The sequence below is a fragment of the Polypterus senegalus genome, chromosome 5 (assembly GCF_016835505.1).
Source record: "Polypterus senegalus isolate Bchr_013 chromosome 5, ASM1683550v1, whole genome shotgun sequence".
Lineage (NCBI taxonomy): Eukaryota > Metazoa > Chordata > Cladistia > Polypteriformes > Polypteridae > Polypterus > Polypterus senegalus.
The window spans coordinates 53,343,227-53,487,405 of record NC_053158.1 but is presented as its reverse complement, the minus strand read 5'-3'; the positions used below and the strand labels follow the sequence as shown (position 1 = coordinate 53,487,405).

Sequence of the window (144,179 nt, the reverse complement as noted above, 5' to 3'; positions counted from 1 at the left end):
GGGCTGTACAGCCATTAACTTTCATGCATGCATCTTGTAAGATCTTTACTGAGCTTCTTTGAGCCAACACAATGTCACCACCCGATCAGTACTTGAGCCATCCACTCTGCATGCATTCATTTGAGGGGTACTTTAGCTGACCATAATGAGAATATTATGAGTACTGCCACCAGATATATAAAACAGATCCCTGTGCATCAGTGCCACATGGCTAATTTGCATGCTTAGTTAGCCATGAGCTGGAATTACAATCCAAAACCAACATTAAAGGAGCCCACTTCCTCTCCCTGAAAGAAAACACAAGTGACACTGCGAAATAAAAATAATGAAAGATTTATTACTGTTTACAATGTTTTTTTATGTTCTTCATGGAAGCATCTGTACAAAGATTATAACAAAAAACTGCATCCAGAGTTGCAACTTCAAACAATGGAACAATGCAGTTCCATGCCACTGCTTTGCCACACTGCTAATTTGTGTCCCAAGACTGAAACTTTATTAGTGAAATGATATATTTTTTTTCCTAGGTCGTGACCATTTGTTCTATTTTGTTTGTCGTTATCATTCTGTCTGCAACTTTTGTTATTTGAGGCACAGTGGCCTATTGGCACTGCTGCCTCACAGCTCACATCACATTTTTAGCCACAATAATCAGTCCAGTATAGTTGTCAGATGCTTCTCTACCCTTCAGGGACACTTACAACACCATTGCACCACTCAAAACTTGTTCAGTTATCCGTATACATTTACTTCAATGTATTTCATGAAGTCAGATGAAGTTCCAGATCATTTCCATGATTTCACCAAACTCACAGCAAAGTGAACACCACAGGGTTCGCTCATCACTAGTTATCAACTCTCTTGCATACAGAGCCCATCCTATTGTCTTAAGACAACATTTTGTTTGATTTTTCAGGGCAAGTCATTGACTAGTTTGAATGAGTCACTGGGTAAAGTCAGACGACACAACTGATAGTCACAGTAGGTCATCGCCAACTCGGTAACATTACAGCCTTAAAATTACCGGAAAGTCATGTGACTTGAGCTTAATAGCCACTTGGCAAAACCACATCAAGTTTAATTCATGGGATAAAGTATTACTTTATTTTTCAAATGTCAATGACCTGAAAAAGGCAGAAATAATTTAATGTATTTACAAGAATAAGTGCTACTTTTTGTGAACTTTCATACACGTCTTTTACTTGTATATTTCCACCATTAACCGTAATTGTTCTTTACAATGTTTTATGATGAAACAACAAAGCATTAAACAAACTAAAGGCTTAACCAAAGGCTCAAGTGTTAGCATCTACCCATAAACAATATGAAAGAAACTACAATCAGAAATTAATCAGTTAGACTATATACACTCACCTAAAGGATTATTAGGAACACATGTTCAATTTCTCATTAATGCAATTATCTAATCAACCAATCACATGGCAGTTGCTTCAATGCATTTAGGGGTGTGGTCCTGGTCAAGACAATCTCCTGAACTCCAAACTGAATGTCAGAATGGGAAAGAAAGGTGATTTAAGCAATTTTGAGCGTGGCATGGTTGTTGGTGCCAGACGGGCCGGTCTGAGTATTTCACAATCTGCTCAGTTACTGGGATTTTCACGCACAACCATTTCTAGGGTTTACAAAGAATGGTGTGAAAAGGGAAAAACATCCAGTATGCGGCAGTCCTGTGGGCGAAAATGCCTTGTTGATGCTAGAGGTCAGAGGAGAATGGTCCGACTGATTCAAGCTGATAGAAGAGCAACTTTGTGAAGCCACAACACGCACAACCTTGAGGCGGATGGGCTACAACAGCAGAAGACCCCACCGGGTACCACTCATCTCCACTACAAATAGGAAAAAGAGGCTACAATTTGCACGAGCTCACCAAAATTAGACAGTTGAAGATTGGAAAAATGTTGTCTGGTCTGATGAGTCTCGATTTCTGTTGAGACATTCAAAGGGTAGAGTCAGAATTTGGTGTAAACAGAATGAGAACATGGATCCATCATGCCTTGTTACCACTGTGCAGGCTGGTGGTGGTGGTGTAATAGTGTGGGGGATGTTTTCTTGGCACACTTTAGGCCCCTTAGTGCCAATTGGGCATCGTTTAAATGCCACGGCTACCTGAGCATTGTTTCTGACCATGTCCATCCCTTCATGACCACCATGTAGCCATCCTCTGATGGCTACTTCCAGCAGGATAATGCACCATGTCACAAAGCTCGAATCATTTCAAATTGGTTTCTTGAACATGACAATGAGTTCACTGTACTAAAATGGCCCCCACAGTCACCAGATCTCAACCCAATAGAGCATCTTTGTGATGTGGTGGAACGGGAGCTTCGTGCCCTGGATGTGCATCCCACATATCTCCATCAACTGCAAGATGCTATCCTATCAATATGGGCCAACATTTCTAAAGAATGCTTTCAGCACCTTGTTGAATCAATGCCACGTAGAATTAAGGCAGTTCTAAAGGCGAAAGGGGGTCAAACACCGTATTAGTATGGTGTTCCTAATAATCCTTTAGGTGAGTGTATATACTATAACAAAAATCCTTTCAGTAAATATTTTAAAAGATAACATTTTTTTTTTTACAAAACTATGAAATTGGACTATAAAATAATGGTATTTAAAGCTAACCAAACAGTGAGCCTGTCTCCAATGGTCTAATTCACATTCCTTAAGTAGTACTTATCTTTGTTATTCAGCTTTTCATTTCTAGGATCATGAAATTAAGCTTTTATCTGTGTATTCTGGATAAAGAAAACAGTTAATGCTAGGAACTTCTTTGCGTGGTTTTCTTTGTTCATTAAAATATTGCTGTGTCCTCTGAGAATACTACTGCTAGTTAGAGTCATCTGGCAGTGATGATGGGATTGAATCATCACATCCATTGTGATTAAGAAACCATTCACACATAGTTTGAATGGGTGTATAAACAAACCAACTACTGTTTATCTACATTTGCATATAATGGCTCTGTTCCATTTTAGAGTTCTTTTCAAAAAAACATTTTCTGTGATGGACTTATTTTATTTAAACAATGGGCCAGCCATTTAGGTGATAACATCACTACTGACAGTCACCCTAAAGTGAATAGCACCTGCACATGCTGTTTATCTTCTAAACATAAAGCAAACAATTTGTGTGTTTTTTCGTCATGTAAAGGTTTCACTTCTCACCATTTATAACCTGTTACTGAAATTAATATGTTAAAAAGCACCCATGTTTTTGTTTAAAGCTCCTTATATAGCAGCACTCTTCCTTCTTACCCATATTCATTCAACTCCAATACTAAGAACATAGACATTTCCATGGTACAAACTTTTGATCTTGTTCCTTGTCACTCCTGACAAAGTTCGACTTCTGCCCACTTTCTCCTGCTCACACAAACATACCTGCCTTCTTCTGACTGCATTCACATTTTTCCCTCTAAAAGGTGCATGAATTTAGCACATAACTTAAAACTGATGTCACATTACACGACTTCTAGTCATTGGATGTGTCAGACATACCAACTCTAGTTGGTGATCACCTTGCCAGACCATATCTGTTTACAAGACTGAACATTGCTAGACATGTCACATTTAGTGACTGTGTGCCCGCCTTCCAGCACAGTTGTGCTTTCCCCTTTTTCTGAGAGCCAATAGCTTGCTGTGTGATGGAGCCAATCAACAGTAATGAAAAGTTCAACCATAATCTTTGTCCATTTTTTTCTTTTTTCTATTCGGTCATGGTATGTAAAACTGGAGAACTCAGACAGACAAGCTTCTCTTCTGTTTGTGAGGTCCAAAGCACGTGTTTCTTATTCCTCATTGCTGCATTCTATGCATTGTACTTCTGGATCAGCATTAATGGGTTGTCAATTCTCCTGCACTCAGAGTCCAGCCCTACAACTAAAGACAATTTGCCGAAGCAAGTCATGAACTAGTTGGAGTGAATCATTGGGTAAGTCAGATTAGACAACTGACCTTCACGGAAGCATGACACCTAATGCCTGCAACTTGCTAAAATTATGTAAATGTTACAACTATAATCACTGGAAAAGCCTCCATATGTGGCATGGCCTTAACTAGATTCTTAAAAGAGTAGAATCTACAAGGAAAAAAACACAATACCTTAAACAAGAATCACTATTATACAGTATGTCTGCCTTTACAACCTTCTATGAGTATGCACCACAATACCAGTCATTTGAAAAATCAGCATTAAGAAAAAATACGATGGCACTGCAACACAGATGCATGCCATCTTTTTGTTCTTTTCCAACTATACATAGTTTTACAGTAAAACGATACTGGCTATAATATTGAGGATAGTCCATTTATTTACTTTTCAAGGAGCAATTTTATCAGAGGTTCACCCACACTCAGTCCACCCAATCCAAACCACATGAATAAAATCTATCCCTGCCGCAAAACATTGACTTTGGTCCTGCTGGCACTGTGGAATTTCTTTGGGAAAGCAGACTTTTATTCTGAACAAATTCAGCAAGGAAAATGAATGAGTAGGGTAGCTAGTGTACATAATGAAATTATATCAGAATTGAATCGTTATATACAGTATGGATTATTTCATTTTCTGTATGTGACAATTATAATAAAAATGGAAAATGTTTTTGAGATAAAGAAATGTATTAGGTTCCTGATGAATTTGATATAAATCCTATTTAGATTATTTGCCAGCATGACTTACCAAAATGATGGTATAAATAAAACAGTCTGTTCCCAAAAACGTTCTACTGGGTCATTAAAATGCACAGGACTTCAATGTGGTCTTGACATCTTTAGTTTTTTTTCATTTATAATTTATTTCAAACCTCTGCATTGGATTCCTCACTGAGTATAGGTGCAGAATTTGTCCAGAAGTCCACACCTACAATGCATTAACAGCAAATTTCCAAATGATACAATATTTACATACTTATTCACACAAACTACATTAAACCCAAAGTGAAGCAGAATTCATTAACAAGTTCATTAACATTAAAAAAGATATAGCCAACTGTCAAAATTTGAGAAGGAAAATAAAAATTCCAATCAAAAGCATTAATGGATAATTTAAATCTCTTTGGATGTCTATAGTTCGTTTAAACAGACACAGTTGCAGTCAAACTCAAAGTCAAGGTTCTGATGACCTAGGCCAACTAGCCACCCAGCCTTTCCTGAGCATTCCATATTATCAGAACTACATGCTAGGCAGTGTAAAATATATATACTGTACATATATTAAAAAAAAACAGCATCTCTGGCATTGCCTTGGATGAGCAGGAGTTGAAGCCTGGTAATGTAGCACTGGAACTAAGTGCCACAGCAGGATACAGAGGAGAGGAACAGGCTATAGGAGGGTCACAAAGTGTTCATAATGATTGGCAAGCTTTTAATATTCAGCTAATGACTAACAGACAAACATGCAATATGAGCAGCTAATCATCAGCTCTAATCAGGGTGTGCTAGAGTACAGAGTCTACAGACTGAACTTAAATGCTGACACAGATCCCTTATAGAAGTGGGCACATCATTCTACAGCTTTGAGGCCCTTAAAGGAGAGTTTCACCACAACAGTTTATTTATTATTTGAACTTTTTGAATACTACCATCCAATGAGGAGATTGGCTAAATTGTGTTTGCATGTGATGACATAATCAGTTGAATAAATTTCCTTATTAATACTCTGCACTGCATAATTAAGGCACTTGCACATCCAATGATATAAAAGGAGCCTGAATAGGTTAGAAGATGACGGGGAACCAAAGTTTGAGAAAAGGTAGTGAGTTGGGAGTGTGAGCCAACATGGTGGGGAGAAAGCAGAGCTTCCAGTGGCCCCATGAGGGCGTTAGAGGAGCGGTGATAAACGCTCCAGGGTAGGTCACTCCTGCTGAGCATCACAGAGGAAGGGGGAGTGATTGAGTATTCCAGGGGTCCTTCTGGAACATGGATAGGTGGCAGGGCAATGGAAATCGGGCTTTGAGTGTCCAAATGGATGCTGAAGGATGGCGGTTGTGATGAGAACTGGAGAGAGGGATCATAGCCGTTGGCTTCTTAACTCAGATGTAAGACCCAAAGTGTGAGTTGGGGAGGAGGAGGGAGAAAGTAGTGCTGGGCTAGCAGGAGCGATAGGAAAAGAAACCTGACGTCTGCAGAATTTTTATTCTTGGATTTTATTGTATGTAAGGAATTTATTTATTACTGTTTTATATCTCTAAAAATGCACTGTTTTTACTGTGGCTTATTTATATTAATTGAAAACGGCACTGCACTTTTTGCACTTTGAATTGAGGAATAAAAGAACTAAGCACTGTTTGCACTGTTCTCATTTGCCCTCGTCCATCTTGGACTATGGCTATCAGTATTTTGGTGCAAGAAGGTATTATGCCAGCTGTGGGCAACATGGGCATCTTGCTACTTTCCAAAACAGCAAAAACCCCAGTTTCAAGAAGACTCAAGTGGGAAGAGACTGTAGTCTCTACAAATCCACACAAAGAGGTTTGAATCCTCAGATGCAACTGGCATGGGACAATGTGATTAGCAGAACCCTCAGTTTTGTTTAACATTTTGGGTTTTGAATGTGCTACTGACTTCCCGGTTCAACCTCAGCCTGAACAAGGAACATTCTTATATTTTGCTCTTTTTGGTATCCCCGTTTCCTGCTCCAGTATTTTTCATTCCTCTAGGAAGCGCACTTGCTTCCCCAAAACAGAGATGACATTAAATGGAAAAACTGGTTATCAGATTGTTAGACATATTGTATGTCCAGTAGACCAGGGAGACTTGAATGCACTGGTGACAGCACTTGAGAGGAGTTCAGGAAGAGGAGTGTGAAAATGCATCGAGTGCCCTCTAAACAATACAAAGGAGCACAGAGCCGTACAACAAGCTCAGAGCACTGCGACAGACATCTTGTTTCTTACTGGCTAGAGATCCCCCGAGTTTCATGAGGTCCTGTATTAGAAGTTGGCCTTTTAGAACTTGCCTAGAGAGCAGACTTCACTGATGGTTATGCAGCATGAATATCTGCCATTGCCATGGAGCTTCAAAGAGGCTCTTGGAGAATCTGAGAGGGCTGAAACTGTTTTATGCCCTCTATACATACCTCACCACCTCAACAGAGCTGTCTGAAATTAAATTATGGTTGCAAAGTGAAAATGCTAACAGTTTCCTTACTGACATTCTTGCAAATTAACTAGCCCTAGCAAAAAATGATTAGTCCAGGGACCTCACGTATAAAATATTGATTAGATTGCATACTAAAACTTTGCTTACATTTAAAAGACAAAAAAATAATACGCAAAAAGAAAAAAAATGGATTTCTAAAACCAAACGTATGCCAAGTTCCTTTATAAATAGTCACCTCGGGTCATTAACCATGTATGGCGTAAAAAAAGTCTGCAATTTGTTTGGTAAGGACTTATTCATTTTCAAAAATATTTCCATCCATTACCATAATCTGATTTAATAAAATTACAGTGGTGCCTTGATTTGCGAGCATAATTTGTTCCGTAAACGTTCTTGTAATCCAAAGCACTCGTATGTCAAAGCGTAAATGTGACATTGCATTCTCGTTAAACAGATTCATCACTCATACACAAAATTTTAAAATGCTTTACGCATACACACGTGATCACAATGCTATAGTAAACAGTATACGCTCATACGGAAGTTAACTATATGAGTAAGGCACGTTGACTGAGACCAAGCATGGCAGACGATTACCCATAATCCCGCGGAGAGGGAAGAACCATCGGCTCAGCTGTGATCATGTGATGCTTGGCAGGCAAAGCATATACGTACTACTCGTATTGCAAGACCTCACTCGTTTATCAAGTTAAAATTTTTAAAAAATTTTTGCTCTTCTTGAATTAAAAAATGTGAAACAATTTAATGTTTTTTTTTTTTTAGTTTTATCAATCCCAAAGGAAATTATTTGTTTTTTTTCGCATACCCCTTGGAGTCAGAGCGCGAGGACAGCCATTGTACAGTGCCCCTGGAGCAATTGAAGGTTAAGGGCCTTGCTCAAGGGCCCAGCAGAGTAGGATTTCTTTTGGCAGTAACAGGAATTCAAACCGGCAACCTTATCAGCACAGATCCTTAACCTCAGCGCCACCATTCCACCCTTAAATTGTTTACAACAATGAATTAATTAACAGTCATCAGTTAATGTAGATAATTCTGCAGTGTAGAAAGAAAAGCACCATAGACAAAATTCTGGATCCAGGTGGTCCAGACCATAAATAATACAGTAATCAACCCACACTTGGTTATCACAGGACTCACAAAAACTCATCTTACACAGATTGGTCAAACAAGCTGTCATATATGCTTTTAAGAAGAAAACGTAAACCCAGAGTATTCTGAGATCTGTAATACTGCAGCACCATCCACCAGACAACTATCAGCAGCCTAGGGTTGACCTTGAGGTAGGTGTGTGTCATACAAAATTTTAGGATGTATTATAACATGTTGTGTACAGATTAAAATAAAACATGTCTTGTTATTGGTTACATTTTATTCCTTATCTGAGATTCTTATTAACAATTAAATTTCCCATTATTTCCGAAGAATATCTAGGGGTACATTTCTTAAAGGAAATCAACTGAGTTTGGAATACCATCTTTATCTTCATTGCCACTAACTAGTACAGATTAAAGTAAATATTGAAGAAAGATTTGGAAAGATGGGTAAGTTTTCATTTATGATAATGGATAGCTCTATCTGGTTCCCCATTATAGCCAAAATGTATATTGTTTATATGAACAGAGGCTTCTGAGCTGAAATATAATTATTTCTTTTATGCATGTTTTGGGAGTGAATCCAGATTTGCATAATATTTTAAACATGCATCCCCAAACAACTTTATCTGTGTCCAGACATAACAGGACCTTTAGAAGCTCAGATATTGTGGGATATACAGTACATTGTATTAAGTAATTGTGGAAAGTTTGGAAATTGATGTTGGCCTTTAATAAACCCAGTTTGAATTTGTGATATTATAAAATGGAACACTATGCTTGTTTTATAGGTAATACTTTTACTGGGATCTTAAAATCATTATTTATTATTGAGATTGGTCTGTAGAATATACAATTAATGCGATCTTTTTTCTTCTTTGAAAAATAATAATACATATGGAAAAATATAATGTTCTCTGCTTTCTTTAAACAAACCTAGCATTAATGGAACACATTTAGCAGACACCCCCTTATAACATTTACGGCAGCTTCGATATCCAAGAGCCTCAGTGATTTATCAAGTTCATTTACACACTGTTTTGGATTTCAGTGTTTATATTTATTGAAGAAATTATTGACATCAGTGTCAAATTTATTGCATTAAACTGTGTATAAATTCTAGCAGTATTCCTTAAATATGTTAGTTAATTTGTTTCATTTCATTATTTCTCATTACTTGATAATCAAAATATTTATATTTTAAATATTTTTTGTTTAAATAACTCTTAATTTGCTATGACAATAAGTGAAAGAACATGGAAGAGTCTGTGATTCTTGTGATTCTTCATAAAATAAATTATTGAGTAAGGTTTTAGGTACTGTTTTAGAAGTTGTTGCTGATCTATTCAAAGCAAGGTTTGATTAGAATTAAAGGTTCCTGTCTTTGTAAGCTTACAAAACCCTATATTGGAAATTAGTGCAAGAACATTTTCCATAATATAGTATGCTCCCCATCTGGTGTAGACATATTAGCCTGGATTAAGTAAGTTTTGCCCAGTTCTCACCCACCATTAACACCATAATATTAATAATAATAGCAGCACACTACTCAAAACGGGGAGAGCTCAAACCTCTAGAGGCAGTACCTCTTACCTCTGCACCGGCCAAGCAGACATTTTGACTTTTTGACGATTGATATTTGGGCTTGGGTTTTACTCATTGACGGCAACATTTAAATTGAATGATTTCTTTTTCTTTGGTTATATTCTTGAATAGGGTGGCACGGTGGCGCAGTGGTAGCATTGCTGCCTCGCAGTTAGGAGACCTGGGTTTGCTTCCCGGGTCCTCCCTGCGTGGAGTTTGCATGTTCCCCCCGTGTCTGCGTGGGTTTCCTCCGGGTGCTCTGGTTTCCTCCCGCAGTCCAAAGACATGCAGGTTAGGTGGATTGGCGATCCTAAATTGGCCCTAGTGTGGGTGTCCTGCGGTGGGTTGGCACCCTGCCCAGGATTAGTTCCTGCCTTGTGCCCTGTGTTGGCTGGGATTGGCTCCAGCAGACCCCCGCGACCCTGTGTTTGGATTCAACGGGTTGGAAAATGGATGGATGGATGGATATTCTTGAATAAAAGTGCACTTGTTTTGTTATACCTTTCGTGAAAGTGTTTATTTGATATTCACACATATTAAACACTTCACATCAGCATTTTGTCATTATTACTATAACATGAAAAAAGTTTCTGTTTTAGTTATTTGTTCAACATTTCCTGTCATCCTACATTTACACAGATCATTGTAGACACATAACATACATGAAATGTACATATTCCAAACAATGATATATTATTTACCCTATACAATTCCAGACACCTCAAACCTAGATAAACAGACTTGAGCTGGGAGAACTTTATGTCTGAATTCAGCTGCGTTGAAGGGGAATGGAATAGCAGGCTGCATCTGCTGATTGATACATTTGCAAAACAAAGTCACTGACGACGAGGTGTGAGGGAATTTAGGTTGGCTTCAGGAGTTCAGGGTCTTTTTATTATCTCAGTAGTTACAAAGTAGCTAAAAACCAGATCCATTACTCATTTTACAATTAATTTTAAAATTTATATAATAAGATAATAAATGTGTTTATGGTACATTTGTAATTTGTGTTATAAAAAACTGAAAACAATATTAAATAAAACTTTCATTCTACTATAAATATGTGTTTACATTGTGTTTATAGTGAGTTAATATAAAGATGCAGCATGTGATAATTAAATTTTATAGTTAAAGAGATTTTCAGTGAGATGTCATACTGTGATTCATGCTGGAAATAAGGCATGGAATTTATAATAAGACAATGTACACATAACAGTAAATATTGTAAATAGTAAGGTGGGTAATAAATGCATGCACAATCGTATATATTTTAGGTGGGTATAAACAAGTTTAGTAAAGAAAATGATGCATGTGTCATGGGAAATAAGCTCTGTGTGGCAAACACTTTATACTTATTAAAGTCCCTGAAGGCATTATAACATTATAATTGGCAATAAAGTTTTAGCACTTTTACTCACAGGCTTTATATGACATTTAGTTGTAATGTGCAAAAGCTGTTGATTCTTATTTATGTATGTGTTTATTTTAGTATCTTAGTAGGACTGTAGGGTTCAGATAATTTGTAGGCTTCTTCTAAGCATGCTGGGTATATTTGTCCTGCTGTGGAAATGAAGTATAAGCTGCCACCAAAAGTGCTAATATTTACAGCTCTAAGCAGAGTTCATTGCATTTGGCCTCCCTGCAGGGATCAGCAAAGGCCTCCCTGTTTCATTTCTTAAAATTTATTAGCATTCAGAATCAGTGGAGCCCATATTATTGGCTGTTGGATATTTTAAGTGGAAAATAAACACCATTAAAAAAGAGGAAAAGTAAAACTGCACTGATTTGACCAGAGATGAAGACCTCTGGGAACTTGGTGGAATACTTTAGTTGTTTCTGGAGATTCACTAGATCTTTAAGAAAGTAATACTTTAATGTTTAGAACTTCAATGCATGACTTGCTATAATACTAGAGAAAGAAAATGATTCTTCAGAACAAAAGAACAAAAAAAAAAATCAGCAGTTAGAACTTTTAATGAACAGTTGAGCGCACACCAAATGAAAAACAGATGTTCTTTGTTAACTTTACCAGCAGCGTTCCCTTCCCCAGTCTACTGGAGGTAAATGGCCCATCTGCTAAAGCTGAGAAATTGTTAAACCTACTGCTGGATTCCCAACACAACTTCTCTATCAAACTACCTGTAAAAATTTTCTACAAGCCAAGAAAAAAATGTATTAACCCTTTTTTTGATATTTAAAGTTAGACAAATATGCTTTTCATTAATTGTAAGAGAATCCATGTTCAATTGGTGTATTGAAATCATATTAAGTAAATGAATGGATGCATGTGCCTAATATACATACTGCATGATCTCTATAGTGTAGTATTATTATATGTATTAAAAAATGAAATTTGCATGTGAGATCCATTTTACAACATTAGTACTTCTGTCTAGTATAAAGGCAATACGCATTTAAGAATAGGCTAGTGAATTGTAGTATATTGGAAAAGTGAATACCTGTTAGTCTAGCAGTCAGACAATCTGCAATCCATTTGTTGGCTCAGTTTTTGTGTGCCATAAACACAAGATACTATAGGTTGAGCCACGAGTACAGAATAAACACCAGGGCATAGCTCCAAATATAATCATAGGGTGGCCTGAATTCAGAGCGTGAAGTTGGGCAGCCATCAAAATACATAGGAGCTTACAGAGAAGTGATGGGTTTCATTTTGGTCAATCATAAAGCTTCCACAACTGACCTCTGACGCTATATCAATGGATTTACAGCAATGCGAGCATTACGGATACATTTCAGATAAACAGTACGCAGGAAGTTTTGCAGCCTAACACTGCAGATTGTTCATACAGCATATAATAATACAAGTATACTTTTAATCATATAATAGTATTAATCAAAAAGAGCATGAAACATTTTTGCTTCCAAGTCAGCATTTCACAGAAACCACTTTTGTACCGATATTTCCGTAATCCATTTCCAGATCCTGTTGTTAGTAATCTAAGTAATGAATTTAAACATTTCATGGATAGCAAAAAAACAGTAGGTGCCTCTTAAAATTGTCCCAAACATGTACACCTTCTTCTTCTTCTAAAGCTTTCCCCACTTCTGTGCGGGGTCACTGTATTTCACCAGCCTTCTCCACTTTCGTCTGTGGTACACTTCTTCGCCTGAGATCCCTTTCTCCTTTAGATGTCCCTTCACATGTCCATCCACTTTCTTTTAATTATCCTCTTCTCCTCCATACCCATGTTTCCTCTCCCCACATTGCTTCTCTTCCAATCCCATACCACGTTTCTTTTCTTTCATGTATTTTCTTTGAGATTTCCCCAACATTAACTGCATATCTGATTGACTCAGTCCTGATTTTATCAAGTTTTATTACATACATCCATCTCAACATCATTATTTTTGTAGCATTCAGTTTCCTTTCATACACCTTTTTAGCTGCACAGTTTTCTAATCCATGCAACAATTTTGGCCTGGCTACTGTTTTATACACTTTACCATTCACTCTTGTGCCGATTCTTTGGTGACATACACTTCTGATACTTTTTTCCAGTTTTTCCAACCTGATTGCATTCTGTGGTTAATTTCTCGAGCTCTCCATTCTCTTTTATGGTTTATCTGAGATATTGAAATGTTTCCACCTTTTTAGACCTTTCTCCTTGAATATTAACTTCTCAATCTTGTTCTTGTCCCTTCCTACAAATTTTAAGGCCTATATCCTACTTAGCCCATCTCCATTGCTCTAGTTGTCTTCCACAATATTCTTATTGGTGCGACAATCTCATCTTCAAATAGCTTGCACTATGTCACAAACTTGTGCACCAAATCATTAAAATCGCATTGTGTAAAAACGTCCTACTCATTACATTCTGTAAAAGCTACAATGTGTTATTCAATGCATCCCAGTCACTGTCTGTGTTGAGTCCTCATATTCGCTCTCCTTATCTCTCGTTAGGTTTTTCCCAGATACTGGCATTTCTGAAGAAGTACATGTTCAGTTTCTTTATTCAGGATGCAAAAATGTGGGTAGGAGTGTGGATCAATGTGCTGACCAAGACAGGTTGCTGTTTTATCAACCCCATATAATGCTCAATTTTTATTAACCAGGTTAAGAAAATATGTTAATTGATGTGTGTCTTCTTTTCTTCACTTTTGCCCTCCAAATTCTACGTACTTTATCAGCTTACCCTCTTGATTGTAAACATAACAACAGTGACTTATTTAATGCTTTGCTTAGTTACTTGACTGAAAAGAAAACATTCTAGTACAATTGTTAAGCTGTCAACACAGTGAAAATATGTGCAAGTTCAAGCTGAAGATAAATGTTCTTGTCAGGGCTGTTATTTTTATAAAAAACAAAATAACATATTGTAAATTTGTAAGACTGTATCTAAATATGCAGATCCCATTGTCGATATTCTTTATTGGGTTGCAAATGAGAAAGTTTGGCCTGAACTGAGGACCACCTTGATGAAATGTAACATGCGCCACAGGAGTAACGTCAGTTACTTTTTTAGTTGTAACTCCAGTTAATCTAAAACAGTTTGGTTTAAGTTTACAGAGGTTTGCTTCCCATTTCAGGATTATTTTTTCAATATTAAAACTGCTGCTGCAAGATTTAAGGCTAACATAAATGTCACATAAAGACCTTTTCTGGTGGAAATGTTGAATGTTTAAAAAAGAATGTTGTGTGCATTTAAACATGTTTATTGGTCAGTTTGAAGAGAAACTAAAAGAAAGAAACATATCATTTGATTTATTGCACACTTTTATGTAAATATCTTTACATAATTTCTTTAGGGTTCTCCAAGTCATTTGATCTAATTTTCCATAATGATCTTTATCCAGTCTGGACAAACTATCAAAACATATTTGCAAGGTTAATATGCATAATGATATGAAAGGTAGAACATTTCCCAATTTTTAAGAAACTTCATCCAAGAGTTAGTTACCATATTTTTGTTTATTAAATATTTTTGTAACTGAGTCATATTCAAAACTAATAGCAACAGTAGAATGCAATTACATGTGCTAGTAGACTGTTTGTTGATTTATTGTATAGTAGGAAGGCCAAAGGTGACAGTTATCTTAAAGATTTAAGTTCTTTGGGTACAGATAAACATAACCTACACTCAGACTGTTGTTCATTTTACCACTAAGTAAATTCTAATCGTACCCTTCTCTTGGTAATTTGTGACACAAACAATCTGTTTGTGCACTATAAAAACTGTATACCCCAGCATGGCCCCTGTTCGCAGGCTCCAGTGGCTCTGATTATTTGGTTAGAAATCAACTCTAGACCCCTTTCTAAACCCATCTTATGTTTATATTGATTAAGCGAGCTGTGTCTTTCTCAGTAATTAATTAGCTCAAACACTATTTAGCTGCATGTAGGTAATGTTTAATAGTTAATGTTCTTTACAATAATAATCTGCGAATAATATTAATTCAATTAACTCAGTCTTATACAGTATATGTTTACATAATTACTTTCCTCTTTTTATTTGCTTTTTTTGCAAATTTATGGTTAACCTACCTAAAATGTCAGGAGAAGACTGCTTCTGTACGAGCTGCTTGTTCGAACGTACCCTTTCACTGGTGATGTACTGGGGATCCGTGTGACTGTGGACAGGTAAAATATACAAATTAGTGTAACCACTGTCAAGGCAAAATTGAAGGCAGAAAACTACTTCAGAGTTAAAATTGCACAGAATGTTTCTCTTTTTTAAGACATAAAAGCTTGTAGATTTGCCTATGCTTTTCAATATGAGATTTTAAAATTTCAAATTTTTGTACAGTGCAATATGTTTCACAGTTGAACTGTCGTGACAAATTTCTTTGAAGAATAAGTGTGCCAAATTGCAACAAAATCGGTCCATGGGGGAGCCGAGTTGTTTCATGCAGAAACACAGACAGACAGAAATGCCTATTGCAAAATGTGCTTCTTGCATTATATTCAAATTGACCTAAAATGCAATTATTTTATAATTGAAATCTAAACAGCATGGGTGAATCTTCAGTATTAAGTACAGAATTTCTTTACTGTGTTCTGCTTCTGCTGTAATCAGCATCAGCCCTGGAGCCTATTAGATAGACAAATACAGACACACACACTATAATCTGAACACACACCAAAATGACTGAAAAGGAAGATAATTAAAAAGAAAGAAAGAAAAACTTCTGACTTTACAATACTAGTGAAGCATTATGTAGGTGTATTACTGTTAGTATAAAGGAGCCCCACTAGAGTTTCTTGACATACTTCTGTTGAATAATTCATTGTCTTGAAGTCCTCAGTGTTAGTATGTCAGAGAGAGGATGTCCAGCATTGTTAATAATGACACTTAGTCTTGTTTTAATTAACTCCTATAAAGGGTCCAGAGTGTGTCCCATAACTAAACCTACCCTTTAAATTTGCTTGTTGGTTCGGTGGGCCTCTCTTGTAATGATATTACCAGCCCAAACCACCACAGTGTAGAAAATCGCACTGGCCATCACAGAGTTGTAGAAGATGATGATTTTTCCCTTGGTATGAAACTAGCTTATGTTGTCAAGGTACAGTAATCCCTCCTCGATCGTGAGGGGTTGCGTTCCAGAACCCCCTGCGATAGATGAAAATCCGCGAAGTAGAAACCATATGCTTGCGTAGTTATTTTTATATATTTTAAGCCCTTATAAACTCTCCCGCACTGTTAACATTATTAGAGCCCTCTAGACATGAAATAACACCCTTTAGTCAAAAGTTTAAACTGTGCTCCATGACAAGACACAGATGACAGTTCTTTCTCACAATTAAAAGAATGCAAATATATCTTCTCTTCATTTCATTTCAGAATTTCAGAGAGAGAGAGAGAGCGCGCGCTCGCAAAGAAAAGCAAACAATCAAAAAATCAATACGTGTGCTTTTAAGTTTGCCGAAGCAGCATTTTTTAGAGGAGCGTCAGTACCTTCTAAGCAAACAGCCCCTCTGCTCACATCTCCTCCGTCAGGCGCAGAGAACGTCAGAGAGAGAGAGAGAGCGCGAGATTAAAGCAAACAATCAAAAAATCAATAAGTGTGCTTTTGGAAGCACCGCGATAAAGCGGTATTTCTTAGTGGAGCGTCCGTATCCACTAGGCAAACAGCTTCTGTGCAACACAGCCCCTCTGCTCACACCCCCTCCGTCAGGCGCAGAGAATGTCAGAGAGGGTGAGAGAGAGGCAGAGACAAGCAAACAATCAAGCACCGCGCGGGAAGCATATCTTAAGCGTTGAGGAGTTTTAGTTAATATGTAATACATGCTCTGATTGGGTAGCTTCGAAGCCATCCGCCAATAGCGTCCCTTGTATGAAATCAACTGGGCAAACAAACTGAGGAAGCGTGTAGCATAAATTAAAAGACCCATTGTCCGCAGAAATCCGCGAACCACCGAAAAATCCGTGATATATATTTAGATATGTTTACATTTAAAATCCACCATAGAGTGAAGCCACGAAAGTCGAAGCGCGATATAGCGAGGGATTACTGTATTCTTATTTATCAACATCCACACAGAAGTTATTTTATGTGTGTAAAACCAGGAGAAACATAAATGCAATTGTGGCATCCTCTGTATATGACTCCTGTACTGCTCACAGCACCTATTGTTCTTAACAACAATGCATTAGCCTATTTTGTACTCGTATTTAGCCATTGTCCATAATTTTTATACTATTAAAGAATCATGTTTCCGCCCTCAACTGCCAAGTGTCACACTTTCTTTCTAAAATATTTTTTTTTTTTAATAAAAGCCCACATTCTCCTATTAAATGGAAATAATATCAAAACTTGGGGAACCCTACAACGTGCCCTCTGAATTCGTTGCTAAAAACTACCCAGTTACTGTGACACAGATCAGCAGGTGACAATGTCCTTTAGTATTTGATGTTTAGTGTTGTATTCCACTATTTCCATTGAGTAACTGTACGAATGAAGGTTATAGTGATGCCTTTCGATGAGGTGAAAAAGCAAACATTAATTGTAATGTATTTGTAGAAATGATCTTTCTCAAAGTATTTTCTTTTTGTAGATGCCAAAAGTAAAGCTTTTTAAAATAACATACATTAGAGTCTCGCTTATCCAACATAAACGGGCCGACAGAACGTCGGATAAGCGAAAATGTCGGATAATGGGAGGTGTTAAGAAAAAGCTATGTTATAACTATGTTATAATTTTACACATTACGAATACAGTGGAACCTCGGTTCATGAACGTCTCTGAACACATACAAATCGGGTTATGACGAAAACGTTTGCCAAACTTTTGCATCTGTTCATGCCACACACTAGGTATACGAACGAGGCAGTTTTCCTTTTGGTTTGTGCGTGCTGATGATTTCCGCATGTGTTCAGTCTCTCCTTGTGCATTCCCTGTGCAGCAAGAGAGAAAAAGTGCGAGAGAGACACAGACAGACACACATGCGCACACACGCACGCGCAAGTGAGAGACGCACACACGCACACGCGCTAGAGAGACACAGGCATATACGTGCACACACACATGCGAGAGAGACACAGGCAGGCGCACGCACACACACACATGCGAGATAGAGAGACACAGGCAGGCGCACGCACGCACATGAGAGAGAGACAGTTGCACACACACATGTGAGTGAGAGAGTCACAGGTGCGCACACGCGAGCGTGAGAGACACAGGTGCGCACACACACATGCCAGAGAGGGCTGGCCACATAATCCACTGTAATCATGTTTTACAACAAAACAGAAAAATTTAGCTGAAAAAATTAGCTTAGCAACAAAAAAATAAACTACGCTCATGCTCGCAACTTGCAGTTCTTGTTGCCGATTGATGCGTTTTTTTTTTTTTGTGGTGGGACGTCGGATAATACAGAATGTTGGATAAGCAAAGGTTGGATAAGCAAGACTCCATTGTATATATAAAAAATACTTTTTAAAAAACACGCTTATATTAAGTTAAAAAGTGTATTAAAAAGTAAAAATGAAGTTACATCACTTGTAAAATAAAAGGTGGGTGCTTTTTGCTAAGATTTTAAGAAGTTTTTTTTTGAATGTTGATTGATGAAAAGCGCCCACACTTTTATTTTACGTGGTGTATGAGAGACTTTTTTTAACTTTTTATTACACTTTTTAACTTAATATAAGCATGGTTTTTAAAAGTATTTATATATATATATATATATATATATATATATATATATATATATATATATATATATATATATTATTTTCAACTTTTTAGTCTTGGGTTTGTTTTAGTATAAATTTGTAATCAATATTTTAACACTTCCTTTACGTAATATTTCTATCCATTACTAGCACCATCTGTAGGTGAAATCTTGAACTATTCTTCATATGAAGATTTCATTTCTTAATTAACATAGATTAATCGATCAATTAGTGAAACTGATTATCGATTCATGTATTGCCATAGGAAGTAAGTGTGCAAAATTTCAAGTCATTTGGACAATAGGAAGTGGGTTAAATATTGATTACAAAATTTGTATCAGACAACAAACAGGTGAAGTTAAAAAATAAGTGTGGTAATAGTAATAATAAAATATAATAAATAGGTAAGTCTCTTATACCAAAAAAAGAAAAATTCAAGATGACAATGAAAAACAAAAAAATCATAGATTAAAACCTTCGTAAAAATAACTTTTTTTAATGTTAAACTCCTGAAGTACATTATGTTTGGAAATTTCAGATTTAAACATTTGCTGTTTTTCCAAAATAGCCACCATTGTGGCATCACTCTCGAGTCTTGTACATGAATGGCAATTCATGGAATGCAAAAGAAAAGTGATTAATATGGGATGTACATATAAAGGAAAATGCAAAGATATCATGGTATTTTCAAAACCAGTCAGTCTAATTCAGGGTGCTGGAGGGCTATAGCCTTTTCCAGAAGCATTGGGTGCAGGGATGGTGCGATTGTATTTTAAGTTTGAATGATTTGTTCTTTTGTTTTTATGGAATTTTTTTATAGCATTATTTAGTCATATGTTGGTGACCTCATCTAGCATCAAGTTACAGAAATGGTTGTGGTAACGGCACTAGTCACTATGGGTGAAAAGTTTTTTCTTTTCATTTCTGGATCACAAAAATATCATATTGTTGTATGTGTAATGTGTAATGGTTTCCAGTCTATGACATTATTACTAGACATCCGAGGACAATGTTTCAGATAAAGTGGTTTTAGAATATGAGAAACAAGTAACTCCTTATGTTGTGATCTGTAAATTACTCTTTTGAACTTTTATACCTAACTGGTGTTAAAGCAGATCAAAAAGTGCCTTTTTGTGTGATACATTTCATTACTTGGTGTGGTTTTCACTGTGTTGCTTAAATTAGACTGTGTCAACTCAAGATAATTTTATAGTTGCACTGTTAAATGTATAGCTGAACTCCCAGGTATTTTTAGAAACCTGTAATGTATGCTTTATCCTGATGCTACAAACTACACACATTTTATTAATTATGTTGTATGCTCATCGCATATGGCCTACTTAGTCACCTGTTACAAGCATGACCGTGTTCACGTCAGGCCAATGAAGTACTTGCTTGCCTAAGTGCTTCTGGGGTTCAGGATCATGAAGAGCTGTGTGCAGAGAAAGATTGCTAATGGGTCCCATGTGGCCATGAAACAATATCAGATTTTTTTGGTATCAAATGCACACACTGTATGCATTATAATTTTCAATTATAATGCACACGGTAGTTGAACTGCCCCAGACTTGTACTTACACTCCTAAATTTCTTAAGATATAATAATGAGTTTTTAATTAAGTTGGATGAGGTTTTTTTGGCAAATTAAGAATGGTGTAGACTTATGCTGGGACGTTATCAATTTTTCTTGATCTTTTGCTATATGGGGGATGGGATGCACTTCATTAGAAAGTGCTTTGTAAGCAGTGATGAGATGACAAGTTGTCATTGATCTGTCCTTTCGTCTGACTCAGAGGAATCCATTAAATAATGTATGGTCCAATGTGCATTACCACTCTTCGCTATTCTCAGACCATCCATTAGCTGAAGGTACTAACACAAGCACAATTCAGACCTCAGGAACCCTTCAACTTCCACTTAATTAAATTATCCCATAATGAAATCTCCAATAATGAGATTAATTTTAATTATTTATTAGGAGCTGATTTGTGCTGGGAGCCTTTCAATTATTTATGATTTGGCTAAACAATTTTCAATCCATCACCCTTTCCCTTCGTAAAAGGTGCAATTTATTAAGTGCATTCTAAGTGATGTCAATGCCCCCAAAAGAAGCAAGCAAGAGCCCAAAGGTCACAGTTTTAGAAATCTAAGAACATACTGACCCATTTTGTGTTAATAAATGTGTAGAATGCATGGAACTTTAAAAAGCTCACACAAAAACTGTTGGGTGACACGGAACTGCCTAAAACTGTAGTTTGAACAATCATATTTATCAAACGAAAATGTGACATCAGTGTGGCTAAATAAAGAAATATAAATGTCTGCAATCACTGCTCTGGAACATTTTTACCAAGAACATGCTAATCAAATTATAGAGTGCAGTGAAAACACGACACATCTGTCACTGTGAATGTGGACCTTTATGGCTAATGCACTTACTGTATTTGCTACCTCTAATTAGTCAACAATAGAAAGATTCTTTTGTTCCAGGTATACAAGAGCAGCTTAGCAGTCTGAAGGAAACAAATGCCCCAAATCACAATGTCTGTATTTAAAACCCATTAGCTGATGCATTTCCACTACTTTTCTTTTGCATGCATTCGACGAGTCTGTATCTGCAGTGACTTGCTTGGAAGAAACAAATGTCAGTTGAGCACTGAGCACTGTTCTTTTATTAGATCTCATCAATATGTAGTTAATTATTCAGCTGGACTTCAGGGCTGTTCAAGGCAGGATTTCAGCGAGCTTGTCATTTCACAAATTGCATAGTCATCATATGATAGGTTGTTTTTCACATTTACAAATGAAAAGTGCATTTAAAGATCAACTGCACCTGTCTGTGCACATGTGAATGGATCAAACTTAAAAGTATTCTTTTATAGCCTTTTTTTCCTTCACAAAAGAAAAAAAAATATGTAGTCTTAATATCAGTATTAGCAACTTTCCCAAGCAGTTCATGTTGCTTAAATTAAATCTATAGACCCGTATTTTAGTCTGGCAATAAAGGCAGCTACAGACTGTTCGACTGTGGCTATATACTCAAACAAAATCTTTTTTGACATTACAATACAGTTCAGCTTGGGGGAAATTCAGACTTCTGTTTTTAATATATGGCTGCTGAACCTGAGATTGTGGCTCTGAGTGAAACAAGAATGTTGGAATTTTATACACTTAAAAAAATGCTTTGTTTTTGCTATTAAATTACAGATTGTGGATAAGGTGGAATGTTCATTTTATAGAATAACCCTTTCTGTTTTGCTAGGCATGCTTTATAAAGTCTAGCTTTGTAACATTTTTTGTCTTTCAGTCTGTATTTTCATTTTCTTTATATTATCTGCTATTTTTAAAACTTTAAGAAATTGAAAAATGTTATATGTAGTTAAGAAAGTATAGAGATATTGTGCTTGTTTAGCTCCACTTCTCAAACAATGCCTAATTATCATTCATAGTTTTGGTTTTAGAAGGCTGAAGTGAACATAAACTATATACTGTAGCTGTTCATAGACCTTCAGCCTGGTTAAGTAATGAGTCCCTCCATAAGGATAATTAAACTGTGTTATGCAATAATTTTTTCTCATGTAATTTTTGCCAGTTTTATTTAATTTATGATACACCATCTCTATGTTAGTAATAAAACAGATGTATCTAGTTAATATTGCTATCAATCCATCCATGATCATTCAAGCTGTGCCAGTTTTGAATATTCCGCTTACCACACTGTAGCACATACAGATTTGGGATGTAGGAGTCCATTTGTGAAAACCCACACATAGTATAAAAACGTTTGTACAGACTCTAACCAGATAGAATCACCTTTATGACAACAGTGCTATCCAGTTTTAATATTTCTATTGGTATACTAGCTGATTACCCAGTGGCTTTGCTCACTGAGTGCAAGGGAAAAAAATAAAATGTAGTATAGAAATTATTAAACATTAAAACATTAACATGTAAGAAGTAAAGATACATTGAGCAGTACTGGAGTGCTTTCGGGTAAAGTACATTTTAAAGGCGGTATAACACAACAGGTAAGTAGCACTAACAGCAGCTTAAATGTATTTGGATCATCTCTCAGTAGCAGCTCCCTTGTGAAAGGCTCTACACGACTGCTGTGGTATAGAAATTACATTTTCTATGCGATCCTGCAAATGTCTGCCTGACAACCTTGCACTACGTGCCTGTGATTTAACAGAAAAATTATTCTGAGAAATGTGGACGCTGCCCTTCCGTGCTTAACGGGCAGAAGGTCCAACAATTCCCAAGTTTAAAACTTAACATGAAGAGGTCGGTACATCTTCTTAGATGTAAACCCTCCATCTTCTTAAAAGAATTTATCACAAAAGCAACCTTGAATGTTGCGGGGTTTTAGTGACTCAAACTCACCTTACGGGACAGTAAGTAGTCGTGAAGCACAATTTACAAAGAGAGTTTTGCTTCGATGGCGCCAGTCACACTCATTAGCAATGATTTCCACTCTCCCAGGAGCCGAGGGGGTGCTTGAAGTGTCACAAACAGTGCAAGAAGAGAGGACACCACCCGAAACTGTGAAGCTCTCGACCCGGCAGAGCAGCCCGACATTCCACTTTATTCTCACGACTCCTCACTGCTAAAGGCAGTGTCGTCTTCACATTGTTTACAGCTCGGCGCAGTTAAAAAGTAGAAACATGCAAAGCTGTTTTCCTCATCTCTTCTACTATCAAGTACTGCCAATTAAAAAAAAGTTATAATGTGGCAGTTTCCACGACAGTCACGTGGACGAATAAATAAAACTTCTCTGTAAAAATGTGCCTGGCGGTGAACAGCTCAGCGCTGGAGTCCAGAGAGGAGGGCTGGGAGAGGGTGACGCGGGGTACACTTCTATGGGATAGATCGGTGTGTTTGTGTTTACTTCTTTTCAATATCAGTAAAGTAACTCTCACACAAATAATAACAATTCATAAAGACGATATAAAAATGGCGTCCACAAACAAAGTGATTAGTTTTGTGTTCTGTGGTCACGTAATTTCCGTTTCACGTGGTCATACGTAATTTCCGTTTCAAACGCGAAAAGTTTTTTATATATATAGATACATGTTTATTAGATGTATTCGCATATAAAGCAAAAAGCATCTACTGCAAATACCTACATCTGTCGGTCTGTCCCTTTGAAACAAATCGTTTCCCAGTGGATTGATTTTGTTGAGATTTGGCATGCTTATTCGTTAAGAAAATTTGTCAAGAGAGTTCAATTTTTGTTAATATACCTAAAATGAAGTCACACATTTTTGAAATTTAAAAATCTCCAATTGAAAAGCATTGATAAATTTGTGAACTTGCCCTTTTTAAAAAAGTAAAACATTCTTTGTGACATCAACTATGAATTATTTGACTGCTTCAAAATTCCCTTGAGAGCAGTTGTATATTTTTGATGTATTTTTTTTCACTCATTCAACATACACTCCTGATGTCAGAACAGTGAAATAAATACCTGCATTCGTGTGAGCTGAAGCAATTATACCTCACTGCAGGACATGGGATGTGGTGAAGTTAGATGTAGGCAGAGACAGATGAACAAGTCTGTCCATCCATCCATCTATCCGTTACCTGACAATTCCAAGTCACGGTGGCAGCAGTCTGAGAAAAGATACCCAGACATCACTTTTCCCCACCGCCTCTTCCAACTCCTTCAAGAAGACACTGAGAAATATAATTTCTGCAGCATATCCTGGGCCTGCCCCAGTGTCTCCTACCAGTAGGACATGCCTGACACACCTTCCCATTTGTGGCATCCAGGCATCAGACATAATCATATGCCTGAACCACCTCAACTGACTCTTTTTGTTGCAGAGTAGTAGAAGGTGTGCCTTGAGCTCCCCCCAAATATCTCCACTCATCACCCTATCTTGGAACAAAGATTATAGATGACCAAGTATTGCTATATAAGAAAGGAACAATGTTGGATACAGTATGTATTTATTTATTCAGTTGTCTCTGTGGCTCTACTGTGTCTTGCACAACCCTTCAGACACAGCAGCTCAGTTCTGCTCATTGGAATCTAATCAGCTAATCAACATGATGATCATGTCCATAAAAGTAAAAAATAAAAGCAACTTAACTTATATAGAAATGTATGAACATTATGCTACAGTGCTACAGTGACTAAGCATGTACTCAGTATTTCGTTTACCCTAAATACAGTACAAACTTATGGTTGCATTGTCTAAAAAGCATAGTGATCAACATTTCTTTGCCACTAGTTAATTAGCAAAGTGCCAAAGTGTTAGACAAAGTATTATGATTGAATTTGACCAAGTTTAGCTTGAGCATAGATTTTAAACTTCCATCAGGTAATTCTTTAACAAAACATTATGTTTAAGAAATTTGGACTACAATTAGCCACAGACACTCCACATCAACAACTTATGATAACACAGGAATCTGTTTATCATTTGAGTTGGAATCGAGTGTTTGTGAAAACAACTTCAGCCATATGATACTGTAAAACTATACAAAAATTTATGTACAATAGTTTGTCACACATGTGCACATGGGAAACAGCTAAAGGGCCTACAAAATGGTAAATATACGCCAGACCGGGGGCAGCGCAGTATGCTAATTGTCTCTCTCAGCCTCTTGCAGACCATTCTCGGGAAATCCTACTTGGTTCCGACAATGACGTCACTTCCGGTCAAGAAAACATCACTTCCAGTTCCGGCACCGACAATGATGTCACTTCCAGTGAGGAAAATGTCACTTTCGGTCATGAAGACATCACTTCTGGCTCTGGCGCTGATGACATCATTTCCCGTTTAATCTGCTACACCCACCATCTTGTCTCCATGCAATCAGTTCTGTTCTGGACTCTCTTCTATGTACATTGTGCTACTTTAAATCAATTTTGCATCTGAGAAAAACAATATATGGGTGACTGCCAGAAATCTTTATGATGTCTTTGACTATTTCTTATCACAAGTTACAAATTCTTTTATCAGTTATATAAATAAATGTAATAAGCAAAGTTATGATAGTAAACGTTTTGAAGAAGTGATTAGAAAATTTTGAAATGCTCTAGCTTTCAAACCAGCTAGCAGCTGAACATACCTGAATATTACGGCACACATATATTCTCTTACTTGTCATACATTTGTAATAACAAAAGGGGATGTATAAAATAAAATGTCAATAATAGGTGTAAAAAAAACTTATACTGTATCTGGTCTTACCCTAGAGCATATATACATTTCTTGACTATTGCACACAATATGTTTAACATATTTTTGGCTAAATGAAGCTAATCAACTTCTAGGAAAACAAAAGCTTTACTCCGAAGAGTGAATATTTTACATTTTATCTGTATTAAATTGGATGTATTTCTAACCCTGGACAGCAGAGACTGATTGTCAACCTCATTAGGTGCAAGGCATGGATAAACACTCAGTGGAACTCCAGCCCATCATAGGTCACCCTCAAGCACACACCTCCTGTAAGCTCACTCACAGCTGACCAATCAACCTTGACACACATAAACACTGGAAGAATATATAAATCCCATACATTTGGTAACCAGATTGGTCCCTTGAACTACGAAACAGCTACCCACTGTCCCACCAACTACCTAGTGCTCATAAGAGAATAAAACATTTAATAAAAGAAAGGAGACCATTTACTTTATCAATTCCATTTGAGTAGCCAATAGCTAAATTGTCCCAATATGTAATTCATATGGCAAGAATTCCATTTCAGTTACAATTGATGACTTGGTAGTTTGTTCCAGATTCCCACAACTCTTTGCATAAACAAGTGCTTCCTGGTTTTGGTCTTAAAAGCATTTCGCTGTAATTTCCATGAATGTCCTAGTTTTAGATTTGCTATTTAACTGAAAGAAGTCTGCTGGATCAGCTTTTTCAATTTCTGGGATAGGTCTGCACACTGCTGGCCCAACTTAAAACTAAAGAGGTTTCAGTTGAACATGCCGTTTTCTTCTGAGATGGTTTTGGATGCTTTCATCTGCACAGCTTCTACTACTACTATGTTTTTTATTTTTATTTTGTAGTATGGTGACCAGAACTGGATAAAACTGGTCACCATACTGGTAATAATCCAGTTATGATCGCACAAATGTGTTATATACAGTATGCATTAAATATCTCATATACAGTATACCAGTATGACACCCTTTGACTTCTATTCAACATCTCAATATAACCTAATATGTTATGTGTCTTTTTAATTGTTTTTGAATTTTTGAGTTGTTTCTGATAAGTCTTCAGTTTGTACTGTTGCTTCAATTTTACCATCAATATCGTGTCATTTTGTAACCCACAAAGGTTAGACTAGGGCTGCTTGGGTTATTTCTGGACCCCGTCATCCAGTTCAACGTAGGGTGAACACACACACCAGTTCACCTAAGTCTTTGGACAGAAGGAGGAAACCCCCGTAGACACTCAATGCAGGGAGGACCTGGCACTTGAACACTGGGCTTCTTATTGCGAGGCAGCAGGGCTACTATTGCACCACCGTGCCATCCCCAATTGTACTGTCATCAGTGAATTTCACAAGTGTACTAGCTACTAGCTGTGCTACCCATCTAAGACAGTTGAAAGTTCTAAGAAATCAACACAGACCTCGGTGTTAACATTTACAGTGCAACATGCAAAGCACATGTCTCTGTTATATGCCATTTGGTATAGGATTCATAAAAGCAGTGTTAATGTTTGTGATATGCCATCTATTGGAATAACACATGTAATGCATTTTGTGATGCACCATCTTTTTGGTATGACAGAGACATCACAAAAACTGGACAACCACACAAACACTTATCCTTTTATTAAGGTGGACACCAGAAAATACCTCAATAAAATAAGTTACAAAATGTTAAGGTCCAACTACAGACACCTAAGGAACTTCACCTCTTAACTGTACTCTTTGACTCCATCCCATAACTGACTTGATATCCAGTTTTTGATGCCAGTGGCTTCTTCTTTCATAATTATGGTAACCTTTGGTATGGAACTGCATCAAAGATCTTTTGAAAGACTAAGTAAATGATTTCTGTCACTCTAGTTGCCCATTCAAAAAAATCTAAAAGGTTAAAAGGTTGGTTTGGCAAATAAATATTTGAAGAAGAAATTCACTGTAGTAAGCAACATTTACTTTTTTGGCTGACACTTGAAAAATAATATTAGACACTGAACACTGTATTACAAGATATTTATAGATATTTTCATGTGACATTTAACCATCAGTGTAGAAAGAACAAATATTTCAGGTTTGCCCTACAATCAAAGGGCGAATTAAATCAAAGTGCAATACTAAATGTGGAAAATTTGCGAAAACAAACACAAGTTAAACTGAGAAGCACAAAAAATCTGAGTATGACCATAGCAGGCTTTCAAGGAGATTAATATTTAAAATAATAATCAAGACCAAGGTATTTTGACAAAATGCAAATAAATATGTATAAAATAACAGTAATATGATGACAACTTTATGGGAAGAATCTTCTCTTTACTAAGATGAAAGCTAAGTTGTGTTTTGTACTTTCTGTTTAAACAGCCACATTACCCCAGATAAACTAAATACAGTTGAAAGGTTTTCCTCTGAGAGATTCTGAAACAGATTTTAAGTAAATGTTTAGTTGACATTACTCTAAGTACTTGTTGGTTTGTGCATGATGGCAAATGAGTGACTTGATTTTCTCTGTTGTGGTTTTGTAAGAACTGGGTAAGTTGCACTGCATTGCTTGCGTAAGTGACGTAAACAGCAGTTACAGCAAGCCTGTAATCCTTCCTTTTACAGTGCCAGTTTCTCCCAATTATTTTCATATATCATTAAAAGAAATGAAATATTTTATTAAGTTAAATTTTAGTGTCAAGTTAATGACTGGTTGTGGTGCTTGTAAAATACATCACTTAAGAAAATGCTTCAAAGGTCCTAGCATTTTGGGACAGCGAAGATCCGTAGCACAGGCTGGTTCAATGTTGACAGATTTTTCTCTGAAGATTAACATGCTTATTATTTTCCATTATCCCTGTAAAAATGCAAATACAACTAAATGTAGCTCCTCAGCATGCATTACATTGTTAGAAAACTAGTAAAATTTTTAATTTTCATATAGATAAAAAGCTCATAAAATGAATAGCTGCATAAATAAATACATTAACACGTATATTAATAAAAGAACATATAAAAAGCTAAATAAGGGAATATGTAAGCATAGCACAAGGGAAACATCATTATAAAAGTAAGGCACTGAAAGATGGTTACTGCAAAATCTACACTTCACAAGTTAGGTAAAAACTTCAACAAGTATGGTGCATTAACTTCAAACCTCAATATTCAATATATGAAGTATTGTCAACTGTTAACAGTCATGGTGAGTTTAGCCACAATCTAGCCCTTTTTCTATTCTGTTGTGGTACGTAAAACATCAGACATTAAGACAGTGTCACACACGTGCACATGGGAGTCAACCAAAGGGACCACGAAATGACAATTCCACGCCAGACCAGGGGGTCGGTGGGGTGCACTGAACCTTTTCTCTTTTCTCTCCGCAGACCAAACATGAGAAATCCTTCCTGTCCCGGCCCCGAGGACGTCACTTCCTGTGAACCAGCAATAAAAACCCCTCATCCTCCATTCTTAAACAGTTCTGTTTTGGACTCTAACCAGTACACATTGTACTCTACTTTAAAGCCTTTTGCAACCAGGGAAACTATATGGGTGGGTGCCCAAAGCCTTCGTTGTGTGTCCAGCTCTTTCTTTCACATCAGACAAACCTTTCATCAATCTGTGAGGTCCAAAACACCTCACTTATTCATTGTTGCTGCATTGTACCCTTTGTACTTCTGGATGAGCATTCATCGGTTGTCAGCTCTCATGAGCCCTTCTGGCTAAAGACAAAATCAAACCTGTCCGATTGAGTCACTGGACATGTCACATTATGCAACTGGCTTTACAGGAGCGCACCTCTGACTGACTCTAATTTGTTAACATTATGTAAATGAAGGCTATGGCTGAAAATTGCTGGAAAAATCATCTGATGTAACACGGCTAGTCTGCTAATATCAAGTCTGCCATTTAATGGGAGAATAGGCAAGGATAAAGATTTAAGTAGATTTAAAAAAAATTTCAAAAAAAAAAAAATTTGAATTTCCCCTTGGGATTAATAAAGTATCTATCTATCTAATCTATCTATCTATCTATCTATCTATCTATCTATCTATCTATCTATCTATCTATCTATCTATCTATCTATAGCACATTAATTAATACAAAGCATTAGACATTATTGTATTAAGAACAGCACTACTGTTTGATTTTGGGTAAATGGGTATAGTAAGTTGCCAAAAAACATTCAGTCGTGAAGTTGAAAGTGACCATTGATGAAAGGGCTGACATGACTTGTGCAGAGAAATGTTTTGGCTATAGTCAATCAGTTAGCTGTTCATACATCAGTAGTACTGACAAGGGGAACTCAGAATGGCAACTTGTTCTACTTTACCACTAAAAAGTGTAAGGCAGCTGATGGCCCAAATGTGACTCCTTCTAGGCAGCAACAACAAAAACATGACATTGCTCTTTACTAAAAAGCACAAACACTGAACAATGGAAATTTGAAAAAAAAAAAAATCTTTTGGTCTATTGAATATTGGCTCATGCTGTTACAAATATATAAAACAGGAGTCTCATTTTGAAAACTTTGGAGTATTTGAGCATGAAAACATTTGTATATCAAAAAACAGGAAAATGTGTATGCCAAAAGACAATATGATTTATTAAACCTGGCATGTGCACATTTCTACTTAACAAATCACAACCATCTTGTAAATGAGTCTACATGAATGCAACTCGAACCCCACCAGTTTCCACCATGAAACAACCATATATGGACTATAATAATGAACTTCATACATATGCAGCACCTCCTACCTAATGCATCCAGCCGCCTGCATTTGAGAAGACCTAAAGTGTGCTCCGCACTGCATTGAAGTGCTTCTCGTCTGTCCCAATTATATGTCCTTTGAGTTACCAAAAAGCACCCTTGAGTGTTAATAGAATAGGATGGGGAGGTGATATCAGAGAGCTTACGCCCCTTAATTTTCAGAAACACTTCCCCTCTGCGTGCAGAGCACATGCCCCCTAATTTCTTATTTGTCATCTAATGGATTGACTGGCTCTGCAAAGGGTATTAGAATGTCATCAATCAGGCGCATCCTTTAATGGTAACAGTGCAATTTGTTAATTAGTCATGCAGAAGAATTATACTGTATGCAGAAAGACTAGGTAAGTTTTGAATTATTGCTTGAGTAAATTTATTAAAATATATTCCCCCTCACCCTCCCAATTACCAAATAGCAGTTCTATTGAGTCTTATCTATAGAAAGATATTGAAACAACTCCATCACATGTTTTTTAGCAGTAACTACAGGACAGTGATTCAAAATGGACTAACATTCCTTTGCATTAAATATCATACTAAATTCATGTTCCCATTTTTATTTTTATTAATTGTGTATTTATTTATTTATTTGCTCTCACCAAACAGAAAAAAAAATGTAATTTATATTCTAAGCATGCCTCACAGTTAGGAGACCCGGGTTCGCTTCCCGGGTCCTCCCTGTGTGGAGTTTGCATGTTCTCCCCGTGTCTGCGTGGGTTTCCTCCGGGCACTCCGGTTTCCTCTCACAGTCCAAAGACATGCAGGTTAGGTGCATTGGCGATCCTAAATTGTCCCTAGTGTGTGCTTGGTGTGTGGATGTATGTGTGTGCGCCCTGCGGGTGGCTGCTGCTCTGCCCGGGGTTTGTTTCCTGCTTTGCGCCCTGTGTTGGCTGGGATTGGCTCCAGTAGACCCCCGTGACCCTGTAGTTAGGATATAGCGGGTTGGATAATGGATGGATGGATGGATGTTCTAAGCATGGTGGTCATTGAAGATAACAATGAGCTATTCCCACCTTAATGCAATCAGCATGGGTTATAGTACCAACCTCCAACTTGTTTTTTTATGTCACTACCTGCCTGTGATCCTAAAAACAGATAGTTGTAAAACTGGAAGAGAATCAGAGTGAGAGCTCATGTAAATATGTAAGCTAAAACTACTTGTAAATTATGACAAGCACATCTTGCCTGAAGAAGGGGCCTGAGTTGCCTCGAAAGCTTGCATATTGTAATCTTTTTAGTTAGCCAATAAAAGGTGTCATTTTGCTTGACTTTTCTCTACATTCATAATGGCTAACACGGTACAACACCCTAGTACTACAGACAAGCACATCTAAAGTTTAAGGTTGTATAAAATATTACCTTCTCTTGTTGTCTGATTTAAGACGACCACTTAAAACCCAAATGCATCTTCATAAACACATTTTATTCTGAATAAACCCTGAGCTATCAAAGGTTCACTTCAGATATTTAAAGACTTAAAAATATTATTTTTTTAATTTTCTTTAATGGAATAATTATGTCAGTGGGCAAGCACAGGTTCTTATGTCAAAATGTGAGACTCGTTTTAAAAGAGACTGATGAGTTACAGCATATTTAGATTAATATACCAGCCTTAACGCTTACTTAATTCAGAAGTTCACCAGTTGGAATTCTGAAATACATACATCCCACACTCTGAAATATTGATGATATGCTAGTCTAGACTTGAAGTAAAGTAGCAGGAGAGACAAATTACCTTCAATTACTCATACAGAACATGCATTTATCATTATGGTATATAGCAGTATAACACCGCGTTAGATAAAGCTTAAAGGAATAAAAAATAGGTACACTATAGACTTCAACCTTAGATACTGAACCACCTTAAAATGCATACTACATTATATCCAATAATGTTGAGTGTACAGTAGTTTAACACCTGTAGAAGTTTTTAGCAATTAGAATTAGAGTTCATTAAACTTCCCTTTACACTCATGTCATAAATGTGGTTATCTTTTAAATACTTTGATATTTTTGGTTTGTTGTTTTTCATCTTCATTGTTTGCTTATACTTAAACTTGCAATGCCTTAACCTTCATGTTTACTTAAGTAGCATATTTGCTGGTGAACCTGGGTCCTGTGACATATTAGAAAACCGAACTATGACCAATTAATTAGCTTTCAGCAAAGAATGATGAAATTATATCTGTTTGCACTTTTAACCAGTAAGTCTAGATTCACCCATAACTTGGTATCAAATCCTTTATTTCACAAGAATCACTATTCTGTATCATATATTACCAAGGCCTGTCATTCCTTCAGGTTTTTGACTGAAAAAAGAATTACGAAAGTTGGTTAACATTTACGCTAGAAGTATCAGTTTAATTATTATATTTGAAAAGCATGTTGTGTTTTTTAATGAATAACTGACATTATTTTAATCTAATGTTCATCAAAGGCCCCTTAATTTTCCTTAATTAGAGATGTACTGTATCAAAAACTGATATCTTAAAATGACTTAAATTACTGGACATTTTTATATTTGTCAGATTTCTAGATTAACCAGTTCTTTGGGCAAACAAATGCAGTAAGATTTACGTTCAGATGGATTCTATTATGAATAATCCTACAGTGGGTAGGGTATCTTCTCCAGGGCTGGTTTCAGCCTTAGGCTTCATTCTTCCATTATAGACTCTGCTTCCAAAAAAATGTTCTGTAAGGTTTTTTTTGTTCTTTATTTTGTCTTAAACAATTTCTTGTATTACGAATTTGTTAGTTTTCGCATACCCCTTGGGGTCAGAGTGCAGCGTCAGTCATTGTACAGCACCCCTGGAGCAATTACAGGTTAAGGGTCTTGCTCAAGGGCCCAGCAGAGTAGGATCTCTTTTGGCAGTGACGGGGATTTGAACCGCCAACCTTCTTGATACCAGCACAGATCCTTAGCCTCACAGCCGTCACCACTCTGCCCCTAAAGGTTCACCAGATGAATGCATTGAATGATGGCTAGATATTTACCAGATCACAAAACCCTTCTCCCATGATGCTTTATTGCAAAAATATACCCAAAAGAGGATGGATCAATTCCTTTGAAATTAATGATAAACCCTACAGCTTGGGTTCATAACTTGTCCTTGATGCTTCCAGTACAAACCACAGCCCCCTACAGAGCTAAAATTTCAAACTGGATTATTTGTATGTTGTGGGTCCACTGAAATATGCAACAGTACAAAATTTATTTTGATTGCTAACATTTATTTTTATGTATGCTGCATTTTTAAAGTAAGTATACATACATTGCATCAAGTATTTTCAATGTGTTAAAAAAGTGAATTTTGCGTTTAATAGAGGAAACAATTATAGTTAGGTTAAAGAGAGGAAATACATTTTTATAAATGAGTTTCCTATAAACATGTAAATTTAACGAGTAGACTCTTCATTGTCCATACCTGGATAAAAACAATAAAATTGGTGCAAAGAAAACTGAATTATACATTATGGTGTGCAGCACATGTCATGCTTAACTGATAAAATTCTTTCATTAGACCACAATATGCACACTTTGTGTAACTGTGGGCTCCATATCAAAAGAGCCAAATAGTCTTATTACAGGAAGTCCATAAAAGTGATCTGCATCTGGGTTTAAACGTATATATTATCAAAGAAGAGTGAAGTAGGCTGAATTCTTTTAGCATTAGCAAAGAATATAGGAGAATGAGAGAAGTTTATTTATTTATTTTTTTACTGTAAATAGCATAAAAAAGTTTGAGTTCCAGCTGCTCATTGGGAATTCCAGAATGTGTCATTCAGTCTGAATGTAATTATTAAATAACCAGAAAATATGTTTTAGTAAAAACTGATAGTATAAGACACCACAGTGGTGCTTTGGTTAATGTTGAATTTAACAGATTCAGTGATATGGGTTTAATTTGCAGCACCGTCAGTTTGGGTGGAAGTTTGCATCATCTCCCCTTGCCTTTATGGTTTTTCTCATATGCTGCAGTTTCCTAAAATCTCTGTGTTAGTTTGAGTGAAATGTTTAAAAACCCCTGGTGACTATGTGTGATAATATTCATATTACTAACCTAAACTGTGCCAGGTCGTCTCAAACACAGTGGGTTACAACTCAGGTTGGACTGTGACCATGACAGATACTGTACAAGTTAGGAAATTAAAAAAAGTTAAATCTGCATGTTTCCACAAAGGTGGAGGTAATAGGGCACAAAACAAGAAACATTTTTGTGATGGTGTAGGGTCTGACTAAACATAAATGCCTAAGGGGTAACAGGGCCATTCTTCTCAGCAGACAGCTGTGCATATTTATTTTTATCTGTGCCTACACCGTATCTTCAGCCACTGAGTTCTCACACTTTAATCCTGCTTAAGACTCAATGAACTAACATGCTACAACTCTTTTTAGTCCTTTACTACCTTGGAGCCATTTGTTCAGGGTCAAGAATTGCTCCAGATGTAAATCAGCCACCATAAAGTGTTTGTGCCTGACAGACCCAGCTGTCACTACACATTTAACCAAATATACACATACAGGGAAAGAGAACAAGAGGCAGTACTTAACTAAAACCATAGCTCAATGTGAAAATGAATGAAAACAAAATAATCTTCTTCCCATATTATGCTAGACTATAGAAATATATTTAGAGTTTCTGTTGGATTTCTCCTACCGGTTTTCATGTTAACCTGTCTGTTCCAGATCTTACATGATGTGAATAAAAGTTGTACATATGGGTTGAATAAATAAATACAGTTGATACTGAAGTGGACTGAAAAAAATAGCACTAAGGAAAATATACACTATTCCTAATTCAATAAAGTTTTTTTCTATAGGTAGACAGCAAGTGTGTTTAGAATGACCTTAACTAACCTGGTTATTCCCACTTGCCAAAATACATTTGGGCGCTCGGATTAAGAAGGTAAATTAAGTTCAGGTGGGCAAGTATTGCTTGTAAAAGCCGATACACAAAGAAAGCCTGCATGTTGAATAGCAGATTGCAGAATACCAAACTATATTTCGCCAATGGCAAGAAAACAGCAAAGAGTCGTAAGTATTTTGTCTTGATTTTGGTCTGTCTCAAATATAGGCAGATAAATGTTGCTATGAAGTAAATCAGTTTCGGTATCTTTTTGTAGAAAAGAGGTGCATGAAAAACAACAGCAAAAAATACTCGGTAAGCATGGAATACTGGGAAGTTTAAAATAATACTGAAGCATGGCCTTTACAAGGTTTTTAAGGTGGGGCACGGGCCTATGTTGGATTCTTTGTGTCCCTTATTTGTATTCTAGTGGCATGGATTGTTATGCCCCTGAAAAATGATCACTTCCAGGAGAAATGATAAATGCCAGGAAAAGATCCTTCTGCTTGGTTCTGGCAATTACATACCCTTCAACATTCAGATATCACTATTTTTGTATAAAGAAACCCAATGTGGGCTACATAGCATCACTCTAAACCATTTCCCAACCATTACTAACCTTGTAGGATGGATCCATGGATGTGTTAGGTTATCGACACATCCCATTCCTTACATCAGCTTGAATTATCAGGAACAAGAAGCAGGAATTATAAAAAACTGTTTTTCCAGTTCTGCATTATACCAGATTTTGTGTTCCTTATGTCACCAAAACCATTTTTCTTTCCCACTAAAGGAAGTGGAGTTTGGCTTCGTTGCTGGATACCATATCTGTGACTAGCTGTAGGTTCAGGTGTGATATTCTGCTGTTCCTTGTTTGATACTTCAGTTATACACAACAGTTTGCTGTCTGACTATAGTCTTTTAGCTGCCAGGCTCAAGTTGGTTCAGCCTCCTTTACCCACTTTCATTTCTAACCACTAAACCACTGTTGGCTAAATGATGTCTATGAACTGTCATGCATTAAAATTCCAGGATGGCTGCTGTTCATGGTACTCTAATACTAATGTCTGCAGCCATGCAGTGTTCAAGATCAGTTAAATGTTTAGTTTTGTCAGTTCTTTCTCTGATTTGCTCTAAATAGCACTGTCGGTCCAAAGAACACTGCGCATATTGTTGAATATTCAATTTCATGAGAAAGGCAGGTTTACCTAATACAGTGACTACTCACTTTTCTGTATGCGCAATTAAACAGTATATGATTAAGATAAGACTCAGTCTTCATTACTTATTCACTTCTTCTTTGTTAAGTTTTTCAAATCTTATCACACATTTATACTAAGTCTCACTACTTACATTTTGCATTTAGGTGCTATTCTTCTTTGCTCCTGGAGATCCCAATAGTCTAAAAGGAATGTACTGGTGCTCAATGATATTTTACATTTGCTTTTATTTATTTAACAGACTTTTTGCCTAATAAGACATATAAAAAAAGCAATCAAAGAAAAGCAAATGATTAGCTGGATTGTATTGCTAAACAATGTCAATTTCAAGTTTAGTATCCCATTTTTTCTGTTATTCTTGCCAAGTCCTATAAACATTCTTCAGCTAACAGGAAAGATTAGCACTGATATTTTTCAATGTATCTGTTTTTGAACTCATGTAATGCAGTATTTGTAGTTTCAATGCATGTCAGATTGTGAGAAAAGAATGAAAAATATTTCCTTGTATATAATGTATTTATTGATTTACTTTTATTAAGGAAATAAATGGAAACATTCAGATTAATGATAGAATGGTAATTCTCAGATTAGCTCAAACTTTGTTTTTAATTTTCTCCAACTTGAAACTGAGAAATAAAATTAAGTGAGGGATTTGCAATGAGCAATGAATCAAAAAAACAAAACAAAACATATAATTCAAGTGATATGTATTTTAGATACAGTGGGTGGTTTATTAGACTGTAATGACAAATTCCAAAAGTTAAGCAATGGTATCAAATGGTTGAATATTGAAATTGTTAATGAAGATTTTGTTCTATTTACTATTTATGAAGTGCAGAATACTGAATTTAAGCATTGTATACTTACATCCTAAAATAGCAGTAAACTTATTTAATCCAATTTATGACATGGTTCAATGTACATTCATTGCTGTATCCTCTTACATCATTGTATAGTACTTTTAAAAATGAAAGGCAGAAGAAAACAGGGAGTGGAAAGCCATGGTTGTCAACCTTTGGATAGAAGAGAAGGCATGTAGAGAAGAACTTTTAAAAATATAAATGGTTTTTCGGTACATTTTTCTTAAAGTTAAATAAGCAGCATCAGCCTATCTTGATATATATCGTAAATGTGGAATGGAAAAAACATTAATCTTCTTGGTCTTTCATTTTTTCCAGTGTTTTAAAATGGATTTGTAATGCAGATAAGTAGAAATGTATGTCATTGATCAAACTGTTATGTAATATGAAAGTTAAAACAAATTATGATAGAATTTTCAATCAATTTACCATGCAATAAAAGGCTACTATATGTGTGTGTGTGCATGTGTGTCTGGTCCCTCTGAGCAATCTGATTATTCAGTTTGGCTTTGGTGGCTCAGTGGAAGGCATGAAGATGACATGATACATTGGGGATGCAAAGTTTAATTCCACATAGTGACATTTTTATTACTTTATATATAACAAAGAGGAGTAAAAATGGAGCATTTCAATGTCAATAAAGTCAATAATTTACCAAGCAACATTGGGTCGCTAGATACTAATGAGGTGCAACCTGAGCCATCTTCAAAGACGGGAAGTATTCGCAAGAGTATGAGTGATGTTTTCACACTGGGCAATGGGGGCCCGACAACCATTGGCTGTCGTCAAAAAGTGAACAGGAGGCGAGCAAGGCACCTCAAAATGACAAGAGTCTAAAATCAGTGCCTTATGGCATTGTGAATGAGAGAGTAAGTGCTGGGAAAAAAACATGAGACACTCAAGAATGCTAATAAAAGGCATAGGAGGAATGCTGAGGGTACACATACAGCAAGAGATTACCAAAATAAATTTAACCTGCTACCTGGTGACAGGTAAGCATAGCTAGTTATAAATAAAGACTGACGTGGTTCTCAAGTGTTCACACTGTTTGTGCTGGTGCACCTAATTAGACTGTGATGGGATCAATTGTCTTTAGAAGTCACATAATTAGTTAGATAGAAACTTCTTCTATGTATCAATTCGTCCTTTTTAATGAACATTCTAAATGGAATTTGTTTGACTGTCAGAGCCTGTCGTAGCAACACTACCTACAAGGCAGCAAACAAGCATTTTAGGGCCCATTCATGCATATAGTAATTTTGGGCTAATTTATAATTGCCAATTAACCCAACAACCACCATTTTTGGGATTTGTGAGGAATACTGGAGAGTCCAGGGAAAAACCTACTGCATAGCAGGAAGACAGTGACTAGGTTTATTTTCAGTCTCAGTCTCCGGATGTTAGGAGGCAACAGCACTCCAGCACTACAGCAACTTATCTGTATTTATTTAAGGTGTTTTCAATGATTTCAGGTTAAATGTTGGCTATAATTGTAATGTTTCTGAAAAGAATCAGTGAAGGAAATGGTACAATAATACTTTCAAAATATTAATATATTCTCACAAAAATTCCATTATAAATAAATATTGAAAATACCCTTTGTTTAAAGCTTTGTAGAAAAAGGCACGTACTCTAAAACTGAGGTCTCATGGTGAGAAGGGCATTAATCTCGTATGACCTCCAAGAAACTTACTTGAAAGGAATAACACTCTTGTCTCCCACCACTAAGAAATCATGCTAGTATAATAGTATAATAATTGCTCACGTGCTAAAACGTCTCAGCGTCACAGAAGTGTAATTTTTGAAAGAAATTTCACTACAGTTATTAGCTGCAGTAAAAGCATGAGGGAGACAATAAGGCAGTAAAAAAAGACTTGACAGTCTTGGAGGAAAAATTATACTTTGCCTCCTCATTTGTTCAGTGCTGTCTTGGGAGAATGAATAATATTGCACATCATCCAGCGCTTATCATACTAACCATGAACCATGGCGGTGACAGCAACATGCTGGGGTCATACTTCTCTGCATCAGAGATAGAAAATGAGTGAGGACAGGAGTTACTTGCAGTCTAGAAGAAACATGAGACTTTGGAGGAAATGTATCTTCCAGCAGAACTATGACCCAGAACTCAGAGCCAAAGCAATGCTGGAGGTGATAACAAACAAGAAAAAGTATTCTGGAGTGTTCCAGTGAAAGCCAGAACCATAACGCCAGAGTGAGTCTGGGGCAAGACTGTTGTTCATCAACAACCCCTATCCAAACTGAGGATGCATGAGCAATTTTGTAAAGAATAATAAGTAAATAATACTGTATGCAGATTTGCAAAGCTTGATGGGACCTTTTTAAAACTGACTCATTATGTTAAAGATTCACTTCACAAATGCTGATCAAGATGTATGCTTAATGAATTAGCTATTCTCATTATCTGACTTGCTTATCCCATTTAAAGGTCACTGTGTACAGGAATATAGTGTGCAAAACAAGATTCAACCTCTAAAGATGTGGCAGTCTCTGTTTTTCATTTTATTGCTACTACTACCACTAAATAATTAATAATAATAATAATTATAGATTATTTTTCTATTATAATGCAACAATATGCAAATAGTCCAATGCTATATTAGTCAAAAAGACAAAAGAGAAGTTATTACTATAGAAGTTTTTGAGACACAAGTGTAGTTTTAGGAGGTTTTTTTTAGACAATCAACAATTTCAATGTTTCTGTATTAATAATAATATGAATACTGCAGAATAGAGTATTTATTATCAATCTTTTTTTTTATCATTTTGAATTTAGCCACCAAAATATTTTTATCAGTTAAATCATGAAATGTAGTTCACAAATTAGAAAATACTCAACCTATCCAAAAAATGGAGTGCAGATCAATTACCTTGTATATTATTAGTAAAGTTGTGTTTAATTACTTAATTGATTTGAGAGCTTTATCTTAATATAGTGGTTGTTTTACAGTTAATGGTGTTCTTCTTCATTGCTGTTTTTCTAAGGCTTTCGTCTGTCGTCTATTTTCTAAGGAAACCTCCGCTGTGCTGTCTTAATCACCACATTCCTTGATGATTTTCCATTGCAGTACTTAAAGTGAAAAATGCTGTTAATAATGATACATTTCTGGGTTTAGGCTATCAGCTTGTGATAACTGCAAATACAGCATTTCCGTATGCTGCTCACATCCTTGTGTAGACAGATCAAAGGTGCCAAATAACAGCTCAGAAAGTTTTTTTTGATCGAAGCTGGACTATATTTAGTGATAGTGTTGCTACACTGAAAAAAAGACGGGAGGTGTTGCCTCACTAGCTGAACAGTGACATTACTTGAGAGTACATATTTTATTAGTAACATGCCAATCATGTCTGTTTTTCTTTATCAAATTATACTTAATAAGAATATTACTTAACACATAATGGTACATTTAAATTATGTCTTTTACACTAGGCTTAAATGTGTAAAGAGATTTTATAGCAAAGTTTTTTTTTATATATTTCATATTTATTTGAAACGTAATCTGCAGTCATGTGTAGTTAATCAATATGACTATAACTTTTACAATGATCAAGATCACATGGTGTGATAGATAGATAGATAGATAGATAGATAGATAGATAGATAGATAGATAGATAGATAGATAGATAGATAGATAGATAGGGAACAAAAAACTCAAAGCAGAAAAAGTTAATAACACTTTCTACAAGATAGTTTATATGAAATCACCAAGACATACTGAGACACTGGGTACAGACTACACAGAACCTGGCATAAAGACAAAATAAAAAATAAATAAATCTGAGTGTATATTGCAGTGGACTGATAGTAGTGTGATATTAGAATTTATACAGCAGAAAAGATGTTAACTGAATTAGTTAAAGAAATAGATTTAAATTACAAAATAGTTTTTTAGTTCTTATAGAAATGTTAAAATATATTACACGGTTTTACTACTTGCTCTAGCGCTTGGAGAAATTAAATTTATTTTTGAGTTAATGCTTGTTAAAATACTCAGCATTTCTGTAAAAAAAAACACTGTATTTCATTTGGGTAATGTATATGATTTTAAAAATTATGAAGTTATGGTAGAGTACAATTATGCTGATTGCTATTTACTTGTAAAAGAGACAAAATTATTTTGTTTGTTAAGTTTGTCTGGATTCACTGTAACTTTCCATTGCCACATCAAAGCTTTGCATCTTCCTACTAATTTAAGTTTCTTTGAAATATTCACTCTCTTCTCTGATATTCCTTTTGTGGTGATACCTTGTCATCGGCAAAAATTGTTACATTAGAGAAAAATTAAAACAGGGTTTTGCAGATTACATCTAGCTTTTTTATCATCCATTTTATGCAAACTTATGAGAAGAAGTAGTGTATTTAAAAGATTACAAAATGTCTGGCTGATCTTTATCAAGGGATGGAGGAGTGGCACATGTTTTCTCAGTAATACTGAATCTTTTTACTGCAAATGAAAATGTTAATAAAACTACAAGGAAGTTCCTTTTAATAAAGTGCCTAAATTGCCAAATGTGTAATTAATGAAAAAACTTACGCATGTTCCTGTTTTGACCCTAAATTTAAAGCATTTCAAATTCCGCCTGTAAGTTGATTTTAGGTTTCACAAATAAAGCGTACCTGTAGCCACTCATCATTAGGCAGATCATGCTTTAAATTTTACATTATATGGCACATGTTTTCTAAAAAATCCCATTACCAGGTAAACAATCACTTGAAATGTATTCACGTATCTATGTACACAAGATGGTCATCAAGGACAAATTCTTATACGCCGTAAGTACCTCGTTGTGGATAATTCAGCAGTTGTCATGGTTTGGATAAAATCTTTTCTTAAGGAAAGAAAAATATAAACCTTCAGTATTTGAAATAACTAATTTGGTTAGATTAGAAATAAAATGTTTACATTGCTTGATGCAAGAGTGTTTAAATGATATTATTTATTCATTTCTTTACTTGAGAAATTCACTTAGTAGCAATACAAGCTGCAGAAATAATCAAATTATTATCATTTTTATCATTACATTACCCTTATCCCAAAAAATGGCAGTACGAAATGCATAGTTTTACAATATTATTATTTTACGTTACTTCACATTCTTCACTAAGAATGTAATTACATTTTTTTATTACAGAAAAATTATTCATATGCCTATTATTTATAAGGGGAAAAAAAAAGCTTGTTGCATTTGACTAAGTGTGGGGGGTGGGTTTCCATCGACTGTAATTAAGCTGGCACATATTTAACACTGGCTACTCAGTCATTTGAGGAAATCAGCACTCCAAGACCCCAAATAGCTACAAAACATCATGGGACTAAAGGAAGCCATGAGATTTCAAACTTTACTTTCCATCTAGCTGATATAAAAACACTTTGGTAGTTAAGTGTCTAGATAAATATATAGAAGGTGTTGTTTTCATTAGCGTAAGGCACAGAGTTCAAATTTCCTATTTCTCATCTGAGTGTACAGACCAGCGGCCATAGACCTATGGGAGAAAAGAAACTTGATCTCTGCAAAGTTTGGATTGTATATGGAATTAATAGTAACCTTTTGAAAAGCAGGAATGTTGGCCCAAATTTCGTGCAATGCCTTTTTTTGACCTATTGTTGTGCCTGGAAATCAACTAAGACAGAATTGTCTTAGTTTGATGTGATTTATTCGTTTGTGTTTATTTTCAGAGTGTCCTGTTGTCAGCTAATTTGGAACCTCCTACTGTAGGTAGCTTTTGATTTATATTGCCGATATTAGTTTTTTATAACAGCAACAGTCACTTACTTCCAAAAAGGTGTGTCTCTAATGATTCAAACACATTGTAATTGACCATAATTTGTGTCAGCAAAAGTGACATCCAATAATTAACTGTGAGTCAAGGTAACATTGTTCATCTACCAAGGTAAAGCACATGCCAAAACTGAAATGATATTAACAAGTTAACAGAGATAAACCCAATTATATTTGTTATGCTACATTCAGCAAGTATTTTCTCCCATTCGTTCAAATAGTTTCTATTTGAAACTGAGAATAGGATTTAGCCGTGTCTTACGTTTACATTATCCATAGACTAATTACCAAAAATAATAGATTTATAGATTTACTGTTGCTCAAACAGAAGATTAATAGTGTGTATGTGTTTGGTAAAAAAACATTTAACATACCACTTTATGATTAAATGTCATAATTTAGGTCTTTGGGTGCTTACATGCAGATATCAGACTTACTGTTATAATGAAACTTAAGATATTCACTATTAGCTAACATTATTAGCTATAAACTGCAATGTAGAAAAGCAATCACATTTTCCCTCCGAAGTAAAAAATATCAAAATATTCATCAAAATTATTAAGACAATTTGACCTCAATAACATTTCAGATTTCTAAGGCGTTGCTTATACTCTCAATTGCCTTTACCTATCTTACCAAATATGTTCAATTTTGTGCTGAGCATATCAATTTATTAATCAAGAATACAGCCCAAAAATTGCAACAGTAAGTGTTTATAAAGCACTACAGCTTCTTGTTAAAAGGACTGATAATTGTAAAGCGAAACTTTCTGACTGAAATGCACAGTCCACACAGTTAAGCCTTTTAAAACCATAAATCACAGAGAAATATTCTTGTCTGTATAAAGATAAAACTAAACAATTTGCTTTCAAAGATGCAAAGACAGCTACTATTGATTATTACAAATAAACAAAAGTCATAGGCAAAAAAAAAAAAAAATATCAGGATAAATCTTAAAACAAAGTGGAAAAACACAGCTTGAGTTTTCAGGTCATTTATTATACACAGTGAAACACATCTTAAATAAAATAGTGAAGTATAAAAATGGTCGAAATACAAATCAATATTTTTACCTGTAGTTACAGGTTTTGCCTTTATACTTACAAAGCTGTTCTTCCGTATTATACTGCGCTTAATTTAGGAATACTGTGACTAGCTCTATTTATGTCATCTCTGCAGACGGGCCCAGCAGAGGTCTGATCATGTTGACCTGGTCTCCCTTATATGGTAGGTGAATATACCAGCGTTTCCTTAGCTGCACATGAGCAAAATGAAATCCAAGGTGCATGTTATCTGAAGGCTGCTGTTCTCCTCCTGCAAAACATTTGAATATTCTGTCACTTCTGCACTCCATTACCTACAAAGAAAAGAAATTAGCACTTTACAGGCTCTGCATACATAGTTGGATGTTGTTGCTTCTTTAAGATTTTTAACAGACACAAAGGTAGGGTTGATAACTATTGATTTCTCCGCTATTTATTTATTTAATTTCTCAAACGATCCATACACCAAATGTATAGTTTCTTTTTAATCATTTTTGTTTTTTTACACTTTTAATCAAATTTGATTTCATTATATACCTGTAAAGTGTGCATGCATTTCAGTTTCTCATTCATGTGTTTTTTTCTAGCGTCTCTCTTACTCCAGCTATTCTATTGTTTCCTTAATTTTTATTCTATAGAAGTTTGTGCATTGTCTTCGGAATTATCTACAGTAGTATGAAATTGATTCAAGTATACAGCATAGAGAAATGTATCATATAATACATCAAAAAAATCTATCTATCTATCTATCTATCTATCTATCTATCTATCTATCTATCTATCTGTCTATCTATCTGTCTATCTATCTATCTATCACAAACAATATGCTATACATAGTAAATGCAATATATTATGTTTAGGGATGTGCATGTAGACTATAAATGTGCATAGTAGTATATGCTGCATAGCACACTTTGCAATATAAACAATAAACAAATGTTTATTCATATCAGCATGAAAGCAAACATAGCTATATATTTTATAAAAGCACTTATACACTATACAGCTTAAAAAAATACAAAACTTTAGCACTTTTGGACACTTCAGACGTACAGAAGGCAGAATGTTATCATTACCTTTTAGGTGGCTTCTACTTGCAGATGGAATGCTTCCACTAGGCTGATGAAACACAGTAGTCTGTCCACAAAGCATATGCCTGATAATTTGCGTAATGAGTTTATGTGAGAGAGTAAGTTTCAGTATCAGTGGTGAGATCCTTTGGCTAGATTGAAACCTATAAGATGGACACAAGAGAAAACCTATGGATTCAGACATACAAAATAATGGGAGATGCCCTAAGGCTACAGAAGCTGAACCTTAGGACGCAGTAATCAAATAGGATGCGTAAAGGATCTTCTGTTTCTTTGTCTTTAGATTGGTGATACTATCTGGAAAAGGGACTGCTGCTTAATGCTGCAAATAAATGACATACTGAGGGCTGGTGTTGAGCTGCTTGGTGTTCAGTGTGCGCACCCCCATTGCCTCTTTCAGCCTAAAAAAATCTTCCTGTAAAAGTCAACGAAGGAGTTGTTGCTGTTTCAGATAACAGCTTCTTTTTTTTTTTTTTTTTCCCTTTTGCTCAGACACTCGGCAGCCAGAGCCTGCAGCAGTAATCGGACAGCTCTCATTCCTACTCTACTTTCCCCTCCAGAGATTCTACACTTTGGCTATGGTTTTAAAAACAGAAAAAAAAAAACTTTTAACTCACATTGCATTATTGCGTCCATCATAGGCCGGTGTGCTTACTACTAAGAGCAGGGAATTGTTCGAACAAGTGGTTATGTATTAAATTGGAAAAATCTGAAGGTAATAAAAAAGGCAAAAGGGAAGGCAGTGGAGCCAGCAGCTAAAAGTACTGTAAGTCAATTTCTGTTTCTTTTAACATTATTTGAACTCGCTGCAAATGTTCTTTCTTTTGTAATACAAGCTTTTTATTTTTTTTTCTGAGGTTTTCCTGCTGGTATAGTTTGAAAATGCTTTGATGTTTGACTTTATTTAATTGTGGCTCTTTCTGGGTTTGCTCTTTGTTTTGTTTTATATATTTTTTTTTTCTTTGTGGGGATAGATTGATGAGATGTTTCTTAAAATCCTTGCAAGAATGCTTTCAATGTTCATGAACACACTATAAGGAAGTCTGAAAGTGATATGTCAAACGTTAGACCCCGAAAAATATCGACAACAACCAGTAGCAATATGACAAAAAAAGACGAAAAGCAAAAATCTTATATTCCAGGGTTACTGAAGTGATAGGATTTGTAAAACACACAGAATGACAGGACTGATTTATTTCTGTAAAGCGAATATTATTCTTTACCCCTGTGGAGAACAACCTAAAATCTGTTGTAATAAGAAGAGGAGCTCTTAATTCCATATTAGTAAACATATAAAACAGGTGTATTACAACACATTTTAAGGACAGAAGAGGAGTGGATAGATTTGACAGAGTATGTTGGAGCAGGAAATCCTTTTGCTTAATAAGTTTAAATTTTCCATGCAGTAAGCAAAACATACTGATCCCCAAAGGAGACCCCCTTTTCAGGCTGGCAGCATAAACAAAACCTACACACTTAAAACATTTGACATTTAATGGCATCTGCTCCAGCCTGGAACATATTAGTGTGAGACAGAAAAAGGCAGAGATAGAAATAAAGACAAAAAGAGGATGGCCAAAAACATAATATATTCTTATTGTGGAATATTATGAAAAATTGCAGTTCATGAAGAAAACTATTTTTTTCTTGTGGGTGCAGAATACAAGAAACGATTGTTAAAAAAGTTCTTACTAGTCTTTGGTTTATATTCCTTTTGCATGAATACAGCCAATACTCGTCTTGTGTTAATTAAACATTGTTTCTTTATAAATGAAAATAATATGTACACTTGTCAGCTACACTTTGATTACATTTCATGGGACTATTAGATTCAATGATTACAGTTTTATAATGTTCATATACGGTATTGAGATATATGGTGTATTTAAAATCAAACACACAAACACACTCATGCATATATGATAGTTTCCCACGCAAACATACACACACACACACATATATATTTAGCCTGAAAGGTCACTTATTGTTAATTCTTTATCTCTGCCCTTTAACTACTGTTTGTTTAATCTTCTTAACTCATTATTTCATACAATGAGTCCATTTCTCTGATTGTTTGATGATGATTCACCTTATGCAGATTGTTTAACAGCAGCATTTGTTTCATTAAGGCTTTTATTTATTTATTTTCTTTTTGTGAATACGGTATTTATTTTAAAGCTTTAAGGTTTCCCTACAAGCGTCCCTCCTTTTCTCTGTCTCTGTCTCCCTCTCTCCCCGTCGGATTCTCTTCGTCAGTGTGCTCAAGGCCCAATGTGTTTCATATGTTTGTGGCCGAGCTCTTTCAGAGCTGAAAACTCTGTACGGTGAAAGACACAGCAGGCTAATTGATACTGCCTAGCTCTGCTCTTCATTAGAAAGAGGTACAGGAAACAAAAACCCAAAGCATATTTAGAGTGATTAGATAGGTGAGTTGTTTACAAAATACAGAAGTGTGTTATTTTGTTAACAGGGTGCTGTCTTTCCCTGCAATATTTTTAAAAGGAGAAGGAAATGGGAATTGAATGTCTCCGATTAGCTCAAAAATCAATTCCCTGCAATATAAAAGGCTGGAAAACAGTTCCTTTGCCTTTATTTATTTTTATACAATAAGAATATTTGATTCTTACCCATAAAGTAATTTAAAATACCACATCTATTGGAACACTATCTCATTAAACCAATTTAGTTTTAACCATACATATTTGCAAAATATTCTGCATGTTATTCAATTTACAAAAATCGAGGCAATATGCAGATATCAAATTAACTTTTTTGTGAGTACATAAGCAGGTAATTTGCATTACTCTTATTTATTTATCAGATTACCATTATGAATGACAATTTGCATGACCTTTTACACAAGGAAGTAATTAACATATTTACCATAGGTGAAATATACTACAATATGTATCACACAAATATATATTTTTATAAACATCCTAATTTTGGAAATGTTAATGAGATAAAAAATATTTTTCTGACAGGAACTCATGGGACCTCACCTTTAAATTAATCCCATCAAGATTACATGTCTATATAACTAGCTGCTGCTTAAAGCTTTTTTGCTGTTCTGAGTCATTGTATTAGTTGTGTATATTTAAGTATTCATTATATAGGGACTTTTCTTCTTCTTTTTTATTGAATGAATGAATGATTCCATGCCACTGCGGTAGGGAGAATGTGATAAAATGCGTACCTTAAATCTTGTTTGATGGACTCTCAGAGTCAGCGTGCCTTCTGGAAATAATTTTGGAGGTTGAAGAGCACAGTATTAACAGATTTAATGTAGCTATTCAGTGGATTGCTGAAGCACTATGTCAGATTTAACAAAATGAGGGAGACAAATTGAACATCAACAAACCACACATCTGCAAAGAATTACACTTTTAATTAAAGAAAAGTGAAAAGCGAAAAAAAAATGATGTTTTTTGCAAGTTTCACCTGATTTATTTAAATTCCAATAGGATTACCTGTTGGAAAATTATTTTCCAGTAATTAATAATAAATAATACAATTTATTTTGAATAAAATTCTTTGGTTTATCATTAAACAATGGATTGCTAAAATTTCCTAATGGGTCATACAAGCTTTGTTTTTACTTCTCTAAAATTGTGAAAGAGGATTTCTATTACTAAAAATAATAAGTACAATTAATGTCTTACAAAGCAGCTATTGATAGAGATATGATTTGCCATTGCCTTCAGAAACTTTACTGAATTACTCTTCTACAGCCATAGTAAAACAGCGCTCTGATATGTTTTACTTGTACTTTACATGTCATTCTTCTCTGAATCTGAATAAATATAGAATGTTATGAAATTACTGTATCAGGTAGAAAAAGAGAAATCAGATAGTATGCTAAGAATGTGTCTTGGTTTTGAGATAGTACCTTTTGATTTACAACCTAAAAAAAATTTAGCAAATTCATCATAGCTGTATTTATGTTTAATTTTGATGCCAAGATAAAAAGAAACAAGTGAAGTGTAGCATTTTGTAAACTGTGACTAATTTCACTCACATCTGTGTCCAATTGTTGTCTGCATCTACATTCTTTGCAAGTAGATTTATTTTTCCTGGGCCACCATGTGGATTCAGCTGACCAGCTTAAGTGAGGATTAGTTGTTTTAAAGTTATTTTGATTAAAGCGATGTTTTTTAAACCTGGTAACACACAACACATGCTTTACATAATCTGTATAACTTGACAAAATATGTAGAGTATACCCTATAAAACTTAACACAGTAAATATATGCATTGGTATGGCTGTGGAAGCAAGACTTCTGTACCTTACTTACTGTGTATGATGTCAAAACAGCATAACGCAAAAGTCTGCTAAGTATCACAATTACCATAGAAGATTAAAAAATGTGAATGTAAATGAAAAAAAGAATAACAAATAGTGAGAGCATACAGTACACTAAATAAAAATGGATGGTATCATAAATGCAAATGTTAATAAAGCTTAAAACTGGATTGCTATGAATAAGGGACAAATACAAGTTGCCTAGAACACGCAAACAGCAAATGAAATGTTGTTAAAAATTAATTACAAAATTCCAGTAAAAGAAGAAAATCATTTTTAAATATGAGGTTTAAAGTTCTAAAAAACATTACAATGGAAACTGTGTCTAAATCCATTTGTTAGTATCAGTAATTATTAAAGTTGCTATTTGTACTAATTCCAAAGCTGGAAGTTTAATGAAAAAAAAAAAATTGTGCATTATTTATATAACGTTCATCGTTTTATTGCTGTAACGGTAACAACATTTGAAAAGTATTATTTTGGAAATCAAACAATGTTTGAAATAAGACATTAGTATTAATGATTTTTTGCATATTATTAAAAGGCATGTACTTCTTACTTTAAAAAAAAAAGATTAGTTAAAACATTCATAAAACATGGCATGCATTCAGTACATTTACTACTATAAGTGTGCAGAGATTATGAACACAAACAGGCTGACCTCTCGGGATTCATGCTGCACCAGTATTCGGAGTTCAGGGGTGTTTAAAGTCTTACAGTATTTGCTAATGAAAACATGCATTTCTTAAAAAGCGTAATGAAAAACGATGAACAAACAGACATAAGTGAAGAGTGTTTGGCTTATTTAGATGACACTTAGAATGCCTCATCTCTCTTGTCTTTGTTCTGCAATCATCAAAGAGAAAGCAGTTCAGGTTGAATTGAAATGCACATCAAAGATGGTGAATGCAGACTTTTAGACAATATATATTAGGCTTTACAAGAGAAGGGTTTGTTTTTGCTTTCAAGCAAAAAGCCACTCTTCACCTGAGCTACATCACCTGTTCGTAGTCTGTGCTGACCACAGTGAAAAGAAGAGCATCTCTGCTAGCAGCATATCGAAACTTCAGGTCAGCCAAAGCAAGAAACCTTACTTTTAAAACAGTACTGTTTCAAAATGTAGTCAGTAAAAGCCACAAGATTGGTATAGCATATATTTAACTCCTTAATTCAAAAAAAGAGTCTATATGTTATTTATTCATTTATTAGTAAAACAGTACCCTCCATTACATTTCTTTCACAGAGAATGAAGATTGTTAGATGCTTTTAGACATGCCAGGCTGAGTTTGACTAAACTAATAAAAATCCTAAAAGCTTTAAACAAAATTATTGACAATGATGGATAATGTATAGTTAACTTAATAGAAAATTTAGAAATTGTTGGTTCCCTGCATGGATGCTAATTTAAATCTCTGATATGTTAATGTTATCTAACTATCGATCTATGTGTAATAAGAGAATATGAAAGACATTTGTTTAGTCATATATATGTGTCTAATACAAGGGTAAATATTTATGTGTGTATGTGTGTATATATATATATATATATATATATATATATATATATACACACACACACACATTATATATATATATATATATATATATATATATATATATATATATATATATATATATACACACCACAGTATTGGTATATAAATGTGTATTTCCATATAGTGTACCAAATTACATTTGCAAAAAGAAGCAAAATGCACATAAGATTTACACATCTATATGCATATATTCAGACTTGAACACACACAAACACTTCCATAGATATATTTTATGTGAGAGAAAAAAATACATAGGAGATAAATTGGACTTTAAGCATGAATGAGAGAATATAAAAGACAATCTGTGATCTTTACACAATGATAGACTTAAGTCTTATATATTAAAGGAGAGAGAGAGACATAATAAATGAATATCCAACTTTTGGCACAACTTCAGATTTGGTAGTTGGTCACGCAACACTTCACTACCCCCACCGCCACAAAAAATACACTTAACACTATATTCCAATCCATGAAAATGCAATACTGCAGATCTGAACTGACACAGTCTTCAGGAATCAGCCATGATAATCATTAGAAACTGTCAGTGTTCAGGGGAGAGGGAGTGGAGATATATTTCAGATAGTGTCAATGAAAGATGAAAGATCTTCTGAAGATGCTAGGGGTGTTCTGCTTCAGTTACTTCCGTTCAACAAGTTTATTTTCCAGCAGCTACTTCTTGCAGGCATATCTTCCTGCTTACCTTGGCTAAGCTGCTTTGCATGCTGATTGGGGGAGGGTTAATCCAGTTTGCAGCTGTCGTAGGCCAATGATGAATCACCTTGCCGTCATTTGGCTGCTTTCCTCTGACATGGGGAGGAGGGAAGACCTGAAGAAGGAAACAACAGTAGAGGGTTTAACCTAAAGACAATGTGCTTCTCTGTAGCATGGCCTCTTCTTTTCCCATTCTGCTAAAGAATAATGTTATTTCAGACATCTTGTACTGAGGAATAGATGGGGCTGGACAGTAACACCAACCAAAAATAACAAGGAATTCCATTGTTTGTGATTGGCAGGTGAAAAATAATATATCTGATTCAGATGTTTCTGAGCCATCCAATTCCAGGTAAGGACATTAATGATTTTTTTCACAAGCGTTTTAACATTTAATATAGCATCACTGGAGCTTTACTCAAAAAAGTTACAGTGTCTGTTAATTAATATCAAGTTTTATTCATAGTATTTGAAACAGTACATTTTTACGTATTGGCAAGCTTTTTTATGCTAATACTTTATAAAATGAAAGTTTTTTATGCAAATACTTTATAAAAGAGAGTTGAAAGTACATAACAAACTTTTGTGACAGATTTATTATACTTCAATTTTAAATTGTGCTTTAGGCTATCTAGTTTGAAGGTGTACTTGTTTACAGTATATGCTAGCCAATTTAAAATATTAAAGCATCTAGAGCAGCTCTTTAAAAGAGAAAAAAGTGCTGCTTCATTTAAACATCTCAGTCCTTCACGTTTAATTTAGGTCATGGATTATAAAGTAAGGGTCTTTTATTTTGTACAGTTGTAAAATCACAGCAGTTACATTTAAGGAAGCTCTGTGCAGTTTGATTTTTTAGAAAGTTGTAATTCTTGATGAACCAGTTAACACTGTTTCAATTAAAATACACCAAGAGAAGTTGGAAATTGTTTTTGTCATCATATTAAAATAATAATGGCTGAAAATACAGTTTCAGCCATTACTGAAAACAGTTTTAAGTGTTTTATATATGTTATGAACTGATTGATGAGTATCTTTATATACTGCAGTTAATACTTCTTTTTGACATAAGCGTTAATGTGATTTAATTTTGCTTAACTGAAAGCATGATAGTCAGCTGCTTCACACAAATATTTTGTTAGACTGGTTTTTATATATGTTTGAGACTGTCTATGCACATATTCAATACAAGCTAGACATGATCCCTTTTCAATTGGGCACGTTTTATATAATCCAAAAGACAAACAATTCAGGGGACATAATAATGTTTTTAATTCAGCAGGCTTCACAGGAAAGAGAAAAACAATTATGTAGTTTGCCAGAGTAAACGAATGCATTAAGGATGCCTCATTCCCTGTCAGTGAGCCATGGACTTGAACAATTATTTCAAGTGCTGTATTTGGTTAGAGGATCTTTAAAGCAAAATTAACTTTCAGTTGGTAAAGACCATATACTGAAACTGCACAAGATTGTTTTAACCTCACCAGATATGGTAATAGTAACTGTATGTTGGATTAGTTAGCTTTACATTTCAGAAAGTTCTGTAAGTTTTAGGTTTTTTTTCTATGTCTTTTAAAATTTCCTGTTATAAATGCATAGTTGTAGAACTTACTTTTATTTGATATTCTACAACATGTACTTCAAATGTGTCATTTCACAAAACAAAACCCAAAAAATACAGTTAATGTATGCATTTCTGTATATATATACATTATATGCATACACACAACTACTTGCATATATATAATATGGTGTGTGTTTCTAAAATGGTGTTTCATTTACACATATATGCATATTTATATAGAGATATGGATAATACAGAAGTGTGTAATTCACATTTTATTATATCAAATAATATTTATTTTTATTTTGATCATTCTTATTTATTCATTTGCTACTTATTTTGGTAGAGTGAGAAGTAACGTTATTTATTATATCATATTTAGATTTTCAGTGGTATTACTATTTCTACATTATTTTGTTAGATATTGCTAAAATGTATTGTGAAAACACTTTTCCATTTATGTATTAGTGCCAGTAATGCTATGTTAGATTAAATCAAATTTAAAGACTAAAAACCTGTATTGTATTAGATCAGATTAGAAATTATTAAATATAGGTTGCCAGAACTCTTTTGTGTCCACTTATTGATTAATTTAAACAGCTAAATCTGTTGTTAATAATGGGAGAATAGTGGGAATATATATGAAATAAGTTTGACATAAGAAACATGCTGTGAAAGATCAACCTAATATCTTTAAAAAACACAGACCAATGACATATTAACATATCAGTTATCCAACGTGCAGTGTTCTGCGAGCTTTTCGTTGACCTCAGTTGTTTTGTTGCAGGTCTATGGAAATGCAGGATCTAGCCAGCCCACAAAGCCGAGTAAGTGGAAGCGCTGACACTTCTAATGGTCCAAAACTTGACAACTCACGTATCAATAATAATTCCATGACACCAAATGGCACAGAAGGTGGGTGCCTGTGGCTTTATCTCATTTGCAGTGTGTGTGGTGGGTTTAAAACGATTTTTAGGGTATATTTTTTAACAAGGAGATTGCCGGAGATTCTCAAGAGTTTTTGTTTGAAGTCGATGCCTTTTTGTCTATGAGCTCTTTTTTATTGTTTATTTCCGTACTTATATCTCAAAGGTGTTTTACAAGAAACATTGATGTGTATGTATATGTTCATACACATAAATATCAATATTCTTGAGTTGTTTTGTCAAGTTTACAAATTACGCTTACTCATGAACTTAATTTTGAGTGAATCACAAAATTGAAGAGGGCTGGAGGGCTTAAGTTCAAAGACTTTGTCTACAGTTCTGCTGCAGCTTTGTTTCTGTTTTGTTTGCACTGTTTTGGTTTTCTTTCTTTTACGTTGCGTTTGATAATTTGTACTCTGTTCTGTAAAGAGAACAATCATCATTTTCCACATCCTTGAATATCCATGGCCATCATACTCCCACTGTGGTATCTAACAGCAAATAATTTCTAACAGCATGACCTATAGATTATGTATTTGTTTAGAAGTCAAGTGGCTGGTATTCAGTGGACGACAGAGTTTTTTCGGCATGCCTTGATTTATTTATGCATTTTGACACACTATTTAAAATACAATTGGTGCATATTATCACCTCCATTTTTTTTTTATTTCCTTAGGTGATAGCATCACTCTGCTCAACACAGCAGACTGGTTGTTAAGTTCTAATACACAGACTGCAGGTTTGTGTAGTTTCCAGTCTAATAGAAAAGGTGCAGTACTTCAGAGGATTTCCTTATTCATACATTTTAATTTTACAGCTCTGTTGCAAAAAGAAAACCTTATGAAGTATGGTTCAAATTAGGCACATATAGTGCTAAAGTTTCATAAAAATATAAAAAAATACAAACCAATAATTAATTTTCAGATTTCACCATTCATCCAATTAGACAACGCACATTATATTGACTAGTAAAGCAATAGATCAAGAAATTAAAGAGTTCATTGGATTCAGATTTTGTTGATTCTGTTTCTGAATTACTTACATGAATGTTGTAAATAATAACATATATACATTCTACTAAAAGTATTAATTTTCAGAAGTATTGCACCTTTGTAAGAGGCTTTGTTTTGTGTCTGAGTTTTATTCATGGTTCAGAACCTTTATTTTCAAAGCATGGCTTGATGTTCCTCAAAAAAAAAAAAAAGAATACAACACTGATTGCTTTCTTCAGGGAAAAAATAGAATGACAATGGCAGTATATGACAGCCTACAGATATTTTGTGTGTTTTTGAATGCATGACTTGCTTAAACTGTGGTCAGAGCTAGTTTGTTAGATTCATTTGCATGCTCTTCTACTGTTAAACATTTGTTTCTTTGTGGACTGAGCACATGGGGGAACATCAGTCCTGCCGGTGAGAAATATCTGTCAACAGCGTGAGTCTGGGATTTAAATCGGCAGGTTTCCCTAGCTGGCCTGCAAATTTGTTTTCAAGCATGTGTTACAAAAGAAAAAAAAGAAAAGTTTTTGCTCAGACTATTATAAGATGATTATTTGTTCCAGGAAGTGAACTTGAAGTGCACCTATTCTCAGATGCATTAAATGTAGACAATTATAAAACTTTTACTGTGTTGTTTGTCCCAAGCAAGGAAATTTGTTTTGTAACACTCAAACATTTCCAAGTCACACTTATCCCCCTGGAACATTGAAAAAAGATAATTTGAGCTTTGTGCTTTCAAGTATACGAAAAGTAGCTTACCACTTGTTGCCCTTAAATTATGAATTAAATATTTAATAAAGGATCAGATGTGAGCTTGTAATTTTGTTGTGTAAGTAATTCACTTCTTTCATGACACAGTTAGAAGAATGGCAAGGAAGGGCTTGTATCTAAAATTTAGCGATGCGTTGGATATCTGGATTACACAGTGCATAACAAAAGCTAGACTTGATTGCTGAAAACTGTTAAAGGTTTTTTTCAGTCCTATAAAGCAGTATGCTGGTGGCAGGCTTTTTGTGTTGTCATTTTATTCCTTTTGAATACGAATATACTGTTTTTCACCTTATGTGTCATTATGAAGTCATTAAAAAACAGGAACCTGTGACTTTCATATAACTATAAACCATATTTTGTTACGCTTGCTTTTTTATTTGTACCTGAAATTCAGTTGCTTGTGTTAGCTTTTTTTTTGCTCGCATAAAGAGAAAAAGTATTAGGTTACACTGCCCCAAATGATCAAGCTCTGGTTTGTTAGAAAGAATGTCAATATCCAAAAACATATATTTGATGAATTAAAAAATGAATCATTTAAAGTAGTATGATAAAGAAGCAATCAATGTTTTGGGCCAGTCAGTCTTTGTGCCATATGCATGTTCATCTGTTATTTTACTAACGTTCTCTCTTGCATGTTAACAGTTAAAACAGAGCCAATGAGCAGCAGTGATATTGCCACATCAGCAGCAGACGGGTCATTAGACAACTTCTCAGGTTCAGGTAAGATAAGGCAGAGGTCTTCCCAAGGTCACATTCTGTTTGTCAATTTATCATCATGCAGCCCTTAGGATGCTAATTTTGCATAAAGTACAGAGGAGCAGAAAGCTCCTTCCAGCATACACACAAATGTTTAATTTTAAAGCCCCAAAACTCATTAAACAGTTTTATGCAATTTTTGTACATCTAATTCAGTGACAATTTTATCGAGATCTTTCACACTGATCTGCATAATTAAGGTTGGCTTACAGTACTTTTTACTCAAGCAAAATAAATTTGGCCTCTAATAAATACTTTAACATCATGGCATTTTAGTTGTAAGTTGCATCTAAAATATTGCACGTAACCAAATACTATGAATCACTGGTGACTGAGTCCAAAAAATAATTGATGTGAGTAGATATGAGATATGAGTAGCTAATAGAATGCACTCATTGATTACAATTATATTTGTTTAAACCCGGGTCTTGTAGAAATATAGAGCATGTCGCTGCAGGCTGAAACTGAAAAAAAAGAGACATTTCTGCTTGCATAACTGTTTTAAACTGTTTTAGTGATTTGCAGTTGTCACATATTCAATAAGTATGCCTGCAAGGCTGTCTCTGGACATGATAGTAATTATTATAATGAGCAGAAAAATTGATTTATGTATTTGCTTAGGGTCCAGTATACTAATCTTAATTATATTGTTTCATAATTTCCATCCATCACTGCTTTTTGAATACCTTAATGAAATTATTCTATGTTAGCTACAGTGTCAGCAAAAATCCAAATATTACCTGCTTATTTTACTTTATTATTGCTCTTCGTTTTTAACCCAAGTCAGGTTATTGCAATAAATAGACTAATGCAACGCAATTACAGTTTCCTTGGATTCCAGAACTTCTGTTGGCAAAAAATAATATTTACTTTATTTTCTAAAGTTTAAATATGTGCTTGCTTTTTCTTCTCTTTTAAACTCTATTCAGTTATTGGAAGCAGTGGCTTCAGCCCAAGACAAACTCACCAGTACTCTCCACAAATTTATTCCTCCAAGTAAGGCTTCTTTTATTTTTCTTTAAAAAAATAAGCATCGTCCAACCTAATTTAAAGACCTAATTAGATCCTTCTGGTAAATCTTGATTTTTTGAACTGGACTTGTTTGTATGGACGTCTGCAACTTGCATACTCTGAAGTCTGCTGCAGTTATTATCTAGGAAAAAATTTCCCTTGTGATTTTTTTTCTTCTTTTGTGATGGATATTGCTAACTCAATTTCATGTCTGTGATCAAGTAGCAGAATTGCAATAATTGTGCCAGGTAGCACGTGCAGCTTGATGTTTTTGATGTAATAGATGGTTTTCTCTTTTCTTCTCTGCCATGTTTTGACAAACAGCAGACCCTATCCACATATCCTTCCTACCCCTTCAGCACAAACTATGTCTTCTTACGGACAGACGCAGTATAGCCCTGGAATGCAGCAAGCAGCCGCATATGCAACCTATCCACAGCCTGGTCAGCCCTATGGAATTCCTGCCTATGGTAATTACAAAGAGTCTTTTAATTACAAGTAGTTTAACTATTATTACTACTATTGTCATTGTGATAAGAAAAAGAACCAGTGGTCTACTTTACAGAGCTTCCGGGATTGTTTTGATCTTCTTTGCTAATGCTAATTATTTTATTCAACATAACATATTTTTGCCATTTTTGGCTGTTGTACACACTATGTAGTCTAAAAATAATAATATAAGATGTCACCTTTAGCCTATTTTTGAGTTTTTCATAAGACAAAAGCTGACTACACTCATTTTTGAAAATTAAAAAAAGCAAACAAATAGTGTACTTAATGATTTAAGTACATGATAGTGCAGTGGTTATCAATGTTACCTCAGTTCTTCAGGAGACAGTGGCTGTTTATCTAGAGTTTATACATTCTCAGGAAACTTTGGTGTTCCCTCCGCATACTGAAGATGAGTTATATTCATTCAATGCTAAATTGGCCTATTATGAACGACTATGGGTGTTTCAGTGTAACATAAAATTAATTTCTCGTGGCATCTTGTACTTTTATTTTAAGGAATAAGCAGTGGGACCTTGTGTATGTACAGAAACTAAAATTGATTTTAACTGTAGGTAAGACATAGTAACTGTCTTGTATGCTCTCTTTATTCCAATGCACATCCAAATGTAAGAAGTGGGCTCTGAGACTTTGTTGACCATCATGCAGTTTACAATACTTAGTTGGTGCTATTTCATTTTAAAACACCTTTACCCTTTTATAATTGTCCAGAACTGTCCAGAATCACAGTAAAGACTAAATGTCTAATTTTGGTCACAGTAACTTTGTATCAACTGTACTATAAAATTATATGAAATCTTATTGTTTAATGTGCTTTAAAAGAGGATCTGAATTGTACCAATGAAACACAGAATGTTGAGCCTTTGCTTGTTTTGTAGTGACCATGTGAGTATATTGTAGCAAAGACTAATATGTACAGGAATTTTGAACGTTTTCACTGAGAAAGCATTAAGATCATAAAGATTTGGTATCACTAACTGATTTAGGTACATTATGGGCAGGCATCAAGACAGAAGGTGGCTTGGCCCAAGCCCAGTCTCCAGGACAGACAGGATTCTTAAGCTATGGTTCAAGCTTTACAACACCACAGACAGGCCAAGCTCCATACAGTTACCAGATGCAAGGTGAGTTCATTGTTTTGTTGGGTTTTTTTTTGCACATAGGTGTTAATTTTGCTTACTGATTTTAATTCCAACAAACTAAGGAAAAAAATAAACGTTACTTCACATAAGGTACAATTTTACCAGTTTTCATATTCATAAATGCTTTTGCAGGACTCAGCCATATGCAATACAATAAATAATGACATTTACTTTGTCTATTGGTTTAGGTGATTACCGTAATTTCACAGATTGTCATTATCTCTAGAGTACTGCATTTTGCCACTCCTTCCATCCTTGGAGACATTTCCACTTTTTAGTTCTGCTGTTGAAAATCCTTATAGCACAATTAACATATTAAAAACAGTTTTAGAACAGATGACCCTAAGTTAATTAGCCAGAGGGGATAATGCTCCGATTATGTAGCTTTTACGGCATATCGATTAGGCTTCTCTTAAGAATGCCAGAGAGACGTGTTTTATCTCGTGCAGCAAGAGTGAGGCCATCTGACGTTTTTCTTGCTTCAAGCACAAACTATTACTGACAATCTGCTTCCCGTTTCACATAGCATACATTTATGAACAGTAATTTTACTTTGGTAATCATAATTATAATGAATATTTGTTAATCTGGATATGATAAAAGAATATTTACTTATCTCAGGATGTTTGTTTTTTTTTTTCAAAATGCACAGTTGTATATGCACAAATAATAAATTATGGCAAATAAGTTAAAAATATTAATGTGTAATGCTTGTTTAGTGTTTTGGCCAAAAGTCATAATTTTAGTTTTCCAACTTTTGTGTTTGTAAATGATTATTGCAATATATAGCTATTATAAATGATTGGACTGATTTAGGACTAGCAAAGATAACGTTCATTCTTGACACAATAACAAGTAATAACTCTAACTACATTTTTAAGAGCCCATCTGGATTTTATGGTTGAGTCCCTCGAGAGCCGTCGCAACTTCTGCCACAAATATTGTGCACTGATGAGAGACATAGCCTATAGCAAAGAGACTGATCAAGCAAAGCAAATGGACTCCTATTGGAAGACCACAAGGAAGGCTAGTGTCCTGCTTAGTACATAACAACTGGAAAAAAATTCTTGCCCCTGGGAACTGCAAACTAGCCCCAGCAGGGTTTCATTCTTCAAATGCTGGCAGACGTTTTGCTTTTATGTGAATCCCTGTTTGCTGCTGAGTGGACCTTTGCCCTGCAAGTTATAGCTTTTATCACTTTTTTGAACTGCCTAGCAAGGTAATTTGTCGTACAAAGAGGTTTTTTAGTTTTACTTGGGGTGCTGAGATTTTAATACTTAGAGACCAAGTGAAAATCAAAATGTTGATATGAGGAGTTTCTACTAAGAAAGTCTTTTCAGTAACAGTTGAATACTTTTTCAATTTTGAGTATGTTGGGTTTATGTAAATTTACTTATTCTCTTTCGTTGTGTTAAATGCCTTGTGCTAAAGTTTCTTTTGTGATGACCCACATAAGTACTCTTAGTAAACCTGTTTTAACTTTGTTATGGTCTTAAAGACCACCAGAGGAGTCTAAGATGACCAATGGATAAAAGGAATTTTGTTCTTTTCTGGTTTACTAATAGAGACATAAACATTTGATTTACATACACTGTTAACCTCAGTAGCTTTCTTTCCCCAAGAAATACTAATATCTATTCTGAACACTATGAAACTAGTCAAATGTCTCTTGAGGTTGGGCTTTAAGCACCTTATGTTTAATACTTGAACTGCAATACTTAATCAGCTGCTGCTCTGGGACGAAGCAGTTAAATAGTTACATTATTTCAATGTTTATACTATTAACTAACTAATCAAACGACACATCTTACTTTTAACAGAAATATAATTAAATAATATTTTTATATTCGTTTTGTTAATATTGCCTTGAATTTTATTTTTATATATGCTACTAATCATATTTGTATTATTATAATGAACTAAAATCAAATTAAACAGGAATTTCAATGAATGTGTGACTCATTTAGCAAGCAATGAATAAATCAATAAAGAACAATGTTGACTAATCACTGCAAATATTTAAAATGTAAAATGTTAATTGTCTTTTAATGAAGAAGATGCTATATATATAAAATTCATTATAATTATTATTATTATTATTATTAATCTCCCTGTGAATAAGAGTACAATCAAAAGCAAGACAATCAGGGAATTTATTATATCAACCTATATCCTGATCTGTCTCTAAACTCTTCTTAATCCAGTACTTTACATCATGACTTGAACATTGTTAAATTCTAAAGTGACAGTTCTGTTTAAATATCTTGTGTTGCTTTGGCTGACCTGCTGTTTTCTTAAATGACCAACAAAACCCTGTACACTTCCAGACACAGAGTATTCTTTAACTCACCTTTTTGTTGTCTCACTCAACAACTCTAATGCTCAGGGTGTTTTCTTGACGGATTTCCTTGAAAGATCAAGAAGTGGTTTTCATTCACAGGCCTTCACTGAAGGGAAGTGTGCTACTGCTACCATTACCAAATCATTGATAGGATGTCTGCATTTGGCAGTATGCAGCAGACAATTGGTTTTATAGGTTGTAGTTCACAGTTCAAAGACAAAATGTGCACCTCTGTTTAATTTATTTTAAGATTTTGTGTAATTTTCAGTAACAGAGAGTTCCTTGAAGTTATTAAAGATTTAGTGAATGTGAAAGTAGATCATGCATGTTGGAAAGAAATATTGAATGGAAATAATGGCTCGATTAATTTTAACAATTTGTTTTGAAGAAAAACACCAGTTGGCAATGTTTAAAATGAAAAGGAGTACATTCCACAGCCTTGAATATTTGAATCTGAACATTAAGACAGGCCACCAAGAATTAATTGATCTATTTTACTTTCCATCAACATAGGAGGCAGTTTTACGACGACGTCAGGACTTTATGCAGGAAGTAACTCTCTCACAAATTCTACTGGATTTAACAGTTCCCAACAGGTACTTAAGCTACATCTGCATGGCTGACAAATATGTGAAACTACTTCTTGCATGTTCATAAACGTACATATCAGTATATCTTTCTATCGGCAGTTCAGTGGTACTTATTCAATCTGTCCAGTGTATGATAAAATGTATGATACAATGTTTGTCAACTTAAACAGTGATTAGGTAATGCCTTTAGTACATCTGCCACAGTCTTTGGAAAAAAATAAAATCGCAGACCAGTTCCAGATTTTGAGAACATGTGTTTGCATTTATGTTTTTGGAATCTGTACTGTAAAGTAGCAACATTTTAACAGGGAAATCTCAAGTTACTTTTCTCCTGTTTTGCAGGAATATCCCTCTTACCCAGGTTTCAGCCCTGGTCAGTATGCCCAGTATTACAACAGCTCACACTACACGTCGCCTTACATGACAAACAACAACACCAGCCCATCAACACCTTCCACCACTGCAACATACCAGCTTCAGGAACCCCCTTCTGGAATTACCAGTCAAGCAGTTACTGATCCCGCTGCAGGTAGGAGCTTGAACTTTATCACCCTTATAACTCTTAAACCATTCTTCAATAAATGTGGGCATGGAATATATGTGAAATGTTGTATATAAAAGAGCAAATACACTGTGTAAGACTGTAAAGACTCTAAGAAAATGAACAGTTGTCCAGGATCATTGATTCTGAAAAGCCTGTCTGTGAGCTGCTGCTAATCAGAAGAAATGTCCTGCTGCTCTATAGCATATTGTATTTTCGACCATTTCGTACCCTTACATCTTAAACCTGTTTGGAAAAAATGAAATAAATTCTTACAAAAACAACACATGCTAATTGGTAATTATATTAGTCAGTAAATGCATCTGTGTTTGGCTTACTGTGAATTTATATAGTTCCTTTTTCTTGCTCCCTTACTTCTACTTTAAATCCACAAATGTTGTAGTCGGTGTGAAGTGAGAAGATATTTCAAACTTATTTCCTAGACAATGAAAGCAAAGCAATAAATCTTAAGTCTAATATATCTTAAACAAATATATTTTCCTTAATTGTTCCTAATAAACAGAGTTTCAAGAGTAGGGCAGCTGCATTGTATATCAGTTGAGCACTAAATCAAACTATCAAGCCCATGTATTTGAAACTCCAGGAAGCCCTTTCACTTCAGTGTGTACTTCAAGCCAGGCCTCTTCCAAATTCTTCACTGCAGCATGAAGGGAGGTGGGGGTGGGCTAGTCAGTACACTCTGATCAGCAATCAGGTTAACGCCCATTTCTTTAAAGAGATCAGTTTGCCCCTAATAAAACTTGGCCTTCCATATTGTAATTAGGGCTTGATTAACTTTTAAAATGCTTAATTAGCCTATTAGTTAGATTTTTCAAAAAAAGGACCTTTTTATTTTTTTTATTTCATAAATTGAAAATGTCTCTTTTGCTTAATAGTGTGTAATGAGAAGTGCAGTTGGCAATTTAGGTTATAAGCAGCAGAAAAAATGGCGTATAATGGAACTTATTGCTTTCTATTCTGCTTGATTGTTATCTACACATTATGGTTTAATGAACATCTGTCTGCTTCCAGATCAAGTCTTCTAGCATGACAATATGGCAATATTAGCTTCACACTTTATCTTTTTTTTCATCTTGAAAAGGCTAACTGCTAATAGCTAACTATAATGGATACCTATTCACAATAAGGTTGTCTTGCTCGTTTACCAACTTGTGTGTGCTCACATATAGATATGACAACAAAAGGTATACAGGACTGAATCAGTGTCAGTGAGGAAAACGATGTTACATAATGTGCACTGTTTTCAAAATTATACTTACCAATAAGTTGTTTTAATTTTCTTCTTTTTGGACTTGCTTGTACATGTATATATTATCAAAAGTGTGTCGTGCATGTTTTCATTTGTTGCTTCCATTTTCTCACCTAACCCAGGAGTGCAAATCTTTGATGTTACAATGAAAGCATACTTTTACACCACATTAAAAATAAACATAAAACTCCTTTATACATTAGTTAGCTTTTCATTTACAAACTTCCTTTCTGTAATTCAGAGAAGGAAATACAGTTGTAAAATATTTTAGTGTTCTGAATTTATCATTACTCTTACCATCATCATTATAATTTTAACATCATAATCATCACTTACGTTTCTTCTAGATGAAAGTCACTAATATATTCCTTAAATCTTTTCAAATCTCTGTTTTGCTTTAATTTAACATTGCCAGACTCTCTTCCTTAAAGGATGTGGTCAAGTAAAAATAAGCACCAAGTCCAAAGAAATGTTGGGTTGCCCTGTTTAATTCAAGTAAAATAAAGAGACAAAACAAGTGCACAATGGTGCAGAAACAGAAAAATAAATAGGTGTTACAGCCTTTCTGGCTTTATTTGAGTAGCTCATATAAGCAGGTCTGGCTTGGTAGGAACTCCGTCATACTGTATACTCATAACCAAATGAGACACTTCCTTCCAGGAATGTCTGGGCTTTATAGGGCTTAGATCAGAAATAGCAAGGTCAGTTTTCCTAATTGGTCATTTTCTCACTACTGTGGAGGTTGAAAAAGATAATACTGATAGCAACAGTTCCCCCTCTTGTTTTGGAGTGGTAGTACACACCTCTGATGAGCCTGGAAGGAGATCCTCCGGAGCACATGCATGACAAGGAACACTACAAATAAAAAAATAATTTTTTGATATGTTACTTACCTTATGTAGTTTGTAGTAATGGCCAAGAAAACTTTTTAATCTCATGTTTTCATGCAGAATGGAAATAAAATAGTTTATGCTATAACAGAACCCAATCGTGACCAATGCAGATTAATGACATGTCAGGCTGACAAAGTTTATGTGGTGGAGTTTGTGAAATGGGCATGTCATGGAATTTTTAAAGGGTAAAGTTATTTATTGATTCTAGTATTTCTTAAAGCACTGCCCGATGGCTTAACTATCACTGGAATGAGTATCTCACGTGAGTGCATGTGATAACCAGGGATAATTATGATGTGGCGCAGTACTTAATGAGTGTTAGGTGGAGGTTAAGGGTATAAATTGGAAGGGGTAAGTGTTGAAGGGTAACAAAATAAAGACAATAAGAAGACATGGGATAAATTGATTATGGGAGTAAGAGCAATTAGGGGTGTAGACCTTTCCAAAGAGAGCAGGACAGATGGTCTGCTTGTTTTTTGTCCAGGATGTAGGACCAATGGCTGTATTAAATCGTTTTTTTCAACTCTGTTGATTTTGTGAATTTTAGAGAGCTAAAGAGAATGGTGATTCACTATAGGAGAGAGGAATTCAGGATAGGGCAGATCCAGAGTGTTGTGGAAACAGAGCAGTAGGAGCAGAAGAAAGGGAAGTTGTTGGGATTTATGTTGATAGACGTGATGTGGCAATGGTGCAATGACTTCCGAGATGTTGCTTTACACTTTGGAAAGGGATTTGTTCCGGTATCTTGGAAGTGGGAAAGCAAAACATCCTGAATTATGTTTAATTGGATTTTAAAAGTATGTATTTAGCATTTCTGAAGATATTGTTTTATTGACGTAATCTTATTGGAGATTTATTTTGGCACTGCAACACCTTAATTCTTTGCATTTTACTGTCACTGTTCACTTTATACACTGGCAAGTCATGTCTGCCTTCTCACTTGCTACTGGTCCATCTTGGTTATAAACTACATGATGTTCCAACAGGCGTAGGTACCCATGGCATTGGACACTGGGGCATTCCATACCATTAACACTGCACAAGATGAATGCAAAAGATAGATAGATAGATAGATAGATAGATAGATAGATAGATAGATAGATAGATAGATAGATAGATAGATAGATAGATAGATAGATAGATAGATAGATAGATAGATAGATAGATAGATAGATAGATAGATACTGAAGCTACTCCTCTGCCTGGAGATGACACTGTTCAGTGGATGCAGTGAATTCTCCATGATTGACAGGAGCTTGCTTAGCGCCCGTCGCTCTGCCACAGATGTTAAACTGTCCATCTTCATTCCTACAATAAAGCCTGCCTTCTTAACAAGTTTGTCCAGGTACTGTATTCTTTTGTCTGTACTGTATTCGCATTTTATCCTTGACCAGTTTTTAGACATCAGGGTTCATTTTCATTTTAGGGTTGGGGCTGCTCATTATACATATTTTGCAAGTGCTGGTTATCGTAGCTACCTGAAAGAGCCTGGCTTTGAATCCAGTCACTGTCATTGCCCATCTGAAATTCATATATTTTACCACATATGTGCATAAGGGTCCAAGACACACACACTTGTTTTCTTCCCATTTTCTCATTTGATAAATTGGCATCTTTTAAATTGGCCCTGTATGAGTAAATCAAAGTGAGTGCATGAGATGGACTAGAGCTGTTTCTGAAGTTAGTTTGTGTCATTTATCTGATGCTGTTAAAATAGGTCCCATTTCCAGATCAGTCTAAAACTGAATTAAAATTGCTATACAGACATATGGCTGGATGAAATTCATACCTCAGATTAGATGACATTAGTTTTGTTACACTGCAGATAAGTGTTTAAATAATTAGTCTTATATATAATGACATTCTGCAGTACAGTTTTGAATATTTGCTAAGTTTATAGGAATGAAGACATATTTTGAATTGCTGCAGTTACCTTACCTGTTGTATTTCTTAGATATTGTATAGTATTTGTTAATAGCCTTTAAGGGTTTATGAGGCTGCTATTAGGAAGTAGGCCTTTTGAACTTCCAGGTGTGATTGGTTAAAGCATGTAACAGTATACAGTAATATCTTTGCTTAATTTTAAATGATTTAGCTGAATTTTGAATGTTACCTATTTGGCATTACTCCCTGTTCATTATTCATATGTAAAAAGGCTTTAAAGTTAACAATTTATACCTACCTTTTCCTTTATTTACCTTAATAAACTGGTATGGTTTATACTATACTAAAAACGAACAGTGCCTGCTTTATTACTAATTGTTTATGCTAAAAATCTTTCCTTTGTCTTAAATTCGAAAACAATGTATATTGATGTAAAAAATAAACTACTGCACATCAGAATTTGACAGTTTTGGCAAAAGAGCACTTGGAAAAACATGATATCATTTCTAACCAATCATGCCTAGTCACAAGGTCAGAAATTATCAGAACAGAAATTCTTATGACTTCTAGTTGTGAAGCTAGCATAAGCACAGAATTTCATGTCAAGAGTAATATATGATTATTTAATCAGGGAACCAGAAAGCAATTATTTCTTGCACTTAGTGATTACATGGGCTGCTTTTTGGCAGCCTTCATGTTATGACAGCTCTTCCAGACCTCCAATATGTTATAAAATAGAGACACTACATTATAAATGAAATGAGTTAACATTAACTGAAAGCCTTGTGGAAGGTTGCGGTTACTACAGCTGGTTCTAACTTTCCGTGGTGAATCAGTTTGAGCAGAGAAATAACTCAACATCCAGCAGCGGCATATGTGCCTCTATGATCTATGATCATAAGAAATACAGGATATATATTATTGAAAAAGGTAAGAGAAAAGTATGTAGCTTACAAAAACAACTTCTATCTCAGCAGCTAATAAAGTTCAAAGTATAATATATATTTCCATCTATATTAATGAATTTTTAAAATTCTAATCTATTCTATTCTGTTACACCATACACCACATTCTCAAATTCACTTAATTAATTTCAACATTGCTGTGGCTGAGGAATATCATAGCAGGAATCTTCCCTGGGCTAGATGCCCGATCATTGTAGGGCTCACTCACACACACTTGGGCAATTTAAAATGACTAATTAACTTAAATAGCAAATTTCTGGAATGTGAAACAAAAACTGAAGTATCTGGTGAAAAACCCACATGGAAACAGAGAGAAGCATTACAGGGCTCACTCACACCCACACTACTTACAGAGGACCCAATTTAGAGTTGACCGTCAACTAAACCTGCAAGTCTGTGGGAATATGGGATGAAATTCAGAGGAACTAGCACCGCACAGACTTGAAAGAATGTGCAAACTTCATATGGCCTCATCCAGGTGCAGGATTTGAACCCAGAATGTTGGATCTGTGGGGAAGTAGTTGTAACATTATATTATATAATATATTCACCCATCCATGTTCCAAACCCACCACGTCCTGAACAGGATCACAAGGAATCTCAAACCCATGCCAGCTAGGGCACAAAGCAGGAATCATCCCTGGACAAGCTGCCAGTCCATCACAGTGTGAACATACAGACACACACACATACACTAGGGCCAGTTTAATATTTCCAGTTTACCTAACCTGCATGTATTTGGCTGTGGAAGGAACACAGGGAGGCACAGAGATAACATGAAAAGTCTTAACAGGGAAGACCTCCCACGTGAAACCCCAGCATCCATATTGCAAAGCAGGAATCTACCACTGGTATAATATTATAAAACGTTACTGTCTCTGTATATGTGTGTGTGTGTGTTTGCATGTGTCTGGTCCCTTCAAGCAATCTGATTGGTCAGTTTGACTTTGGCGACTCACTGTAGGGATGATGACATGATATGTCAGGGGTGTGAAGTTCAATTATTGATTATGACTTTTTTTTACAAAAGAGAAAATAAAGTGAGCATTTCAATGACAACAAAATGAATAACAAATTAAACCAATGTCGGGTCACTAAATACTAATGAGGTACAAATTGAATTGCCTTCAAATACTGGACGTATTCAAAAGAATATGAGTGACTTTTCACAGTGGGTAATGGGGGCCCATCTGCCATTGGTGGTAATCAAAAAGCAAGACAGAAGGCAAGCAAACCACCTCGAATGGGCAGAATCTGAGAAGTAGGTTTTAAAGGAGCGCGATTAAAAGAGGAAATGCCAGGGGCAAAAGAGCTTCAGACAAACGGGCATTCTGAGGAAAGGTATAGGTGGAACGCTTTGAGTACATGCAGGGCAAAAGATATCAAACATCAAATATTTTTAAGTTTATCTTATTACCTGTCATTACATTATATTATATTATATTATATTATATTATATTATATTATATTATATTATATTATATTATTTGTAGAATTGTGGGTAGCACTACTGTCTCCTTTTAAAATTGGTATACTCTCCCAGTGTCTTAGTTAAAGATATCAAAAATCAAATATTTTTAAGTTTATCTTATTATCTGTCATTATATTAATTATTATATTATTTGATATTAATTATTATATTATATTATATTATTTGTAGAATTGTGGGTAGCACTACTGTCTCCTTTTAAAATTGGTATACTCTCCTAGTTGTATTTTTTCCTGTATTCTAATGATGTGTGGTTTATGCTTGTTATGAATGACCGTGAATGTATGTGTATGTGTGCTCTTGTTTTGGTTGTTGCTTTTCATCTGCAGGTATAGGCACCAGCCTCCAATGACACTGAACTGGATAATTGCATTTAAAGATCTGAGACTGTTATAATGCAATATAATACATTATAGGAGCTTGCATGCTCTCCCTGTGTCCATGAGGGTTTCCCTCGGTAGCTCCAATTTCCACCCACAGTCCTAAGTGAATTGGCATTGCTAAGTTGACTCTAGTATGTGTGCGTGTGGTTGTGTGCATGTGTGTGTGTTTGTATGTTTTCACACTGCAATGAACTGTATTATTCCTCTCTTGTGTCTAATGGCTGCTAGGATAGGCTGCCTCCTGACCCTGCTTTGGATATGTAGGTTAAGAAAGTGGACGAGTGTATTGATAATAATATAATATAATATAATATAATATAATATAATATAATATAATATAATATAATATAATATAATATAATATAATATACCAGTAATTTCATCTTCAAGCTTTAGAATCTTTTTGCAAAGATTCAATGCTGTGTTTACATATATTTGTTTTGTCTGTGAGCTGTTAATCTTATAATTCCAAAGTCATGAGTTAAGGTTTATGTAAAGATTTAAATATTCCCCATTGATTATATGTGGGGGTGCTTGTATATGTTATGATTCTACTTTGTGTAGTTTCTGCCAGGATAGGCTGAGGGTCTTCCGTGACCCTGACCATGATATAATGAAAAAATTCTAAAAATGTATATAGTGTGCATTGTAATTTTCATTTACTACTCATATGCATGTCCTGTAGCGTTATTTTTTTGTAAAGGAATATTCTTTCAAAGATTACTTTTTTTTTAACTCGATGAGGTGAAAATAGCGTTTTTGTTTATTAAAATATCTCCCATCTTGTGAATATAGTGTGGTTGAAATAAGAAATAATAAATGCATAATAAAATATTTTAGTTATTTAAATGTAGCAATACATAAATATGTATACTGTACTTTTCCATTACAGAGGTATGTTTCTGTGATGTGTTTAACTGAATAAAGTACACTGCTGTGGGACCACCTAGTCTTCGCCATTATAGAAGCCCCAGCCTGGAAACTCCAGTCTGTTTCAAAGAGTATACAGTCATCAAGTGGACAGGAATAATTCAGTGCTTGTTAGGTCAAAATTCCGCTTATCCCTTATCTTGTCTTTTAAAAACATTATCCCAGCTCGCTAGTTCCATGGATAAGGTTGCAACACATCCACATTGACTTTCTTTCCCTATGCAGTCGACTCTGAGGGATGGATGAAGATTAGAAAGTAATCAGACTGTGAGAAGAAAAGCAAAGAAGAAGTTAGGCATTTTAAAAACGTATCTTTAAAGGTTGTTTATGTGATTCCCTTTATGTTTCCCCTGTTGTGTGTGTCCATATTTTTTAGAAAGCATCAAACATACAAATACAAAATCATCTCTTTGTGTATTTTCAGGAGAGTATAGCACAGTCCAGAGCCCATCAACTCCCATTAAAGATTTAGAATCGGATCGATTGCGCCGAGCTTCAGATGGTAAATCACGTGGCAGAGGCAGGAGAAATAATAACCCCTCACCTCCTCCTGACTCTGACCTTGAGGTAAGAATCTTATCGTATTCAAAAAAAAAAAAAAAAGCCACAAAAGTAAAGAAAATCACATTAAAAAATGAATGTGACTTCATTTGCAAATCCAAGTCTGAACCATAAGAGTACAGTATAAAAGATACTTTAATTGATAGAATAGCATTAATGGTTCTGAAGAAACTAAGATTTTGTGTTTTGGTAATTTTTTACCCTGTCAGTGTGATTTTAGAAATTTGCCTAAATGTAAACAGTTTTTGATTTTGAAATACTTAGCTAAAGTAAAGGTATATGAGGCTAGGAATTTAAATGGGGGTTGGGGATGGGACTGGCAACCATACTTCTACTTAAACAAAAACCCTTCTGGTTTATCGAACAGGGTATCATTTTGCAGGGTACAGAGTGCATTATTGATTTTGTTCTTTCTTTCACAGCGCGTTTTCATATGGGATTTAGATGAAACAATCATTGTTTTCCATTCCTTGCTCACTGGATCTTATGCCAACAGATATGGCAGGGTAAGTGACAGAGGAAAAGATTTATTGCATATCAGGAGCATTTGTTAAAACCAGAAAGAAAATTTGAACATTGTTTTAAATTTGCCACATATACCTGTATATATTCACAGAAGAAACACACGAACAAACTCTGTGTGAAAACCAATTGCATAGCTTTAAACATGGTGTAGTTTTGGGAAGCAGCTAATTACTTTTATTCTATAGGTCCACTGGGGCTCCTCAGCCATTTGAACCGTTATGCAGCTGTTTAAAATATGTGAATAGTTGTGGCCAACAGGAGGAAACAGTTGGACTGTGCCTTTCAAAATAGACCTAGTGTCCCACTATTTAGCATTGTCATCCATCGTGTTACAATTTTCCTTCCTTAAAAATGGTTGAGTGATCTGTGATGCCACTTAGGGGGAGCAACTAAATGTAGTGGAGACTTTTCTTCTGCCAATTTTACGATTGTCAATTGTAATTTGATTTTACCATTGAAAAAAAGAGGAGTCTTTCTGCTTGTTTGCAAGCTACTATTAAAGCTGTGGCTGATATGTGAGATTAGGAAACAATAGGCTAGCATGCAGTGTCAACTCTTTTGATAAGTTTCCTTTGTGGGGTAGAAGGTCCTTGAAAACAAGCAAGAAAATGCCAACAAATATTCTAAACAGAGACAGCATAAGCTTATTAGTGCCTCACACACTGGATTAGTTAGTTCTCAGGAAGACAGTCCGAGGCTGGGGATGATTAGAGATAAATGACAGGCAATTGTTGTACGTTTGTCTAACAGCTGAATTCTTTTTACAAACACAGCTTTAATTAATGATGTCTGGGGCCCATAGGCTGCTAAACGGTAAACATGTCTCATTAACTGCTTTTTAAGTGATGCTCAATGTGTCACTTTTGCATGCAAAAGATGCATAACGATCTGTCAAACTGACTTTACAAACAAAATATAAGCCTGGTGTTTTAGGGAAGCTGCTGGTTTAGCAGGAATATGAATTGAACAAGAAATGAATATGAGAAAGAAAAAATCAGGAACAAAACAAAAGATGGTCATATAAAGCATGAATATAGTCACGGACATGACATTTTTCAGATTATATATGTGAATAGCTTTGAATGGAACAAAATATGTTTAGATCTTCTTTAAACTTATAACAAGGAATTTTTTTAAGAAATATTGACTTGCTCTTCTGGTTTATATAATAATTTGGAATGTTGCCTGAAAAAGTAGCTCTTTGACGAATGACAGTCAAAGAAAGAAACACATCTATCCAACAATACATTGTCTGACCCACTTAATTCAATTCAGGAGGAGTCTGAGATTAGTCTGGCAGCTGAGTGGGAACCAACCCCGGACAGGGCACCAGTCCATCTTTGTGCAAATAATGTGTACACAGAAATAAATGTGTGCTTTTTCCTGTAGAGGTACATATTACCAAGGTAGATAAAAAACATTCTGAAAATCATGTGAATTTTCAGCTGTGGTTTTTTAAAATGATTTTGTTGATTTTAAGGTTTCATTACAGTGCAGATCAGTGAGACATTGAGGTCTCCATGTTATAAACATCCGATTTAGATCTGCTCCAAGGTGGTTTTCGAAAAGGCAAATTTTCCTCAGAATCCAAAAAAGAAACGTTTCATAATATTAATGCAAATCAAAAAGCCTGATGCAGGATAACTGTTTCTTTGACCAGATTTAACCGAAAAGGGTATGTTTTGTAATTTGTTATACTTTAAGGCCAGGTTGGTCACAGTGAACATTTTACAAATACAAATGCACTCCTGAGTCCAAGAGCTTAATGGGTTTTCAGTATGGCCTAAAGGTTTTTCTTTGTTCTTTAATGAAAAATGTGTGCCGTGAGCTCACTCATTGATTACCTTTTGTTTTGTTTTGGGGGTAGAGGGCAGAAAAAGGGGGGCTGTTAGCCCTTAGCCCTCTGGTGTTTATTTACTTTATGTTAGTCAGGCATGCTGAGCAAACAAAGGTGTAGGGAGCAGTCAGCTACAGAGACCTTGTCTTTATAGCCAGGAGAGGAGGCAGATTTGTTTCTGATAGCCATGCTTGTTCATTAAGTTCTTAAAATGTTAAATTCAATTCAGTTCAACTGAATTTAATTTGGTATGATGGCATCCAAAATAGACAGCCATTGTACCCTGCACAAATATAGAAATTAACACAAGATAAGGACAACAGTTATAACTAACACCATTATAATACATTTTCAACATATTCTGTATCCTTCTTCGCAACGGCATCTTCAGTTACAGAATATGAAAAGGGACAGTAGGCAAAGGAAAGAATAACCTTAAATTGTGATATAAACTTTAAAGAGAAAACAAATCCTCCTGTTCTTTTGTACTGCAGGAGATTAACTTGGTGTGCAATACATCTGGCATTTAATTTTTTAAGAATAATAATTATTAAAAAGGCTGATCAATGTGATTGTATTCAGTTTTACGATACTATTTAAGCTAGTGGTGTGAATATGATCAAAGGTCATAGATAAAGAGAAGGTGGTATAGGTATACAATAAAGGTGGCCTCTAAACAAGTTATCAGTAATTATGTCCTGTTATTGAAAGAAAACATGAAAAGATTAAACTTTCACAATTGTATGATACAGAATGATCGAAATATAGGTGTGTGTGTTACTTTGACCACATTCTCTGTCTAGCCCTGAGACAAAGATGGATGGTATCGCATTACAGTTAGAGGGAGATTGTATACAAGTAGTAAGGTCTTCAACATGGCTCACCAAAACTTAGAGTTCAAAATTCCACTGTTGAAAAAGCTTATGTTTGCTAAACATTGCAAAGGCACACTTTGAGTTCCTTTGTAAAAACAATCTATGGCATGCTTTAACTACCATGTGAAGACAAGGATATTCCCACTGGCAGACAAGTGGAATATTTTGGTGGGGTTGCTGCTGACCATAGCTGTTGTATGCTTTATATATCGGGAGTAGGAAAAGAAAGTGTTTCTCTAATGTAAAGTTATTACAAATTTTATTTAAAATATTGTTGAGACAGAGCAAGTAATATTATTGCTTCATAGTGGTTGGATTTCAGATCAGTGCCTTCTTTTTGGAGTTCATTTGTGTGAATGAGAATGGTGTTGTCCATGAATGAGCCTTGCAATAGACTGATGACCTCTCTATGGCATTGAACTCTTTGCTGCTGGAATGGACTCCAGTGTTTCATAACTCTCTACATCAAAATGCATGGATGAAATGTGTGCTGAAGATGGAGGACTGGTTGCTGCCAGCTTTAATGAAGCAGAGTCAGTTATGGCTGAGCTGAAACAATATGTCTTCATTAGCTTGACCAATGAAACAGAAAAAACACATCTGTGTCACCTTGGTTCTGTTCTCCCGATAGTGTATCTTAGAATTAGAATCTTGAAAATTATAAAGTGGTTAAAATGACATTTAACCAATTTACAGTAATATCACATAAAACCTAAAATATATAAACCTAATGCTTACTTGAATCCAGATGGTCCAACTTCCAAACTTGCATTATGTTCTGCAAATACTTCTAATTGCATAATTATGCACAAGTGCATTACAATGATTAAGCTCTTAGGACTGACCAAAGGGCACATTCAAAGAAATAAGATTTTGCAGTTTAATTCAGAGTCATTAAGTGGTAGGGGATATTATGATTGCAGTGTTGTGGAAAAGAGTGTGATATATTACCTCAGTGAACAATTTGTTTAACGCCAATGTATCCTTTTCCTAAATCTTTATAACAAAACGTGGAATCTACAACGTCCATTTTGTTCAAAATCTAAAATACATTGTTACTAAATCTATCATACAGTAGAACCTAAATGTGTAGGTATGACCCAAGAATGAATTCTTATTAAACCCTTTCCAGTTTTATATTTTTATAGTTTAATTTCCCTGCAAGCTTTAAGTGCATTCAGAAATGCAGATACATGTGATTTTATTTCTTGGTAAAGCAAGCTTTAAGCTTGTTTTAATTAATATCATTTTTCAACCAAATTATTAATCGGAGTCATGTTTTTTTTTTTAAATATATTGAAAATATCAGTTCTTGTATGCTTTAAAAAATTTATTTCTGCTGCTTATAATCAATTTTGAATTGTTGAACGGATGCAGAAAGGCATCAATATACCCAGAACTTCACATTTATATCTGTTAGTAATGGTGCAATAGATAGATGTATGAAAAGATGGATAGAAGAGCAGTTATAAAGCATTAGATTTGAAAATGTTGATTCAGATATGCATAATTCAACTCATTGACTCCCACTTTGACTGTCTGATTGTGAGTTTTTCTCCGGTGATAGACAATTAGAATCAGGTAAATCAAGTGTAGTTTACACAATAATCTTTATTTTTACAATTTCCAAAAGAAATATGTAAAGACCAGGAATTTGATTTACTAATAGCATTGTGTAAATTTAGAGCATTACACTGTAGTCCAGAATGTTCAATTCCAGATTCACTGATTATAATACTAGATTTAAGAGCAACTTGATTCCATTGAAAGTACTGAGTCAAAAGGTACAAGGCGGTCTAATAGGTTAATGATCTCATTTTATGTGTACAGTCAATTTCTCCAATTAAATATTTTACTCATTATAATTGTATACTTTTTACAAATTTCAAAACCTAATTGTATGATTTGAATTAATAAATTAAAAAAAAGCATGAACATAATTTTCATTAAATGAGAACTAGAAGCTAAAAATAGTTTTCTCGTTCGGCCTTTCTAAAGGCTTCACTGTCCTTCTCAGTTAACAGAACTGGCACCGTAGCTGTTTAGTTTCATAAACCTGACGGTTTAGACCAGCTGCACAGTGATTGGGTCTAAACTGGGGGTTAGTGGGGAGAGAAGGGGGATGGGACACTGGGACACTGATTTCTGAAGACAGGTGCAAAAGTAATAGAGGAACAGAAGTCGCAGGCTTTCAGTTGAGCTTCACTCACACTTTAAAATGTTTATGTCTGATTGGGAAAGAACATTGTGCATGCATGAATGGAGCCCTAATCGTGTTTTAAGAAAATTCAGCTAATTTATTGAAGAAGACATTAAAGAGGTGTCATATGGACTCTAGAGCGTAATATTTTATTTACATATTAGATAGATAGATAGATAGATAGATAGATAGATAGATAGATAGATAGATACTATGACTGCATATGTAGTTGCATACCTGCATGCATTTTATTTAATGCCTAACACCTTTTGCTTAATGAGTACATCTCTTTTTCTCTTAAGTCGCACAGTGGCATTGCACTTCTAATCCTTTCAAACATCTTTGTACTGCTGTGTGCTTTTGCATAGTCTGTTATTTGAAGTGAAACTGAATTAGCAGTTTCAACATCAACAACAAAGTTCAGTTTGCACATTTACTGGCCTGCATAAGGAAGCAACTTTCTCACAAATACTTTCTGAATGTGGCGCCAAAAATAAAAGCTAATTACAGGTTTTTTTTCCTCGTTTGTGCCAGACTCCAAAATTGTGTGCATTCATTCAGACCTATTGACAGCTAAATTCTGTTCTTTCAGGTCTTTCTGCATTTATTGTGAAGCCCATTCATATTTATTGTATTTTCTTTATTTTTACTAACTTAAATGTGTGAATGTAAAGAAAAAATGAAATTTATGTTTTAGCGGTTTGAATAAAAGTTGAATTGGAAGTTATTGAGAGCTCAGTTTCCTTTTTTTAAAGTTAAATGTTCATTCTTATTTCTTAATTATACAATTTAGTATAAAATGGCATGCAGATTTATTTTTAACAATCTGATACCTTTTGCTGATTTACTTTATGAATATGAAGCAGACGACTTACCACTGACAATGACAATATAACACTTTGTTTATGAAGGTTACAGATTTGGAAGTATAAAGCCCACTTTTAATCACTTGTCCATTAGTTATTGTATGAAAACGACATAAACTTCTGTTCTACTCAAGTTCAAAGATAAGAATTTGTATGTTGCCAACTCACCAGATATGCTTCACCAAGCATAGCAGAGGTCTGAAAGGTGAAAAGTAAATGCATTTCATTTTTACTACATGAAGCCTCCTTCAATTTTATTGTCTATTTTAACAACAATAAAAGTATAGTGTCAGAGTATTGCGTATAGTATCTACAGTGTACAAATAAAGGCAGCAACATAATGAATTTGTTTTCTCGCAACACAAATTTTTTTTTTTGTTTATTTTTTAATAAAATGCAAGATATCTTAAGCAGGCTTGGTACATGGGAAGTATTGGAGTGAAAACAGAAAATCAAATCAAAATACTACCCATTAAGTTAACATACATTAATGATAAGATTGTCGGGCCAGGCTAATTTATGCTATTGGGCTATTATTACCCTAACTGTATATCACTTTTTCATATGATGATGCCAACAAAGTGCTATTCAATCAGATGTCCTGTCTGTTTCCTTTGAAAACAGCGACGCTGCTAAAAGGCCATGTGAAAAGGTAGATGTGTTTTAGCCCTCATTACAAAATATAAATTGAGTAATACAGCATGACTGGAATGTAGCCCTACAGTTGTGTGCTTGACCTTGTCTTTTAAAGAAAGAAAGAAAGAAGGAAAAAAAGCTGCCAAGCATTAAAGGGCCTGTTCATGCAGGTACATGCTGGTGATTGTTATAGTAATGGATTTTTTTTCTTTGAACAGGGGACAATTTACTTGTTTATTTTTAAAATGAACATTTGACTTTTAAGTTAAAAGAATGAACCACTAGCTAGGAAAATTCAATACTATGAAAGAGAAAGTTTGTGGATAAACACAATTCCGATTTTTTTTTTTTTTACTTTTCATTTTTAATTACATTCCGAAGATTATTTTAAGGGAAAATATGAATTTTGAAAAAAGTCAAAGGTAATTTACATTGACTTGGCAAACAGTTTTACTAGTTTGCTGCAATTTAGTGTAATACTTAAAAGATTAGTTTATTTTTTCCTTATGCTGATGAGTTAATGTCTTTCATTATAACCATAACTGCTGTACATAATATTCTGTATTATTTATAGGAAGAAACAAATCAAGTGTTGGCATTTAAGAGGTTAACCAAATAGAAAATGGTGTGCTTTTTCATTTATAACTGAAGCTATGCTGATGATAACTAAATACTAAACAAAACAAGTCAGCCAGCCTTATCATATAAATGTGGGCTATTCATATGGACCTGCTGTATAATCAGTTTTTTTTAACCTCAAATATTTATACTTGCTGTATTTCTTTTTTTTTTAAGCATACAAACATCAATCCATTATCAAATGTATTTCATCTCATTCAGAATCACAGCAACCAGAGCCTATCTTGGCAGGATTTAGTGCAAAATGTGTACAATGCTGATAACAAATATGACTGCTCAACAAAATTACAAATTTTAATATGACTTATAGTACATTATGACAAGTATTACCTTTTTAGAATACAGATTATAAGTCCTCATCTCATGTAGCTCATTTATTTTAAACTGTATTTGGAGAATACTTCATTAACGGTGAGTGTCATTAATGACCCCCTTATAAAGGAAAAAAATAAAGTGGAAGAGACCCTCTTTCATATTTCTTCCATGCCTGTAGCACTCACTTATGTCTCCAAATGAGTGGATGACCTTTATTTTGGTGAACATAACATACTACTGCCCTGCAGTTGGGGTCTGCTGGAGCCAATCCCAGCCAACACAGGGCGCAAGGCAGGAAACAAACCCACCGCAGGGCACAGACCCACACACCAAACACACACTAGGGACACTTACATACATATCAAGATCCTACTTTATATACTGTCTTTAAAAATTTTAAGAAATGTTTTCATTTTAAAAGTTTAAAAAAATTCTAGAACTACAATTCAACACTTCTGCAAGTATCGGTAATTGATACTCTCATTCATTTTCCTGATTTTCCACGTTTAACATTGTGTGTGTCTAGATCATTGTGTTAATCTCTGGAATGTTATTAAGGTGTCCTGCGGTGGGCTGGCGCCCTGCCCCGGGATTTGTTCCTGCCTTGCGCCCTGTGTTGGCCAGGATTGGCTCCAGCAGACCCCCGTGACCCTGTGTTAGGATATAGTGGGTTGGATAATAACTGAGTGACTGATAACATACTCCAAACTCTTTAATTCACTCCTTCATGTACATCTACTTCTATTTTAGTGGAGTATTTTTTTTTTATTACATTCCATACTCAGATTGTCTGAACTGTTTTGTTTCAAATAACAAAGAGTACATATCAAATCTCATATTATGCATAACAGAGCAGTATTGATTGCGCAGCGTAATCACTGCCACCAGCTACTGTGTGTGGGTCATACTGTACTGTACATCTGTTCTTTAGTGCATGTCCTACTCTTGGTGCATATTCTCCATGAATGGGAGTGACCCACACAGTAGACTGTGCTCTTAATGTTTTGATTGCTTCTGATTTTCCTACACTAAAATGTAGCAATTTTTTGGACACTTTATTATAAGTAAAGCATCCAGAACCACACTTGAGAGACCAAGTAGAGGGCTGGTTATTTGAAAAAATAGTAATGCCATGAGGTAAGTTGCACAAAAATAAATCTCTACTGGAAGAGATCCTTCTTCCTCATGCACCTCCTTTTATAATGTGTGCCTAGTGACTTTCAGAAATCACATTAAAGTATCTATTATCTTCTTGTGAAAACAACCTAATGATTCCACACAGTAAAACTGAAAAATTATACACATAACTAAGTCCTCAAAGGCATAAGAAAAAATGCTTTAAAGCCAGAGCAATGGCGGGAGACTAAGTGCTGCAGAGCTGCAGTAAATAAAACCATTTGATGAGCTGTATACAGTACACTAAGCTAGAGCACCATTTTTGCATGTCAGTTGCTCTGTAGCTCACCTCATGTTGCCCTTTCTCGGTCGTGAACCTATTGTTTTGTGTTGCTTCATTTTTTTTTTTCCTTAGTGACGCTACAGTCTATGCATGTAACTACATTTTCTTGGTAATTAAAAAAAAATGTTCTCACACCTTTGTTAAACCAGGAAATTGTTCAAGTTAGCAGCGATATTATGAGTGAAAATCTTTTGTTATTCATTAAAAAAAAAAGCCACAGATAAGATCTTACTTCTGTATGTACAGTCCTCCATGGCAACTCAATGCCAAAAGTCCTGAGGATGATTTCTGGTAAATGAGATGTCAAAAAAGAGGTCTCTGTCGAGGTGGCTTAATGTCTCTATTGTGCTTTTGCTTAAGGTATTGATTCTAATGTTTCTCAAGTTAATGACATCTAACTATTTGCTTGCTAAACCAGATTTTCAGTGTACTGTACAATCACAAAGCACAACATACAAAAAACTTAATTTTTAGTTTCATGCTCAGTTAGAGTGGCATTCCTGTATATTGTTAACACAAATGCAATATTTTCATTTGTTTCTGTGAGTAAGGAATGACTCAAATAATTACTGTATTTACTTTTAGGATCCACCTACATCGGTATCACTAGGACTGCGCATGGAAGAAATGATCTTCAATTTGGCAGACGCACATCTTTTCTTCAATGACTTAGAAGTATGTCACATTCTAGCACTTTTTTGTGTATGTGGTATAAGTCGTATTCCTGCAATTTTTTTATATTATTGTAATTATGTTGTCAATTATTCCAGCTGTGTATGATATTTAGAGACCCGATTGATATATGGCCAAGTTACAGAAAAGTGTGTGCATTATATTACTTGCAAGATCAAACCATTAAATATTTAACTTGAGCATTAGCAAACATTTAATAGCAGGGTGCCTACTTCTCAGTTGCATCCCACTGTGGTAACGTATTACCTTGGAGCCCTTGGGATATCATGAATTTTACATGTGCTGTCAGTCTCAGGCCATAGTGACTGTACCATCGTTTCTCTTTGCCAGTAGCAGGTACAATTTGTCAGGTTCTCATGTTTCTCCACTGTTTCTGTCTATCGGTATGTCATGCTGCGTGGGCTTGGTGCTGCTGCTCACATATTTTGGACTTTCTAAATAAGATGTGAAATCATGTATGTGAAAGTTCCCAAGAAATGTTTTATAAAATCATTCTAGAGATGCTAAGATTGTCTGCAAAGGCTTTAAGGTAAATTGGCATCAGGGCAAGTTTTGCCCTATAAAACACCTTGTCCTGACTGAAAAAGAATAGTTTCTGTGACACAACAGAACAGGAGCAAATGGTTTACTTGAAACTCAAGTGAGAAACAATTTGTGGTGAGTGTGCCAAGACTCATTAGCCACAAGCGTGTTGTGCTTTCTGATAGAAGACCAGAGAGAGAGAGAGAGAGAGAAAGAGAGACTGTGTGCTGTTTTACACACCAGAGAATTATTCTAAAAGATTCAGATTCCAGTTGTGCTGATCAAAGTTAATTGGCAGCAATTGGCTTTTAAATATTTCCTGATGTTTCCCCTTTTTGGAATCTAGCAAACTGCACCTTATTTAACAGATGATCCCGCAATCATTTTAAAAATGCCAGTTTGTGACAAAGCTTAAATGTGGTTTGTTGAACATCTGTCCTGTATTTTGATTTCTTTTCATCTGTGATGAAACTGCTCACAGATGAATTGGCAACTCACACTGCAGTAAAATGATTTAAATGTGCCTTGCATATTTTTGCTCTATTACAATAATGGAATTATTTTATATTGTACTGTCCAATTTATTCTTTACTTAATATGTTGCCACAAACATGTATTAAGGAGTATAACAAACTTCGCTTTCATGTGAATTGTCTGTTTATTTTAGGGGTCAAGCTTTTCTTTTGATAAAGTGAAGATCTGTTTACATCCTTTTTCATTTTGAATATCATGGCTCATTTTTAACATAAAAACTGTATTGTGCACTGCACTGTATTATTGCATATTGCACCAAACTGCTAAAAATGTATGATTTTATGAGAAACAGATAGCATATTCTGAAGTAAATTGCAAATAATAATAATATTAGTAACAGTTATAGAATTCATCAGTTATTCCATTTCCTTTTATGTAACAGTTAAGGGCAGTAGTCATTTTAAACTGACTAGGATTACCAAAGTGTGTCCTACACAACACATGTGTAATGTATAACATAGCGCACTAGTATTACCATTAGCACAAGATAAAATGAATTAAACATACAGTAGAATATCCATTTCACTTGAGAAATGAAAATAAGTAACGTTTTTAAGACCAGGACACAAAGTAAAATAAACTACAGTCATGCAGTGATTCATGGCCTACTGAGTTGAAGGCATTTGTACCTACGGCCGAGAACTATAGAAATCGTATACCCGTTTATCGTATATGTTCAGCAATACCACAGAATTATACACTCTACATATCCAAGTTACATGTACATTTCACATGGAATGAACGGATATGAGAAACAGATATGTTTCATATTTGGTATGCTTTTGAATACAGTATTGTAATAATAAACTACAATACTATACACAAAACATGCTGTAAAACATTTTGGTACCTGCAATGTGTCCACATCTGTCCACTAACAGTCATCCTTTATTTTCTATGTTCTCATTTTTTGTCTTGCCATGATGTTTCGTGCCTCCCTCAATAAAATTAATGGTGTAGCACCTTACCGCTGTGGTTTCAATGGACCTATGCTCTTTACGTGATTATTTTAAGTAGCTCACTGTTCTTAAAAGGGCCTCTTCCTCTCACCAAACTGGAAGTTGTTTTGACTTTGGTAGGCTTGCCATTTTTATAGGCTCCCTTGCAGCTGATTTTTAAGCTGCTTATTTGCATGATGGAATACCAGGCCATACTTTACATCCCTGACTGATGCATCTTGTCAGCGCCAGTGCATTGGACTCCCTTCTCCCTTAAACCCTCACATAAACTCTTTGAAACACATTTCAATTATGGGCATGTGGCCAGTGACAGAGACACAACATCAAGGATCTTGAGAGCCTTGTTGTCAAGTGGCACAGCAGAGATGTTAATTATTGCGCTGTCATGCAATCTAGCAGGGATGTTAAATGCCACACTTCTGTGCAGTGATCTCTCCACCATGTGTGGTTAGGCAAACTTCTCATTGTGGAGCTGCAGATCTATCGATCTCTTCGCTGTCTTCCTTCAATGAACTGCTGCTGCTTTTCAATCAATCAATCAATCAACATTTATTTATATAGCACATATTCATACAAAAAAATGTAGCTCAAAGTGCTTTACAAAATGAATAGAGAAATAGAAGACACAATAAAAGATAAACATAAGTCTACATTAATTAACATAGAATAAGAGTAAGGTCCGATGGCCAGGGTGGACAGAAAAACAAAAAACTCCAAATGCTGGAGAAAAAAATAAAATCTGTAGGGGTTCCAGACCAAGAGACCGCCCAGTCCCCTCTGGGCAATCTACCTAACATAAGTCAAACAGTCCTCTTTGTATTTAGGGTTTTCATTGAAGGACTTGATGATGATGGTCACGTAGACTTCTGGCTTTCAGTCCATCAATGTTGGTGCCTCATGATGCTTTGAGTAGGTGGTGGTGGCGCAGGCCGCCACCAGAAAGAAACCGGAAAAGAAACAGAAGAGAGAATAGGGGTCAGTATGGATTTTGGAGCCACTGTGAATAATTATTATGAAGAATTGAACATACAGAGTATCAGTATTAAGTTAAAGTGAAGTTATAAAAAGGCCATGTTAAAGTAATGTGTTTTCAGCAGTGTTTTAAAGTGCTCTACTGTATTTGCCTGGCGAATTCCTATTGGCAGGCTATTCCAGATTTTGGGTGCATAACAGCAGAAGGCCGCCTCACCACTTCTTTTAAGTTTAGCTTTTGGAATTATAAGGAGACACTCATTTGAAGATCTAAGGTTACGATTTGGAATATAACGCGTCAGGCATTCCGATATATAAGATGGAGCGAGATTATTTAAGGCTTTATAAACCATAAGCAGTATTTTAAAGTCAATCCTGAATGACACAGGCAACCAGTGTAGTGACATCAAAACTGGAGAAATGTGTTCAGATTTTCTTTTCCCAGTTAGGATTCTAGCAGCTGCATTCTGCACTCGTTGCAAATGATTTATGTCTTTTGAGGCAGCAATTTTTTTAACTTGTGCTTCCCGCATTTCCGATCTTTCTGTGTAGATGGTTTGCACTTTTTTCTTCCATCAGGAAGACAGAAATGCAGGCATTTGGCCTGCATGACCTTCCTTTTCACAGGCAAGGCATTCAGCCACTGAGACTTGAAGATCAGTTTGTGCTACTCCATAATGGCAGTTAAAGTATGCATACAGATGAACCACACCAGACCCATAGTACCTCAAATGCAATGACTTATACACTTTGTGACCGACATATGCCCAATTTGACATACAGCCAAACGGCCAGTCCCAAACGGAGCTGTAAGTCGGCACATGACTGTATTTCCATGAATATTCAGAAGTCTCAGAAACTCAAAAATCTAATCACCAATGTGACCTTTCATTATACTGTATGCACTGACACTAGGCAAAAGCAAAATTATAACTGAATTATGTCCAATTAACAATGGAGGGGAGGAAAACAAAACTCCACTCAAAAGCATTCCAAAATTCACAGTTAGCTTTAACAGATACATGTGTAGTTCAGATGATCTCAAACAACATATCCTCAATCCCCTTCAAAAAACGGGAATACATTTTTTCCTATAGTTGAATCTGTGTGAAACAGGGAAGAGGAGTGCAGTCAAAAACAATAGTTTATATTATTATGTTACAAAAATTATATTCTTAATTGTACCTTTGCAACAGTATTTTATGTATGTCTAGAGACACAGCCAGCAAGAGAGTTTCTAATTATGTACCAGCTTAATCATTCTGCTACTACTTGCAGGTTTTGTCACCTAGATTAATGTTGCAGGTAATAGGCTGCCAATCACTTGAAGAGTTGGCCGTATGGTTGACATGTACTTTTCTAGTCTTTCCCTATTGTTAGCAGACATATTTCCTGCTCGTATAGGTCTTAAATCATTCAAACTTGTCCTTACATGAGAATAAAGATTTACTTGTAATAAATTATTTGCCTTCAAAAGGAGCTCTATTGTTCAAAGGGTGTGAACATGAAAAGCATGTCTAGCATATGTTAATACTCAAACTGGGAGTAAAAATGCATCGATATACCAAACACCTCCATTGTTGTCTCTTTGTTCACTTCCCACATTTTCCCCATACTGTCAGAAATGTTAGTTTTTACATTTTGATGTATTCATTCTTATTTATCATCGTGTTGACACTGCAGGCCTGTGTTGTTCTATGAGACCAGCATTCATCCATAAGTAATATCAAGTGCACCACCATTTTACAGATCGGGACATGAGTGTTGCAGGACAACATGACGTGTGTTCCTATATAAAAGATGTCAGTATGTATAACAGACCATATGAAATTTGATCAAATAAAGGGAAGAATTTCATGGGAGAGTTGGGCTCGAACAAGAAGCAAAAAGAAAATCAATCAAGGGAGAGATGTAATGGGTTTTGATTTGTAATTTGTGTTCTCTTTTTAAATTGGGTTTTCCCCAGTAAGTTGTTGACAAATTATTGTTGAAAGATTATTTACGTACACTAACTATGACCCTAACTTTTTTCTTGGTAACTTCTAACAGAAATATCTTTGTAATATGATTATAATAGCATATTTGTTCCTTAGAACTATTTTTCCCTGTAGAACACATCACTTCCTTTTGTAGGATAAACAACACAATATGCCTCAATCCACAAATAACTGCCCCTCAGTACAAACAGTCTCGCCAATTATGGTAACATGATGTTTTATGAAGTCTCACACAAAATGCATTTTTAGGATGATAGGCAAATAATGTATGGCGTTTTTAACCAGAGCTGTGGAGTCAGTAGATAAATCCTTCGACTCCGACTCCCCGGTACTTCTGATTCCGACTCCCTGACTCCAATTCCTCTGTATTTAATATGCTAATGTATTTTCCATGTTGATTGAAGGAAGGCAACAAACACGTCATTTAACCACAGAATTACTGGCTAGGAAGCTGACTCTCTACCGTATTGGCCAGTTTAAACAAAAGACAAGAACCCCTGAACACACGACTCGACTCTAACTTCACAGCCCTGTTTTTAACAGAAACATTTGATAAAATCATTCGAATTTTCAATTCTTTGTAAAATGAACCTATTTTTTAAATTTTTTTTTATTTTTATTAATTTTATTACAATCCATACAAAGCAATCAAGTTTTTACAAAAAGAAAAATTGAGTTAAGAACAGATCGATCCCACCCCTGAGAGAGAGAGCAAGCCAAACGTTGTAAAATTTCAGGCTTGTAAACATACCTAAATTAAAAAATTCTCTGTGCTTTATGAACTTATTTTAAAATATTACTAATTAGATCCTACCATGTTTTGAAAAAAGTCTGTACGGATCCTCTAACTGAGTATTTGATTTTTTCCAATTTCAAATAATATAACACATCGGTTTCCCACTGACTTAAAAGAGGAGAGTTTGGGTTTTTCCAGTTTATCAGAATAAGTCTGCGTGCTAAGAGTGTAGTGAATGCAACCACAATTTGTTTGTCTTTCTCCACTTTAAGCCCCTCTGGAAGAACCCCAGAATGAACCTATTAGGATATCTTATGCCAGTTTGCATATCGACACAAAACATAGAGCAAAAGCCATTTTGGGTCAGTCACTGTCTATCTCGAACTGGCATATTCTTCTTTTTCAGATGTGAGGTTTTTCTGTGGGGTCTTTGGATTTGACAGGCAATGCAACTTGGTCTTACATGAGCGAGACTGGGTTGTTGACTGTGTGCATGTTTTGCATTGGACTGGTGTCCTAGCAGATGTTGATTCGTGCTGCTATTTGTACAGACATTGAATTCCTAAGATGTTGTAATGTAAAATAATGGAAGGATAGCTGTTTGAATTGGCATCTGTTACTTTCTTAATGCCTTAACGAGAGTTATCTTTATGTGGATGGAACTATTTTGTAAATCCTTGATGTTGTTATACATCCTAAAATTGTTTGTTTTGCACTAGAAATTACACAATGCATGTGTATATATGTGTTGGAAAAACCTTTGAGAGACTAACTCTCTTTTAGTTTGTCTTCTTATAAAGGTCATAAGCAGAAAAAAACAGTCACGAGCAATTCAGGGGCAGTGCTATATCCCTTTTCCATAATTCCAGAAAGTATAATTAAGAAAAAGTAATATTTATAATGTAAAACACATTCAGAGCTAATTATTTCTGAAATCAGGTAATAAGTGCAAACACGTTTTATTGAGGAAAAGTAATGCCTTAGGCAAAGATGGGCTTAATTACTGTTAAGTTAATTGTTCTGTTGGTATGACTATTTAGTATAAGTGTATATTTGTAAAAGGCGTACTAAAGGCTTAGCTTACCAGGGGTGGGGGCCTCCCGAAATTCCAATCTGAAACGTTGCCAGCAATAGTCTAAACTAACTGTTGGCTAATCGAATAAGACAGAACGCTACACTTGTGAAATGCTGCTAAAATTGGCAAATGAAATGTTAGGCATATATCATTACTTGTTTTAGAATTGATAATTCATAATAATGTTATTTAAATGTGCATATATTTATTATTTTATTACTAAGAATCAAACTAAGCAGTATCACAAAAGAATAGGAATTCCTCCTTTTCTCACCTAATGGGAGCTGCTAATTCTTACAGGAATTAATGTTGCTCTCAAAGCGGATGTGTATATGTGTAATAAAAATAAAATATCTTTGTTACATAGCCTCTTCACACATTTTTGACCTGTCCTATTGCATTTTAACAAAAGTTTAGTATAGTAAAAAGTCGAGAGGGCCACACTTTATTTGCCTTGATTCAAAAAAGTGTTGTTACTTGTAAAAAGGCTTGCACTTAGTTTTTCTGTTAACTGCAAATTGAGCCTACTAATATTTAGGGAATACCTGGAAATGGACTGTCTTATTTTGCACTGAGTATTGTCATGCTAAACTGCTGTCAAGAAATAAAACTTTATAGAAATAATATAAATCAGTACAGAGAATATGTGCCTAATCACTCGTTATTCAATTTAAAGAGCTCTGATCTGGATCTGTATATCTGGCCTTACACTGCTGCTGTATACAATTAAAAGTACCTGGGTTTACAATAGGAAAGGATGAAAGCATTCCAGACTTTTCCATCATTCCTTGGTTCTGGCAACAGTGTTACAATAAAAGCACTTATTCAATGTGGGAATGTGGCTGTTCTTAGAAAAGCAGCAGTCATTCACAGTGGGGAAGGGACTCCTCATCTAAGGCAATCAGGTCATCCCAGCAGGAACTATCAGATCTTAAGGAAACAACACTTAGGGATGGGAGGAAAATAGCAATGTAAGTGACTAGGTAGACAGTAGGAGTAAGATGTGGTGTGAAAGGAACTACTTGACATTAATTGGGTAGCACTGAATAATTAATCAATACACATGATGAATGTCCTCAAAAGCCTTTAAAGCCACTTATCAAAACACTAGTTGGTCATGAAGTGAGGTGTTTTATACAGATGGAATTTAAGTTTAAGATGTTTCTTTTGACATAAGCTGCACCAGACTGTTCAGAATTAATGAACAGGTACTGTTAAACGTTTGTGAAAGTGCTTAATACTGTTAGTGTGATTAAATGCAATATTAACATCACATTTTTTTTTAATTAAATTCATCATGTTAATACATTTAAAAAGATATAGTGCCCAACAATTAAATGTAAGTATAGGGTGGTCCAGATCTAATTATGCAATTTTCATTACGCTATAACTTATTAAGTTTATTACATAGAAAATCATCCGAAAAATCTCAGACCATCGAGAAGTGTGCGAACTGACGTCATGAAGAATCGTCTTCGCACCAAACTGGAATCGTCCCCGCATAAATCAAAGTCATCCAAATGATCTGGATCTGCATAATTAGATCAGGACCACCCTGTACTAACCAAACTGGGAATGAATGATAACTGTATAAGACAGTGGTTCTCAACCTGTGGGCGGGCCCCTCTAGGGGGGCACGAAGTAACAAAAAGGGGGGCCCGAAGATGTGAAAAAAAGAAAACAAGAATCAAAAATATGAAAAAAACATCTGTTGAAACCAAAACAAATTAACTTAAACTACATTCTGATACAAGAACAATAAATATAGAGTTAGATAAATGTCGATAAAAGTTAAGTAGGTATAATAAAATATGCACCTACATTTCAAAAAAATGTTAGGGGGTGCACGATTAAAACTGTTATGAAAACTCGGGTCGCAAATACTTAAAGGTTGAGAAACGCTGGTATAAGACTTTAAATCACTTGGTCACTGTCTTAATGCTCACTTTGGCTCTGGACTGCTTGCAGTGCTTGCTAGGCAGTGCCTTTATACAGATCTAGCGCATTACACATCTGAACTCCATACCTGAGAGAGTTGTTTTACTTAATTTTAACTTTTTTTTTTTGGCTCAATGCTCCTTCTTGAACGATCTTTTAAACTCAAGGCCTGGCCTTTCTCAAATCTTTTTGTTTTTCCTGTTGGTCTCCTTTGCTCCTGACATTAGTAGTTGTATCCTCAATGATTTTCCTTTTTTTTGGTTTGGAGTTTATGATGGATCCATAATTCTAAAATCTCCCTTTTCCTAACTATTCCTCTGCTTTCTCTTGTTACATGTGTCCATTATCTGGATCCAAATATGAAACCACGCATAAGTTTGCTTTTAGTGATCATTACATTCTTTGTAAGCCTAAATATTTACAAACTGCTTCAGATGCACCTTGTGTTTTTTCCTGAATGCTGTGTTTGCTATATAAAAAAAATATTTGGGGATTTTCAACATTACTGCTATTCTGACAAACACCTTTCAACACTACTTTATTAAAGTTCAAATGAAGACAGTTTTATTATACGTTAATTGTTGTCATGATTTCTGCATAGATGTTTTCATCATAATAAAACAATTGAACTATCATCCACCCAATCTGCTTTAACCTGTTTGTCCAATATGGAGTCATGTAAAGCCAAAAGTGATTCTGGTAGCATCAGACACAAGGCAGGAATCAACCGTGGGTGGATAACAAATTATGGAACAGGCTTCCTCAAACAGCCTCAGTGGTCTAGTTAGTAGATGACAGTTAACTTAATATGCATGTTTTTTGGATGTGAGTGGTAATAAGAGTGCCACATACATGGAAAACATGCAAATTCCATGCCAACTGTATCCAAGGCCTGGAACAAACCCCAATGCCTCTGCTACTATGAAACAGCAGTGAAAATTACTGCACCGCCAAGCTGTCCAGACCGTCATTAAAAGAAAAGTGACCCCCCAAGGCAACAACTAATTTCTAATTTATCAGGCAAAAGAACACTAAACCTCTAGGCTCTGATCAACAAGGGCCTTTAAATGCAGGTTTTTCTATACACAGCGCAAAAGCGAGTCTTGTGATTTGCTGAGATTCACCTAATGAATGGTGGAGCACTGAACCTTATCTCACATTTTTCCAAAGTTAACATGCTCAAAATTAAGTCATGAGCTTGGAGCAATTTAAATGTGAAAATGTGCCTGATAAAATTATTTTCACTAACATGACATAAATCTGGTGGTGTTTCAGTTCCCATACTAAACTAATTAGTTTTCTTTACCTGCAACATGGCATGGTGTTCACCCAAAGTATTGTATAAAACAACATTTTTCTGTTTCCAAGTCAACTTTATTGAATTAGGCTACCCTGAATTCTCATATTTGCAATCAAATTGTTTTAGTTTTTAACAATTTTGTCCAGTTTGCTTTGTACACCTATGAAGTAAGAAATTGTAGAAGACACAATTATTATTTTGGTTGCTTTGGTTATATTTGGGTGATGTTGCAATTCCAAAGCTGAATGTGTGTCATTATTAGTTTTGCAATGTGTTTTGGCGTAACGCAAAGCTAGTTTAATCAGAAAGAACTTTATTCCACTATGCCTTGTGAGAACATACAAATGCACTTGTGTACTGTCTCTAGTTTATCACTTTAATATGTTATACCAATTGTGTGCGTCTAGGAAAAAAAACGGATTTATCAAGGAGAAAACTAATAATGTTTTTCTTAAAATGACATACATATTATGTCTTACGTCTGAAATCTATGGCTTTAACTAAATAAAAGCATCCCTTCACCTTTTATCAAAAAAGACACAATTCCAAAAAGGAATCGAGAAAAAAAATCTGAAATGGAACTACTTTTTATATCACCGCTTTTCACAGGCTGTTTTAATTCCTTGGCTGTTCATCCACAAATTGTAGATTGGAATGAAGTGGATTTCAAGAACTCCCTTTGTTCTCAATATCCTGTGTCTGACCCACAGGTAATATGTACCCTTTTCTTCAATGCAGGTTAATTGTGGTGGGAAAGCAGAGAAAATATAAGGGTCACGAACCGCAGGCCAGACAGGGATGACAGGTTCTGCCAATTGAGTGCCAGCGCTGAGAACCTGCGAACCATAGATTTAGCTTTTTCACATGGAATTAGCTTGTAGACTGTGAGGGATGTTGTGATGACGGCTGTAATCGTTCAGTACAGCATTGTCTGATTGCAGCTCACCTGGTGGGGAGGCATGTAGAAAGCCAGGGTAAATTAGGCTGAAAGAAAGACTTGAAAAATAAAAAGTCCCCATTACTTCTTTGGAAGTGGCAATTACATTATAGTGGGATATAGAGTTTAAGATAAAATATGAAAGCAAGCAGAAGAGGGAGTGGTGTATTTGCAGTTTTCAATGAGGTGTTTTTTTTTTTTTTACTTTTGGGGGGTATTGCACATTTTTCTGGTAACTCTTTATTGTTATCCTACAAGATGAGTCAAGCATTTAGTCCCGATTGCTTAGTGACTGATAGATGCAGAACAAAGGAAGTACTGAGAGCTTGCTAGAGACCAAATACATCCCAGGTGAAATGAAGAGGCAAAGAAAATTTAAAGATGAATTGTATAGCAAAATTTCACTTCTTACATTTTATTGCTAATAGTATTGATGCATAATTTTTATTGTCGTAATAGATCATTCTGCTATTTATTGTTACCGGCAATGTACTGTATGAAACGCGGTCATTGTATAGAATGCCTAGGCAATATATAAAATGCCTGGCGTTTCTGGGCAAAGTATGAAATATCTGAATTATTTTAATATTAAATATACTTTCTTTAGGCAGTGTATGTAATACTTAGGCATTATATAGAATGATAAATTGCTATTTAGGCAAATTATTAAAAAAGAGTTATGAAAGGCTTTTATTAAAAAGTAAATGAAAGAAATACAAAATACAGTATAGGACTTTCTTATTGAGGAAAACAAGAGAAAATAAAATATGAACCTACTTCTTGCAACAAGGAAGGAAAGAGTTTTATTTTAAATTGCACTTAATTCCAAACAAAGACTGAAATGCAAATGTGGAATTCTCCATTTGAGGTAAGTGTCGAAAGTCACGTGCCTTGCCACGTGACATTAGAAACGTCATTAGCGGGAGTATTTTATACTTTGCTGGTTTGTCTTTTGGCATTGCATAGAATGCCTCAGAAATGTGTGACATATTAATCGTTGCATACTTTGACATCCAATTTTCGGCATTCTATATATTGCCTAGGCATTCTATACAATGCCTGCCTTTCTTACATTGCCGGTAACATACAAGCCCACATTTCACAATGTACACCAGTATTGTCTACAGTTAATTAAACAACAAAAAGGAAACAATTACTTTTTTGCACCACAGATCTGGACAAGGCTGCATGGCAAATTTCTGTCTGTATTTTTGTTGTTGGCTTTTACAATGGTTAACATTGCTGCTTCACAGCTGCAGGGACTTGGGTTCAATTTTGAGCCCTGTTATTATCTTTGTACATTTTGCATATTCTCCACATTTCCTCTCAAATCCCACTGACATGCATGGGGGCTAATTGGTGACACTTAATTGTTCCACTATGAATGAGTGTGAGTGTTCCCTGTGATCAAATGTCATGCCATCCTGGGATAGGCTTCTGCCCCCATGACCCTGTAATCAACAAAATGGATTCTTAAAACAGATGATGGAACGAAGGAATATTTTACCCCATGTTTTCACCGTATTAACACATAATTTTGTAGAATGGTCTTGCTTCTTAAATTTCTTTAAACATGTACACTTAGCTCTTTTGGGTTTATAAATATGCTTATGAGAGTTAACCTACTGCTCCAACAGTATCTTCACTATGTCAAAAACTCTTCCCTTTCCAATTAAAACCTCTTTTTGAAAAGGACACTGGAGCCCTTTCATTTAAACATGACATCCTGCCAGACTACCAGGGCAAGGGCTATTTGTTGAAAGCAAAAGTAAAATATTTCAAGGAACTTGACCTAGCAATATTCCAGGTCAAGACCAAGTATATATTTTCTAGAGATTTACTATTTTAAGATATGTAAAGCTGCTGGATTAGGCACATAGATTGTCACAGTGGTTGCATATAAAGTGAATTGACTATAATGTGAGTGGACCAGTTCTACACAACTTACGCAACAGGATATTGTCCACTAGTAGCTTGATTGTTTTTCTTACGTTTGTTATATGTTAAGTATGTATTAGGAAAGTGTCTCAAAAGTCTTAAATAATGGACTGTCTACAATGAACAAGTTGGTGAAGCAGATTACCACTGCATGTACCATTGCATTGTGTGCTTCAGGTCATAGCTATTGACTGACACTAGTGAAGGGAATGAAGTGCCCAGGTGACAGTGAAGCAGCTATGAAAAGAAAGGCACATGGTACTAGTCTGTTGAAAACTAAGCTCATTTTGGAAACAGTAGTACGCATTGCTGCATTTTATTTGATTCTCTTTTTTCAGATTCCTATTTATAGAAAATTTTAAGTGGTTCTTTATCATTTCAGTATATGATACACATACTGCATATGATAAACTTGATCACTGCTGTTCACTGATGTATTTTAGTTTTTTCCCCCTGTGTATTTTTTTTATTTTATTTTATTGAATTTATTAAAACCAGATAACAATCCAAACACATAAGTTGTAAAACTTCAAAAAGAAAAAGGTTTGAAACAAATCAATCCCCACCCATGAGAAAGAGAGCTAGGCCAGCAGTGTAAAACTTTATGCTAGTAAAGACAAATGAATAGATAAAATAATAAATGAATAAACATAAATGGAGTAAAAAAGGGAAGAGAGTGAAGAGAACCTCCTTCCTCAATTTAAATGCTTATTCTAAAATGTCTTTAAGACAAAATGTAAAACAACTGGGTTATTGAGAGATCTTTTGTGGAACTTCGCTTCCTTACTTAACTTATCTAACAAAGGTCGATACAAGATATTATAAGATCTTGATAGTATATGTAAACCACAAAATTCCATTAAGTTCATAAACTATTTAATTGAGGAATTCAGGGTTCAGAGTGTGAAAGGAGTGTAAAAGTACTAAATGCATCCTGTTTTATGTCTTTACTTTTTTACTGATTGTGATATTGATTATAGCTTTGTATGAACACATATTTCAAGAAAATGCTGACACATATACAGTCTTTTCTTACAAATTTTACTTTTCTTGACCATACATTGTTCTTCTTTGTCTTGTTATATTAACACCAGCCTGAATGAATCTATTCATTTTTTACATTCAAGATTTCTCATTTAAAGATTTACCAATGTTGTTTATTGTCCTTGTGTGTGGATATAAACGCAGGGAACTCCAGTTTCTGTATTACATCTTGCCTGAAGAAGGGGCCTGAGTTGCCTCGAAAGCTTGCATATTGTAATCTTTTTAGTTAGCCAATAAAAGGTGTAATTTTGTTTGGCTTTTCTCTACTTACATATTAACAAAGCAGGAATTACCACAACCTCATTGAATGATTTTTAAAAATGAATATCCATTATGCACGACTCTAAAAGTGTCAGCACTTTCGTTAGCTTTCAATAGCAATGGATTTTCTAATCAGATGGAAAATTCAAGTTAGTGGAAAAGGCCTTCATGTGTAGCAATCTAACCCTGTGTGTGCCCCTGTTGTACGCTGGTATTCTAACATAACGTATATTTCAGATATCATCTGTTTTCTGTGGGGACTGGTTCCAGTGCTCTGTACTTTGTCACTGAGAAATTAATGAAAATGCTTGAAAGCAGGAAACTGAGTGCAATGTGCTGCTGAGTGTAGTGCTTTGTAAGATACAAAGTTGTTGGCGTATTTCGTTAATATTTTTTTTTTCATTATTCCTTTTTGCGTTTCCCTGTGAGATTATATATTTGTTGCTAAGAATGTGGTTTATTTAAGCTTTGTTCAGCACTTTGTAGAATTAGCTGTAGCAATTACCAGTTTCTTGTATAAATAGTGTTTTCCATAGATCAGTCATGCTGTAGTGATTTTTGTGGTAAAAAGACATCCTCATTATAGCAGATGTTTGGTTTCTAAGATTTACTAAATACAAATTAAAAGCTGCTAATTCCATCTTTGCACCAAAGTTTCCATTAATTTAAGTGTAACACTGGACTATGTTCAGCTGTACTGGTTAAAATACTGGGAGATCTCTTCTCATCTGTAGATTTAAATTCATTTGTACATCTGTTTGCATACACTGTATGACAGGCAGAAGGTCGAGTCTTGAAGTGTGTCACGTTCACTATACATTTTTAAATCAAATAAATGAGTGAGTGCCCATTGAGACATGTCGTCTTTATGTACAGTACACACTTTTGTTTTAATATTACAACTCTGTATTAAAAACACATCTTAAAGCTTGCATGCATCACAATGTGTTAAACCAAAACTCTGAGCTCCTGCCACACAGCTCACAAATTATTATTGAGAAAAGCTCTAAATATTTGTTGCTAGCATTGTGCTAATAAAAATCTGAAAGAAATACAGTAGATTTTTCTTATGCTGTGTCTTGTATATACTTTTTAATGACTACGAATTATGTTTTACTGAAACATTTTTTGCCTTTTTTGGAATGGTTTGAAGCCATTTCACTTATTTAAATGAATATTGCTTTAGTCAATACACAACATATTACATGTCCCACAGCAGATTTTTTTATTCTGGTAACTTTTTTTCCTGTAATCATAAACAAAACAGAAAAGCATAATGTTTCTTGAATAAAAGAGACAATAACAAAGAACAGATTACCGAATCACACTATATACACAAATTAACTTTTCACTGTAAATATTTGTTTTGTATAAAAAAACTAAAAATGCATTAGTCCGTGTTTTTATTATTATATTTAGATAGAAGCTAGCACAGTGATGGATTGGTTAGGGCTGCTGCTTCATGGATTCTATCTTGGGTTGTCTGATTATTGTCTGTGTTGAATTTGCACGTTCATCCCTTAACTGCATGGACTTTTTTCTGACATTCCCAAATCTGTAAAAATGAGTGTACTTGTCATTGTGTGTGTGTGTGGGCAATGAACTGGTTCCTGATTAAGGGTTGGGTACTCCCTTGTGGTTGATGCCTACTATTTAGACCCTGGCAAACTAGTTGAAGTGAAATTGAGAATGTCATGTCATCTTCTATTATAAAAAATGAATCTTAAACAAAATGTACCCTACTATTAATACTGCATTTGAGAACAGATGTAAGTAGAATGAGATGTGAAAATATACTTAGCATAAAATTTAATAAGCAAAGATAGCATAACATGCTCAAACCTGCTTAATAAAAATTCTGGTTTAGAGGGTATAGCCTAAGTAAGCAAAAATGCATGCTAGACAGGAATCAGCTATTTGCAGGGCTCTAGTCAATCAAAATGAATATGAGAAAGTTCATCCATCCATTTTCCAACCCGCTGAATCTGAACACAGGGTCATGGGGGTCTGCTGGAGCTAATTCAAGCCAACACAGGGCACAAGGCAGGAACCAATCCCGGGCAGGGTGCCAACCCACCGCAGGACACACACAAACACACAAGGGCCAATTTAGAATCGCCAATCCACCTAGCCTGCATGTCTTTGGACTGTGGGAGGAAACCGGAGCGCCCGGAGGAAACCCTCGCAGACACGGGGAGAACATGCAAACTCTACGTAGGGAGGACCTGGGAAGCAAACCCGGGTCTCCTAACTGTGAGGCAGCAGCACTACCACTGCGCCACCGTGCCGCCCACATGAGAAAGTTATTTTGTTTAATTTATCTCAACATTTTTTCAGGTGTATATCAAAGTAACTTACTGTAGAATCATAATACATGTACCTGCACGAGTTAAAATATTTTACATTTCAAAAGCAAGTATCAAGGTTGTTACCTGACTAACACTAAATTTAGCAAATTTATTCTGTGAGAATGATTATATATTTTTTTTTTTTGATATTTTTAAAGAAAACAATCTTCAATCATAATTTTTGACCATAAATAAGCATACCATAAAATAAAAATAGCTGAATGAGTTTGACACGATTAGATTTCATTTGACTGAGTGGTGCATGCCTCCCTGCAGTCAATGTGTGGTATCATAACACTTTCCTTTCTTCACATTAACGAGTCAGCAAAATGAAACAGAGTGGCTTTCTCAAAAATGGAGGTGATAACAATTAAAGTGCAGTTTAGCAGGCCTCCAGAGAACGGTTAACTGTGTGAGGTGCAGAGAAATGAACAGTAAATTAGGAAGGTGAACCAAGGCGCTAGGAAGACAGAATTCAGAAGACTGCAGGTTGCTAATTCTGAGTAATCACAGGGATCACCGATTCCTTTCTCTACTGTTGGAATGCAATCGAGACACGCTTCAGCTGGTGTATGGTAGGTGGTAAGCTTAACCACTGTGGTTTTGTGGACCACAAGACGCTTCCAAGTAAGTGTCTATCACTTTCACTGTATGAATCATTCACCTTCAAAATATTTGTTAATGATAATAATTACCTGTCTATATTAAATGATATGTAATTTTCCAAAATATGGGTTCTACTTAGTTATTATTTTCCAAGTTAATTTTAAGACGCTTGCACATTAATGCTTAGGGTGTGATATAGATGTAGATACAGATACATTTAAGTTATGATACAGTAAAGAGATTTTTTATGAGTGATAAGAAAAAAATTGTTTATTTGAATGCCAAAGGTGTTCACATAATTGTTAGATGTTACGCATCCTTCAACTTGGAGGTCCTACCCACAGTTTGAAAAAGTATTTTCCTGAAAGATGCCTTCCATATAAGGAGAATAAGTTCTGTAGTAAAAAGACTGCAGATTAAAAGAGGTAACTTCAAAAGAGTGGTAGTTTCAAAATCATAGCAGCTATCAATTGCTACACTGTCTTTCAATTAATGTTATTTTGTTTTTTGACATGAACTTTGGCTCTGCATTCCTAAAATGGATAAGCAGTGCCCATGAGAAAATAACCAGTGTACCAAATATTGGGAACAAGTAATTTGTTAAGGCGTTACTGTAACTGGCTCGGTATAAGAGGGTCCTTGAGTGCGTGTACAAGCACACCTTGTGATTAAATGATGCATCATCTAGGGTTAGTTCCTTCTTGAGCTCCTTTCCAACTCATTGGCCTTTAACTGGGTAAAGCATGTTAAAAATAATTGATAGGTGGCTTTTATTTTTAAATGCATGACTTATACATTGGCAATCAGTCTACCCTGATGTTACATTTGTAAATCTGCATTAAATATATTGCTAGTTTTTTTGCCTATTTGATAGATTGACTTTTAAACTATATTAAAGTCATCTTCACAATTGAAGGTTATAGAAAAAATAAACTGTTTTTACTGTGAAGAAATAATGGGAGGTGCATACAGTCAGTTGACTTTTATTTTACATGGTGCCTTTTATAATGAAATCCATATTTAAACATTTTATATGAAGAGTGAAGTTTACAGTCAATATTTCTATCACTTCAGCACAGGCAGAATAATAATTTGGCTAAGCACATACAATGTAGAATGGCTAAGATTTGGACAAGGGATATTGTGGTTTCATGACTACATTTTCCACTGTCTGAGCTTCAATAAGTCCTATGTCAAACGTCAAAGCGCATTTATGTTTACTATGAAGAAATAATAAACTTACACCGCATGCACCCGGAAAAAGGCCAGAGTCAGAAAAAACAGTGTTGTGTTTTCTCATTGAAGAATTTTGAATAGGCAAGCTTAGCAGGCCACATCAAAATACAACATTGGTGCCGCCTCCAGCTTTATTTAGCAAGTTCATATAGGAAACAAGGAAAATAAAGACTTAGCATTTAAGAAGTGTAGTTTCAATAAATTATTTTCTATGCAATTAAAAGATAATGGGTTGTAGTCATTTAAAGATTTGCAGCTAAATCACTTGTGGGGAGAGGAATTTCTATTCTAATGATGTTAATTGTTCAATTTTAGGTGTTGCCTTTGCTATACATACTTCACAAACACTCCCTGCACCTTTTCATGGGATTAACATTTTTTCTGGTATTTCATTGTCTTTCATGGTCTTAGCTATTCTTTTTCTTCTGATTGTGCTGAGATTATCAAGGGAATAAAAAACATAATGTGGTTTCACAATAAAAAAGAACATTAAATGACGGACCCTTCAAGGAAGGCTGTCCATGACAAATTGGCAGCACCCTGTACTACAGAAACGTTCATGACTTTGTCCTGAAACAGATTACACAAACAACTTAAGGAGTTCCTGAAGCATGTCTTCAATTGGCAGGCTATCTTAAAAAAATTAAATTCTCAGACCTCCTGTGAGGCCACATCGACTTTCTTTTTTTCCCCTTATCTGAAGTTGTTGACCTCAGGAGAGGAGGAGAAGGTTATGAGGTCAAAGTCTTTTCCTTTTTGGATCTTGTGGCTTGCTGGGAGAGGCTTGGCTGGAAAATGGATGTATTAGAGCAAGGGTTGGGGGTCAAGATTTTAATTCTGTTAAAGAACAGCTGGTTTGAGTTTCTCCTCACTCCTCTCTCTCTCTCGCTCTCTCTCCGTTCCCCACAAATCCAGCTAGATGAAAAATTTGTTCAGAGGGGAACCAGTAAAATAAAAAAAAAAAAACACACACACACACTTTATGGTCTAAAGCTCTTGCTATTACCGCGCTGCAGCATTAAGGAGGAATTTAGTAACGTCAGCAATTGGCCAGGTTTGCATAAAGTTAAAACGAGGAAGTCATTTTTGTGTTTTGGTATCTTTCAAATGCAAGTTGAAAGCTAATCAGAGGAAGAATTTATAGAGCAAGTTGATTTAATTTGTAAAATGATAGTAAAGCCTTTTTTTCATTGTAACATGAATGTGGAGAAAATGAGATCATATGCAAACACTGTACTTGCTGAAACTCAGATTTTTAAGACAATGATCAATGGATTTTAAGTGAATTATGTAAGAGACATATAGACATATGTATATTCATAAACTGAATTCCAGTCGTTTTCCAAATCACAGTGGACTATTTGTTTGAAAGTGATTAATTTTTCCAATTCCAACATAAATGTAAATGTATCATTGAACATGTTTACTTAATTACACTACTCTGCTATATTTTTATATATATTTTACTCATCTACCAACCAACTCAGAGAGCTATGCAACAAGAGTCCCAAAGAAAAGAGTTCTTCATGTAGGATGCTCCTACACTATATTATTAACATGTTTAGAAACTAAACAGCATTCTTATTTTCGGTGTTCTTTCCATCTGTTCACATGACTATCAATAACCAGATTGCAACACATGTTTATATTTTCAGGTTTTATTTTCAAATCCATCTACTCTAATGCAGGGTTACAAGAAGACAGGGTACAAGACAAAAATCAACTCTGAGTGAAACAGCAGTCCATTGCAGGATGTGTTAATGTACATCAGCCCAAGTTTGATGGTCACTAATTCACCTAACATTCATTTTTGGGATGTGGGAAGAAAACTAGAGTATCCATAAAAATCCCATATAGACATGACATGGAGCAAACTCAATATAGTCACTAGGACAGGGATTAGCACCCAGGACTCTGGCGCTATGCGGGGGCAATACTCACCACCGCACCTCTTTGCCACCTTATCTATATCTATATGCCTAACAATATTTTTCCAAAAGCTGTTATTTCATGTTTACTATGCCTTAATTGTTTTTTTGTATTCACTATTCATAGATGTAACCTCTTTTGTCTCATTTCCTTATAAAAGAACCCAATTCAAAATATTTTAGCCATGAGAATAGTTTTCCACATTTAGATTAAAGATTAGAATACTCATCTTTAGATAAGAATAAAAAGAAAGAGTAATAAAAATAAATCAAATGACAATAAAGGGTGAGCAAGCACTGTTTTATTGGAAGTTCTCTAACTTCCATATCTTGGAAAAATGCACTACTTTCCACATTTTCTAAATTAAACCTGTGTGCTTAAAGATGGGACTAACCACCTTTCACAATCAAAGGCGATAAATTACTTTCCCAGATGACATTACAGTTACAGTTTATGGGTTGAACAGCTCATTTCCCAGCTGTACAGTATATCCCTTTAGAATCTCCTTGCCAGAATGGTAAAATTTGCCGGTCATTTTAATGCAGGCTTCTTTGTGGCCTGAGTCAAAATGAATAATTCAAAAAAATCTATTAGATTTCATCAAATAGAGTGAATGATTGATCCTGAATAAAAACAAAAAGCTATTGCTTGCAACAGTCACTCACAAGTGAAAATGGAAATGTACTTGCAGCATAAATGTATGCTGTTGTCATGTCAGACTATAGGTCATTCATTTATAAGATTTTTGAGGAATGTTTTTTATAATAATTAAAATTCAAGCTGTGAATCAGATTATTTTCAAAAATGTGCATAAGTATACTTTAAATAAACATCTTGCAATAGAAATAAGGGAAAAAAATATGGAAATATGTAAATGCAGACTCTTCTCTTTCCTTATGCCACCATAAAGGCAGGAAAACTTTTGATGAAGACCATGACCCACAGTTAACCAAGTAATAACACTTTCTGCCATTTTGTGAAATTGTCAAGATCACATTCTTGACAGACAATTAACTAAATATGTTTACATTTGTTCATGAAATGGAACCTTTGGATAATCAGGTCATTTTCATTGCATTTAGCAAAACCGGATTATATACTGCATTACTTCTTGCTGGATTGTTTCTGCTTTCACAACTAGCCATAAACATGCAAGTGTTCTATTTAGGTTGATAACAGTGACACAAACTGTTCCAGATTCCTAGATTTATATTCTGGTCCTGGGAGCATTTCAAGCTTCAAGATTATTCTTGTGTTCAAGCAGATTTACTCAAGGTATTCTGGTCTCCTCCCATATGACCATGCGTCATAACCGAGTTGGAAAAATGAATGAATTAATAAATACATTAAAATACATTGCTCTCAATTCACACACCTCATTTGTTGTTTGCTGATGCTTATAAGCAGTCTCCTGATGATCATTCTTGCCTAATTTCATTAAGTCGTTTGTTCTCTTTGTTTCAGTATATTTGTCTAGTTTTAATATTGTATCTTTTGAACATTCTGAAACTTATGGTTTCCTGACAGATTGACCTTGATAACCATATTCTTGACTAAATTATTTCCTGATGCTTGCGGTTTTTCATTTTTACTATTTGGATACTCATTTTTACAAATTTTGTTCCATTAATTAACCAATTTTTAAATTATACGGCACCATTTGTAAAAGACACCACCACAAAACACTGCACACTGCAAGCAGATCCTCAAAATGTACACTTACGTAGTTGGTGTGACACCATTGAAAAGAAAATAAAGATCTGTGCTGGGTACATCCGAGCTATTACCAGTGTCATGTCATTTTTGAACCCACTTAATCCATACCAGGGTCGCATGAGCTGGAGCCTGTACCAGCTAACACGGCACGCAAGGCAGGAACAAACCCTGGAGATGGCACCAATTCCATTGTAAGGCGAACTCACAGACACACACACTCTCACGCACCAAACACACACTAGGGCCAGTTTAGTGTGTTACCAATGTGATAATGTGCACACATTTCCTCCAAAGTTACACAGATACCCAAAGCTCTATAATTCAGTTAAATCTTGTACATTTAGAAAAGAACATAAAGTCGCTTAACAACATTTTAAGCCAGGGCCAGAGGTAAGTTCACAACCAGCACCACCACAGCAGTGCCAAGTAGTGCTAACCTAAAAGCATGTTAGCAGCACTTATTAGAAGCTTTGAAATGTACTTCTGCTGGGGTGCTGTTCTCTTAATATATTTATATTTATGAATTAAAATGACATTGTTAAAATCATCGATTTCCTGACTTGTTGGCTGCAATAAAAAAAAAAAACTTTAATATGAAAGCCTTGCATCTTTTGAAATAAGTTATTTTTTTAAGTTCAAACAGATGTTGTTCAAAGTTATTGCATATAATTATTTTATGTATTATGTTTGAAAGAGACTGGTGAAAATGTAAATAAAAAAGTGTCAAAGGCCCTATCTGCAATTAATAATTAAGAAATACCCCTTTCTTATGTGAAAATCAATGTTACCTTGGATGGAATGTAAATGTTTAATATTGCAGTAGCAGCAATTGCATGCGGTTGGCAATGAAAACATCCCCATCCCCCTTCGTCAGAAAGTTGTAGATTTGGCTGTTCATGCAAAACTTACTTGCATTCTGTACTTATAAAAGGAAAAAATGTGACTCCTATAAAGGGAAAACCAAGAACAGATTTCTGTCTGCCTCCTGTTCCCCCCAACCCCCACCTCCCCACCCTCCCTCCCCCCCAAAATAACCTCAGGCTGTGTTGGTGTGTGGTTGAGCAGCAATCAGAGGTCATAATTTCATTGGCGGTTAGCATCAAGCTCAATTTTTGTAGTACATTACATTTAGCTGTGTCTGGTTTCTGTTACCCAGTACTCTGACTGGACCAGCTATCATCAGGGTTGATTCAAGTTTCTTAAAGGATAAAAAGGCCCAGTAAAGACCACAAATAGTGGTTGTTATTTTATTGTGTGTCCTGTTATGATATATATATATATTTATATTGTATATATAAAAAAAAAAAATCTGTTGTTTGTCTCGTAGAAAACTGGTCATAGTAGAGGGTGATTTGTCAACAGTGCCACCTAGTGGTATATTCTATGCCTAATTATGATTGAAATACTGACACAAAAAGTGGAAAAGTTTAATTATCTTGTACAGCAGCAATCCAGATATTGTATTTGTACTTCAGCTGGATTATCTACACCTAAGAAGCAAAAATATGCAGTAAGATATAAACAAAATTAAAAGCGTTGCATATGTATCTTCTGTGTCTCATGTAGGAATGTGATCAAGTCCATATTGATGATGTATCATCAGACGACAATGGGCAAGATTTAAGGTAGGTAGTTAACAGCACTTTTTAACACTTAGCATTTTGACTGTTGACTGAGTGACACTTCTTCATTTGTTTTTTTGTTTTTTCCTAAAGCTGGTTAACCACTTCTTTGCTTGTGTTTATTAACAGCACATATAACTTTGGCACCGATGGTTTCCACGCGGCAGCCACAAGTGCCAATCTCTGCTTAGCAACTGGTGTACGAGGAGGTGTTGACTGGATGAGAAAACTGGCCTTCCGATATAGACGTGTAAAAGAAATATATACTACCTACAAAAATAACGTTGGCGGTAAGCCTTTAGTCCTCAAATCTTTGCACAGGACATCCAAATTAGTCTGGACATCTAATGTGCTAAAAAAAAAAATGCAATGATATTGAATTTATTTCTTCAATTTCTTAGAGGTTAGAACAGTTTCTTAAATTCTTTTTTGTGACATTACAGGTCTGTTGGGTCCAGCTAAAAGAGAAGCTTGGCTACAGTTGCGAGCAGAGATTGAGGCACTCACAGACTCCTGGTTAACTCTAGCACTAAAAGCACTCACGTTAATTCACTCCAGGTATGATATGCCATCATCCTTGGATGTTATTCAGTTATGTCATATAAAAACATCATGTACTTCTAAACCCCTTAAATCCAGTTCAGGGATGTTGGGCATATTTAAACTGAAAAAAGAAATCATTAATATGTATTTATGAAGATGCCTCAACCTAAAGCAACAGGCAAAATCAGGATGCATTATGATTACCTAGATATATATTTTTAACCACTGGCACCCAGACAGGTAAAGTGACAAAGTGACTTATTCAGGGTCATAAAGAAAGCTGGTGTGTGAGTTGAACTGATAGTTTTGAGGTTTAATGCCCTAGCCACTCTGCAACACTGCCTGTCTGTAAATGTTATCTGTATGTATGTATATATATATATATATATATATATATATATATATATATATATATATATATATATATATATATATATATATATATATATATATATATATATATATATATATATATATATATATATATATATAAATATATATAAAATCATACTATAACAATATTAATAATGAGCAATATTAAATAATCCTAGTGGTTTCTCAACATAACTTAGAGATTTTCTTTTTTCTTGTTTTTTTTTTTTTTTTAACAGTTACATTTTCTTACAGATCAAACTGTGTGAATATCCTGGTAACCACAACGCAACTTATACCTGCCCTTGCAAAAGTTCTTCTTTACGGACTAGGCATAGTATTTCCAATAGAAAATATTTATAGTGCAACTAAAATAGGTAAGTTGCAGAGCCATATCTTGTAAAAATAGTTTTAAAAAGTTTTTTTTTTTTATTTATATGTGTAATGAGTTCATTCTGTATACACATGCATGCATTCATCTATCCATCGATCTACTTGTGTGTACAGGCCGGCCTGGTGAGGCTGTGGTTAGTTATGAATCTTGGGTTCTAATCCCACACCCAGTCATAGTCAATGTACAGTTTGTATCAGATTTGAATGTTAGGCTAACTGGAAACTCTCATTTGGTACCAAGTGGGCCCTGTAACTTGTTTTTGAATGCTCCTGATACTACTGGCATAGGGTTTGACCCCCAGCAACTCTGAATTGGATTATGTGGGTCTAAGACTGTTATTTATGTTGTGTGTTATTATATTTTTATAGATGTACAGTATGTAGAGATATAGATGGACAAATATTATATATACTGTATACACAGAGAAGAGATAACTATTTAACTTATTTACTAGAAGATGATTTGGGGTTTTCCTTTGTTCCATTTTTACCAAGTGAAAGTACAAAAATAAGATAGCTAAGTAGCTTTGTGAAGTCAGGCATCCTCCTTTAAACATTTCAGTGAAATGAGCTGTGTTCTATCAGACAAATGCACTAGATTGTTTACTCTACAGACTATTACATTTTTCACATCTCATTTAGTGTATTTTGAAAATGTTGATGAGTAATCTACAGACAGTTAATGAAACATTTTTATGCATTTTTCTATGTGTGCCGAAAAGTGGGAACATATAAGATGTCTGATGTTTGGTTCTAAGGAAAAAGGTCTAATCAGACTGGGATTATTTTCCTGGAGCCAAGCCTGGAGAGTAACTCTCCTTTTTCTGTTTTTCATATGAAAATATTTTTGCAGATTAATATAATTCTGCAATCATTTTTGTTCAGTTATTTAAAGGAAGAAGATACACAAATTGGAAATAGTTGTCAAGCTACGACTTAGAATAATCTGCTGTGTGCTGATTTTTGTAAACCCGATTTAAGTAGCGTCTGTGTGCAAGTTTTGATTTTAGTAAAAGTGCTAAAGTAATGTTTTTTTTAAACTTTTATTTTAATTAGTGGTTGAGACTTTCTTACCTACAGAGTTGTAATACTGATTACTCATTTCTGTCTTCAGGGAAAGAAAGCTGCTTTGAAAGAATAATTCAGAGGTTTGGAAGAAAAGTAGTTTATGTGGTAGTGGGAGATGGTGTTGAAGAAGAACAGGCATCAAAAAAGGTAACCTAAACTTCATATCGATCATAACATATTGCTTAACAGCATGAAGTACATTTATAAGAAGGTCAGAAATGTCATAAGCATTCTTCCTGCCTAAGAAACGTCATTGTAATTTTTGTTTTGGAATGCCCTACTTCTGAGAATTTGCTGGAGCGGCATCTGAAGCGATTTAGTCTTTAAATTTTAGGCTGCTTTGTGATAAGCCGTGAACTCAAAGTGTCCCCAGTACTTAAACTCCTAATAATAAAGCTAAATGAATTGTGATAGAAGGAGAAAAAAAAATGTCAGTAGTTTTGAGTGGACAGTACATTGTAATTAGACAGAATTTGCTGCTGTGCACATCAAGCTTGAATAAAGACATTCATTGCAATGCAAGCCCATTCAGGTATGCATTGGAGTAGCTGCCCATAAATACAACAGCCATTTAAGAGGCTTATATCTTTGTTGTTGAAATTAGGATATGTAAGCAAATGACAAGTACTTTAGAAAAGGAGCAAGAAAAGATGACTGGTGTAAAGCTTTGATATATACCACGATGTAGTATGATTGCAGCTCAGCCTCTTAAACATCTGAGTATGTACTTCTTTTGTTGTTCGTATCAGGAGATTTATGTTACATGCTGCCTGGTGACAAGAATTGTGTATTCAGCTTTTCTAAGAGGCTTTGAAATTCCCTCACAATAACCACATCCTTGAAAATGTTAATTAACTAACAGGCATGGACCTGACCTGTTTTACCTGACAGTTATTTTTATTATCAGTGAAAGTGCAGTGAAAGGTAAGGAAAAGTGAAAGACCTCTGAAATTAGTAGGTGCAAATTAACAAAAAGAAAAGAAAAAAGAGCATTCTTTCATCTGGTCTGTCTGTTTTCAATTGGAAGCTTTTTCAATGCGTGCACTATAAAAGTGCTAACATGTCCAGACAGGCTACGACTGTGGATAATTAAATAAGCAGAACAATTGTATTTTATAAATTAAAAGTTAAGAGTAAAACCAACAAACTTCCAAGGAGTATTTATTCTTGGCTTATTCTACTAATATGCTTAAAAACAACATGGTCAGCATGATTAACAGAGGAGTGCAATGATAATTCCAAAGTTACTCAAATCTATTCAAAAATAAGTAATGTCAAGGCTGATAGCAGCCACAGTGCTACACTACGTTTAGGTAGTTGGCAATCGGACAAACTATTTATTCCAGTGAACGTAAATTTGTTGCCCAAGTTATCACGTTAAAAGGCATAAACAAACTAATATATTGACGCATATTGTGCAAGTATTGTATACAGGGGGAACTTTTATACTTTTCCTGTAAAAACATGGCTTTCCTACAGAGAATTCAACATCCTTCAATCATCACAAATCTCTTAGTCATGCTGAGAGTTAATTCTAAATGGAGTGTATATGCGGTTATGTTTGTGGGCTTTCACAATGAAGTGGTATCCACTCCAGGGCAGGATGGTATCTAATATCCATTGCTGTCAGGATATGCCCTCACCCCATTTTCCTGACACTGACCAAGGAAATAAATGTTTGTAATATGCAAAATATACATGCTTACAGAGAAAGAGACAGTAAACTTAAACTTTGGTATACTAGTAGGCAGACTGAAATTGTGATGTCTTCTATTGGCAAGTAAACCCTATTGAACTATAACTCTATCTACATGTGCAATAAATCACAGAGATAATTTGACTATACGCTCAATCACCATTCACACATGTAGCGCAAATGTATTTAATTTACAAAAAAAAATCAGAAAAATGGTAGGAAGAAACTCATATTATAATATAATAGATCCTTTTATTACTTACCCACTTGGACCCTACCTTGTCTCCTTTTTCACTCTTTTTATATCAGTATTGTTGTTTCCTTAGAGATGCCCATTTATCTTTGTTTAGGTATCTATGGTCCTAGCTGTAAAGCAGTAACACGAGGAAATTTATATATTTACTGTATAATATGGTTTCTGCCCCCTAGTTTTATTTTTATAGACAGACAGACAGACAAATAGATAGATAGATAGATAGATAGATAGATAGATAGATAGATAGATAGATAGATAGATAGTATTTAAGGACGCACCCAACTGTCTCTGGTGTTCAAGCTATAGACTCTGATGTATCTACCCTCTTGTGTAGTTGTGAGCCTGGTACTTCTTTCTCTGTCCAGGTTAGATCAAGTCTTCCTTCATCTCTCAAGATAGTAGTGGACACTAATGTATGAAATCATCAGTTTATTGGCAAACTGTCCCATGGAATAATCTTCATTTTGCAAAACAACAGTAGACAGACATGTTTCTTGAGAAAGCAATTTTGTTTTGCCCATTCTTGAACCCAGGACTGAAATTTAGGAAAGCCACTACCTTGAAACCCAATGGAAAGCACTCTACTTGTTTTGTTAAACAGAATAATAGTTTTTAGTTGTGCTAACACAATCACAAATGTTTCTCTAATTACCAAATAGTATTTCAACTTTCTTTAAGAATAAGCTAAGAAAATTTACCATTAGGACACTGGAGTAATATCTGCTGAAAAGGGGGCTTTGTAGTCATGCGTGAGTAATACATGCAGCAATTTCCAGCACCAATTGTCATTTGCAACATTAGTAATGTCTTGTGTCTATGTTTAAAATCCATTTAATGCTAACTTGATATAAAAAGAATCAATTGTTATCAAAACCATGAATATATATTCACATACTGTAAACATATTACATGCATACAAATACATATTGTAGATACAGTATGTTGCATACTGAAAAATGAAAAGAATGTTTAAAAACATTTTAGCAGCTGGAGCTGCTGAGCCTTCTTCAGGTCTAATAAAGGCTTAACTGCAGAAATATTGTGTATTTAACTTTCTTTCCATATTTCAGCAGTGGAGTTATCTTTCACCTTTTTTTCATTTCGCAGACATACAATAACACAGCTCTTCTCTGGCTCATTATATAGCATGGTTAAGGCAATGAATGACAAAAAGATTTGTTTAAGCTTTTTTTTTTTTCGCTTTAAAGTAACATCAATTTACACAACAAAAGGAAACCACTATTTATGGGGTCAGTGCAAGAATTTCTAAGAGGAAAGCATTCCTTTCTAGACTGTTTACCTTTGATAAGCCATGGTAATGGACCGAGAGAAAGTCTTCAAAACCAGCTTTGAGGTGCTCACTTTAAAACCACCTGTAAGAGTAGCAATTCTCAGAAGAACATATTTGTTATTTTCAGAGTGGATCAAAATCTGTCATCCTTAAGCTGTAGTTACAGTGCTCCTCTCTATTTTGTTCACTGGTTAATATGTAAATAATAAATAATATGAAATTGTTGCACAAAAAATAGAAGATGACATATTAATAATGTTATTTTTAATGGTTATGTGTATGAGCATTAATAACACTTTCAAGGCTAAAAATCTTTGAGCCAGAGAAAATGTCAACTAACCTTGTCTCTGCATTTAGGAGCACATCCTTGTTAACTGTATGTTTTGGCTTTAAGTGTCAAGCAGCTCACTTTTCAAAACAGCTTTAGTTGTTTTTTCAGAGTAGGATGTGTTTGCTTACACTTCTTGTTTGCTTTGCTCACAGCACAATATGCCCTTTTGGCGGATCTCTAGTCACTCTGACCTAATGGCTCTTCATCATGCATTGGAACTGGAGTATTTGTAGCACAACTGCAGCCACTTGAAACCCTGGGGCCTCATCCTACGCTAGCCCACAGACTGCCAGCCCTCCTGCGTCCTGTGTCACCATCTGACTTGGAACTGCGCAAAAGGTTCAGAGTGTTGACATACGGCCACCATTTGTCTTAACCTTTCACCTTTCTCCAAATTGAGAAGAAAGAAGTTAGGAGAGTGCAGGTGCTGTGAATCTGCTATTTTTAAAAAAAAGCCATCCAAATGTTTGAAGACTGACTGTTCCTACAGTTTGCCACTGCAAAGGCTTCTCACCTGTGAAAAACACGAAAGCTAATGACAGTTCCCTTATTCACAAGACTTCACATTGCACAAAGTCAGTCCACCTGAAGGCTTAACTGAACAGTGGAGTACACTTGCATGTGCAAATGACTTTCTGACGGAAATACCCGGATACAGTGCTTTGTTCTTTTTATTTATGAACTTCTATGAGGGAAACCTTGTGCCCAATTGAGCCTTTTGACAATGCAAAGCACATCTAATTCCATCACGTCATATAGTGAATGCAAGATAATTTCTAATAATTTAAATGAAAAAAGTTTATTTACAATGCTAAGACAATCATGTACAGAAAATGTCTTTTTTTGTGTAAATTTCTAATCACTGGACAATTCATTTGCATATTGTGTAGGTACGGGCTATTGCAAAGTAGCAGTGCCTTATCATTGAAGTATCAGAGGCACCGAGTGCACAGGAGAGTGTGCTGTGCCTTAAAAGTGTTGATGTGTTAAAGTGCAACTTTTGATTTTGTTTTGTTCATTATAAATATGTAGATAATTATTTTTTTTGTTGTGGTAATGTGTCTTGTCAAGACCAAAAGCATGGATGTCATGTGTCAACAATTTCCTTTCATTCTGTCCAGTTTCTTTTTTTCTCTTTATGAGCTTTTCTCTTTTGAGGGGAAGTCTCATCCTGGTCAATATAACAGAAAACAGGATCATCACTCCATGTTCACTTTCACTTAATGTCCCATTCTTATCCGAGTTACTCTGTGTTGTTTCCTTTGAAAATGTAAACGTACAGTATGCCTCAGCCTTATCATGTGACAAGAATATGGAGGACGTAATCTAGATTTTTTTTTATTATGGAATCCTTTTTTGTTAATACGCGAATAGGGTTGAGAGGTATTTTAACAATAAATAGCAACCTCATAGGATCTATACTTTTTGTACAAGGCGAAAGTTACATTTTTTGAAAGAAACAAGATTTTTGAAAATGGGGGGGTGGGGGTGTCTTTGTAACAAGGTCCAAATGATTTCCTTAATGTTTTGTATTATATTATTTTAATTTTTGTTAATGTCCTCATTCTGATGAATGATTGCCACCTTGCAAAGAGGGTTGCCATCATATATGCACACATTTACTATTTGGATTTACTGCCCAATGACTAACTATACACCTGAATGGTTATAATTATTTCTGGCCTCCATGAAATCAATGTTAAGCAAGAATGGGTGATCCTTGTGGAGAGCTGCAGTGTTTTGCTTTAACCAATTACTTAATTAGATAGCTTGGCTTTGCTTTCTGTCATGCCAAACATTTCTACCATTGTGTATTTTTTCTTCCTTTGACTATCAATTCTTCATTTTTATAGGTTTGGCATATTACAGTAGTATCTCTAAATCCTCCACTTTTATATTTAATGTTATTCAAAATATTTCATTAAAACAGCTTCTCGTGACATGACATTCACGGGCGCAAATGGTAACAAGTTAGTTGTTTATCTATTGTCTGTCTTTTCGTTTATGGCTGCTATTTAACAAAAAAAGAGCTATTAAAAACTCACAATCTTATCAAGAAAGTGAGCCAAAATGAGGTACGAAACTGGAAAATGGTAAATCATAAGCATCTGTTTAAGTTTTTAATTTCTGAAACTAAAGATTAGGAGCTGGAGTAGGTGACCTCATTCATTGAAACGTTCACTTTACAGCAGGGAATGACCTCAAATGAAGAAACTGGCATGACAGAAACCTTGCAACCACTGCAGCACTCCGAGTCAAATGCTGACTAGCCCCTTCTTGTTGGTACTAATGTTTTACACCTTTCAAATGTTTCTTACTTTCTACAATGACTTTTCAGCACAATTTCAGTTTAGAATATTTTACTTAATTGCATCTACCTCCTTATAATGGGGGCTACATATTGCTGCTAGATCAACATAACATTAGACATTTCAAATATTTTGTAAAAAATAAATAAATAAATAAGAAAGAAAATCACTTTCCATTAAATTCACTTACATGCAACAGTTGTTGATTTCTTTTTTATTTGCCTTATTGCTGCAGACTGATAATCAATAAATTATCTCAGCCACACTTTGAAAAATAGCTTTGTTGTGTCTGCAAAATTTGTGTACAGAATTTTTCACTGTGTTTAAATTAAGAAAATTGACTTGTAAAATGTAAAAGGTAGGTGATTTATTTAAAGTGATGTTTTGCCTGGCATAAATTAAATATAATTTTCTTTACTCTAAATATAAAAACGTGTGCAAAATATTGTACAGTGCATCTCAACTCAGCATTTTTATTTTGAGTGCTATAATTTGTCCGTGGTCATTACTGAGCCTAGATTAAAATGGTACTATCTTTCATGGTAATCTTTTCTGTGTATTACACATTACATATCATTGCTCAATTCCTTTGAATATGTTTTCAAAATATGCTTAATGTTTATTTTAACAACAATCATCATGGAACAGATCTTTAAATATTATAAACCATCAGATGGCCTTTTCAGATTTTGCATGCGTGGTCTAAAGGGGTTTAGATTCTTGTTAGTGTTTCAGGACCAAGAATTCTCATTGAAGTGTCGTAATTCTTCCCAATATAAATTGGAATCAGACTGTGAATTAATTTCAAGATACATTCCTAACAAGTGTGTTGAACAACAACAACAACAACAACAACATTTATTTATATAGCACATTTTCATACAAACAGTAGCTCAAAGTGCTTTACATAATGAAGAATAGAAAAATAAAAGACACAGTAAGAAAATAAAATAAGTCAACATTAATTAACATAGAATAAGAGTAAGGTCCAATGGCCAGGGTGGACAGAAAAACAAAAAAACTCCAGACGGCTGGAGAAAAAATAAAATCTGTAGGGATTCCAGACCATTAGACTGCCCAGTCCCCTCTGGGCATTCTACCTCACATAAATGAAACAGTCCTCTTTGGATTTAGGGTTCTCACGGAAGGACTTGATGATGATGGTCACGCAGACTTCTGGCTTTCAGTCCATCATTGTTGGAGCATCATGATGCTTGTAGTAGGTGGTGCTGGCGCAGGCCACCACCACAAAGAAACCGGAAAAAGAAACAGAAGAGAGTAGGGGTCAGTACGGATTTTAGAGCCACCATGAATAGTTATTATGATGAATTGAACATACAGAGTATCAGGATTAAGTTAAATTGAAGTTATAGAAAGGCCATGTTAAAGTAATGTGTTTTCAGCAGTGTTTTAAACTGCTCTACTGTATCAGCCTGGTGAATTCCTATTGGCAGGCTATTCCAGATTTTAGGTGCATAGCAGCAGAAGGCCGCCTCACCACTTCTTTTAAGTTTTGTTCTTGGAATTCTAAGGAGACACTCATTTGAGGATCTAAGGTTACGATTTGGAATATAAGGTCTCAGACATTCCGATATATAAGATGGGGCGAGATTATTTAAGGCTTTATAAACCATAAGCAGAATTTTAAAGTCAATCCTGAATGACACAGGTAACCAGTGTAGTGACATCAAAACTGGAGAAATGTGTTCGGATTTTCTTTTCCTAGTTAGGATTCTAGCAGCTGCATTCTGCACTAGTTGCAAACGATTTATGTCTTTTTTGGGTAGTCCTGAGAGGAGTGCGTTACAGTAATCTAGTCGACTGAAAACAAACGCGTGAACTAATTTCTCAGCATCTTTCAGTGATATAAGAGGTCTAACTTTTGCTATGTTTCTTAAGTGAAAAAATGCTGTCCTAGTGATCTGATTAATATGCGATTTAAAATTCAGATTACAGTCAACAATAACCCCTAAGCTTTTTACCTCCATCTTGACTTTTAATTTTAATGTATCCAGTTTATTTCTAATAGCCTCATTGTATCCATTATTGCCAATCACTAAGATTTCAGTTTTCTCTTTATTTAACTTGAGAAAGTTACTATTCACCCATTCTGAGATACAAGTAAGACATTGTGCTAGTGAATCAAGAGAATCGGGGTCATCAGGTGCTATTGATAAGTACAGCTGTGTGTCATCAGCATAGCTGTGGTAGCTCACGTTGTGCCCTGAGATAATCTGACCTAATGGAAGCATGCAGATTGAGAAGAGCAGCGGACCCAGGATAGAGCCTTGTGGAACACCATATCGGATATCATGTGACTTTGAGTTGTGATTACCACAACTAACAAAGAATTTTCTCCCTGTCAGGTAGGAACAGTTTATGCAACATGTCTGCATTTGCGTTCTATGTTTCACAATACAATCTAGTATCCAAAAATGCTCTTTGAATGACCTTTAAACATTTTTGAACAAAACTTGTTAAATGTCTATCTATGTGCCAGATATTTAAATAGATTACATGATTCATTTTTTTTGTGGATTTGAATTCTGGCTCAGAAATTATATGCATTCATTTATGGATTCTCCTTCTGTTCATGTGCATTTTCAATCCACATCCCAAATGTGTGTGTGTATCTGATTGCCAGCTCTAAATTGTCTTGGTGCTAGTGTGTGTGCTACGTACGTATGTGTACCCTTCTACACGCTGTTGCTCCATATAAAGTTCCTTCCCTGAAATCAGGACAGGCATGAAGGATGAGGCAACAAATCATGCACTGGTACAGTGTGTTGGCGCGCGCACCCACCACTCGACTAAACAGCTCAGGATCTTGGTTGGAAAACCCCTCCCCCAGGCAGACACCTGGTCCAGTCCCACCCTCCGGAAATGACCATTTATCTGCCACAGCCAGGAGTTACATGGGCAACCCCTTGGCCTGGTCCCCAATAATGAGGATCCTACAAGCTGGATCACATTTTTCACATTACACAATATTTTTTCAAAAGAATGAAAATTAGATATGAACCACAATATCCATCCATCCATCCATTATCCAACCCGCTATACTCTAACCACAGGGTCACGGGGGTCTGCTGGAGCCAATCCCAGTCAACACAGGGCGCAAGGCAGGAAACAAACAACAGGGTGCCAGCCCACCGCAGGGCACACACCCACACATGAAACACACACTAGGGACACTTACATACATATCAAGGTCCTACTTTATATACTGTCTTTAAAAATTTTAAGAAATGTTTTCATTTTAAAAGTTTAAAAAAATTTTAGAACTACAATTCAACACTTCTGCAAGTATCGGTAATTGATACTCTCATTCATTTTCCTGATTTTCCACATTTAACATTGTGTGTGTCTAGATCGTCATTTTGTAAAATTGTGTTAATCTCTGGAATGTTATTAAGGTGCCCTGTGGTGGGCTGACACCCTGCCCTGTATTTGTTCCTGCCTTGCGCCCCATGTTGGTTGGGATTGGCTCCAGCAGACCCCCGTGACCCTGTAGTTAGGATATACCGGGTTGGATAATGGATGGATGGATGGATGTTATTAAAGTGTCAGTAACAGGTACAATGTCTGTTAAATATCTCATAAGTATGAAACATTCATGTTTAAACACCTTAAACACCTTTTAGTTGCAGGATAGAGTTTGAACCTGCCAAGGTATTTAGAGAAGCATGTGGGTTGAGTTTTGTTTCATTTTCCCATTTTTTTCCCAAAACTCTATAAAAAAGGTATATTTCCATCAGACAGAAGCAGTGAAGAATTTAACTATTTGTATTATTCCTAAAGTCCTATTTTGTATTGATTTCACTCTAGTCCTTTTCACATTTTCTCTGTGTTTGCCGAGGAAATCAATGGACTTCAGGTTTAGTGCCACTGGTTTATTGGATTTATCAGAAGTACTATGTAACTAAGTACTTATCTGTATACAATATTGGGTGGTATTGGTGTGAGACAGATCGCAGCAGAACTCGATATTAAAGCGAGATTTGGTAATGTTACAAGAATTATTTAAAGTTGATTCATTCCAAGCAAAAAACTGACTCTCCATTAGCATCAAAGCCTAAAATTAGTACTGCTTCAGCATGCACTGGATTTGAATAAATGTCTACCAACAAAAAAAAAACAAAAACTTTTACTCACTCAAAGGCACCATCTTGTTCTCTTCTTATCACATTGTGAAAAACAGCATTTCCATCAGCTATAGAAAAATTGTGCTTCATTCTGTTCAATCACAGCTTGGCTCCATTACTAATTTGCTGTGATTTTTTAAATTTCAAAACACGCTTAATGCTGATCGTTCATTGCTATTGCAAACTAAATGATGATATGCAGGCGGACATCAGTGTTGGCGTTTTCAAAAATGCAAGTTTGTATATACACTGATAAAAAATGTATTGTAATTAGTTTATCTCAGAGTTTTTGTCACATGTGATGCTACCCCATTTTGCCAACGCGATTGACAATGCTGTGTGATATTTTTCCCCATTTCTCTCTGTGCTCATTTCACCTGGGGGAGCACTCTTTCCCTGCTCTCCTAATAATGCTTCATCCCTCCTTAAATGTTGTATATGGGACATCACCATACTTAAAAAGGTAAAATTGGGCCCCAAGTCACAAAGGTTGAGAAACACTGCTCTAAGATAAATGCTTTAATCCAGTATGACAATTAAACTGTTACCCTAAAATAGTTAGGGAAAAAAACAACTGTTGCTACCTTTGTTGACATGCCGTATATGTCGATGCTATTCTTTAAAGATTGTGAGGGCTGATAAAATAATCAAGAGCAGCGCAGTGGCTGACAGTAATTGTACTCCCCACTTTGGCATTTACACAAGATTGCAGATAAGATGAAGCGGGGGTTAATATATTAAATACCTTTCTTACTGGATCAGTTGCAAGGAACTTTAGTATGCTCACGGAAACAGTGCCTGGCAAGCACTTTAAATGTATCTTCTTCGGGCTTCATCGAACTTTGCTCCTTTCACTTTGCTCCTGCAGATGGCTGGAAACTTGCACTTCCCATTTCTCTATGTGATCGCTGTCAGTGCATTACCATGTCCCAGTCTCTAGAGCAGGGGTGCCCAACTCCAGTCCTGGAGGGCCGCTGTGGCTGCAGGTTTTCATTCTAACCCTTTTCTTAGTTAGTGATCTGTTTTGCTGCTAATTAACTTCTTTTGAATTCATTTTATTTGACTTGATTTTAAAGAAATGTTTCCCTGAATCTCTTCCTCGTTCCTCTGAATTGCTTCATTTCTTTCCTTAAATGGCACCCAAACAGAAGTGAAATGTGAAGTGAGGGAGCCAACAGAAGACCAACTAAGTCAGGGCCTCAAACTCCAACCAGTTGCTTAATGAGGTGCTGAGTCTTGTCGTTAATGAAACCCGTTCTTTATTTCCATGGCTTGTTGCTGGTCTCATGGTGCAATGGCAGACATTTCCGAAAATTGTGGATTTTTTTCTTTTCTAAGAGCAGATCAGCATTACTGAGACCTTCACCTTTCTTTATTTTCAGATATTGTATGATGGTCCCAGTTTGCCGGTCCTGGTTTGGCTCATTTTGAATCTCGTTATTGTTTGGCTGCTAATTAAGGAAAAACAAACAATTGAGGGGTCTGAGTCTTCAAGAGCAAGTCAAATAAAATGAATTCAAAAGAAGTTAATTAGCATCAAAAACAGGTCACTAATTAAGAAAAGGGTTAGAATGAAAACCTGCAGCCACTGGGGCCCTTCAGGACTGGAGTTGGGCACCTCTGCTCTAGAGTTTAATTAATGACAAATATCAACAAATAAGAAAATGTGTCAGCTAATTTTGTTTTTTCAACAATGTCAAGAAATTTCAAACAAATCTGTATCGACAGATTTGAGATTTTGAAGTATTTATTTTTTCTTTGGTAGGTTTTTTTTTATCCCCTAAATGCTGATATATTGAAATATCCTCTACTTAGTGGATACCTAGTGCCCTAGATGTACCATCCTGCCAAATTTCAGCTTTTATAGCTAAACAGGGAAGAGTGTTTTTATTGATGGCTGACTAAGTCAATCTTGCCACACACACACACACACACATATGTATATATATATATATATATATATATATATATATATATATATATATATATATATATATATATATATATATATATATATGGGTGGCATATGTCCAACCCGCCAGGATGGCCAGGAGGACCGGAGGAGGGCTTGCGTCTTCTCCAGACCATGTGGGGGCGACCGCCCTGGTTGCTTTGGGTACCTTTGGAGTCCTGGACTACCCTGGGTGTGGCGGAAGTGCTGGGGGGAAGAAGACTGGTGACACCCAGAGTGCTTCCAGCTGCGCAGCCGGCACTTCCACCACACAGGGGAGTGTCTGCAGAAGAGTGTCGGGAAACACCTGGAGCCCATCCGGGCATGTATGAAAGGGGCCGCCTCCCTCCATACGATGGCTGGAGTCGGGTGGAAGAGGACTGAGCTCGGAGGAGAGGAGAGGAGAGGAGTGGTGGCGGACCAGAGACAGTGAAAGGCATAGTGTGAAGGCCTGGACTTAAAGGGGTGATTGGTGCTGCGGCACTGGGTTGAGCTCTTCTTTATAAATATTATAGTGTAAATAAATGTGTGTGGTGTAAAAACATCATGTCTACCTGTCTGTGTCTGGGCTGTACCCCACAACATATATATACATATATACACTCACCTAAAGGATTATTAGGAACACCTGTTCAATTTCTCATTAATGCAATTATCTAATCAACCAATCACATGGCAGTTGCTTCAATGCATTTAGGGGTGTGGTCCTGGTCAAGACAATCTCCTGAACTCCAAACTGAATGTCAGAATGGGAAAGAAAGATGATTTAAGCAATTTTGAGTGTGGCATGGTTGTTGGTGCCAGACGGGCCGGTCTGAGTATTTCACAATCTGCTCAGTTACTGGGATTTTCACGCACAACCATTTCTAGGGTTTACAAAGAATGGTGTGAAAAGGGAAAACAATCCAGGCAAAAATGCCTTGTTGATGCTAGAGGTCAGAGGAGAATGGGCCGACTGATTCAAGCTGATAGAAGAGCAACTTTGACTGAAATAACCACTTGTTACAACCGAGGTATGCAGCAAAGCATTTGTGAAGCCACAACACGCACAACCTTGAGGCGGATGGGCTACAACAGCAGAAGACCCCACCGGGTACCACTCATCTCCACTACAAATAGGAAAAAGAGGCTACAATTTGCACAAGCTCACCAAAATTGGACAGCTGAAGACTAGAAAAATGTTGCCTGGTCTGATGAGTCTCAATTTCTGTTGAGACATTCAAATGGTAAAGTCAGAATTTGGCGTAAACAGAATGAGAACGTGGATCCATCATGCCTTGTTACCACTGTGCAGGCTGGTGGTGGTGGTGGTGTAATGGTGTGGGGGATGTTTTCTTGGCACACTTTAGGCCCCTTAGTGCCAATTGGGCATCATTTAAATGCCACGGGCTACCTGAGCATTGTTTCTGACCATGTTCATCCCTTCATGACCACCATGTATCCATCCTCTGATGGCTACTTCCAGCAGGATAATGCACCATGTCACAAAGCTCGAATCATTTCAAATTGGTTTCTTGAACATGACAATGAGTTCACTGTACTAAAATGGCCCCCACAGTCACCAGATCTCAACCCAATTGAGCATCTTTGGGATGTGGTGGAACGGGAGCTTCGTGCCCTGGATGTGCATCCCACAAATCTCCATCAACTGCAAGACGCTATCCTATCAATATGGGCCAACATTTCTAAAGAATGCTTTCAGCACCTTGTTGAATCAATGCCACGTAGAATTAAGGCAGTTCTGAAGGCGAAAGGGGGTCAAACACCATATTAGTATGGTGTTCCTAATAATCCTTTAGGTGAGTGTATATGTATATATATGAATACTACCGGGTTTGCCCCCTGCCACTTTGCATCTCTGCCGCTTAATTTGTGAAGAGGGTGGCTGAACACACGCCAAGGAGACGCCAAGGATATCGCTCCTCTGATATCCTCTCTTAAACAGTGATACAATTTTACCTCCTCTTTGCTCGATCAGCTGCTGGCTTGCTGCTGCCATACTGTGCCGTGCCATGCTGCATGATCTGCATCTCATGTGGCGCTTTGAACATTTAGAAGCCTGTACAGCAGCTGTCCTACTCTTTGTCTTTTATTTCCGGCCACGGGCGTGGTTAAATGATGGTGGTTGTGAATTTCCCCTTGGGATTAATAAAGTATCTATGTATCTATCTATCTATCTAAATCTCTTGACGCAAAGTCTTGTCTCATGGGTTCTTGATATTTTTTAGTTTATAATTTAAAAACGGAATACAAATCTGAAAATCTAATAACATCACATTACAGTTCAATAAATTCTGAAAAGAATGATACCAAAATATATATGTAGGTTTAAAAATAAGCCCGATTTAAAGCGTGACAAAAAAGGTCACATAAAATTGTTGCACTTATAGGATTAGGATTTTATATATATGTGTGCTGATAATATACTGTATAGTTGGACAGATGTTTCAAGGTTGGATTATATTGTAGAAGCTTTTATTATGAACCCTACATTGCAATATGTATGGTATGTGGATTAAGTGTAACGACTGATGTGTATTAACGATATACGTATATGTGGGAGGTGAGTGGGGAGCAGAAAAAATGTGCCTTGCTTCAGGCAGCATTATTTAATGCGCCAGCCCTGCTTGGACCCATTACTTGTGAGATGGGTGCTGGCTGCCCTAAGATGCAGAACTGGATAGAAGAGTTATTAGATGTATGATTAGTAAATTTATGTGGTATTGTTCAAATATTTTCAACAAAAAATAAAGATAGTAACTTTCGTGTGAACATTGATAATTATACCAGTCTTTAAAATGATGATTCCTCTGTCTCCCTGGGGAAAGGATAAATCTCAGACTGCTTTTCCATTTAAATTACATTTTAAATAATTCTGTACCAACCTGTACAGCAGTAATGCCTACTAAACACTTTTTATTAAATACAAAATTTGCATTGTAAAATTAGAAACATCACTATTTTTTTACATTTCTTAATTTCCAGTATTAACGTGTACCTCTCTTTAGGATATGTCTGCTGTCTACAGCATTCCTCAGGGAATAGGCATGAAATTCAGTATATGTTATACCTTTGCTCTATTACAATATGCCACAATGGTAGAAAACAATATTTTCTATGCATGTTTTCTTTCCTTTCTTTGAGGCAGGTTTTATTTGGACCACACACCTTTCTTCCAGGTCTGTCTTCAGCCACACTAATTTAGTGAGTTTCGCACCTGAGTTCTCTTCTTATTGAATTGGCTGCTTAGGTAGACTGTGCTTGGTGATTTGTGATTTATAGCTGAGTCTTTTTCTTAGTCTTTCATTTTGATGTTACTTCACCTTTTGACCTTTATTGTTTACAGCGTCTGCTGTTAATTAATCAATGCTGGTTTTGTCTTGCTCTTGGTATTGTTTTTTTCTAGCTTGTGAGAATCTCATGCGTGTCTTGGCAATACTAACATCTTTATCTGAACCACTTGCTGATACTCTCTTAATGACATTATTTATGACTTCCATCTTCCCTTCCCATAAAAATACCCTTTGCATTGAGCTTCTGTATATCTTAAAATATACACAGAACTCAAAAAATCAATAGAGTCTGGCTGCAGACCTCCAGTAGCAGACCCTTCTATGGCTTCTCCAGCCACTGGCCCCTGAATGACGCCATAAGGTCCAAGAGGTTTGTCGCTGAAGGTCTGCCCCCAGACCCTTCTCTAAAGAATGGGCATGGAAAAAAAATGTTTAGGTCTATTGTTGTTAGGACAAAACAGTGGTGCACTACATATTTTCTACTTACTCAACAGAACAAAAATCAACAAAGTTAGCGACTTCATTCAGTGTCAAGTAAAGAAATATTTACTGGGGTTCTGAAGAATTGTAACTTGAATACAATATAAAAGTATCTTTATGAACAAAGGTCCTGGCTACAAGAGTAAATGCCTTTCATTCTTCACTGCACATTATAATTGGCTTTCCTGTTTAACAGCTACTTTGAAATTGATATACTGTACCTTCAATTTTTGACACCATTCAAACCCCATGGGGACACGGTTGGAAACTTGTTAATGGCAAATTTCGCACAAATGTTAGAAGGTTTTCCTTCATACAAAGAACCATAGACACATGGAATAAATTAAAGTAGTGTGGTAGAGAGTAGGACTTTAGGGACTTTCATATCTTGACGTGATTTTATTTTGGAGGAATTAGGTGAACAGGATTGGCAAATTGGTTGGGCTGAATCGCCTGTTCTCATCACAGTTGTTCTAATATTTTAAAATGTTCTAACGAATCTACCTTATTTTCTCACAAGGCCTACATACCCACTTAGTCTAGAAGCATATTGTGTGGTAAGGCATTGGCTTCTGTATACTTGTTGAAAGGTATCTGTCTTGTTAATCTCCACTTATAGTTTGTTGGGCCACACTGAATAAATTATTTTACCTGCCTAGTCTCTGATTTTATGACTCCTGTTCCTGACTATAGGTATTTAGGTAGATGTGTACATAAAGGAAGAGTTCTTATTTCTATCCACAACTTACATACTTTCCTGTTCTTGCACATTTTTCTTTTGTATTCTTGTAATAATTAGACTGCCTTGTCCAAATTCATTCTTGTGAAAACATCACTAATTACCCACTTCATAAATGTGAATGTAAATCACCCTACTCTAACTGCAGATCACCTCATATTTTAGTGTAGTGCTAACAAATTTCAAAGTTTTCAAAGACAGACTTCAGTAAGGTATTGTTACATATTCGAATATTACACGGATGCCTTTATTTCCTGAAATATAAATGTTGTCAGGCATGAAATTATTTCAATTAAAATTTACCCTGCTCTACATTTTGAATAACTCTAGTCACAAAACGAGTCAAAGACAGAAAAGGTTTGGGGCAGCCACCCATGTAATTTGGTATCCTGGCTGCAACTTCGTTTTCTTTCAAATACCAGCACTGAAGTGCTTACAACAGAGTCCAAAACAAGACTGACACAGAAGGGAAAAGGGAAGGCTTTTAAAGGGGAGACAGGAAGTGAGGTCTACACGTGTTCATTGTTCATTGGTTTAGTCGGATGTGACATCAGGGGCCGGAGCTGGCAAGGTCTGTCTCCATTGGCTCGGTCCCAAGTGCAGGTGGAACCTCCGGGTTAGGTCTACAACATCCCGGCACTCAGAAAGCCCTTTAGCTGATGCTGGCGTGTGTGACACTCTACAATCTTTGCAGTCTCCAAATACTGAAATTTTGATGTCTTTGAAGATATGAACTCATAGATGTCTTCTTGTCACCACTTCACTCGTGGGGTCCTTTATACACTTAAATTAATGACCACGTTGACTCTCTATTTTTCAATTTCTTGGCAGCATTTGAGTCGCTAATCTCTATTCTGTGTGTCCATTCATTTACCATACCTGCATATAGCAGTTGAGGTCAAAGGTGAGCTAAAGTCTATTGTGCCTGCGACAGGTGCAGGCAGGAACTAATCCAGAATGGAACACATCAGACCACCAAAGTTAATTAGAATTTTGTAGATTGACTTTAATTTGGGGCACTTTAATTTAATTATAGGGTGCTTGTTCTGACTAATGTGTATACAGCAGTAGTCATTTTGTTATGATATGCTATTTCATTTTTAGACCTTCTTCAAATTAGCTGTTACGTAATGGTTATCATTTTTTAAAGGACTATAAAAATCACAATTCTAATTATTCATTTATAATTTTGTTTTTTGTTTTGCATTATAGTTAACCTTAATAATGATTTTTATGAGGGTATGCAAAAACTCTACCAGTGGATTTCCAAAACACACACTGAATGCAATGAGTCCTCTTGCAGTCACAGTCATTAGATGACCTGTGTGTCTTTTGGAGCCACTTTAAAAAGCTTGTGATGAGCTGATAATGTACAAGTACAGTACATTATGCTGCCTGGGGGGGTCACAAATCTTTATGCAGGTTGAAAGCTTCAGATCTAGGAAAGAAGCAGACAAACAGGTGAGCTCTCTGGCTCCTTGGACACCACCCTCCCGTGATCCCCATTGTTTAGTCCTGACAGGCTTGTATGAATAACAGCTGTAGAGAGCTTAATCTTTCGCTACCATGTTGGAAGGATATGGATTTTGGCTGTTTAACATGAACAATGCACTATGAGCACTGTAAAGATTAACTGTTAGGTAGTGCTGGAAAGCGCAAGTGAGGAAACTAGCTTAGGTTAGGATGAATTTTGTCAAACTGCAAAAAGAAAGCGTGTAACATTCATTTTTTTAATAAGAGTGAATTAGGGCACTGTTCTCACAGTAAGACCAGGTAGGCATTGTATATGTTTAGTTTTTATTACTCTTGCTTTGGTGATTCTGTTTTACTATTTAAATATTTCATGTATTCTTTTTTGATAACTCGCTTTACTCAGGACTGATCTATAATAATATTTTTTATATTCATCAATCCACTTTCCAAAAAAATTCCAATACAGTGAGTAAAAGGCAAGATATTAAAATGGATGGGACACCTGTCCATTGTATGGCACTCACACATCCATATTGAGTCATACTGGACCAAATTTAAATTTGCCAATCAACTGACATAACTACATAACTTTCAGATGTGACAGGTAACAACCGTTCCAAGATATTTACAGACTGTCAGAACATTTAAACTCCACGCTGATGTTATCTGGGTTAAAATGTGAACCCAAGACTCTGAAACTGTGGAAGAAAAGCCTCTGCATCTCCATTTGGGCAATTATTTTTACGTAAATTAAACATCAAAATAGCATCCTGTAATTAACTACCACCACATCCCAGAATCAATCCAATATTGGTTCCTGCTTAGCACCCTGTACTTTTAGGATGGCCCTAAATAGTAATAAGAAACTCTGAGAATGGTATATTATATTATACATGGAAGCAGTTACAATAGAGTTGAATGATGATTAGAACTGCTATGTCCCAACCCATTAGACCCAGGTTAGGTTTCCATTTAGGTCAGTGTCAACGTAGAGTTTAAACACTCTCCCATTGCTTTTTTTTTCCCCTGGTTTCCTCTCAGTTCCTAAAATCTTATGTACAAGATTGATTAGTGACCCTGAATTTACCTTTTATAAGACAATAAGAAATCTCGTAAGTAAAGCAAGGCCTTTCATTTCTTTAAGGTTGTTTGGTTACTTAATAGATAAGTTGTCCCAACATCTCATCCAGGTTCTTTTCAAAAGTTGTTAAACTTTCTAACGAGTAGTTTGATTCCCATGTTCCTTTCCATGAAAAAGTACTTATTGGAATCTGTCTTCAATCCACTTTTAAATTCCACCGGAACACAAAAACAAAAATTCTAATACTATATTTAATGTTTAATTGACAGAATTCAGCTGATTTTAGAAGACCTAGATTAAGTCTTCTCTGCTCAGGTATAAAGAGGTTTCATTTTCTCAGCCTGCCAAAGTAAGACATTGTTATGATTCTGTGAATTTTGATATTTCCTGAGCAGCTTTTCAGCTGCTATTATTATTGTTTCTAGCTATAAATAAAAGCAATTATTCCATTTTCTATCTTTGTTTTGTTTCTTTTATGGCCAGAGCCATGGTGAGTGGCTGTCATCATGACATGTGGCCTTTTGTTATGGAGTGCATCTCCAGAAAGTAACACAATCAATGTGATGATATAAATATTGGTACATAAGACATTCCATTATCCAAGTTTGATGATATTCTCAAAAAAAATCTTGCATGTGTGTTTTCCACCAAAGTTTCTTCTTTGCCTTTACATATTGATTTCACAAGTATTTCCATTTCTGCCTGCATAAACTTTCATCTTTGCCCAGGATCTGGGTGATTCCTTGCCATGAATTTGTTCATATATAGTCTCCCTATGTATTTTTAATGTTGGATTGCTTAGTTGCAGGGTTCTTGTCTAACACATGAGTAACAAGGAACGAAGTTTACATAATGTACACCCTAGCGGACCCACGTGGTGATACGGACACGCCAAGAACAAGCAGGCCTTAATAGGATAACCAGGATCAATGATAATAAAAGCATTTTCTACAAATTACAAATATATTTATTTTGTTTTAATATTAATTACAAAAATGTTGGTTCAGTAAGTGTATGTTTCTTCTTTCAAAGGCTAGGTTAAAACAGAAAAAGGTCATTGTCACATTGTTCTTCCTACAGCTTATTTAATCTCTTTGCATGTTACCAGTTTTCAGTTATACTCTGCTGCTTTCATTATTTTCTATATCTATGTATCTCACCCTACTTTCAGTGCTATGTATGAAGAGAAGGATCAACAATAAGAAATGCTGTGGACTGCCACCTTTTTACAAGCCAGCAGATCTGTTACAAGGTGCCCAAAGGCATCTGACTAAACACGGCATGTTGTGTTGTGCAGTTAAGCAAAAGCATTATCCACCATGCTTATCTCCTCCAAGGTATCTATCTCTTACTCCCATACACTTTCTCATATGACAAAGGAGATCTCTTTCAACAAATTCTTCAAAGGTGTTTTCCTCTTTCAACTTTTGATGAAGTTCATTTATGTCATGTTCTGCCAGGTGTGTTATCACTGTCCTTTATTTATTTTTTCCTCGCTATTCAGTACAATTCCAAGAGTGTTAATGCAGAACTCATTGTTTGAGTATGCCCAGGGTTTTCTCAAAATTGTTCCTAGAGTACCACTGTAGCTTCCAATTTTTGTTCTGAACCCTTTACTAATCAGATGCCAATCCCTGTGATTGGATGTAAATTAATTTGTTGTTACTGTATTTAGTATGCCAATATAGAAATTCTCTGTCAGAGTTGGTTTCACTATGTAAAGAAAGTAGTTCATAATATTTTATTTTATTATCAATAAAGTATTTGTAATTAATACCAATAACATAATTTTCCACTCTTGATTTTGTTATAAAGCAATACTTTGCTAACAGCAGCCTCCATTTTCCACCTGCTGTTAGCTAATGGTCATTTCAAAGGAATATTTTGACAGGAATCAACAGCTAACAGTTAAGAAAGTTCATTGATCTACCTGTTTGTTGAACCTACCTTATAACTAAACAACCCTGGAGTGGATACCAGTCCACAGCAGGCGACATACACACACTCATATTAACTCAAAGAAACTCAATTAAGATTCTCTATTCTGCCTACATCTTTAGGATGGAGGAGGTTAACCAAGTACACCAGGATACAGAGAATGTGCTCATGCTCCACAAATTATGGCCAGGTTATGGTCTAAACCCAGGAAAAATCACCAAACTACTGTGTTGATAATTTCATTTTGTGTTCAGTTTTTTTTATTATTATTTAATTGTTCACTCATTATTATAAACAAGTAAATACAAGATAACCAATCCTCACAGTTTTGCCAATTAACAAGATTAATTCTTAAAAAAAAAATTTTTAAAAGAGCATTACATATCCCTATTTACAAAAAGTTACAACAAAAATAGAGCTCTAACCTTCTTATAAAATTGTATCACTTTGCACGATAACAGAAAAAAATGAGACAACTAATTAAATCAGGACTTTGATAGAATTTGTTTACAACTGTATAAGCAAGAGAAGATGGTGCAGAAGCACTGTTTAGAATAGCTTCATCTGATATGGGTTAACAATATCTATTAGTTTTTATGAAGGCAATTGCCTGTTCATCTGAACGATATGCAGGTAGATATGCCTGTCATGTCCTCTGATCTGGGTGTGAGCAACACTGGAGCACCACAAAGAACAGCCCTGTTGCATTTTTTCTTCACCCTTCTAACCTTGGACTAGAAATACAACACCAAGTCATGTCACTTGCATTGTATTGACAGGGGGTGTGAGACAGATTATAGGAGTCAGGTGGAGAACTTTGTTTCTTGGTGTCTGCAGCTTACAATCAACACAACTAAAGTATTCTTGAGTTATTATTGACTTGTTATTGACTTTCACTGCAGCAAAGAGCCTTTATGCCCAGGCACTATTGGAGAGTTAATAAAGAGATGGTGCACTGCTCTAAGTACCTCGGAGTCCACATCATTGATAGGCTGGACTGATCTTGTAACACAGAGGAACTATATAAGAAAGGGTCAGAGCAGGCTCCTTTTCCTTACGAGACTGTATTCCTTTACTGTAGGTAGTAACATCCTTCACATATTCTACAACTCTGTGATGGCGATTTTCTATGCTGCAGTGTGCTTGGCAGGTAATATAACTTCAAGAGAGGTCCACTGAATCAACAAAATAATTAAAAAGGCAGGCTCAGTTATGGGATACACTCTGGACCCCTGGAGGTAGCAGTGGAGGAGAAAATGAAAACTCATGGTCATTATGAACAACGCTGCACATCCTCTCTCTGACACACTAAGTTGAAGCACTTGCAGCCAATGAATCATTCAGCAGAAGTGAGTCCAGAAACACTACTGAGCTCCTTTATACCAACAATACTCCTGTGTAACGCCACACTGTGACTGTAACTGTTCTTTTAATCTTTAGCCAAGTTAGAAGTTTTGTTTCTTTTTAGTGATTCTTGTGTGTATTTCTTTGTTTTAATATTTATGATTTCATCTATTTTTTTTACTTATTTATTGAGCTACTGTAAAATCTAAATTTCTCCCTAGAAACAAAGTTCTATCTATCTACTGTATCTCCATACTGTTAATATTCAAAATACAATAAATGAATTGAGAATGTTTAATGTAAGGAAGCTATCGCTACAGCAGTAACTGGAATGGAAGACAATTAAAAGTACTGTAGCTATCAATATGTGTTCTTGAGGTCTCTAAACAGATTTTTTTGGAACTGCTAATCCTTCTCGTGATCCTGGAAAGCGCCAGCCTACCCAGTATTAAAAATCCACTTCTTTTGAAATCCTTTCCAGCTGAAGTGCACAACTACAATATATTACAAATAAATCTAACATTAATTTCAGAAGATTTCTGCACTTCAGTTTCGTTTGTAGAAGGCTTCTTTATTTTTTTAGGTGATTGAATATATTTTCTAAATCATGTGGATTTCTGTCCTGAATCCAACATGTGAAATTGATTTAACTTTATTTCTATTGCAGTTTTCTGTCAGCTGTTTCTTTTGTGAGGCACTTTTATTCTTATATCTCCATTCCATTATTCACATTATGTGTATTACTGCTCAAGCAAATCTCACATCTGTTGGTGGCGTATGCCAAATTGTTCAATTCATGCAGTTCCATCTGACCCACATATACAATAAAAGTTTCAATAATGTATGGTGGTTGAGTTTGGACTTTATCATTTTTCCAGTCTCTGTTTTCATTGGAGAGTTTTTATTCTGTCACTTAGGAGGTAGTCTGGAGGTTTTATATTATTTTATTGTGCTGCACAATTTTATGTTATACATGTAAAATGCGTAATCAACAAAGCATTCTGCTTTGCTTATTATTTACTTTTTGCTGAACCTAAATAATAACAGATTACTGTTGCAGTCATAATAAGGACAACAAGGTGTCACAGGTTCATTACTCCCTCCTCATAATAAAGAAGCGTACATCCCACACACTTTAGTTTCCAACAATGACATGACATGACCTCTTGGTTTAATATTTATTTCTATTCCTACATTTTCTCTCTAGCCTGTCCGGTTCAGGATTGTAGGATTCTGTAATTTTTAATAACAAATTATTTTTATGCTATGTAACAAAAGGCATTATATTGGCGCCTCACCCTACACAGACTCACATCGGAGGCACTACTAAAACCAGGAAACGTTTATTTCTCTTCACCTGTGGGGCACAACTTCCCTGTGACTCACAGGCACAACACAGTCCCAAGCATCAAAACACCCAAAAGAAAGTCACCACAACACACTCTCCTTTGCACCACTACTCCTCCCGGCAAATGTAGTTCTCCTCCTCCTGCCTGGCTTAGGCTCCCGGAGTGGTGACTGCTGGCCCCTTTTATAGTTCACCCAGAAGTGCTCCAGGTGCGTGATTGCCGAGTTCCGGATTCACTTCCGGGTGTGGTGAAAACACTGCCCACAAGGGCTCAGGAGACCCAGCTGTAGCACCTCCTGGCGGCGCCTGTGGGACCCAACAGAGCTGCACCCAAATCTAATTCCCATGGAGTCCTGTGGGAAACTGAGGCACCGCTCCAACCCAGGGGGGTTGCCATCTAGCACCCAAGGGGAGGTATTGCAAAGTCCAGGGCTGCTCCCCCTGAACATATCCTGAAGGAGCGTCCCGGCCCTCCACCACAGCTACTAATTTAAAATTTATTTCTGCTTATTCTGAAGTGGTGTCAAGATTAATGGTTGTTATAACTTTCAGGGCTGAGATAGATAGATAGATAGATAGATAGATAGATAGATAGATAGATAGATAGATAGATAGATAGATAGATAGATAGATAGATAGATAGATAGATAGAACTGTATTTGTCCCAAGTGAGAAATTTAGCTTTTTACAAAAACTCTTTAAATAAATACATATATACATAAAACAAACACTCTTAGGTCTGAACAAAGAAGGCAGTTAAAAAGAACAAAAACTTCCAACTTGACATTTACAGTGAGGCATTATGCAGAAATCAATTTCTATATTTGTTCTGAAGTGTGTTGTAGGCATTAATTTCTAAATGTGTTTATGTTTAACAAATAGAATTAAGTTTGTTGGTGAAAACACTGAAAATCGTTTCTTTGTCCTTTTACCTGTTAAATAAAGCTTCAAGGGAATTACCAAATAACAAGATTTTAGTTTTTATTGCATTTTTAGAAATGTCCCAACTTTTTCGGAAATGGGGTTTGTATTTGTACTTAAGGTTGACTATTCAGCCACATTAAGACATATGGTTAGAAACTGTTCCTGATTCTACTGTTTGTCAATGGTTCAGTAGCATTTGTCAGAAGGTAGGAAGTAAACATGTCTGAACAGGCTAAGATCTTTATTAGTCCTGTAAACCTTTCTAAGACAGAGAGTGTTGTATATGTCCTGAACAGAAGGAAGCTGGATGCCAGTGTCATCAGCAAATGTAACGATAGAGTAGGAGCTGTGTCTTCTCACATATACAAGAAGTAGGCTCAGCAAATTGCCTTTTGGGTTATCTGTGTTCAGGGTCAGCATGGATGATGTGATGCTGCCAATTTACACATACTGAGGTGTGTTGGTTAGGAAACCCCAAATCTGTTTGTAAAGAATTCTACACTGATGGATTTAGTGATTAGCTTTCATGATACAAGTGTTAATTACTAAGCTGTATAATAAACGGACTCTGACATAACAGTTTTTATTATTTAGATGTTCAAGGGATATACAGTAATTGTAGGAAGTCTTATAAGAAACTATTTAAGCTTTGACCATTATCTTACATTTCTAAGGATAATTCTAGACCCTAAATAGCTATTTAATAATTTACAAAATGTTAAAGCCTAATACTCTGAAAATATGATAAAAAGTCATTTAGGTAAAACCAATTATTTTTCATTTAAGTAACCAGCAAAAACTATTACACAGAGTATTAATGATGCACTGATGTGAAAAGAAGCTCAAATATAGGTGTAAGGCAGCAGGCACAACTTCATAATGCACATGAGATAGAATTCAATTTCTCTTCACCATCACAGCTCCAATGACTACGGTATATATTCCTTGAACAGGGAATTGCTTTGTTGATTTATCAGAAAATGGTTCTATTAAAAGAGGGAGCAGAATTGCTAAGCTGCCTAGGTGCTTTTCAAAACAGAGTCAGTACTTCTTTTATACAAGCATGTACTCTTGGCAGGGTACCAGCAGAATGGTAAAAGTGAGCAAAGAGAGAATTCTTTAGTCTGAGGGAGTGTTACAGCCTTTAGATAGACAGACAGATAGACAGATATTATTTTATTTGTCCCAAGAGGAAAATTGAGCTTTTTACAGAAGCTTAATAAATATTATGGCATAAAATAACAAACCCCCTTAAATAAATACGAGAATAACTAAAAGAAAGAAACCCTCTGACTTACTATGATAAAAAGTGAAGCCACGGGCTACATCCACACTACAATGTTCTTGTTTAAAACATAGATATTAGTCTCCATTTTTGTCTTTGCATCTATACTTCCGTGGCATTTACCCCTGAAATGGAGACCTTTTAAAACGCTCTCCGGAGCTGTATACTTTTCAAAACACTAGCTTGACACAGCAATGTGAACAGGTCAAAGCATAGAATTTTAAAAATGCAGACTCTAATTGCATTCTGATTTTCTCATCTTTATTATGCAGCCCTTCTCTGATTGGATCCTGCTCATTACAATGTTTTATTCCCTAACTGGTCTACCCACAAGGAAGAAAACCATAAAAGAGTTGCTTTCATGACACTTGTTGTGTTGCTTACCTGGGTGCATATAAATTGCATTGAATGCTGTACACACGTGCAATGGCAAATATTTAGCAGTTGTTACAGTTTTGCAATAAATCCCATGGATGGCAGTGTAACCATCCCTTCCAGGATGTTTCTGCTGATGTCTGCATGCCCAGTATAGGTAAACAACTATGTTATATGTGTCTTTTACCACTCGTGTTGTTTTAGTGTGGACGGAGATTTGTTTAAAAACATCATTTTTACATAAAAAATGTACTAGTGTGGACGTGGTCAGTCACAGTGAGGCATTATAAAGAAACACTGTCATCGACATAAAGCAATCCCAGATGTGTTTCTTGATAAACGTCTGCTGAATAATTTGTTGGCTAAAATTATACCATATCTTAGAGAGGATATGCAGCATTGTTCATGACTGCCATCAGTTTGGTCTTCATTCTGTCCAAGGAGGCGATTAAAATTGCTCACTGTGTGACTGAGTTAACTCACCTGTTACACTTTTTATGTGGAGTTACAAAATAGGCTAAAAATGGTGATTTTAAATGGTACAAAAACATTCTGATGCTTGCAAAATACCAATGTAATGTGTTGTATTTTGTATTTTTTTATTTTTTTCTCCGGCCATCTGGAGTTTTTTTTGTTTTTTCTGTCCCCCCTGGCCATTGGACCTTACTCTTATTCTATGTTAATTAATGTTGACTGGTTTTATTTTCTTACTGTGTCTCTTATTTTTCTATTCTTCATTATGTAAAGCACTTTGAGCTACATTCTTTTGTATGAAAATGTGCTATATAAATAAATGTTGTTGTTGTTGTTGTATTGGTTCTGTGCTCAAATGTATGCATGCCTAACAATCAAGTCATGCCAACATTATGTATCTTCATAATCATTTCTGGGCCTTTCTAAATAAGGTAAAATGTAGCAATGCTGTACAAAGTGATTCTACAAATGCAAATTAATTTTAATTACAGGATTCACCAAACCTAAAGAGGCTGGAGAGAGTTTGGAGCCAAATAGTCAGGTGCCCACACACCTTTTAGCCAATATGGTTTTGGTGAAAAGTGAACTTTTTGACGTAGTCTATAATTTTAGTTTATTTAAGAAACGGTTCTAACACATCTTTTAACTCTGCTGAATACTGTGTAGGATAACTCAAGTTAAGGAAGGAAAGAAAGACACCTCTTTCATTGTCCTATCATTCATCGCCAAAACAGACTTAAATCCCAAGTGTCCAGAACATTTAAACAGCAGCGTCAGCCACTGAACCATTATGCCATATTCTTTTAAACTGTGCTGCACTGAGTAATTTTTTTCTATGAACAACATTCAAATGTAAAAAAAATCATCACTGCCTGCTAACTTCCTCTAGACAATAAACTTGCTTAGAATACTAAGATTGTTTTTGGCAGAATTGTTCAAGTGGGGTTATCTTCCAGGTCCCATAGACTCAATAAAAGAAAACTTTGGATTTACATCAAAGCCAACACATTATATCCAAAGAATTGTAAGAAGCATTTTTGTGGAAGAACACTCTTCAGACACTGCCTCACTAAAGCAGCTGGATATTAAATGTGAGTCAAAACTCCAGTACCTTTCACAGCACTGGGCTTCAGATCCAAAAACTAATTTGTCTTGTTGCAAGAAAATCAAAATTATTCCTAGAAAAACAGTTTCCTTTATTATTTAAAGTATGTCTGACAACTATATTGAAATGAAGTTAAAAAAAAAAAAAAGAAGCATCTTATTTAGTAAATTTAGTAAATATTTTAATTATAGCTAAATCATTGTACAAAATATAGCAAAGTAAGCTAAACAAAGTCATCTTTATAATATACAGCCAAGCTACATTTTAGAAAAGGGAACAGCAATGAGGGACACCTTCTACATATTCTAATTTGATTTAATATACGGTATAAATCTGAACTCATTCTTTAATTGGCAGATTGCCTTCATAAGATGGACCACAGTGGATATTAAATATTAGTAATTGAGACACAAGCAATAATTTTAACAGGCAATAAAAATAAAAGACTCTGCTAACTGTACATTATGTATGCAGCTCTTCCAAGTATTAATAACAACACGTAAAGACTAAAAATGATTCTGAAGCCCATTGAGGTTATTCTAAAAACATCAGACTTTGTTGCCACAGGGAGTTCAGTTAGTTTAAATAACACATGAAAAATATTTATGAGCTCTTTTTTATGAGGTGGTCAAAGCAAAGACCATCCAGAGTGTAACATAAGACTGGATGAAGAAGAAAGACTTTTTTCTACCAAGCTGGAGAATTAAGCATGCGTGGAATTTTATTTAAGTCTATTCTCCATAATATTTAAATTAATGATGTTTTCAGATGGTGTTTAAATGATAATACAGAAGGTCAAATGAAAGCCAGCAACCCTGTTTCACTTGTGTTATTCATGGAATGAAATACTTTTTTAAAAAAAGTGGTCAGATGCACACTGTATGCAGCCCTCAGTTGATCACAACTGTAAACTGCATGATCCAAAAGTGGTGAAGAACCAATGGGAAGTTTTGCGTTTCATGCATACTCAACTTTATCTGCAAGTGGTTTCCTGGAAAATGGATATGCAATCTGCGTATTACTCATTGCATTCTTATTTATTAAAACACTACACCATGTGTTATGACATATGACAGAATATTTAAGCAGAGGCACAATGGCACACTTCTAGGAAGGGAAGACAACATTTAATGCCTGACGTGAATTAACAACGGCTTCACAATTGGACTTCTTTAGGTATTCACTAGGGCCAGATAATCTTGGACTGTATTCTAAGGATGCTTAGAGTATTTACATTTTTTGATTGTATGTCACTAAATACATTTATTGCGAAATCTGACTATAAATAAAAACAATTACACTTGCACATAAACAATTAACTGTGTTATGAAATGTTTCTTGTGGCATTTTTATTTATATACTTATTTATTTCTTCACTTATTTCAGCAACATGCATGCAAAATGAAAAAGGCAATGAAATGAAAACTGCTGTTTTCATCCATTAACGTTCAGTGGCTGGGATCTAGCAAGCACTGTGTTTTGATTATTGAATCTTCCATAGATTGGACGTAAATCTTCAGCCATCAAGGGCCACATTTATAATAATGTTTGGGGAAAATATTCTGTAAATAAAAACCTAGGGGTGAGTGACCATTACAAATCTCTCCAAAAATGGACATCCTTTATTACATCAAGCATGCCACACACACTGCTCAGCGCACTGTGTCAAGACTGAGGATTGTGACAACATATGGGTCTTAAATAATTTAGGATTGTTTGCATAACACAGTCCAAAACAAGGTGGATCTGCTCGATTTGAATGTTAATGTCTTTACATGTAAACCTGTGGTATAACTGGGAAGGTCTGATCTCATCTTATTGCCACATACAATATCTTATTATCCAAGCCAGAAGTTCTTGTGTGTGTTTGTGGGGTTACAGCTTGTTATAATATTTATATTTTCCTTGAGCTTCTGTAGTATTAATTTCCTGGCTGGGACAAACAAAATATTACCTATCTACCCCAATGTTTGTATACATTAAAAAGAGAATGTAGGTTCCATCCACTACAACCCTTTACTTATAAAAATACGTTGTAGTAATACATTTTTATTTTTGAACCCACATGCACACTGCACCCTTAAAGTATCACTTTTTTAGTTTGAGATCTATTCTCTTGTTGTGCCTTTTTAAAGGATTTCCAAAAAATAAAGATAAATAACATGCTCTTTCTCATTATACATTTTTGCTGCTTCCTCAAAGAGTTCATCGGTGGTAAAACATCATTTCCTATCAAAACCCACATTTCAACAATGTCTTTTCCTGTCAATTGCTGCACAATCTTCTCCTTAAATGCTTCTATTAATTTTCCCATGATGCCTGATAAGCTTACTGGTCAATAGTTATTTTGGATCACACCGATCACCCTTTTTATACATTTGATGGTTTGCAATGTAATTTACTTGTTGTGCTGCAATTTTCTAAAAATGGCTTATTTACCTCTTACTTTCCTTTTGGGGTGGATGGTGCTGTTCAAATATATAAATATTAAATGAATAATTGTTTACAACAACAATATTTATTTATATTGTACGTTTTCATACAAATGATGTAGCTCAAAGTGCTTTACAAGATGAAGAAAGAAAAATATATCAATAAGATTTGCAATACTAAGTAACATAGAATAAAATAAGGTCCGTTGGCCAGGAGGACAGAAAAAAACAAAAACTCCTGGGGGCTGGAGAAAAAAAAAACCAAAATCTGCAGGGGTTCCAAGGTCACGAGACTGCCCAGCCCTCAATGGGCATTCTACCTAATACAAATGATCTAAATCCTAAAGTTTATTCAATGATCTTTCAAATGTAATCATTGTAAATCATGGAATGCAGTTTGATTTTACCATCAGAGGAACAGAAAAGGTGTTTCACATAAGTAGACTGCTGAACTTTTATGTATAAAATTACAAGAAAAGATTTCCAGCTCATGTAAGCATTGTGCTGAAAGAGAACAATGGCAAGGAGCTTTTACTCTTTTGAGAAATTATACAAAAAAAAATCTTCTGGAGTGTTCATCAACAAAATATCCATCCATCCATTTTCAAACCCGCTGAATCCTAACTACAGGGTCACAGGGGTCTGCTGGAGCCAATCTTAGCCAACACATGGTGCAAGGCAGGAATCAATCTCTACAAAATATTTCTAAATCAAATGTGGATCTATCCAACGTCACAAAGTAAACCTTAGATTACTTAATATTTTTATGTTTTAAAATATTAGGCCTTATGATTCAGTTGTAAAACATATTGCAATTTGCATTTAAATGAAGCCAAATTTTAAATTATATCCCAATAAGCAAAACTGTGGTACATAGACACATATTAGTGCATCCTTTAAATTTATCGCTTGTTGAATCTTTGTGTGTTGAGGCTTTGTTCATAATAGGATCAACTACAACTTGAAATTAATGTTTAACATTTACATTTCTTTTTGGGATATACACAAATCTGCATTTAACATTCTTCAGGCAATATGAATGAACATTGCAAAGGAATAAAAAGTAGATTGATAATTTGCTATTGTTTAAAATTACTACATTTTCATACAAGTGTGTCACCATATGAGGAAATCCCAACAACACCACCTAGTGAGGTTATGGGCATTAGAACCCCAGCAGCAAAAGTAATTTTCTTCACACTAATTATTTCCCTTTGGGTTCAAAATCTGGGACCCAAAGACAGGCACAGATAACACTGCAATGGTCTGATCAAACACTTTACAAGACAATTTATTCAAAACATGAAACTAATTACAAACCATTAAGTAAAACCTCCTTTTTCTTTCTTGCTTTTGTTTTAAACTGTTTAGTCCCCAAAAACTGTTAATCACCCTTGCAATCTTTAGCCTGATTCTCCAGCCACCAGAGATTCCTGAAGACCACTCTGATATACCTGCCGTCTGCATGAGAATCATCTTCCTTTTAAAGATAAAGCTGCAACAATAAAAGGAAAGAAGGAAGCAGCAGAATCAGAAGCTATCGACACAGCTAAATCAGCACCACCAGTAGTCAATAGAACGAGGTGTCGATTTACCTTTATCTGTGACTAGCCTCCCTAGGAATTTAATAATACTTAACTTTAGCCCAGCAGCTTCTTGCTTCCCACAGAGAAAACCACACCAGTTAAAGCTCATGGAACACAACATCCTGCAACCTTCACTTCTGTTCTTTTACTTTCATATCCTTTATTAAACCAAATCTGGCATTCTTCCATCTTCTCTGCCTAAAGAGTCCCCCTTTTCTTTGTTAACTGCACCCACTTCAATCCAGTTCTCACCCAATTAAATTTAATTTAAACACACGTGAAAAATACCCAATCAATTAAATACAATTACAAACAAGTGAACTCAATTACAAAAGTGCTCAATCAAAAAAGAAAGTGCAAGTCTACCAAATCAATCAATAAAATATATTTTAAAAATAAAGAGGAATCCTTTGTGCATTTTAATACCATGACAAGTGAAAGAAAACAGAATGAATTTAAATTTTTAACTGATAAAAGTTCCCTATTAACCCTGGAAAAACATTAAAGTATTTTAAGGATTTTGGCTCGTTTTTTTGCACATGGAACTTCATTACAGTCCACATTTTGAAAAACCAAAATTCTCGATTGTGTTGTTAGATAGAGTCACAGACATGACGGAAAGATGTTAACGCGTCCAAAACTAAACTCAAAAGCAGTACAGGAGAGCCTAAACCTGCATCCCCAACTTCAGCTGGCTTTAAAAATTCCAAAATACAAAGACCCAAAATATATCAAAATGTCTAACAAGGGAAATTGAACTGTAAAACTCTGGCTTTTAGGGACAAACCAAAACGAGAAATCTTCATAAAGTAAAGCTTTTTTAACAAAAATGGGGAAATAAGGATAAGAATGATCAATAAGTAAAAATAATAGCTTTGTTTAAAAGGCAATCCTAGGTGAACAAGTCCCAAAACTCTACCCATAAGAAAAATCCAATAACAAAAGTCTGTAAACAGTACTTACATAAAGACTTCTAATAAACTCAACACACCACTTCAGAGATCCTCCATCCCCTCTCTTAAATACGCAGAGGGCCATCTCTGGAGTAGTGATGTCTCTTGTGGTAGAACACAAGGAATAGACTCAAACTGAAAGAGACAGAATACAAATAAATAACAAAAGTAATAAAAACATGACAAATAGTAACTCAACAATGACAAAACACAAAGCAGATTGAGTATAAATCAGACTTGAATTGTTTCTGTCAGCTGCAGTTTAAGAAACACTCCTAGTTTGTAGTCATTATGAATTTCTTTTCTGATTTTTGTAAAAAATGATTTTGTATTAATATATAAAATGAGTTTCTTAGTTTGTCATTATTCCCTCTGAACCATTTTATTGTTCTACTTTTTATGGGTCTTGTTCCGAAAACGGATGCCACTTGAGCAGACTTGCCTTCCCCTCACCCAAACACTAACCTTAAGGTCAATAAAAATAGGTCCCTGATGTTAAATCACTATTTTAGGGATAAAATGATAACAGAAATGTGAAGCCTACTTATATACCTAATCTTAATTATTGTGAAACAACCAACTGGCGTCCACTTTCTGAACATGAGCCCTTTTTCTATGGTTGTGACCATGTTGTTTACAGTCACTATGCCTGTTGTCCACCATATGATTTGTAGGCTTCAAAACATTTAACATGTTTTGTCATCATGTCTGCCTTTAAAAGATGGTAGTACCTGTATGTCAACATCAGTAGAACAGATTCTATGATGACTTTTTACAACTTTTTAGCTTTCCTTTTTGCCTGAAGGCAGGGTTTTTGGTGACCCAGTCATGGTCTTTTTAGTGTGTCCAAGACTCATTTCTTGTTGAATGCCTGTACAACTGTCAGAGATTTCCCCATGGAGAATCATTAATGATCATAGTTTGGTACCCCTTGGAGAATCATGAACAGTCATTCTTGGGAGTAATTGAGGACAACTGTCTGAGCACTGTCAATTGCTTAATCAACCAGAAGTGGCACATCTCAAACTACTTCACAAACCATTGATGAGCTATTACCATTAAATACAACAGTAACTCATCACCCAATAGTAGTAACCTATGATCCGCAGTTTAAGAAACCCCACTCTAAGGTGATTCACTATAGAAGTGTGCCAGAATACTTGGTTTTATTGAAAATATGCATATTTGTATTAAAACGATCCTGAATGCTCCACTTATGTGGATATTACAATTTGTATAGGAACAGCTGGTGTGCCAGCTGTTGAATGTATTTTGTTATGCATGTTCTAATAAATTGCATTGCTTTTACATTCCCACAGATGACACACTACACATGTTCGCAATGCTGTAAAGATTCTAATACCTATCTATACCTGGCATACAAAATTACAAAAAAAAAAGTGTTACTGCATCAGAGGCATGTCATGATGAAAAATATGGCAACCTTTGCACATTCTACAACTATTTCAAATGTTTCTTGCTAATTGTAGACCTATTAATAAATAATGCTGTTCTGATTAATTATGTCATGACAGTAACATTTTCTGATATTTTAATTACTAAAGTGTGGTTTAGCTAGGGCTGCATGGTGGCACAGTGGTAGCGCTGCTGCCTCGCAGTTAGGAGACCCGGGGTCACTTCCCAGGTCCTCCCTGTGTGGAGTTTGCATGTTCTCCCCATGTCTATGCGGGTTTCCTCCCACAGTCCAAAGACATGCCAGTTAGGTGGATTGGTGATTCTAAATTGGCCGCTGGGTGTGTTTGTGTGTGTCCTGCGGTGGGTTGGCACCCTGTCCAGGATTGGTTCCTGCCTTGTGCCCTGTGTTGGCTGGGATTGGCTCCCCCTGTGTTCGGATTCAGCGGGTTGGAAAATGGATGGTTTAGCTATATACACAATATTACTTTTTTAAAAGAAGCACAAATTTGTTTGATCTTCTTTCACAAATCACATAATATGAAGGAAATGAAATTCAGGTGAGTTTTAAAGATGGACATTCATATAGTTTTACATTTCTAGAGATTTAGAGCACATATGCAACTGCATTATAGACTTTCAAACCTCCTGAGTAATATACAGTATATCTCATTTGAGGCTCAAGTTGGTTTTTTTTCAGCTATTATAAAATATATTTGATAGAAGATGTTAATATTCGGACAGAACTAAGAATGGGCCTTAACAAACACCAAGTCCTCATTTAATCTCTTTTGACCATTAATACCTGTAAAATTTTGGACACATCCCCATTATCATACAGTATGTTAAATGATTACTTATAATGGTGATATTCAACATATGTAATACAGTTTTAGAGAACTGCTAAATAACATTTGATTTCTTACTTCCCTGGTTTTTGAGTACACAAGTTAAAACCAAAACAGTGAAATTTTAGGTTAGATCAATGCTTCAAACTTCATTAATGTTGTGAGGAACTCAAAAACATACACAAGACTAAAACAGGATGGCTCATATATGATTAATTTTGAAAAAAGCAAAAGCAGGTAACAATAAACTAAATTAATGTTTTAATTCCAGTAGAAACGGTCTTAAATAAGAATGCATAAACTTAAAATAAGAAAAATTAAATTATAAAGTTTTCTATGGTGCATGGATCAAAATCACTAAAAACTTTAGCAAAGTTCAGCAAATACAGTAGCTTGCTCACAATGCAATTCCAAAGATATGAATAAAATGTACATATTATATAAAACAACAAATTATCTGATAAAATCAGAATTATAAACTACCATGTAAGACAGATCTCAGTATAAGTACCACTGGTTGGTTAACACAGGATTTTTATAGAGAATGTGTAGATCCAAAATTTGATGATAGTCTCATGATTAGTTTTGAAAATAAAAATTCATATTTATTAGGTTTTATTTTTTGTTTAGTGGAAAGCCATTTTAAATTTGATCAATATTTGACCATGTTCATCTCAGTGATGGCATTATAACGTGATGCATAAATATGGTAACCTAAACACTTGTCTGTATCCAGTGTTGCCAGGTCCGTGGTCTCTTGCCCAACTGCGCTAGTTTTGTTTGTTGTCTGTGGGTTACATTTTTTAGGCTAATTTTTTTAAAAACAACACAGCATTTTGAGCTGTTTTTAAACCTTCTCCACCACATTTTTAACCCTGTTTTTAATCCATCTGGCACCCCTTCCCCTGCTATTCACACTGGTATATGTTCTTACTATTAGAAAATGTCTCCCTCTGTTGTATGATAGTACATGCCCTTTCTATCACCCTGAAGTGACTCTTGTCTACTTTAGGCATTAGAATTTTTTTTTTGGCCAAGTTGCTATTTTTAAGCTGTCCTTGAGCTATGAATTTTTCAGGAACCGGGGGCCCTTGCTTATATATACTCAAATCTTTCTGATTATCTTATTTATATCTTTGGTTGATGGTAATAATTTTGTTGTAATTTGTTACAACCAGCTTTTTCAAT

At 35.4% G+C, this 144,179-nt stretch overlaps 1 protein-coding gene across 13 annotated transcripts; it reads left to right on the top strand.

Annotated features, from left to right (window-relative positions):
• The first annotated feature begins 44,910 nt into the window (after positions 1 to 44,910).
• On the top strand, positions 44,911 to 114,081 carry eya1 (EYA transcriptional coactivator and phosphatase 1). 13 transcript variants are annotated; one of them, XM_039754639.1, is made up of 19 exons: positions 44,911 to 45,045; positions 52,611 to 52,660; positions 54,657 to 54,784; positions 55,472 to 55,534; positions 57,207 to 57,284; positions 58,250 to 58,316; positions 58,656 to 58,801; positions 59,828 to 59,965; positions 62,838 to 62,920; positions 63,257 to 63,443; positions 71,694 to 71,836; positions 72,253 to 72,336; positions 81,768 to 81,857; positions 105,490 to 105,548; positions 105,675 to 105,835; positions 105,989 to 106,103; positions 106,716 to 106,837; positions 107,968 to 108,068; positions 111,648 to 114,081. In XM_039754639.1, exons 3-19 carry the CDS (start codon positions 54,661 to 54,663, stop codon positions 111,726 to 111,728), a joined length of 1,842 nt encoding a protein of 613 aa, XP_039610573.1. In that variant the 5' UTR covers positions 44,911 to 45,045; positions 52,611 to 52,660; positions 54,657 to 54,660; the 3' UTR covers positions 111,729 to 114,081. The 13 variants fall into 13 exon arrangements, with proteins under 13 accessions (XP_039610573.1, XP_039610574.1, XP_039610579.1 ...); XM_039754640.1 differs by lacking the exon at positions 44,911 to 45,045 and adding an exon at positions 46,318 to 46,501; XM_039754645.1 differs by lacking the exons at positions 44,911 to 45,045; positions 111,648 to 114,081 and adding an exon at positions 46,318 to 46,501 and having other exon boundaries at positions 52,528 to 52,660; positions 106,700 to 106,837; positions 107,968 to 108,033.
• The last annotated feature ends 30,098 nt before the right edge of the window (positions 114,082 to 144,179 follow it).

Excerpts from the sequence above, each read along its gene's own strand:
- eya1 (XM_039754639.1), top strand. The coding sequence starts at position 54,661 with ATGGAAATGCAGGATCTAGCCAGCCCACAAAGCCGAGTAAGTGGAAGC. Across the intron at positions 81,858-105,489 it reads TTTTCTTCAATGACTTAGAA|GAATGTGATCAAGTCCATAT; the intron begins GTATGTCACATT and ends TGTCTCATGTAG. Across the intron at positions 106,104-106,715 it reads CTCACGTTAATTCACTCCAG|ATCAAACTGTGTGAATATCC; the intron begins GTATGATATGCC and ends ATTTTCTTACAG.